This window comes from Pleurodeles waltl, chromosome 8 (genome assembly GCF_031143425.1).
Source record: "Pleurodeles waltl isolate 20211129_DDA chromosome 8, aPleWal1.hap1.20221129, whole genome shotgun sequence".
In the NCBI taxonomy this organism is placed as follows: Eukaryota; Metazoa; Chordata; class Amphibia; order Caudata; family Salamandridae; genus Pleurodeles; species Pleurodeles waltl.
The window spans coordinates 415,644,382-415,788,560 of record NC_090447.1 but is presented as its reverse complement, the minus strand read 5'-3'; positions in this window follow the sequence as shown (position 1 = coordinate 415,788,560).

Below are 144,179 nucleotides of genomic sequence, written 5' to 3'. Positions count from 1 at the left end.
GGCCCACTTGCTGTGGCATGGGGAGGCTACTTTCAGGACACAGCAGTTTCCCTGCCTGCACCAGCATGGGCAGGAAAACTTGCATTTGCTCCCACCATGCATTTTCAAAGCTTCCACCAAATGGGAGCAAACACAAAGTCTGCTCCCAGGAGTTGGGAGCTTTTCAAAATGGAAAAGCTGGGAAAAAACTTGAGATCTGTTTCACCCAACATTGATTACAAGGCCTCACTGGCTCGCCAGGATGCAGATGGTGACAAGCCAGGCCGCACTCTATTATGGTTACTGTCTTCCGCAGTCCCATCATTAGGGCAATTCATACTCCTACTAGATACATTGTGAACATGCAGGTGGCCATAAATTAGGTTTTTGTTCAGTACTATGAGATGCTATATGCCCCCCGGACTCCTCGCTGGATCACCTCCAGAGTTATATCAATGAGACCATTCTTACCTGCCTGACCCCTTTACAATTCCATGAGCTGTAGCACACCCTACAACTCGAGGAAATACAGGCAGCTATACCTCAAATGGCCCAGAACAAAGTGCCAGAAACCGACGTGTTCCCTATAGAATATTATGTAATGTTTAGAGAGACACTTGCCCCCAAGTTACTTGGGATATGCCAAGAAGCACACCAACAGGGCAGGCTGCCTGATTCCCTATGAGAGGATGTCATAGTGATGTTGCGCAAACCGGGTAGGGATCCCCCGGAGGTGAGCTCCTATGATCCATTATCAATGCTCAACATTGATTATAAAACGTTAAGCAAGATGCTCGTTAATTGGGTACTCCTGATGCTTTGATCCACCTCTACCAGTGTAGGTTCATCCCCCTCAGGGCTACTTAGTACAACGTTGGTTGTGACACATTATGTGGTTTAGGGGACTATGGAGCTCCAGGCGGCTTTTGAGAAATCTTTCAACACTCTAGGGTGGGCGTACTTGCTGCTAGCATTGGAAGCCCTGGGGATGGGATCCGAGTTTTTGGGGTGGGTTAAGCTTCTCTATGTGGTGCTGCAGGCCAGGGTGAGAATGGCGTGCCAGATATCGCACCAGTCTAATATTTGCAGGGGTACACGCCAGGGCTACTCTCTTTCACTCATAATTCTCGCATTGGCTTTGAAGCACTTGGCTGCATTGCTGCGAGTGAAAGGCCCGGACTGGAGAGTAGAGATGGGACCAGACTGGCATATGGTCTCCCCATGTGCAGATGAAGTCCTGATCTACCTATGCAAACACTGGTGTGTACTGCCAGCCCTCTTTAGCCTCCTCAACCTTTTTGGTCAAATAACAGACTTCCAGGTTAACTGAGGGAAGTCATGTATTTTCCCCTTATGTAAAGTGGAATGCGCATATATGGTGGAACTGGAGCCCGATGGCTTACCCTAGCACCTCGAGGCATTTCAATACATAGGTATAGATGTGTCCCACGCTGGCAAGGACCTCCTAGATGGCAATCACAACAGAACCCTTATGTCACTTCGGCCATGGGCTTCTGGGTGCGCCTGCCCAGTTTACCTATGGGCTGGACTATGATAGTCAAAATGATAATACTCCCACTGCTACTATACTTTTTTGAGGCAGCGCCAGTGGTCCCAACCAGGGTGTTCTTTGGAAATCTGCAAGGGTTAAAATTTGACTTAATTTGGGGCAGGTTTCGTAGGTGTGTGTTCATTTGGACACTCCATCGGCCACCGATGGAGAGGGGCTTAGGAGTGCCTGACCTCAAGCTCCATTTTGCAGCGGCACAGTTACGACTGCCCATGCGCTGGGATGGTGGGTGGCACAATGGGAGAGAGTAGAGCAATTCAGGAGGAGCTACATGACACTGCAATTTTGGACTGGCTGCTGATGTCTGGCGGCCCCTCGAGGGGAATGAGCAGAATAGCATGCGCCTCTAAACTCTGCTGGAATGCATACATTCAACCTGATGGGGTTGACATCTTAAACTCCACAGCTGCAGCTTTAGAGCAGGCCTAGGATGAGAGCCATGTTGGGGGTGCACAACTCTGCACCATGGCGAGAAGCAGGGGTGTCCTGATTTGCACCTCTTTCAGGAATTGCAAGACATATAAGGTCTGGGAGCTGGCCTATTACTGCCTTATAATGCACTTATCCTGGAGATTAGGAATACTTGGGCAGTGAGACAAATGTTATCGACTCTGCACCACAGGCTTCAGTGCATTCTGATGCAGGACCTGGGTTGCAGGGCAACCGCAGTGCTATACATGGCTGTCCAGGCTGCTGACGCAGGTCCTGCATTGCGCAGTAAGCCCCATTGGGATGAATTCTTAGGGACAGTACTGACAACTAAGCAATGGGGGCTGGTGCTAGAACAGGTGAACAGTGTTTCCAGTAATGCCCGTCTAAAGTTTACCCAGTTCAGTTTCCTGCACCACACTTATCTCACACTTCACTGCCTCCACAAGATGTTTCTGGATGTGGCCCTGTTATGCCTCCATGGTGGCCAACCGGGTGCAACCTTCTCACATATGGTATGGGAGTGTCCAACATTGGCGCAGGTATGGGTACAGGTGATGGAACGTATCTTGTCAGTGGTTGATGTGCAGCTGCCATCCAACTCTCTGCTCTGCTTGCTAGAAATCACCAAGTGCACAAAATGCGCCAAACACTACATGAAACTGGTGGACCTAGCTATGGTTCTCTTTAAGCATATGATAGCAATGTCCTGGAAGGCATCATATCTGCCTCAGTGAGTTGCTCGCTCCAGGTTCTACATAAATGGGTGGCTGCTGAGGCTGATGTCATGGCTCACAATCTGCCGCTCCTGGGGAAGGGGGGTGTTTCTCCACTCTGGGACACATATGTGCTTAAATTGCAAGACAAGTTGGATGCCCTTGCAAAGCTGTTAATCTAGTTTAAGGCTCTGCAGTTGCCATCAGCCATGAAGGTAACCTCCTCCTAACAGAACTCCTAAAGGGGCCCCAAGGACATGGACTCGCTGCCCTTACCAGCAACAGGTACCTTTACTGGTCAGCTGGTCGAAGAGTACTACACCTTTATCCTGATGTACGCAGTCACCCTGCAGTTTCTATTCCCTTTCTTTTTCTCTTTTGTCCATAAGGATCATACTACTGTGCAACTGATGACATAGCTGAGGACCCAGTTTGTTTATTTACAGCTGCGGCTGTAACCATTACATATTGTCTTTCTCTTTCTGTATATGTGTCATTGCCCCAGGGAGTGTATTCACCTCGCTTACTTCACCTGCTATGGTGCTGAAACAATAGGTCTACATGTTGACTAATTGCTTCTCAATACTGGTCGATGTTACAATGTTGCACTAATGTATCCCTTGATCCATTGTTACCTTATGTGCTGATATATTTCCTGACACAGAATTGTGCTCTGCTTATTTCTGTGTTATTAAGAAAATGCCAATGATTCTTTTTTTTCAAATGAGTGATGTAATATGTGAGAACTTAAGCAGTGCATGGCAAGGGTGCAAGTTATGGTTACATCTGCTCATAGTAAGTGGGGAATTTTTGTGTTTTTGTAATAAGAAATGTTAATGTTGGCTTACATATATACATATATATTACATATATAAATAGCAAGACTCAAGTGGAGTTGAAACGCATTGGTGGTTGCTATTTTTATCAATACATCTGCCTAAAGGATCTTTGGAGTGCAGTAAATTACTTTTGGACACAAAATATCTTTTGAGGGTGGTCTCCTTTGTTACCGGCACCGGCAGCTAAGTGAGCCTTTAAGAAAATGACTCTGACCATTTGGATAATATATATATATATATATATATATATATATATATATATATATTCCACCGCAAATGGCCCCCTCCAGGCGCGCTCTGTAGACGGTGCTCGCATCAGGGAAGGGCTGTTTCCCTGTGATAAACACTCCAGTCAACAATTGACTCTTAGTTACACGCAGCACATGTGGGATCTTCAGAAGTCCATATTTATTGCTTATTGATAAAAATGCAACCCACACCAACGGGTTTCAACCCTCCAGTGTCTTGATCATGGTACAGAATCCTCCATTTCTCACAATTTATACTCTTTTTCCCAGTTTGCCTTTATGTGGCATTCTGGGATTTCTAGTAGATATTAGACACCAAACATGGATACGAAGGTCAAACCAATAAAAATATAGATACAAATTCCATTACCACCCAAAAAAAGTGCTCGCAATATTAAAGAAAATTTGTGTCTATTCCCATTAATACCCATATACAAAATCTTGCTGACATTTACTCAATTCTATCTATGAATTAACATCTTTCATATTCTTTATGCTGCTATTGCTTTGTTTATACAGATATACAAGCTACAATACAATTTTACCATGTTGTTTTTCAAAGTTTCTATTTGTTTACACTCAACCATATTATCCATTTCTTATATTTTTCCATATATTTAACCAAACTTTTATTCACAAATGGTACTTCACCTCTTTATCCATCATATTCAATCTTCCACCTATTTATTTATCTCTATAAATGACAATATAACTCTTCGTCCATATTGATCCCAAAGGGGATCTTTGTTTTTAATCTAATAATGTACCTCGATTCCAGGCGTCTGAGGTGTTGGACTCTGTCTCCCCCTCGTTCATGTTTTGCAAAGGTTGCAATCCCATATTATTTCATGTGTAACCAATCAGCCCCATGGTGATTTTTCAAATGCTTAGTCATAGCATAATTGATATCATTGTTTTATACTGCCCTGATATGTTCCAATATTCTTTTCTTTAGGGGACAGATGGTGCTTCCCACGTATTTCAAACCACACATGCATTCAATAATATACACTACGAAGCTAGTTTCACATGTTATTCTTTCCACAATTGGAATTTCTCTTCCCAAAAAATCTACAATTTTACTCTTGTGCAACCAATTCAACATGCTTTGCACTTGTTACCTTGTTACAGTACATGAAACCTTTACTGGAATCTGTCAACTAATTTGATTTCTTTGGAGATTCAAAATAGCTATTCACCACTAGATCTTTTATAGATGGCACTTTTCTGTAGGTTACATTTGGTCTTATTCCTAAGCATGGTCCTATATATTTATCTTTTTTAACTATGTACCAATGCTTGTTTAAAATATTCAATATTTGTTTATTCTCTTTGCTATATGTTAGGATCAATCTTGTTTGATCTTGTTTGCGTTCATCCCTTTCTTTCCCTCTATTTACAAGAGTTTGTGCACGTGTTATTGCTCTGGCTTTCATCTCACCTTGTTTCACATCTCGATTTCTATATCCTCGTGCTAGAAACCTCTGTTCTGTTTCTACAAATTTCCTTTCCCTATCCCCTTCTTTAGAACAGTTTCTCTTGACTCTGATAAATTTACCATAGGGAATGCTTTTGATTAATGAAGCTGGATGAAAACTTGACCCATGTAATATACTATTTGTTGCTGTTGGTTTTCTATGCAAAGTAGTTTGTAATTTGTCATTTTCTACATATACCATCAAATCTAAGAATTACAATGATTCCTTACTCATTTTATAAGTGAACCGGAGGCCCATGTCATTTGTATTCAATTTTTCAAAGAAGACCTTAAAGGATGTCGCTGTACCACTCCAGATTACAAAAAGATCATCTATATATTGTAGCCATACCGCTATATTTTACGTGAATTGTTCATTCTCTTCCCCCCACACTTTATGTTTTTCCCACCATCCCATTGTTAGGTTTGCATAACTTAGGGGGAAGGAAATTCCCTTGGCAGTCCCACAGGTTTGTTTGTATATTTGGTGACCAAACATAAATACATTATTTTCCAAACACAGTTCAATCATTTCTAGTATCATTTCCGAATGTCTCAATAGATGAATACTTCTCTGTTGTAGAAAGTATTTAACTGCTTTGATCCCCACATTGTGTGCTATTGATGTAGACAACAAAATCACGTCAATAGTGAACAGTATGTACTCTGTTTTCCATGCCACATCCTCCAGCAATCAGAGAAAATCTCCTGAATCTTTAATAGATGAGTTTAAATCCCTCACCATTGGTGCTAGAAAGCTATACACATATTGAGAGACATTCTCATATAATGACTCACAGCTGGACATATATCTTTCGAGGGTGGTCTCCTTTGGGCGCGAGTTATAGTTACCCTAGGGTGCGAGTTATAGTTACTTGAAAGAACTCTAACTATAACTGCTGAATTTCTATGGTTTTGTACGAGTAAATTCAGAACCTAAATATAATGTCCCAGTAACCTTAGCTTTTTCAGTGAATATATATATATAGATATATATAAATATATATATATATATATACATTATATATATATATATATATTTAAATCTTCGCAAAACTTTCCAACAAATGTTCATCCACCTCAGCTCCTTCTTGGAAAGTTTCGGGGTGACCAGTGAAGCTTGGGTAGAGAAAAAAAGGTGTTCCCAAAACACGAAATCCCCATGCATTTTCCAAAGACTTCTTTAAGAAGGGCTACAGCAAAAACTGCTGAGCAGAATTACACCAGATTTGGCAGGACACTAGATCTCTGTCTAGTTTCGGAGAAATTAAGGGTCAACAAAATATCAACATCTGTCTGTTGCCGCAAGAGTCTTGAGAGACTCTTGTGGGAACGCCAATTCAAAAATTGAGTGTATTGATTGGCCCAGGGAGCTTAATTTCTCTTGGGCCATCTCACTACCACAGGAGTCCGACTGCCGCAAGAGCGAGCGCTCGAATTGGCTACCAGCAACATGATGAAAATGTTGCTGGCAGCCATTACAGGACTCAGGAGCTCAGTCTCCTGTCCTGAAGTTGGAAAAAAAAATATTATAACGGGCAGGGGACCCCCTAGACTCCATGGGGAGGAACCAGATGAACCACCGTGGGCCAAAAAAGAAATTAATAAAAAATGTTGTGGTCCCGTGAGACTCTTGCGTGAGACTCTTGCGGGATTGAAAAATAATAAAATGGCTACTGGGCCGCATTTAGTTATGTTATGCCATGGGGAGCCTACACTGTGGCTGATTCTATAACGGGAAGGAGGGCTGCATCACCCCTCCCTCAACCTTCAAAAGTCCCGGGTGGCCACTCCAGGATCGAAATCTGTGAAAATGGGGAAGGTCTGAACTTACTTTTTATAGGGAAGGAGGCCACATCTCCCCCCCTCTCTGAACCTCAAGAGGTCCCAAAAGCCCAACCCGGGGGTTGAAATTTAAGTAATGGGGAGGAGGGAACATGCCCTATCTCTGGGCCAATAATGGCTTCAGGGACCCCATCCCTGGGCCGTGTCCCGGGGAGCCCACCACTGTGAAGTAGAGCTTTCCCTGGCTACAGCAGCGTGGGCAGAGAAACCTGTGTTTACTCTCACTTGGTGGGAGAATTTTCAAATCTCTCGCCAAGCAGGAGCAAACATCAAGCCTGCTCCCAGCTGACAGGTGCTGTAAAAAAAAGGGAAACAGATCTAAATATCCCTTTGGCCCCCAAGGAGCAGCATTTGCAGCTACTCCCTGCAGGCAGGAGCAATGACTGCAGCTGCTTCATCTGGGAAGTTGTTTGGGGCTGCAGGGGCCTTGGGGCTCTCCCTGCGGCTCCCAAGGATACTGTTGTTGAGGCCCTGTGTGGCCCATGAAGGTGGGTCACGTGCCCTCCTCCCCCTGTAAAATGTGCCGAGCCCCAGGGGATGGTGTCCGAGGCTGAAATCAGCCAGGGTAGGGGAACCCCTGGCCCCCTCCCCTTGCAGTATACACTGGGCCCCAGGAAAAGGGGTCTCCAGGGCCACATTTGGTGCATGGAGGGGGGCACATTCCCCTCTCCCATTCAAGAAAATGTCAGGCCCAGTGGATGGGGTACTCCGGGCTGAAGTTGACCTGGAAGGGGGGGCCACATGCCCTCCCCCCTAAACTCTAATGCCGAAACACTGAGCCCTGGAGAGGGTGTGCACATGTACACCTCTTCCCTTGATTTAGAAGAGAGGCCCTAGAAGATGCGGTCCCAAGGGACTAACAAGGCTTGGGGAAGGGAGCCAAATGGCCCTTTCTCCTTAAAAAAAATACTCAGTCCTAGGACATGGGGTCCCCAGGGTGTAGAGAGGCATAGGGAGCGGGGATGTAGACCTCCCCTTTTTTAAGATCTATATATATATATATGCAAAAACAACAAGTGATGGACAGAATGCTGAACAATGTCAAACATTCACCCCACCCTAAATCCATCTTTTTTTGCCACCCATGCCGTTCCAGTTTGGACCCAGCTATATGCAAATCAGTCTTGATCCTGTTCCCAATGGGAACAGTCCAGCCCGAACTGCCAAGCCAGGTCCTCCCTGGACTGGAAAAAGCATCCTAGGACCAGTTTTAGGGTATCAACCTTCATCACCAAGGCTAGCTTGATTCCAGTGGCATGCGGAGCACAGAACCCACATCTGGGCATACCCTTCACACTTGGGGCAACAAATGCAAAAACAAGTGATGGACAGAATGCTGAACAATGTCAAACATTCACCCTCAGTAAGAGATCTGGGCCTAAATCCATCATTTTTTTGTCACTCATGCCGTTCCAGTTTGGACCCAGCTATATAAAAATCAGTCTTGACCCTGTTCCCAGTGGGAACAGTCCAGCCCGAACTGCCAAGCCAGGTCCTCCCTAGACTGGAAACAAGCATCCTAGGACCAGTTTCATGATATCACCCTTCATCAGCCAGATTAGCTTGATTCCAGTGGTATGGGGGAGTACGGGACCCACGTCTGGGCATACCCTTCCCACTTGGGGTGACAAATGCAAACACAAGTGATGGACGGAATGCTGAAAAATGTCAAACATTTACCCCCAGTACAGAGATCTGGGCCTAAATCCAACGTTTGTTTGCCACCCATGCCGTTCCAGTTTGGACCCAGCAATATGCAAATAAGTCTTGACCCTATTCCCAATGGATAACAATCCATACATCATCCTTTTGTATTGTTAAAGTTGCCATAAGTGGGAAGGGTATGCCCAGACGTGGGTCCCTTCCTTACTGTGCCACTGGATTCAAGCTGGCCTGGCTGATGAAGGGTGATACCCTGAAACCGGTCCCATGATGCTTGTTTCCAGTCCAGGAAGGACCTGGCCTCGCAGTTCGGGCTGGGCTGTTCCCATGAGGAGAGGAACAGGGTCAAGACTGATTTGCATATGGCTGGGTCCAAACTGGGGTGGCATAGTGAGCAAAAGAATGATGGATTAAACCCAGATCTATGACAGGGGGTGAGTGTTTGCATTGTTCAACACTCCTTCCATCATCCTTTTGTATTGTATATATATATATATATATATATATATATATATAGATATATATATATCCCAAAGAGCTCTGGAGGCTTGCACCACCCCTCCCGCCACATATTTTAAACAAGTGGCCTTGGGGATGGGGTCTCTAAGGCCGGCAATGGTGATAACAGCTTGGGGAAGCCCCCTCCCCTTTATTTTTAGAAATGGCCATGGGGGTGCCACTTTGAAGATAAACCAAGTAAAACACAGTTAGGTGACTCCAGTGTTGACTTGAAAAATGTCGTAGCTGTAAAGCATGCAAGAGTGGTAAAAACTTCAAGGAATTCAAGGACAAAAATGGAGATACAAAAGATAACATCTAAAATAACTCATGTAACATATCCCCCCAATGCAAATGTGTTCTCAAATATGTAGGAAGCACCATATGCCCACTCAAAAACAGGTATTAGAAGACATAAGGGCTATTGAAAATAATGATCTATTGTAAGCGGTAGTAAAACATCTAATGAAGGACCATCAACTTGGAGAAACTTAGAGAAAAATGACGCACTATGAAATGGAACACATTACCAAAGCAGAAAGAGGAGGTGACAGAACCTGATTATCAAGACAAAGAGAGTACTGATATATCATGAAACTACAAATCAAGATCTTATTTGGACTCAACAATGATGAGAAGTTACATGCTCATAGAATAATATGCAAATTAAAAGTGAAGAAATAAACTAAGGAAGAAAACAACCACGCTCTCAAAAATCCCCACAAATACACAGTGGCTAAAATATCTCAGTCAGAGGAAAAAATACCAAAAAGAATTGACAAGAATGGCATGTAACTAACCAAAAACAATCTAATTTTTTCAACGAAATAATTCACTCAGAGAAAAGTGTACTTTGAGGAAACGCAGACTGAATTATATAAAATATTAAAATCACAAGTGACATGATTAATAAAAGGCCACCAAAAAATGTGAATGATGGTGAAAAATTCAATAAACAATTCATTTAAGACTTACTTATGAAAACATTACATTCTGATCAACGTTACCATCATTTCTGTCTCAAAAAAGTGCTTGTAATATTACACTTTTACATTAAACAACAATTCGGAGAATGCTTCCTAACAAGCAGGACAGGTGAAAATATAAACATTAAGAAATGACCACCAGCTGTGACCAAATCGGGAGGTCAAAATGCATTGGCTGGCTTATTTGTGGCCAAGATGTGATACATATAAATCAAAATTGAAGCCTCTCGGGAGCTGCTGAATTCATTTTTGTTGAAATAGAGTTTGAGGACGGTCCCGCTCTTTTGTCAGCGTGCACCAACATTGGGAGCGTGCCATGAGACAGACTGCATTTGCAAAATAATAAACGTATTTGTTGGAACATGGGTTATTGGTAAGGGCAGGCAAGTACCTACACTTAGCAATAGGCCACTAACCTTCACTTAGGTCCAGTTAGGCCTCAGTAAATTAAACCCAGCTCATCCCTTGGTAGCTTGTCAACGAGCGTCAAGGCTTAAATTAGGAGACAGAGTGTAAAGCATTCAAATATCACAAAACAGTAATTAAATAAAACACAGGTAGCAGTTTAAAAATCCAAAACCAATGTATAAAAATAGATTATATTTTTATCTTTAAAATGACACAAAAACGAATAGAATCGGATAAGGGGAACCGGAGATATGAATTTTTAAAGAATTATTGTTCTCTAGCGCCTAGAAACAAAAAGCGCCAATCTGGTCATCTGGTCGCACCTCGACCGGGGCAAAGTTCAAGTTTAAGGCAGACCGAGATGGAGCCCTGCTCGGCTACATCTCACGGGAGGCCTCGGTCAAAAGTTTACCTTCGGACTTAGGGCCATATTTATACTTTTTGACGCAAAACTGCGCCGGCGCAGTTTTGCGCCAAAAATAATACCGCCGGCTAACGCCATTTTGGTGCGCCATGCGGGCGTCAAATGTATACTTTGACGCACGGCAGAGCAAACCACAGGTGGGAGTAATTTATTTTGACGCACACCGCAGCGTCAAGTCGTAAAGCAAAACAACGCTAACGCAGCGGAAATGACTGTGGGTCGATTTACGACCCCGCAAACCGGATATGGGCCGTTTTTTGATGCAAAAGCATTAAAAAAAAAACACAAACACTGCCATTTCAGCAGAGGAGAGCCAAAATGGATCCCAGATGCCACTACAGACCCCAGGAAGATGAGAACAGACCAGGAACCAGCCAGGAGGACCCACACAAGAACCAGGACACTTTTAAGAAGAAAAGAAAGTGTCGCTTCAGTGCAGAGGAGCAGGAAATTCTGGTTAAAGAGGTGACGGAACTCCAGCACCAACTGTTTGTCAGCTCAAAATTGCCAATTAGTAGGAGAGAGGCTATATGGCAACAAATTGTCGACAAGATCAACAGTGTGGCAGAAGTTCCCAGAACAGTCATCGAGCGCAGGAAACGCTGGCATGACTGCAAGCGCAGGACCAAGGAAAAGATGGCCAGGAACAGGAAGGCAGCACTGCAGACTGGAGGTGGGAGTCCAGCACACCAGGAGGCCCTGGCCCACATGGAGGAGATGGTCGCAGCCATCATCCCTGAGGAGATCGTCACAGGGATTCAAGGATAGGACAGCGCAGACTATCAGGAGACAACGCACATGCAGGGTAAGTCGCAAGGGGAATTATAATGCACTAATGTTAACTGCCAGCGGGGGGGAATACCTACTACACAATGCATGTAAGTCATCATATACATGGAGTGGCATGGGTAAAGGGGGATGGCGTGGGGGCATGGCCTGCACAGACAGAAGCTGGGGCACACCATTATACTACACCAACAACAGTCCCATGGGGGCATGCTGCCATGCCAACGATGTAGCAAAGGTAAAGCCACGCCAGCAGGGAAGGGCACAACGTCAAACTGACATCCCGGCACACGTCAGCCACCATACTCCCTACATTAACTAGGGCCCTATTAACAACCTCTAGCCATACTGACAACTTGAATGTAACTGCGACAACCTTTGCCACTACCACCTCCGCTCTGTGTGCAGCTCAAGTAGCCAATGGCAGTAACCTCCCCATGGATCATACACCTACATTAAAGGGTTGAAGATAACAAATTCAACAATCCCCTGAAAAAAGACAAAGTCCCCAGTACTGTCAAATGTCAATGCCCATAGTTGTTGCAAACATCAGCCAATGTCATCAACAATAGGAACTACACAGCACTAAGGACATACCCATGCTGCATATGTCAGGGTCATCCTGTGCCTGGTTCACAATGTAACATCCCAAATGGCATACTGCTCAGACAACAGCATTGAGGGGGAGGACACATGTAACTGCTCACTGAAATACACCTGCACAGTCAGAGGAGGAAATAGGACACTGATACGATTATCAGGGCAATCCAATGTACCACACATTCACAACATCAGCTGTACACATTACCAATGCCAACATCCATATCGTGCCATAACTTTGCTATGCATAGGATATGCTACATGTCAAATACATTTAAGTGGATGTGAAAGATCAGAGACTGGGGCAGGTCCAGATTGTCAAGTGTGCTACCAGTGCCATCAGAACACCCACAGCCAGTGAAAGGTCTCACCATGAGAATGGATGTAGACGGAGGGTTGAGTAGGACAAGAAGGTGGCAATTCACTATTTGGCCTAAAACAAGACTAGAGGAGATGATGCAGAGAAGTCCAATAACTTAATACTATACATGTGACATGCAGGTGGGCTATAGGCCTGGGAGAATGCCCATCTGAAAGACTGAAGCAAAAAACACGAAACAAGATCACAATGTGAATTCATCACAAGGCAGGCATGTCACATCACTAATGCCACAACACAGACACACTAATTGTACCCCATTTCATTGCAGAGGAAGATGGATCTCCTGCGGATATGCCTGTCCTAGAATACCCTGATGACATGGATGACGAGCTGATAAACATTCCCCAGGAGACCATCCAAGAGGTCCTTGGAACCCTCCAGACCCCACCTTCAGTCACAATGAGGAGCACAGAGCAAGCAGCCATCACAGAGGACCCACCCACCACCCCAATTGTAAGACCTGCCAGCTCCAATGCAGCTGAGGACTCAGACGACACAGGCACCAGCTTTGAGCGAACTGTAGTCGGAGTACAGCGGGAGATGGTCAAGAAGGTGCGGGTAGGGATGCAAACTATGGCAGCCAACCTTGAGGGGGTGCGTTCGTGCATGATGTCAACTGAAGAACAGGCAACAGCTATGAAGGAAATCAGCACAGCTGTAATACAGTTGACCCAACACCTACAACAGCAATCCTGTCAACGCGTGCACAAATGCAACATTGAACCCCTCAGGGCTGACCTGGCTGCCTACCATCCTGATGTGGCTGCTATTCTCAAGAACCAGCAGATCCTCCTTGCTGCAGTACTGCCCTTAAAACCTTCACAGGTAGCAGCGACCGGGATGTCTGACTCCACGTCTTTTAACACTGAGGTGTGTGTTACCCCTTCACAACCACCACCAACAAGGACAGAGGAGTCAACACACACATCAGAAGAAGAAGACATGGAACAGATCACTTTCACACGGAAAAGTACCCGGAAGCACTAGTCCCTGCCACATGGCCAACTATTACCAAGGTCCTGCGCTTTGTAACATGCCAGTCTTACAACAACTCTACTTAATGACTGTTATGCTTACCACTGTATATCTTGTCAGCCTGCCCATTGATTGTCTCTCTCTTACTCATTGGCAAATCCTGTCCCTCTGCTATGTCTGAAACATCACCCCAGCATGTCAAAAGCATTTCCTTAACCCCTTGTGTAGGATCACAATTTAAGATGTCACTATAATGGACTCACAATCATGGACAATGTACATATAGCACTACAGCACTTTTCAATAAATAGCACTTACACAACAAATCTGTCTCTGGGTAATGTGACATATCAACTGTGCAGTAGATAACTGAAATGTGCCTACTGTCAAATTACGTAGCTTGTCAATACAACTGTCCTGATATTATGTAGTCAGATAAATCTGCACAGTGCCCATGATTACATCATACTCTGCTCTTCCTGAGGGACATATCTGATGAAGTGAGAAACCATACACCGTCATGCTGTGTTGGACAGAATAATGCTTCCTCAAGGGATATCTAAGTCATCAAATAGTGGCCTCAAAATGTTGTCACCATGCAATATTAACACATATAACAGTGCACACAAATCTAAGCAAACACTACAAAAACTGCATGAATGAAGCTGTCTGAGTTTACACACAAATAGGTAATCATGCTGAACTGTGTCACAAACGACGTATTTGAGTCATGAAGATAAGAATACAAGAGTGCTTGTGAGAACTCATCTTATAAGGGTGTCCTTGATCATCACACTGCAGTCAGACCTAAAACTGTTCCCCCAATACCAAGTCTGAAAGCACTGTTTGTGACTTAGAAAACATAGTTATAGACAGAAACACATTGGGATCCATATTAACTGTGATTGGCGGTTGCAACGAATGGTGGAAACTTTGCAAGGTAGCTCTGGGGTAGCTGCCAATCTTACAGCTCAGTTAGAATTTGTTTGTAGCATAAGACACAAATGTAATAGAACAACATTCATGCACACTAATTCCAAGCCCATGATCAAGTAGCATTTAACACATACTGTTAAGGGTTAACTATATATTTATTAAATGCTAATCACAGAAGAGGAAACTGAGGGAAAAGTCTTACCTACCCTAATCTACCCTGACTACTCATTACCCACAACTGTCCCTAACTAACCTAAGCTAAACTTACTTATCACATGTAACGAAACGTTCTAAACATTCACCTCCCACCCCCCTTATGAGACGGGACACATGGAGGACAACACATACTAACCTAAACACAGACTATACTGTCCCAAAAAAAATATATTTTTTTGTATTTTGTTTTTTAAACACACAAGAACCCCAACGTAGCCCCCCACCCACCCACCCACACACGTAATAAGTAAAAATAGAAAGATTCAGGACCCGCCACCCCCCACCCACTAACACTGACTAAACTAACAGCCTATACTAACCTAACACTAAGCCCCCTAGACCCACTATGTATGAGAACAAGGAAAGAGGAGGGAGGGGAGGGAATCATGTCCATTGTTACATCAGTCTGGAGGGTCCTCTTTATGGACTTCACACGCCTGTTAATGTGGCGAACATCCCGGCTCAGATGGCTTAACTTTCGCAACACACGGTCCATCTTCCGTTCCATGTTGTGGAATGCTGCAGGGTCAACTGATGGAGCTGGGGCAGTCTGATTGCAGGTGGAGGAGGTCTGTGCACGTGTGGAGCCAAAGCCAGTGGGCTGTCCTGCAGTTGTAGTAATGCTGGGGCCTGGAAGTCCGGCAGATGTAGGGACAACAGTCCCAGCTGTTGTTGGGGCCACCTGGCTTGAAATGGTGGTTGTGCTGGTGGTGGCTGTGGTGGGCAAAGTAGGGCCACCCTGTGGGAAGGTCCTCCATGCCCCGGAGGCCCGTTCATGGCGGTATCGACAGGCCATCCTCCTGAACCTCGACTCTACCAGCAGGATGTGCTGGTATCTCATGGCCCGCCGCTGGAACTCACGGACCTGGTCTGGAGTCATGTTTGCAGCTGTGAAGACAAATGCAAATAATCTACATTAGGAACTGCATTTTGTGAAATGGCACAAGAAGTCAATCAGACAATACATCTACAGTATTTGTAACAGCTCATATCACAATACAGAATCATTGAATGTCCCTGAATAAGTACATGGAAGACCAGCCTACAAAGGTCAACTCACACATAGCACATCCAAAACCTACAAGATGGGTAACAACTGGCATTGACTTGCCATCTGAGTTCTGCCAGTTATCAGCTAACAATCATGCTGCTTATCCTCCGCCAATACCTGGGCTACAAATTTCAGTGTATGGAATGCAAAACTAAAGCCACATGGTCTGCAAGTTGTAACAGGACTTGCCAGTATAGTACCAATCATACCTGAGTGTGTATACTAGGTTCCGAACAAACAGTCACTCATTCACATGTATGTGTAACATACTGATAGCATCAGTCCTAGGTACCCTATTCACAAACCCATGCCTGTGTTTGAGGGTGGGGGGGTGGATAAACAACTAACAATTCCAAACAACATGGACACCAAGGAGTGTATAGAAAACTCCACATGTGTTTGGCTCTACACACACACCACAGGTAAGGTCTATCAACAATTAGGAGTCTGCAAACCTTAGACCAATCATAGCGCCACACATGTCAGGAAATGCAGAGCTTGGTACAGAACATATACTTCCAGTAAGGCATGACTTACATCAGACACAGAGTTGCAAGAACACCCATGATCATGATTAGCATGCACACCTAGGTCATTGCACTCAAGTTCCACATACTTGTAGCACTACATGTAGAAGTACATGCTGCTAGGAAGTTCTACCTACAGTTTAATAAGTACCTTGGTAAATAGAGAAGCAGAAGTCTGTTGGAAAGCAATTTGTAGTACCAATCTGGAAGAATGTGGGTCTGACAGGCTGACTAAATCTGAGCTGACTTCCAGTGCGACTCTTGTTGATACAAGTGTCATCCACATGACTCACCCCAGTACTCACTGTGGTGCCTACAGGAATGGCCTACAATCCCGAGATAATACAATAGGATACGCATTGGCAAACTCAAAACATTTGAGAAACTGAAATCCCACTCATGGAACAAGACAAATGATTGGCCAACGTATCACACCTTGCTATGCGTTCAACACACAGGAGTCCATCACACATAACCAACCAACACAACACATAACAGACATATCAACACTTACTGGAGTGGTCGGGGTCCTCAAATGTAGCCACCTCTCCCACAGTGTAGGGTGCCGGTCCACCTGTAAAGCATGGAAGGAAGAAATGTGCTCAAAATCTGTGCACTGACCAACAATTTCAAAGACATATACAATGTGTAGGCTGAATAAGGAAATGGCAGCCATTCAGACATGATGATACTGCATCTGATATATCACGGTCAACTTGTACATAGAATGGGTCTCCTGTGACAGTTACACACATATCTGCACACATGCAGTGGCCCTAACTATCATGTGGTGGCAAACATGCCCCGTCATTAGTGACCAGAAAAAATTATGGAGTGTAATCGTCTCATCATGTGCATCAAAGAGAGACATCCAAAGCCTGGTTACTTGAGGACTGCATTACCAGTCAAGCAGCCTCTTTGGCCATGACACATTTATTACACATAGGTACAATGTACAGAGGGACAGGGACTTTTGTAAGCGCCTCATGTTGTTACAGTTTCTTCATTTGATGTGCCCCAGCTATGGTGATTTGCACCAACCATGGAGATGTGAACCCATGTGCATACCTTTGGACTGCCATCCCTAATTGGAATGTGGCACAACTAACTCCAAAAAACATATTTTTTTATATTAGCTGAGGGCACCTTACACCTTTTCACAATGTTTTCAAATCCAGATCTGACATGTATCCAAAAATATGAAGGACCACAATAATCCCTAACATTCATAGAACTCCGTGAATGCTTTCCTTCCACACTCACCAGACTCATATGAGACATATGTCTGGGCCACTTTGCTATCATCAATTGACGTTAAGCCAGCACTCATTTTCTGCATCATGTAGTGATTCTAAAGTCAGTCTAGCTATTGCGTCAACAAAGTTAGCCAATATGTTAGTACATCTTTACTTCTCTGGCAAATGTGGCCTATATAGACATGATTGGCTCCTATTTTTTTGGATTGTCTGACACAAAGGCAGCACCAATTTACATAACGGAAAAGTATCCTGTAAATTTGCAGAGCACGTGGTACCTGACAGCTAGCAAATGTGATCCTTCCCATAGTGCATCAATTACCCTGTATGTTTTCCCAACATTACACACAGTCAGCAAGTTAGCTGGCAGATATTGTACAAATCATCTGATGTCACTACAGATCAGTTAATCGTGCACATTTACATGATTAGTACTCACCAACAGCACCACCAATCACGATTCCTAGGTGGTCCAAGAGATCCTGCTCCCTGGTGATGAGGTCAGCCCACCGGTGCTTCAGCTGGTGGTCACTCCTCTGGCTGGCATACACACGCTACAGGTGATGCAGCACCTTTCACCTTCACCCTGCCTCGATCATCAGTGGCAAGAAATGGCACACAAGCCATATGAAGCCCCCCAACTCCTCTTCACCCATCCTGCCAAGACGTGGCCTACCAGACATTGTACAAATGAGAAAGGGAATAGGGATTAAAGAAATAGAAAGGGGAAAAGGGGGAAAGTAGGGGTACAAATACAGAAGAAAAGTAAACTTAACCACTAAAAGAGGCCAACTATCCTCAAACTAGCACGACCGACAACAGACTCCCAAAACAACAAAAACACTAGAAAACTGGACAAATGTACACAAAACACAGTAGGACAGTATACACCAATAATATTTATTTCACAAATTGACAATAGAGACAGCACACAGGACACAAAAGCACAAAATCAATGGACACCACTCTCAACACAGCCACACAGTCTAGAAGAATCACAGACTGCAAAGTGAAAGTGAAAGTACACCCACTGTACATGAGCTGTAAACAGGATATCCTATTACATCACTTTCTGAATAAAATGTCCGCCCTTTTTCGCGTTATGCGTCATATTTTTTTCACGCATACAGTTTGTGCGTCATAATTTTTGACGCACAGGAGTGAAAATTAGCCCGCATCCAAATAATAGTAAATTGTCTGTACAATTATTTGGATCGGCCTATTTTCACTCCTGTGGGTCAAAAAAAAAATGACGCAAATTCTGTATTGGTGTACAAACAATTACGCATAACGCTAGCAACGTCAAAATTTCAGTGCATGAACTGGTTTTGGGCATTTTTTCTGTTTTTATGTTATGTTACATTTGGGACACATCAGAGATAGGCTGATGGCACCCACTATGGTGTTGATGGTGTATGTTCACATGTGTGACATCATACTGCAGCGGGCCATGACCTGCTAATTCCTTCACAGGATTTTGACGGTTGGCTGACGCACTAGATGGCCATATGTGTGGCCTACATATATGCATTGCACAAAGTGGGCATGTTTGGCATCAGGAGAGGATAGCAATGTGACGCACATATGTACAATACCTAAATGCCTATGGCTCAATGTGTGTGCTGTGGCAACTAATACATTTGTTGACCAAGTGTGTGTGCATCACATGACGCATTATTGCACATATGCTTGTATGAATGTGAAGTCCATGTGTCCAAACCTTAGATGCAAGTCATTGTGGAACTGAGAGAGGACATGTGTTAGTCATACATTTAGCAACATCCGTTATGTGCACTTCCAAGATTTAGGGTAACTAAGACACCACATATGACAAAGCATGCACCAGTTAGATGGCAGACGCTTGTTCATGTCAATGGTCCACATTTTCAACATCCTATGTCCTAGATTTTTGGTAACAGCTTCCTAGGCACTTGTTGGTGAATCCCACAGTGAGTCATACACATGCATTGAGGAAGTGGGTACCATGTTGTTTGCCCAGACAGACAAAGGTGAACCACAAATGTATGATGACGCCACAGTTGAGGTCATATAACTGAGCCACAACTCTCAAGTGGCTGTGGTGGACCAGCAGACGAGGCAGCATGTGTCCACATATTTCCAGTAATCAATTGCACATAGGTGTCTTGTTCATGTGTGCGGTCCAATTTTGAGCCATTATATTTTTGGGGGTGTAATTTGTCACAGTTAGGTCCAGGACTCATCATGAGTCAGTGGCAACTATTCCTGTATCTACTGAGTATCCTTTGTTGATCAATGTGAGTAAAGTGGATGTGGACATCAGAACCTACATGGGGATGGTCCCACCCTGTCACTGAAAACGTGTAATGAAACAGTCAACAGGGCAACCTTGGTGTGCTGAGTGAGATAATGTCTCAGGTGTCATGTTCCGGCAGGTGTCATTACAACATTTGTACACAGGTTAGCCTCTGCAATTCCCACTGCATCTCGGAACATGATAGCCTCGGTGCTGATTATTCTCGCAGCTATTCACCACACACGGCCCATCAATATGTTGTGAGCAATGGAATTCTGTGTGTGAACTGTCAGGGTCCTGACATGTGTGGATTTTTCATGGACATTGTCAGAGGTTGCTGGTTCTGCTGAAGGCCCCGCACCAAATCCCTGCATACGGCCCTGAGACACTGTCACACTTTGTCATTCATGCATAAATGAGACCCAGACAAGGGATGGGCCATGAATTTTGGTTTTCACAGAGGATTTAACTCATATGGTATAGTTAAAAGGCAGATGATTCTATACAATGTATTTGGGTATGCATTGAAGAAGCACATGCCCAAATACCCTCTGATGAATGAGAGGTTTGCTAACGCAAGTATGGTACTTATGTAGCCACAGGGATACTTTAGGGTGACGCACAGACAGATGGCAGTCAGGCTGACAGGATGCAGGGTGAATCAGGATCCAGCAATTTGACAAGTTACATAATGAGTGGTCTGACTAAGACTGTTTGGAGGAAGAACTAGACAGTTGACATGTCAAACTGTGTATGTCCTGTGTTTTTGAAGGTGACAAATGAACCCAAGGGCTATGTTACACGGCTTAATTAGTATCAATGCTTAACGGTGTATTTGACAAAATGGCAACTCCTATGCTGTTCCAGGCATCAGCAGGGGCAGTGCTTGTTGAAATGGGTGGTGTGCATGGAGGTGATCACAGGTGTGGGGTGCATCTGTTTCTCACAAGTCCTGTAGGTGGGATTTGCATTCTAATGCCAACAGACATTTTCACACAGGAAGCAATCTACAGGTGCTAACAGGGCTTGGAAACTAGAAGCCAGTGTATTAATTGACCTGACTTCCATGCAGTCAGATGTTCTATGACAATGGTATACCATAGGAAAGGGTGTAGCACACTGGATTGCTATTGACAAGCTGTGTGTGTAGAGGAGGGAATATCAGGGTACACATCTTACTATTCCAGGGACCTCTTCAGACAGGTGGGTTGTGACCAGGTGCATGGGTGTGTCAGGAGTTAGGAAATGGGCTGACATGTACATGGAATGTCATGTGCGCAATGCTGCCCACATGTGTGGCACTTGTGCTGTCTATGTACTGCTTCTATGGAACTCTGGTCACAGATAGTCCTTGCAAATATTGGATGCAGTTGGACTTACTGCTGTCAAGGGTGTGGTCAGACATTCCTGTTACTGATGCAAAAGCACATCCACTGCCTCGTGTATGAGGCTTGTTTTCCCCTTATTGAGTAATGGTGTCTTAGTTGTGAGCCATATGCTGCGATGAACCATGATTTCAACATGTATGTGTGAAATAGGTGTGGTCCTCTGCTATTGCCCTTCAAAGGTGAAATGTACAGGATATATGTCATTTACAGTGTGTGTGTATGTGACCATTGTATGATACGCATCACATTTGCTCTGGGATTTTCAGTGTCCTAATCAGTATATCAGCAATGCTCCATGAGGCAACACTCTTATTCTGATAGTTAGAGATGAAGGTGTGCAAAAATGAATAGCCAAACGATGATATGGTGATTATTATAGGTGTTTATTTAAATTACTTCATAAAGTGGTGATGGTGATTATATTGAAAAGAAACTGTTCACGATATGTTGCTGCCTGCGTAAACCAGTGGCCGTGTTCTGTTGTTCCCCCTCATGTTGCAGGCTACCATCCTCCTCTTCCTCCTCTTCAGGCATGTGTGGCTCGGGTTCCAGGAGGGGAATGTTCATTTTTATGCAAATCTTACAGACCATCTCCGGGGAATATAGGAGGCTACCACCAGTGATGTCGAGGCACCGGAACCTTGACTTGAGGATGCCAAAGGTCCTGTCGACTATGGTGCGTTTCCTCCTATGTGCGTCATTTAAGGCACGCTCTGCTGCAGTACTCCGGTTGCCAATCGGTGCCATTATCTATGGCTGGATGCCATACCCCTGATCAGCTGCAAGAGAAAATGAATGGGATCATGTTGATGTAGCTAGCCTTATTGAAATCACCTTTCATGGCAGTAGTTGTCTTGTGTTGTCTGTGACTCTTTTGTGTTATTATGTCGCATCCTAGGCTTGTAGGATGTACCATCTGCATTGTGTTGTTTCCTTGGCTGAATGAGTGTTTGGCTGCTAACCAGTTGTCAGCAGTATGTTTTGGGATTTGCAGTACAGTGTGCCCTCCCTAGCATTGTGACTTGTGATACAGGTGTCCCTGTGTCTTCACAGGGGGTGAGATGATAGTTCCATACTCAGGTTAAGATTGACAGTGTTGTTAACACATTCATATCAATGTACCCTGGACATCACATACCTTTAGACTTATGCAATGGATTAATGTAAACATCATTGAGACACTTACAATTTGCAAGGTGACATTTAGGCAACCCACTCCAAACGTTGTGATCATTGACGTCTTAACATTAGGCTGTACACTAATTTCAGATGTGTGACAGGTTCAATGCAGACCTATCAAACATGGCTAGCGGTGTCACAACCTCAATGTGTTCCTGTCGAAATGTTGCTGTTGTGGTGAATGTGTTGTGTGTCCTAGAGGGTTGCTTTGCAGTGTGTATATAAGTAGGTTTCTGTACTTACCAACAAGTAGTCCATTGCCATACCGTCCATCCTGGAAGTGTTGATTGATGGTGCTGTGACGGAAGATGAATGAGTCATGGACACTCCCAGGACATTTTGGCACAATGTTGGTGATCAATCCTTGGTGATCGACAATGGCTTGCACATTGATGGAATGTAAGTGCTTCCTGTTGTGGTAGAGGTGTTCAGTTGCAGCAGGTGACACAAGGCGTACATGTGTGCAGTCGATTGCACCAAGGACGTGTGGGAAGCCACTAATGAGGTAAAACCCCTGCTTTGTTTCCTGCTGCTTCTGCAGTGTGTTAGGGAAGCAGATGTGGCGGGGTGTGAGTCTAATGATAGCATCCAGTACTTTGGGCAAAAAGGCAGAGAATCATGGCTGTGATATTCGGGCAACCAGGGCACCAGTTGTTTAAAAAGAGCCACTTGCCAGCATGTGAAGTACGGCAAGCAGCTTGGTTTCTGTTGGGATGGTGCGGGGTTTCAGCAAAGTGGGTGCCAACTGCGGCTCAATGTTGCGCAGCAGCTGCTGAATGGCCTGCCAGTTCAACCTGTACCTCTGGATGATGTTGTGTTCCCTGAGGCCATGAAGGGTTGTTCTGGGGCAGAATATCCTCTCCTGCCTTCTGCGCTGCCTTTGGGGTCCTTGCTGGTGTTGTGGTAGCTGCTGTTGTAGCTGCTGGGCTCTGCATCTGCGTGCACGCTGGATAAGAATCACCTCCATGTCTCCCTTTTGCTGCTCTACTGCTCTGCTGTTGCTTCTGTGTGTTCTGATTAAATACAGGTGTGTTAGCCCCATTTTAACGCCTGCCCTGACCCAGGTGTTACATTTTGATGCAAATCGGGCTGTGCGTCATTTTCCGGCTCCGCCTCCCGGCCGTGCATAATTTTTGCCCGAAAGCATAAATACGACGCACAGCCGTTTAAGTAATTTTTTGGACGGGAACGCCTACCTTGCATATCATTAACGCAAGGCGGGTTGCCGCATCCCAAAAATGATGCACACAGCGGAATTTTGTCATCCGCAGGCTCGGGCGTCAAAGTTTAAATACGGGGCAAGGTTTGCGCTGAATGTGCGTCAACATTTTTGACGCACATTCGGTGCAGACTGAGTATAAATATGCCCCTTAGTCTCTTTTCTGAAGATTTTCTTCAGCGGGACGAACCTGCCAGTCCAATCCGACCTCCTGGAACTCTTCTCCAGATACGCGTCGCGGGAATCCTCGGTGGAGATTTTTCCCTTCGGACGTAGTCATTTTTTCGAGGTGAAAATCCTTCGACCAGGGTAAACCTGGATCTTGATCCAACGTCCTTGGAGCCCTCCTCGGATAGCTGGCTGGGAAGTCCAGCTCAACTTTCTACGTTCGGACTTAGTCTCTTTTTTGGAGATTTTCTTCACCGGGACGAACCTGCAAATCAGGCCGAGTTGCGGTTGAGGCAAGACAGCTAGAGTTGCCACGGCGGGTTGGTTCCTCTATGGAGCTTTTTTTCAGAAGTTCTCCAAACTTCTCCAAACTTCTGGGTCTTCTCCCAGATGTTCTTTTCAGGTTCTTTTGGGGTCCACAGCTCACCCCAAGGGTCCAGAAGCTCTGAGATGATCCTTGGGGATGTGGACTATAACTCCCAGAATGCACCTGGCGCAAACTCCTTTTTGGCCACTGGACAGTGGTCAGCTGGTCGGTTTCTTCAGGAGTTGGTGCAGGGGACCCTGGTCAGCAATTTTTCACATGTAGCAAACAGGGAGTCCCTCTTTGAACCAGTTGAAGCCAGGCAACATTCCTCAAAAATCCATCATGGCTGAAAATGATTTTTGGAGGTTACATCTGGCTGAGCCCACCCACTGGTGTGGCTAAAAATCATAAACACACCCCTCTCCTGCCCTCTCCTAATCTAATCAAGGGGGCACCTACTTGTCTGGGGTTGCAGGATGTGGGGGTGTTGCTGGGTTGCTCCAAATGTCCTTCTCTGCCTTTGAAGACCAGTTTGGCAGCCCTCCCCCTTCCTGCCTCACCATCTGCTGAGGGGAGATTCCCTCCTACAGGCACATCTCTTTGTGTGAAGCAAGGCCACTTCACACCTCATCAAGGCAGCCTGGCCAGGCTGCCAGAGGCTGGCCAATCAGAGCAAAGCAGCAAAAACAATGCAGGGCTGAATTTGGCAACTTTTCAGGTAAAGTTTAAAACTCTTTACCTGAACAAGTTATATTAAATCCCACAACTGGAAGTTGTGGGATTTATTATAACAATTCATGTGATACCAAACTCTTTGTATCTGTCACTTAAGGGGACTTTAAAAATAAAAATAAAGTCTCCCCATTCTAGCCTATGAAGGCCATTCACTACAATGAGGGAAAAACAAATGTGGCTGTTTTTATATCACCAGGGCTTATAAAACTATTTTTATAAGGTCCCTGCTTATAGTTACATGGCACCCAGCCCTAGGGGCATATAGGGCACACCTTAGGGGTGACTTATATGTAAAAATAAGGTAGTTTAAGTCTTTGGAACTATTTCTAATTCCAAAGTCGAATTTGCATATAACTTTAATTTAAAAGCAGCCAGCAAGGCAGGCCTGCCATTAAAATGAAACTGGGCACCTCAGCAGTGCACCTATGGGTGCACTACCTATGGTGTGGTCCCTTAACCTACATGCCCTACAATATACTAGGGACTTATAGGTAGGTTGACTTAGCCAATTATAATTAGCCTAATTTGCATACTGATTTTACACAGAGCACAGGCCCTGAGACTGGTTAGCAGTACCCAGGGCACCATCAGAGTCAGGAAAACACCAGCAAAAAGTGGGAAATGGGGGCAAAAAGTTAAGGGGCCTCTGCAATCAGCCCTGTTTTCTCACAGTATTTATATATATATATATATATATATATATATATATATATATATATAAATAGTGTTTTCTAACATGATAAAGGTACGTTTACTTGCCATGTGCCATCGCAGCACTTAAACTGTAGCTAATCCAGAGAACAACTGTGCACTTTGAGCCATAGATTTTTGGCATGTATTGAAGTAAATGCACACCACCACCCACTTATGACATTTAGAGACATAATTATGAAAGTGTCGCACAGGGCAGGTCACAAAGTCACCAAAATATTAATGCACATTCCTTGCTTTTCCAAGCGCTGATCCTCTTATCAGCAGGGGGTCTTCACTATGGAACAAGCACAGTGCTTCCTTTTCCATTTGTGACCTCTTAACAGAGTTCCTCAGCAGGAACTTCTGGGAAAGGATATATATTCCAGTCCAAGATGGTCACCACATGTTCAATCATAATAGGGAAATTCCCAATCCTTTATGGAGGGCTTTTTGGTTGTGTCATCATTTCCTGTGTCAAGCGTATAAAAGGTTGAAGGTATTACTACTGTTTGTGTCACAATGCTTTGACTAGTTTCTTCATTGTGTTCCACATCCCTGGATGATTTTTGACCAGTCTTCTGACCTTTTGCTTTTCTCTTCAGCTTTTGCCTTGAACCTCCAACTTCTGTTTGACTCCACTGGTTGGCAACCTCCTGTTTGCGGCTGTGCTGGACCTCCTAAATTCTCTGGCCATCTTTTTAAGTCAAAATCCTCTGGCTAGTCCTGAAGTGTTGTATCCTTTTCAGAGGTTTTTGCCTACGGCCTTTTTTCTTCCTTCTGTGGTTTCTTCTGGAGGGCACTTTCTATAGCACACTACCTAGTGTTGGCAGCAACGTGGCTACCAGAAAGAGTCACCCTTATCTCTGGCAGACCAAGATAGTGAAAACCTGAGTATCCAGATCTCAAAGCAGCCTGAGAAACTCCACTAGCCATCAGAGTTGTGACACTGAAAGGGCTTTACCACTCCCCTATATTTAAAATAACTGCTGAGTCCTTTGAAAAAATGAGCGCAATCTATCAAACGGGCCAGAGTCTGTCAGATCATCAGACCAGCAGTCAGATAACCTCTTGCCCTTATGGATCTGTTGATATAAATCATTAATTACTGATTGAATCAAGGTTCTCTTACTGACTCTTTTAACACATTCACTGCTAGGGTTTCTCTCCTCTGGAGCTGACATTTCTTTTGATATCTGATGTACTTCACTCTTAAGTCTCCATAACTTTTCATCACAAAAGCTATCTACACAAAATATGCATCCTTTTTCCCGCATCATGGAGATTCCAATGGTACACAGAGTTTGTGGATTCCCGTAAAGGAAACTGAGAAAAGAGCCGAACCATATCAAAATCTGTTGGGAAAAAGTACTGTGCAAGAAAGATTTTTTCTAAAATTTGCTTGTAGAAAAGGTTTATTGTGCTAATATCTCCATCTTCCCAGCTTTTAGAAACTAACTGAGTTGTAAAAGAAAACCATTCTTTAACCATGGTTCTTACTTTTTTCAAAGTAGCAGTCCATTTTTATGGTCGGACTTGACAGCACAAAAGCAGTCAGACAATTATATGAGAAACATTAGGAGAGTGGCTTTGGCTCTGCCCATATGTTGGGACCCAGGAGTACATGTTTTGATTGGACAGAAGTTGTGTGCTTCCACAAGAAAAATATGTGTCATCTTCATGCAGCTATCATTTTGTTTTCTTATCCAGCTCCTTGAGCCTGAACTTTCAGGGGTACATATAACAATGTAATGCTATCACAGTGTCTTGGATAACTACTTAATTCATGCTGCTTTTCACTGGCAGCAAAACATATGGAGGGCAGGATAAACCTACATGGATTTTTATGTCTGACTTGGCAGTGCAACTGTCCTCTAACCCTATGTGAACAACAAACAAGAGCTTTTAGATCCAACTGAGATAGGGGCTTAGGCTCTACCCACATGTTGGTCCACTGGGTGATAGAATTTGATTGATCTGACATTGTGTGCTTCCACTAAGAGAACTTCATGTATTACACTTTTCGACTTGCGGTAAAGTTTGTTCTCAATGCAGGAGGGCTGAGTCGGTTGTGGTGGAAGCCAGTGATAATGGCTATAGGTCTGTCTATTTCTTATGAAATTTTATTATAAAGGCAATAGGCCAGACATTTAGGGGGTCATTACAACCCTGGCGGACGGTGTTAAAGCGGCGGTAAGACCGCTAACAGGCCGGCGAAAAAAAAAAGGGAATTATGACCGTGGCAGAAACCGCCAACAAAGACAGCCACTTTAACACTCCGACCGCCACGGCGGTACAGACAAGCAGCCCGGCGGACACCGCCAACAGACAGGAGGGAGACAAAGTACCGCCCACAGTATCACAACCTACCAATCCGCCACCTTTTCCGGGGCAGATTCACTGTGGATAAAAACACGGCAGAAACAGCCATTTCAATGGGAAAACGCTCACCTCTACACACTCCACGAGGAACGAGGGCACCATGGAGCCGGAACTCCAAATACTCCCTGCGATAGTCTTCCTGCTTCTGTACGATCATCATCAACGCCGGCGCCGAAGACAACGGTGAGTACTGCACCTACGACATAGGGGAGGGGGGAGGCAAAAGTCAGGGACACACACACACGCTACACCCCCACCTCGACCCTCACCCACTACAACACACACACCAATGCATATCCAAACATAACAGTAACAACCCCAAACCCCCCCGGAAGAATGCAAAGACAAAAGGAAATGAGTGCAACCATTGTACTGTATCAAAATACAGTAACCAAATATATACAGATATATACACATTCAACAAAATATACATCACGATTAGTAGTGCAGGTATGCACCATTCAATGTCCGTGGACCACTGGGACCAAAATGCAGGGGCGAGGCCCACATCAGATACCTGAGCAAAACGGAGAGAACACTGCTGGGGCATCAGATCGAAATACAACAGGCACCTCAGGGGGAAGGGAAGGGGGGGGCACCTCAGCCGGATGACAGCGCCATGCCAGATCCACGATGGGGCTCCATGCCCATTGATGTATCCTGGGGAGTGCAAAGCCACAGTTTCTCAAGTCTCACAAGTGGGTGGGTTGCCCACTGTTCAATCCTGGGGAGTGCAAAGCCACAGTCTCTCAAGTCTCTACAGTGGATGGGTTGCCCACTGTTCAATCCTGGGGAGTGCAAAGCCACAGTCTCTCAAGTCTCTACAGTGGGTGGGTTGCCCACTGTACCATCCTGGGGAGTGCAAAGCCACAGTCTCTCAAGTCTCTACAGTGGGTGTGTTGCCCACTGTTCAATCCTGGGGAGTGCAAAGCCACAGTCTCTCAAGTAACTACAGTGGGTGGGTTGCCCACTCTACCATCCTGGGGAGTGCAAAGCCACAGTCTCTCAAGTCTCTACCGTGGGTGGGTTGCCCACTGTTCAATCCTGGGGAGTGCAAAGCCACAATCTCTCAAGTCTCTACAGTGGGTGGGTTGCCCACTGTACCATCCTGGGGAGTGCAAAGCCACAGTCTCTCAAGTGGATGACAGTCTCCACTGGTTCTGGAGGGGGACTGGTGCCCAGAGTGTTTCATCCTGTTAAGGATTGAGGTAGTGGATGCTGTTCTCCACTGGTTCTGGAGGGGGACTGGTGCCCAGAGTGCTTCATCCTGTTAAGGATTGAGGTAGTGGATGCAGTTCTCCACTGGTTCTGGAGGGGGACTGGTGCCCAGAGTGCTTCATCCTGTTAAGGACTGAGGTAGTGGATGCTGTTCTCCACTGGTTCTGTAGGGGGACTGGTGCCCAGAGTGCACCACTCTCCCAGTCACGGTCCCAGTTCCGTCACTGCCCCTGCTGCACATGGGCTGGCGGTGCTTGAGTTGGCGGAGCTTGCCCTGTTCAGCGGTGCTTGCCCTGTTCAGCGGTGCTTGCCATGGCGGTCTTTGCCCTGTTCAGCGGTGCTTGCCCTGTTCAGCGGTGCTTGCCATGGCGGTCTTTGCCCTGTGCAGCAGTGCTTGCCCTGTTCAGCGGTGCTTGACTTTGCTGTCTCTGAGCTGTGCAGCGGTGTTTGCCATGGCGGTCCCTCATTGCCCAGCGGGGCTGTGGCTGCCGAGGCCCTCCTGGGCACTGACTCTGGCAGTGGTCTCCTGACCAGTGACGATGGGACTTCCCTCCTGGGCACTGACTCTGGCGGTGGTCTCCTGACTAGTGACGATGGGACTGCCCTCTTGGGCACTGACTCTGGCGGTGGTCTCATGACCAGTGACAATCAGGCTGGCGGTGGCCTCCTGGGCAGCGGGGATGATGGCGGCCTTCTCTGCCGTGCTGCTCTTCCCAGACTTTGGCGCTTTCTTCTGCCCCTTCCCCACCTTGGGAGGAGTCACAGTTGACTCGACACTTCCCCTGGGACCCTTGTGAGCGGCTTTGCCAGCTGGATTCTTCCCCCTATCCCGTCGGGCACTGTCCAACTTCTGGTGCTTCACAGGGGGGGGACTGGCTGTTCTTTGGCTCCGTGTCACACTGGCTGCCCTGGTGCCCGGTGCACTCCACATACCTCTAACAGGCACCACTGGTACCAGAGATTTTTCGGCTGAGGTGCTAGTACGAGACCTATGAATTGGAGGGGGGGTGGTGGGAAAGAGGTCAACGTTGCTCAGGAAAAGTTTCTTAGGAACACTGGTACGGGTAGCTGGAGGGGGCCTGGGAGTGGAGGAAGAGGAGGTGGTTGTAGGAGGTGTAACTTTTGATGATTTGGGTTCAGGTGCATGTACTGGAGGCTGTCGTGAGGTGGATGGATGTTGGGTGTGTGTGTGCCCGCGTTTGTGTACTTTGGGAGGGGGTGTCACAGCACACTGGGAGAGGACACAGGGGACGTGTAAATGGTAGTGGGGGTGGTGAGTGCAGGTGAGCGGGGTGTGGTGGTGGGTGTGCTGGTGCGGGTCCTAATGGCTGTAGTGGTAGTGCATGCAGGTGAGAGTGTAGACGACACTGGGAGGGAGGAGGGAGACGACGAGAAGGGGGACACAGTGGAGGCAGTGGATGTTGATGTGTCTGTATGTGGGTGATGCTTGTGTGAGTGCCTGTGGGATGTGTGGTGCCTATGTTTGCCTGAGCTTCCCTTGCGTGTTGACGTGTGTGCAGGCTGGTCTGATGGTGTGCTTGGGATAGGCAGAGGTATAGGGGATTGGGTCTGGGTGGAGGAAGTTGGAGGGGGAGGCTAGAGACAGGGACAGTGGCTGCCATCAGTGCTGAGGCCAGAGATTGCAAGGTTCGATGATGGGCAGCCTGACCAGAATGAATGCCCTCCAGGAATGCATTAGTGTGTTGCAACTCCCTTTCTACACCCTGGATGGCATTCACAATGGTAGACTGCCCAACAGTGAGTGACCTGAGGAGGTCAATGGCCTCCTCACTGAGGGCAGCAGAGGTGACAGGGGCAGGGGCTGAGGTGCCTGGGGCGAAGGTGATGCCCACCCTCCTGGGTGACCGGGCACGGGGCGAAGGCTGTGGGGCTGCTGGGAGGGCGGTGCTGGTAGGGGGGGTGGCGGCTGTACCTGTAGAAGTGGGGGGCACAGATTTTACCGCCACCACAAGGGAGCTCCCATCGGAGGATGAGCCTGTGTCGCTGGTTGCTGATCCGGTGACCGCCGTGAAGCTTCCCTCGCCCTCCGTCCCACTGGTGTATTCAGAGTCCGTGGTGTGTCCTTCCATGGCCATGTGGGATGCAACTCCCTCGTGCTCCGGTGCCACTGTACCTCCACCTGATGATGCTGATGCACAAAAGAACAGGGAGAGCACAAAAAGGGAGGGGGGATGACAGAAGAAAGACAGGTTGAGTGCATGGCTTACCGCTACCGTTGGCGGACAATACATACACAGCAGCCCCCTGCACTACGCCGCGCTGTTGTGCTCTACTGATGCAGTTCCTGGGATATGGCCTACATGGCTATGGTGGACATCAGCACACATAGATGACACAAGGGGCATGTATACCTGTACTTTGCACTCTACAGAGGTGGGATGGAGTGCCACATGGACTGCATTACGGAGGGGCCTAGCCTACGGTACTCGCCCTGGACTAGGGAAACCCACAGCCCTCCTTCCCCACACAGACACCTTCACTGCACGCAAATTCCGCAGAATGATGTTGTACTCACCCCCTTGTGTCTGCTGTGATGCCCTCAAGCGCCCATCCAACTCAGGGTAGGCCACCACCAGGATTCAGAACATCAGGGGGGTCATGGTGCGACGGGCCCCCCTCCCACGTTGGGAGGCCATCCCCAGCTGAGCCTCCGCCGTCTTCTTGCTCCAGTGGCGAATGTCCTCCCATCTTTTCCGGCACTGGTGCTCCGTCTCTGGTGGACCCCCAGGGTCCTGACGTCCTTGGCGATGGCACGCCAAATAGCCTTCTTCTGGTGGGCGCTGACCTACATGACATGTACAGGGGAAGAAGAGAAGTCATTACCAACTGCACCGTCAAAGTGAGTGGCCCACATCCCTGCCCTTGCCATGTTGCACATGCATTCACAGTCCTTCATGCTCGTAGTACTCTGCCCCCTTCCTTCTTACAACCAGCCCTCTCCACATATGCATAGCCCATACAACTTGCACCCTATGTACTCACCTGTTGGTCTGGAGGACCGTAGAGTAGCGTGTACTGGTGAAGGATCCCGTCCAAAAGCTTCTCCAACTCCTGTGCAGTGAAGGCAGGGGCCCTTTCCCCAGACGCACAAGCTATTGTCTATTCCAGACCGAGGTCACAGCAGCACTTGCAGTGTAGGTCCTCTCCTGTCGAAGATCAGGTATCGAGTGATTAAACAGATAGAAAATGGCGGTCACGTCCGCGGCGGTGACGTCCGCGGCGGTGCATATCATCACCGCCGGCGCAATTCGTCATTGGCTCCTGGGACCCATAGGGTCCAATGTTAACCAATGCAGTATTGCGCAGCGGTCTTCGACCACCTACCGCGACGGTATACAACACCAGCGCTGTTACCTCACATCCCATTGTCCCAGTTTACAGGTCAGGCAGCCGCCATTTCAGGGGCCCACATGGCTTCATTTTCAACTGCGTCACACATACCTAGGTCTGGACTCAACACACTTACAGACAACTTTTTGAATTATGTTTTGTGTTCTGTGTAGCTGTGGGTACATACCTCTGAGTAGCTTGACTCTGTGGTAGCTGTTGTCCTTCATAGGCACCGTCAGCTGGGACATCTGAGGAGATAGCAGAATCCTCTGGTGTACCGACCGCTGGTGGACCTGTTGACAATGGAGGAGCGACATTTATTCATCACCTACAGGTTTGACTGTGCCACTATCCAGGAACTGTGTACCCAGTTGGAGCCAGACCTGATGTCAGCAATCCACCATCCCACAGGAATCCCCCCTCAAGTGCAGGTGCTGTCAGTACTCCATTTCCTTGCAAGTGGGTCTTTTCAGACAACAGCGGCCATGGCATCAGGGATGTCCGAGCCTATGTTTTCCAACGTGTTGTCCAGAGTGTTGTCTGCCCTGCTGAAACACATGCGGAGCTACATAGTTTTCCCTCAGGTGGAGGATTTGGCTACTGTTAAAGGTGACTTCTATGCCCTTGGACATATCCCCAACATCATAGGTGCCATTGATGGGACCCATATAGCTCTGGTCCCCCCCCACAGGAGTGAACAGGTGTACAGGAACCGGAAGAGTTATCATTCGATGAATGTACAGATGGTATGTTTGGCAGACCAGTACATCTCCCAGGTACATGCTATGTTCCCTGGCTCTGTGCATGACGCCAACATCCTGCGAAATAGCAGCATCCCTTATGTGATGGGCCAACACCAGAGGCACCGGGTGTGGCTATTAGGGGACTCTGGTTACCCCAACCTGTCATGTCTACTGACCCCAGTGAGGAATCCCAGGACCAGGGCAGAAGAACGCTACAATGAGGCCCATGGGCGGACTAGGAGGGGGATCGAACGGACCTTCGGTCTCCTGAAGGCCAGGTTCAGGTGCCTCCATATGACAGGTGGTTCCCTATTCTACTCACCAAGGAAGGTGTGCCAGATCATCATCGCCTGCTGTATGCTTCACAATCTTGCTTTGCGACGCCAGGTGCCTTTTCTGCAGGAGGATGGTCCAGATGACAGTGTTGTGGCAGCTGTGGAGCCTGTGGACAGTGATGAGGAGGAAGCAGAGGAAGAAGACATTGACAACAGGGACTCAGTCATCCAGCAATATTTCTAGTGACACACAGGTGAGAGCACATTCCTGCCTACTACAAGTACTTTCACACTTCTACCTTTATCCTGTCTGTCTATTTCAAGCAGTATTTGGTAACTGAGTTGTACATATCCATTACGGTTTCACAGGTGTGGTTACCAACGTGTGTCATCTGCTTGCATCCTTCATGGACTTGTGATGTGTGACATAGGTATGTTGACATTACATTTGTAAACGCATTTTGTCACTGTCATTGCTAATACACATTTTCAAAATTACAGACTGACTCCAGATTGTTTTGTGCTTCAAGGGTGTTTATTGAAGTGCTAATTATTGGAGGGGGTGGTAAAATGGTGAGGGGTGATGGTGGAGGAATCTCCATGGCAGAGTCTAGTCTATTAGTCTCACAGGTGCATTGTCCATATGGGCATAGGAAGTGGAGCTGGGGCAGTTTAAATATGGACAGGGTGACAAAGTGGGACAGTGGGATGACAATCAGGGTGGTCTCATTTCTTGGCGGGGGTCTTGGCATTGTGCTCTGTCTTGTTCCTAGATCTCAGGGACCGCTTGCGGGGTGGTTCTCCGTCTGTAGGGGGTGGGGTGCTGGTGTGGTGGTCCTGTGGCAGTGCCTCCTGTCCACTAGCGCCGGCGGAGGTGGTGGGCAGTTCATCGTCCATGCTAGTGTCAGGGGCCCCTTGTAGTGCCACAGTGTCCCTCCTGGTGTTGAGTATTTCCTTCTGCACCCCTACGATGGTGCCCACGGCGGAGCTGATGGTTCTGAGTTCCTCCCTGAACCCCAAATACTGTTCCTCCTGCATGCGCTGGGTCTCCTGAAATTTGGCCAGTACCGTTGCCATAGTCTCCTGGGACTGGTGGTATGCTCCCATGATGGAGGAGAGGGCCTCGTGGAGAGTGGGTTCCCTAGGCCTGTCCGCCCCCTGTCGCACAGCAGCCCTCCCAGTTCCCCTGTGTTCCTGGGCCTCCGTCCCCTGGACCGTGTGCCCACTACCACTGCCCCCAGGTCCCTGTTGTTGTTGGGGTGGTGGGTTATCCTGGGTTCTCTGTAGTGGTGGACACACAGCTGATTGACGTGTCCTGGGGACGGAGGTATGGGCCCGCTGGGTGGGTGCTGTGCTGGTGTTACCAGAGGGTGGAAGCTCTGTGTTGGCCTATGACTGAGTGTGGGAACCGACTGTCCCAAGGCCCACGATGGTCCGGGCTGGTCATCTGGATCCAGTTGGACAGAGCTGCTGTCATCACTGTGGGCCTCTTCTGTGGGTGGGGTAGAGATGTCTGGACCCTCCTGTCTGGTGACGTTGGGTAGTGGTCCTACAGGGGTATAAAAGCATGATTATTGCATCTGTGTGTGTCATGGTGTGCAATGGGTGGGTGAGCGGGTACCCCAGTGCTAGCATTCCTGTGTGGGGGCTTGTGTGATGATGGTTGGGGGGGTGTTATGGGTATGTGCTGTGGGCATGCTTTAGTGAGGGGTGACCATGCTTTGTTGGGTCATGCAGGGCTTGGTGTTGGGATGGGTGGTTTGTGTTATTAGTACATTAGTGAGGAGTTGGAGTGATAGGGGAGGGGGTGAGGATGGGGGGGTGTGATAGCATGCAGGTAGGGTGGGGGATATGATAGTTAAGATTTGACTTACCAGTGTCCATTCCTCCACCGACTCCTCCGAGGCCCTCAGGATGCATGATGGTCAAGACCTGCTCCTCCCATGTTGTTAGTTGTGGGGGAGGAGGTGGGGGTCCGCCGCCAGTCCGCTGTACCGCGATGTTGTGCCTGGAGACCACGGAACGCCCCTTCCCCCGTTGGTTGTTCCACCTCTTCCTGATGTCCTCCCGATTTCTTGGGTGCTGTCCCACTGCGTTGACCCTGTCCGCGATTCTTCGCCATAGCTCCATCTTCCTAGCTATGGAGGTGTGCTGCACTTGTGATTCAAATAGCTGTGGCTATACCCGTATGATTTCCTCCACCATGACCCTGAGCTCCTCCTCGGAGAACCTGGCGTATCTTTGCCGTGCCATGGGGTGGTGTAGGTGATGTGTGGGGTGGTGTATGTGGTGATGAGTGTGGTGATGTGTAGTGGTGTGGGGTGTTTTGTGCGTGGATGTTGTGTGGGTGATGGTGTTGTGTGCCTCTGTGTGGTGGAGTTGTCTATGCTGTGCTCTCTCTATGGCCTTCGTCAATAATTTTTGGTCGTAGGGGTTTGGGGGTGATGTGGGTGTGTGTTTTATATTCTGTTGGGTGTGTGGGAGTGGTGTTTGTATGTGTATCGGGAGTGGTGTTTGTATGTGTATCAGGTGTGTGTATTTGGAATTGTCCAATGTGGCGGTGTTTTGGAGATGTGTGTGTATTTTGAGCGCGGCGGTGTGTACCGCCAATGAAATACCGCGGTTGAAAGACCGCCGCGTAGATTCGTGGGTCGTGATAGCATGGGCGTGTTTCTGTTGGCGTGACTGTGGAGGTTTTGTTTTTGCCAGTTTATCACTGACCTTTGGTGTGGCGGACTTGTGTGGGTGTCTGAATTTCGGCGGATTCCGAGATGTTGGTCATAATAGCTTTGGCGGATTTCCGCGGCCGGGTCGGTGTATTGGCGGTCTTATGCACGGCGGTAAGCGGCTTTTACCGCCAATGTTGTAATGACCCCCTTATTGTGGAAAGAATATGGTAAAGTTGATAGGCATTTCTGTGTGAATTGTTATAACTCTATATAAAAGCCTACAGATAGGTGTTTTGTTACATGTAATCTCACAGATTACAATATTAAGCGAGGGTTTTTGCCATTGGCCATCCACTTTGACAAGCCCTGAGGGGTTTCTGTGGGGAAACGGCCTTTACAACGCTGCTGGAGCCACGCAGGCCGTAAGCACTCAAGCATTACCACGTTTACCCTGAACCACGCAAATGTGTGGTTAAGGCACCATGCAGTTGGGTAGTTCAGGCAAACATGGGGAACAGCAGAAATAGGAGTGAGGCGGCAGGGTAAGTGGGGCTGGTGGGGGCATGTTTAAGGACAGGGTTGGGGTAGATTTTAGAGTTCAGGACAGGGGTGTGGTGATCTAGGTAGTTTTTAGGACAGGGTGGGATAGGCTTTACAGTTCAGGGAATGGGCCAGATGTCTGGGTAGTTTATAGGACAGGGTGGGATAGGTTTTAGGGTTCAGGTCAGGGGTGGGGGGACGGGTAGTTTTTAGGACAGGGCGAGATAGTTTTTAGGACAGGATGGGCTAGGTTTTAGGGTTTAGGGCGCGGCGAGGGGGTCAACGTAATTTGTGGGACAGGGCAGGGTACCTTTTATGACAGGATAGGTTTTAGGGCTTAGGGTGGGGCAGGGGGTCAGGGTAGTTTGTAGGACAGGTTGGGGTAGTTTTTAGGACCGGGTAGATTTTAGGGTTTGGGTGGGGGGTCAGGGTAGTTTTTAGGACAGGGTGGGGTACTTTTTTAGGACAGGGTAGATTTAAGGATTTTGGGTGGGGGAGCGGTGTCGTTTTTTGGGACAGGGCTGGGTCGAGTTTAGGGTGGGGTGGAGGTTAGAGTAGTTTTAAGATATGGTGGGGTAGATTTTAGGACAGGGTAGGTTTACGGGTTTAGGGCATGGGGTAGGGGTAGTTTTTAGGACAGTGTTGGGGTCGTTTTTAGGACAGGGTAGATTTTAGGTTGGGGCTGGGGGGTCGAGGTAGTTTAAGGACACAGTGGGTGAGTTTTTAGGACAGGATAGGTTTTAATGTTTAGAGTGGGACGGGAGGTCTGGGTAGTTTTTAGGCAGGGTTGGGTTGGTTTTAGAGTTCTGGCTGGGGGCGGGGTTAGGGGTCGTTTTTAGGACAAGGTGTTTTTCTTTTTAGGACAGGGTAGGTTTTAGGTTTTATGGTAGGGGTCGGGTAGTTTTTAGGAAAGGGCTGCATAGGTTTTTGGACAAGGCAGGGTAGCTTTTAGGGTTTAGGATGGGATAGTTTTTAGGTTTTAGGGTGGGGGTGGGAGGTCAGGTAGTTTTTAGGACATGGTGGGACAGTTTTTAGGATAGGGTAGGTTTAAGAGTTTAGGGCGGCATAGGTTTAAGGACAAAGGAGGATAGCTGTTATGGTTTAAGGCACAGTAGTTTTTAGGGCAGGGTAGGTTTTTGGGTTTAAGTTGGAGGTGGTGGGTCGGGTAGTTTTTAAGACAGGGTGGGGTGTTTTTGAGGACAGGGTAGGTCTTAAGGTTTAGGGCGGGGTGTCAGGTAGTTTATAGAACAGAGTAGGGTAGGTTTTAGGACAGGGCATGGTAGCTTTTAGGGTTTTACAACAGGGTGCGGTAGGTTTTAGGACAGGGTAGGTTTTGGGGGATGGGATTGGGGTAGTTTTTAGGACAGGGCAGGGTATCGTTTAGGGTGGGTTGGGGTAGTTTTTAGGACAGGGTAAGTTTTCGGGTTTAGGGCAGAGGTCATGAAGTTTTTGGGAAAGTGTGGGGTAACTATTAGCACACAGTGGGTTTTAGGGTTTAGGGTGAGGTGGGGTGGTGGGGTCACGGTAGTGTTTAGGACAAGGTGGGTAGTTTTTAGGACAGGGTAGGGTTTAGGGCAGGGGCGGAGGGGTCAGAGTAGTTTTTAGGACAGGGTGGGGTAGTTTTTGGGACAGGTTATGGTAGATTTTGGGGTTTAAGATGGGGGCATGGGGTTGAGGTAATTTTTAGGACAGGACAGGGTGGGTTTTAGGGTTTAAGGTGGGGTGGGTTGGGGGTCAGGGTAGTTTTAGGACAGGGTGGGGTAGTTTTTAGCACAGGGTAGGGTTTAGGGTTTAGGGTGGGAAGAAGTGGGGTAGTTCTTAGGGTATGGTGGGGTACTTTTTAGGACATGGTAGGTTTTAAAGTTTTGGGTGGGGGTCAGGATAGTTTTTAGGACAGGGCATGGTAGAGTTTAGGGTGGGGGCGGGGGCAGGGTAGTTTTTGGGGCAGGGGTTGGGTTGATTTAAGGATAGGGTGGGGTAGTTTTTTAGGACAGGATACGTTTGAGGGTTTGGGGCTTGAGGTCAGGGTATTCTTTAGGACAGGGTGGGGTCGTTTTTAGAGCAGGGTAGGTTTTAGGGTTTAGGCCGGGGTAGTTTATAGGACAGGGTGGATAGTTTTTAGGACAGGATAGGTTTTAGGGTTTAGGGCGGGGCTGGGGTTGGGGTAGTTTTTAGGATGGGGTAGTTTTTAGGACAGTGTAGGTTTTAAGGTTTGGGGTGGGGATCGGATAGTTTTTAGGACATGGTGGGGTAGTTGTTGGGACAGGGTCGGTCTTAGTGTTTAGTGTGGGGGTGGTTTTTTTTAGGACAGGACATGGTAGTTTTTGGGACAGAGTAGGTTTTCTGACAGGGCATGATAGCTTTTAGTGTTCATGGAGGGGGTTTGGGATAGGTTTTAGGACAGGGTGGGGTATTTTTTAGGGTTCAGGGTGGGGACAAGGGCCGGGGTAGTTTTTAGGACAGGGTGGGGTAGTTTTAAGGACAGGGTAGGTTTTAGGATTTGGGGCTGGGGTCCAGGTAGTTTTTAGGACACAATGGGGTAGTGTTTAGGGCAGGATAGGTTTAGGGCGGGGAGTCGGGTAGTTTTTAGGACAGGATACGTTTTTTGGGTTTAGGGTGGGGGTTCACGTAGTTTTTAGGAAAGTGTGGTGTCGTTTTTTAGGACAGAGTAGGATTTAGGGTTTGGGGCGGGGTTGGGGTAATTTTTAGGACATGACTGGGTGGGTGTTAGGGTAAGGTGGGGTGGTGGGGTCAGGGTAGTTTTTAGGACAGGGTGGGGTAGTTTTTAGGACAGGGTAGGGTTTAGGGCAGGGGCGGAGGGGTCAGCGTAGTTTTTAGGAGAGAGTTGGGTAGATTTTGAGACAGGGTATAGTAGGTTTGAGGGTTTAGGGTGGGGTTGGGGTAATGTTTAGGACAGGACAGGGTGGGTTTTAGGATTTAGGGTGGGGTGGCGGTTTGGGGTAGTTTTTAGGACAGGGTGGGGTAGTTTTTAGGACAGGGTAGGGTTTAGGGCAGGGGCAGAGGGGTCAAGGTAGTTTTTGGGACAGGGTATGGTAGTTTTTAGGGTTTAGGGTGGGGGTGTGGGGTTGGGGTAGTTTTTAGGACAGGGCAGGGTAGATTTTTGGGTTTAGGGCGGTGACAAGGGGTTCGGGTGGCGGTATCACACAATCAGGATTGGTGTTACCATATATACCATTACTAAGCATTCTCTTACAACGAAATTTGTTGTAAAGGCCTGCGTGATAAAGGCATGTGTGGTTATTGGCAATCGTGATTCTGACCGCGTTGTTAAACCATGCGTGGTTCTGCCATGCGTGGTTCTGTTATACAACCATTTTTTATGATGATTCTTACTGGGCTCTTTTGAGCAGGGTTGTATATTGTTTTTCAAGCTGTTTTTCTATTTGTTATATATTGCATATTGTTTTGCAAGCAGGTTTTTTCTACTTATTCATAATTTTATAACTGTAGGCATGATGGTTGCCAGTTTATATGCACTTGAATAGGCTGGTGTTGGGTAAAGTGTAAAAACCAATTTTCAAGGGTAAGGCTTCATCAGTTCATTGGCAAAAACATACCAGATTTCATAGGTTTGATCTATTTACCATGAAAATATGACAAAGCCGGTAGGCCTGACCTTCTTATTGCGAAAAACATGTGTTAAAGAGAATAGGATTTTAAGGATGGATTGTTCTTACACTGTGCTAAAGCGTGTTTGCAGGTACTTTTTCACATGGAATTTCACAGATTACTGTAGCAAGCAATTTGGTGTTTGCGATCTACCCGAATGAACTGTGGAGATAGAGGTATGCATTACAATATTTCCATATAAGGTCTCTTAGGAGAGATAGTATTTTGCTTTGTCAACTGTAATTGTGTTTACATTTGTACTTTTATGACTGTATGCCAGATAGTTGCCTTGTGGAAAGCTTATGCTCAGTACATTGGGCTGAAATTGGTTATGACGACAAACCAATGATAAAGTCTATGGCCCTCATTACAACCCTGGCGGTCGGTGTTAAAGCGGGGGTCATACCGCAAAGAGGCCGGCAGAAAAAAATGGGATTATGACCGTGGCGGTAACCGCCAACATAGACAGCCACTTTAACACTCCGACCGCCACGGCGGTAGAAACAAACAGCGCGGCGGACACCGCCAACAGACAGGCGAAAGACAAAGTACCACCCACTGTATTACAAGAGGCCTATCCGCCACCTTTTCCGGGTGGAACCAACGCTATCAAAAGCACGGCGGAAACAGTACACAGAAGGGAAAACACCCAACGAGGAACCAGGACGCCGTGGAGCCCGAACTTCAGGTGTTACCAATGTTGGTTTACATCCTCTTCTACCAGGAGTACGAACGCTGGCGGTGGCGACCATGGTGAGTCCTGAACCTACAACACAGGGGAGGGGGGAGGAAAGAGAGTGACACGCAACACGCAACACCCTCACCCTCACCCACAACAACATACACACAAATACATGCAGCAACATTACATATACACCCTCCCACCTCCTGGAAGAACGCAAGGACAAAAGGAAATGATTGTAACAAATGTAATCATGACAAATCCATTAGTCAAAACTCCAAATTCAGTATACACAAATATGTACACCAACTACACAAGTCCGGATAGTGTACTAATCATTGTCCGTGGACCACTGGGCCCAAAATGCATGGGCAAAGCCCACACATGATACCTGACTCGAAACAGAGAGAACACTGATGGGGCATCAGATCGAAAATACACACGCACCTCAGGGGGAGGGGGGGCACCTCAGCCTGATGAATGCACAACTCCACTGCTGCACGAGGGGGCTCCATGCCCATTGCTGTATCCTGGGGAGTGCAAAGCCACAGTCTCTCAAGTCTCTCCAGTGGGTGGTTTGCCCACTGCTGTATCCTGGGGAGTGCAAAGCCACAGTCTCTCAAGTCTCTCCAGTGGGTGGTTTGCCCACTGCTTTATCCGGGGGAGTGCAAAGCCACGGTCTCTCAAGTGGATAACAGTCTCCACTGGTTCTGGAGGGGGCTGGTGCCCAGAGTGCTTCATCCTGCCAAGGACTGAGGTAGTGGATGTGATACTCCACCGGTTCTGGAGGGGGCATGGTGCCCAGAGTGCTTCATCCTTCAAAGGACTGAGGTATAGGATGTATCTCTCCACCGGTTCTGGAGGGGTCCTGGTGCCCAGAGTGCTTCATCCTGCCAAGGACTGAGGTATTTGATGTATCTCTCCACTGGTTCTGGAGGGGGCCTGGTGCCCAGAGTGCTTCATCCTGCCAAGGACTTAGGTAGTGGATGTGATACTCCACTGGTTCTGGAGGGGGCATGGTGCCCACAGTGCTTCATCCTTCCAAGGATTGAGGTAGGGGAAGTATCTCTCCACTGGTTCTTGAGGGGGCCTGGTGCCCAGAGTGCTTCATCCTGCCTAGGACTGAGGTAGTGGATGTATCTCTCCACTAGCTCTGGCGGGGGCCTGGTGCCCAGAGTGCTTCATCCTGCCAAGGACTGAGGTAGTAGATGTATCTCTCCACTGGTTCTGGAGTACAATTCCCTCACCTGGGTGCGTGCCATGAGATTGGCGAGGTTCAGGTAGCATGATACGCCATGGAGGCAGCGACATACCCCACACTGCTGTGGCCGCGCCTTTCACCTGCAGGTGCAAACAGTGATGGATGTCATGCCTCAAGGAAGCTGCCCAGGGTCCAGGCACTCTCCTCCAGCCTCAGACGACTGACCACTGGGGATGGTGGCCATGTCAGCGGTGGTGCCTGTGTCCGAGGACACCATGGGGCCGGTGGCGGTGCTTGCGGCGGTGTCTGTGGCGGCGGTGCTTGCGGCGGTGTCTGTGGCAGCGGTGCTGGTGGCAGTGCATGGGTCAGCACCTGCTGAGGGACACAGCAGGACGTCTCCTGCAGCCTCGGACGGCTGCACACTGGGGAAGAGGCTGGGGACTGTCGCTGAGGCTGTAGACGTGCCAGGGTGGTGCAGGTGGCGGTGTCTTTGGCGGCAGTGCTTGCGGAGGTGTCTGTGGCGGCGGTGCTTGCGGTGGTGTCTGTGGCAGAGGTGCTGGTGGCGGTGCATGGGTCAGCACCTACTGAGGGACACAGCAGGACGTCTCCTGCAGCCTCAGACGGTTGCCCACTTGGGAAGAGGCTGGGGACTGTCGCTGAGGCTGTAGACGTGCCGGGGGCAGTGCAGGTGGCGGTGCAGGTGGCGGTTGTGGCGGCGGGGCAGCTAGCGGTGTTCGCCGCCGTACAGGTTGGCGTGGTCGTGGACAGAAACTGTGACACTGGTCCTTCAGCCGGTGCCACCATGCCCTCTCCTGACCTGCTCTTCTGCTTTTGGGCCTTCCCCAGCTTTGATGGTGCTGCAGTTGTCTTGCCACTGTCCCCTTTGGTTTTTGCTGAGCCCTTGGGGGCTGGTAGTTTCGGCTTCTCCCTCTGGGATGTAGGCACCTTTTTCAACTTGGCAGGTGGCGGAATGTCCTTGTCCTCACTACGTGGCACAGTAGCAGCCCTGATGGGTGGCGCACTCGATGACCCCGCAGTTGCTGGCACCACTGTGGCTGGGGATGTGGTGGCTGAGGTGCTGGGCTGGGACATGGAAAGCCTGGCCCTAGGGGAAGGATGGGGGAGGTGTAGGGAGGAGGTCAATGTTAGCCAGTAAGAGTTTTTTAGACACACTGGGACGGGAAGATGGAGGGGGTTTGGGAGTGAAGGTAGAGGTAGTGGTTGTAGGAGGTGTACGTCTGCTGAATTTGGGTGAAGGTGCATGGGCCGGAGGCTGTTGTGAGGTGGATGGCTGTTGGGTGGGTGTGTGCCTGCATTTGTGTACTTTGGGAGAAGGGCTTACTGACACACTGTGAGAGGACACTGGGGATGTGTGAATGGTAGTGGGGGTGGTGAGTGCACGTGAGTGGTGTGTGGTGATGGGCGTGCTGGTGATGGCGGTATTGGCTGAGGATGTAGTGCATGCAGGTGTGAGTGGAGATGAGACAGGGAGGGAGGAGGAGGACATGGAGGAGGGGGACACATTGGAGGCAGTGGATGTTGGTGTGGTGTGTCTGCATGGGTCTGATGCTTGTGTGAGTGCCTGTGGGATGTGTGGTGCTTATGTTTGCCATGTCCACTCTTGTGTGTTGATGAGTGTGCATGCTGATCTGATGGTGTGCTTGGGATAGGCTGAGGTTCAGGGGATTGGGTCTGGGTGGAGGAAGTTGGAGGGGGGAGGCTGGACAAAGGGACAATGGCTGCCATCAGTGCTGAGGCCAGAGCCTGGAATGCTCTCTGTTGGGCTGCCTGCCCAGAATGAATGCCCTCCAGGTGTGCATTTGTTTGTTGCAAATGCCTCTCGACACCCTGGATGGCATTCACAATGGTAGATTGCCCAACAGTGAGGGATCTCAGGTGGTCAATAGCCTCCTCCCTGATGGCAGCAGGGCTGACTGGGGCAATGCCTGAGGTGCCTGGGGCGAAGGAGATGCCCACCCTTCTGGGTAAGCGCGCACGGGACACACGCTGAGGGGCTGCTGGGAGGGCGGTGCTGGTGGGGGGGTGGCAGCTGTACCTGTTGAGACGGTGGGCACAGAGGTGCCCGCCACCGCAAAGGAGCTCCCATCAGAGGAGGAGTCGCTGTCACTGCTGTCTGCTCCTGTCCCCCCAATGGAGTGCCCCTCGCCCTCTGTCCCACTGGTGACTTCAGACTCTTTTGCTTCACCCTCCAGGGCCAAGTGGGTTGCAGCTCCCTCCTGCTCCGGTGCCAGTGCTCCTCCGCCTGATGATGCTATTGTACACAAGAACAGGGAGACCGCAAAAAGGGGGGGGCAGACAGAAGAAAGACATGTTCAGTGCATGCACCACCACTACTGTTGGCAGGCACAACACACAGGTAGCAGCCCTCTGCACTACGCCATGCACTAACAGTTCCTAGAAATGTCTGCTGACCATGGGGTACGAGGCCTAAGACCAATTGCTGCACACCTGGAAGTCACAGGAGCCTGACTAGGTGTAGATGGCTCTTACCACTGGTGGGTTTGGGGTGCCACATGGCTTGCCTCACAAGGGACCTTGCCTACAAAGTTCGCCCCTGGCCTAGGGGAACCCACTGCCCACCTCCCCCACCCAGACACCTCGTAATGCGCGCTGAGTCTGCTTACTGAGAGTGTACTCACCCCCTTGTGGCTGCTGTGATGCCCTCAAGCGCCCAACCAACTCCGGATAGGCCACCGGCAGGATCCGGAACATCAGGGGAGTCATGGTGCGATGGTCACCCCTCCCACATTGGGAGGCCATCCCCAGCTGGGCCTCCGCCATCTTCATGCTCCGGCGGCGCAGGTCCTCCCATCTTTTACGGCAGTGGGTGCCCCGTCTGTGGTAGACACCCAGGGCCCGGATGTCCTTGGCGATGGCACGCCAAATACCCTTCTTCTGGTGAGCGCTGACCTAGAGGAATGGTACAGGGTGAAAGGAAATGACTTACCCATCCGGACCGTCATACTCATTGCCCCACAGTTCCCACCCATGCCCTGACGCACATACACACCCCATCCGCACATACAGGCCTCAGCCTCCCCCCATGTATCTTCCATCCACACCACTCAAAACAGGCATTGCCCATGCAGCATGCTCACAGTGTACTCACCTGTTTGTCTGGAGGACGGTACAGTTGCGTGTCCTGGGGGAGGACCCCATCCACTAGTTTCTCCAACTCCTCTGAAGTGAAGGCAGGGGCCCTTTCCCCAGACACATGAGCCATCGTCGCTTCCAGACACAGGTCACAGCAGCACTTGCAGTGTAGGTCCTCTCCTGTTGAAGGTCAGGAATCAAGTGAGTGAACAGACAGAAAATGGTGGTCACGTCCGCGGCGATGCGTACCGTCACCACCGGCGTACATCGTCATTGGCTCCTGGGACGCATAGGGCCCAATGTTAACCAATGCAGAATTGGACCGCGGTCTTCGACCTCCCACCACAACAGTGTACAACGCCAGAGCAGTTATCTCATATCCCCTTGACCCACCTTACAGGTCAGGCAGCCGCCATTTCAGGAGGCCACATGGGATGGATGTTAACTGCGTCACACCTATCTAGGCCGAGAATATAGACAGATACTGGCACATTGCGGATTAATAACGTTTCTGCAAATAACACATTGTGATACCTCAGTGTTGGATGACTCCATGCTCGCTGTTCTCCTCCATCGGGCATGTCCGCTGGGGCAGGTGATGAGATGGCGGTATCCTCCGGTGTACAGATCCCTGGTGGACCTGTCGACAATGGAAGAGAGACACATCCTAGTCACATACATACTTGATCGTGTAACAATCCAGGAACTGTGTGCCCAGTTAGAGCCAGACCTGATTTCATCTGTCCGCCATCCCACAGGAATCCCCCCTCTAGTGCAGGTCCTGTCTGTACTCCATTTCCTGGACAGTGGGTCTTTTCAAACAGCAGTGGCCATGGCATCAGGGATGTCCGAGCCAGTTTTCTCTAACGTGTTGTCCAGAGTGTTGTCTGCCCTGCTGAAACACATGCGCAGCTACATCGTGTTCCCTCAGGTGGAGGATTTGCCCACAGTGAAAGGTGATTTCTATGCTCTGGGACATATCCCCAACATCATTGGTGCCATTGATGGTACCGATGTGGCATTTGTACACCCCCGCAGGAATGAACAGGTAAATAGAAACCGGAAGAGTTACCATTCGATGAATGTGCAGATGGTGTGTTTGGCAGACCAGTACGTCTCCCATGTCAATGTCAAGTATCCTGGCTCTGTGCATGACGCTTACATTTTGAGGAATAGGAGCATCCCTTATGTGATGGGGCAACTCCAGAGGCACCGTGTGTGGCTAATAGGTGAGGCCAAGGTCCCAATACAGTTGACATAGGTGTCTGGGTATGGGGCTGTCCCTAGGGGTTAGTGTGTGTCTAACAGTTTTCCCTCGACAGTTGCAGGTGACTCTGGTTACCCCAACCTGTCCTGGCTACTGACCCCAGTGAGGAATCCCAGGACAAGGGCAGAGGATCACTACAATGAGGCACATGGGCAAACTAGGAGGGTGATCGAATGCACCTTCGGCCTCCTGAAGGCCAGATTCCGGTTCCTCCATCTGACAGGTGGCTCCCTATACTACTCACCGAAGAAGGTGTGCCAGATAATCGTGGCCTGCTGTATGCTGCACAACCTGGCTTTGCAACAGCAGATGCCTTTTCTGCAGGAGGATTGGCCAGATGGTGGTCTTGTGGCAGCTGTGGAGCATGTGCACAGTGAAGAAGAGGAGGCAGAAGAAGAGGATATCGACAACCGAAACAACATCATCATGCAATACTTCCAGTGAGACATAGGTAAGAAGATGTCACTGCTTCCCACATCTCTTACTATTGTTTGAGCTAGCATAAGTCTGTCATTTTCATTTAGTGTATGGAACCTGACTTGTCACTTTGTCTTTCCATTTCACAGATGAGGGGCCCACTTTGTGCCCTATGCTATGTTTACTGCTGGCCTACAGCTGTGTTACATTGGTATGTCAACAAGTACATTGACATTGCTATATTCCAGTTATTGCAATTACACATTTGTGAAAGCACAGACTGACTCCAGATTGTTTTGTGATTGAAGTGTGTTTATTTCTGTGCTAATAAGTGGAGGGAGTAGTAAAATGGGCTGGGGTGATGGTGGAGGAATGTCCATGGCAGAGTCTAGTCAATTTGTTTCACAGGTGCATTGTCCAAAGGGGCATAGGAAGTGGAGCAATGGCAGTTTAAGGATGGACAGGGTAACATAGTGGGACAGAAGGGTGACATTCAGGGGGGTCTCATTTCCTGGCGGGGGTCTTGGCAATGTTCTCTGCCTTGTTCCTGGATCTCAGGGACCGTTTGTGGTGTGGTTCTCCATCTGCAGGGGGTGGGGTGCTGGTGTCCTGTTGTTCCTGTGGCGGTGCCTCCTGTCCACTAGCACTGGCGGAAGTGGAAGAGTGATCATCGTCAAGGCTAGTGTCAGGGGCCCCTTGTTGTGCCACTGTGTCCCTCCTGGTGTTGAGAAGGTCTGCCAGCACCCCTGCAATGGTTGCCAGGGTGGAGTTAATGGACTTCAAGTCCTCCCTGATCCCAAGGTAGTGGTCAGAATTACCAGATCCTCAGGGTCTGTGCACGTTCCCAACACGTCCACCAATGAACAGCTCCAAGACTCTGATAGATAAATCACAGAGACTGAGAGAGTTCAAGAGGGGAAGAGGGGATTAGGAAGGGAACGCCTGGGAAGGAGACCTGTAGTAAGAAAAAGGTTAGAACACACAATATGAAAATTATATCTCCTGCAATCAATACTAAACAATGATTCTAAGCCTAGTCACTCTGAAAACATGAACAATCTAAGAGCTAAGTTTTAAAATGACTAAGTTTCCAGATGGCTGGATACCTGTAGGGGAATCAAGATGAATTAAACGAAAACTTTCTTATTCAATTACTTTCCTTTACCTGAGAATCAGAAGAAAAAAAACATTCTGACAAAATTTTAAACCAGTTAAATAAAACCTGTTTTGAGAATGTATACTAGGACCATACATTATTGCATCTAGAAACTATGGCCTTCTGTGTACTCTTAAAATGTTTCAACACAAATTGTGAATATTACAGATATATATATATATATATATATATATATATATATATATATATATATATATATATATATAGTAAAAACCATTAAAAGGATTGTGCACCATGAATAACGCAGTATGGATTCAGGAAACAAATCACATAACTTGTCAACTCAAACATTACATAATAAATATCTTAAAATAGTAGCATACAATAAAACAACATGAATTAAACTCGAGGAAAGAATCGTGCGTCTTGCCAATTCGAGTGTTACCATGTAAAATACCAAGAAATGGTAACATGCAATAAATATCAAAGTCAAATCCTCATTATTCGAATCGCGCGTCTTGCCGATTTGTAAAACACGATATAAATGTCAAGGATTAACAGCTCACAATAAATAACAAGATTAAAGTACATTGAAACACATCGAGCTTGTTTTGCCGATTCTTAAGGCCTCATGTAATTGTCAAGAAATGGTAGCGCATAAGGAACAAGTAAGTTAAATGCTCATGAAACGAGTTGCGCGTCTTGCCAACTCGTAAAACATCATGTCAATGTCAAGAAATATCAGCGCACAATGAACAGCAATGTCCAAACACCAGAAAACGAATTGCGCGTCTTGCCGATTCTAAAGTTACCACGTAGTTGTCAAGAAATGGCAGCGCGTAATGAATAACAAAGTCAAAACCTTTATGGAATAACTCGCGTGTCCTGCCTATTTGCAAACCATCATAAAACTGTCAAGAAATGGCAGCGCGCAAGTAATCTGTTATTCTTTGAAGAATTAAAAACAGAAATATGAAAAGTCTCAATAACGGTGTTGGGAAATGGCCAATCACCGTCTTACCGCCTGAAACAATGATCACCAAATGAATGATGAGGGCAGAAGTCTGGAAGATCCTAATAGGCCGCCGGGACAGGAGCTCAGGAAAAAGCTGCTGCTCTGCATCGGTACCTCTGAATAGTGAGCACTGGGAGTTGGGCTGACTCTCTTTATATAGAGTCTTGGCCCAGCCTAGAACCACACCCAGGCATGTTGCAGGGAAAGTCTCTGGAAGGCCCTGGAAAGGGGCCACACCCTAACACACTCTGAAAACCTGCAGCAATACATTGCAAAGGAACAGTATTTGTAAACACATTAAAAATAAGTTTTTAGGATTGAACTCAGCAATGCAAAAGTTTAAAACACAACATATCAGCACAATGCATAAATCACGTTGTTTTGAGAGTGCTGGGGTTTTGCATTTTTTTCACCAATAGAGCGCGTACAGCTCTGGTGTTGACAGTTGTGTTCCTCTTGTAGCCCCTGGGTCTCCTGAAACTTGGACAGTACCGTTGCCATCGTCTCCTGGAAATGATGTTGGAGAGTGCCTTGTGGAGAGTGGGTTCCCTGGGCCTGTCCTCCCCCTGTCGCACAGCAGTCCTCCCAGCTTCCCTGTTATCCTGTGCCTCTCTCCCCTGAACCGTGTGCCCACTGCCACTGCCCCCAGGTCCCTGATCGTCCTGTGTTAGTGGGGTTGCCTAGGTTCCCTGTAGTGGTGGACACACTGCTGATTGACGTTCCACCTCTTCCTGATGTCATCCCTAGTTCTTGGGTACTGTCCCACTGCGTTGACCCTATCGACGATTCTGCGCCATAGCTCCATCTTCCTTGCAATGGATGTCTGCTGCACCTGTGATCCGAATATCTGTGGCTCTACCCAGACGATCTCCTCCACCTTGACCCTGAGCTCCTCCTCAGAGAACCTGGGGTGTCGTTGAGGTGCCATGATGTGGTGTAGGTGATGTTTGAGGTGGTGTCTGTTGTGATGTGTGCGGGGATGTGTTGTTGTGTTGTTTGAGGTGCGTGGATGTTGTGTAAGTGATGGTGTTGTGTGTCTGTGGACGCTGGTGTTGTTTTAGGTAGTGTCTCTCTCTGGCCTGCTTTCAAATTTCTGGTAGTAGGAGTTTGTGGGTAATGTCGGTGTGTGTTTTATATTGAATTGGGTGTGTGGGAGTGGTGTGTGTATGTGTATCAGGTGTGTGTATTTCTAATTGTCCAATGTGGTTGTGTTTTGTATATGTGTGTGTATTTTGAGCGTGGCGGTGTCTACCGCCAATGGTTTATCGCGGTTGAAAGACCGCCGCGTTGATTCGTGGGTCGTGATAGTGTGGGCGTATTCTTGTTGGCGTGACAGTGTGGGTTTTGTTTTCGCCAGTTTATCACTGACCTTTCGTGTGGTGGACTTGTGTGGGTGTCTGTATTGTAGCGGATTCTAGGCTGTGGGTCGTAATACCTGTAGCGGAATTTCGCAGCCACAGCAGTATGTTGGCGGTCTTCTGCACTGCAGTAAGCAGGATTTACCACCAGGGTAGTAATTAGGGCCTATATGTCTGATTGGGTATTATGAAAAGTTACGATAAAGGCGGTAGGCCTGACATATTAATTGTGAAAAGCTTATGTTATAGTATTTAGGCATTTAAGAGTAGATTGTTATCTCTCTAAATTAAAGTCTACAGATATGTTTTTGTTACATGGAATCTCATAGATTATCCTAATAAGCAGGGGGTTTGGTGTTAGTTACCCCCTCACACAATGAGTATAGAAGATTTACACTGTGAGAATCCTTGTTATGCTGTTTTTAGCAGAGATGCCTTTTTGCTTTGCCAACTGTAATTCTGTAGGCATTTATGATTTTATGAGCATATGACTCAATGTTGCCTTGTAGAAAAATGTTCAGTACAGTAGACCTGGGTTGGGTATTGGGACAAGCCAAGCCAATAATAACAGCTATGGGGTTGATTGGTGTGACAGGAAATGTTATACCTGATGCCATAGCTATGGTTTGCTTATTATGAAAAGGTATAAAAAATTCATAGGTCTGGATTATTAATTTGAAAAGCATATGGGAAACCAGCATGCCCTTGAGAGTGCACTATTGTCACATTATGTTACAAACTGTAGAAAGGTATTTAATTCAATTTAATCTCAATGATTACCAGGAGGCAAGGGTAATGGTGTAGTCACCTACCTCTGACAAACCCTGCAAAGATAATTCTTGCTAGGTCCTATTTTGAGGCGATGTACACTATTTTCCCAACTGTAATGTTGTACATATTTGTAATTGTTTAAAATACACGCCTGATGATTGCCAGTTTCTGCTCACTTTCGTAAGCCTGGGATGCATATGGTATCAAGACATTGGGGAAGGGTAGAGGCCTTATCAGTTCACTGGAAAAAGTAATGCCGGATTCATTAGGGGTGATCGACTTATAATAAAAAGTTGTGACAAAGCAAGTGAGCCTTCTCACATATTGTGAAAAGTATGTTTTAAAAGCAAACAGCTTTTAAGGATGGCTTGTTATAACACTGTGTTAAAGCCTGTAGGCAGGCATTTTTCATGGAACCTCATTGATTTCTATAGTTTTTGGTGCTGGTGACCCACATGAACAAACCATTGTGATAAAGGATTTGCACTATAGTAATCCTTTATAGGTTGTAGTATTAGTATGGATTTCGTATTGTTTTGACAGCTCTATTTTGCAATTTCACTACGGTATTCCTGATGTTTGCCTTATGGGAAGTCTTATGAACCAACACAGTAAGTCTGAGTTGCTCATAGCAACAGGCCAATGATAAAAGGTATAAGTCTGATTTTTTTATAATAAGAGGTAACAATAAAGGCAGCATATGTGTAAAAACCATATGTCAAAGTAAATAGGTATTTAAGGTTAGATTGTTAGTACTCTATATTAATGCCTATACAAAGACATTTTGCTGCATAGAATCTCAGGGATTTCCATAGTGGCAAGCATTGTGGTGCTGGTTAGCCCCTTTGACAAATCATGGGTATAGAAGACTTCTGTTGTCAGAGTCCTCGTGAGGACCTCTCAGGGGAGATAATATTTTGCTTTGCCAATTTAATTTTGTATACTACTGCAATATATGACTTTGTGCCTGATTGTTGTCTGTGGGAAAGCTCAGGTTCAGGTCCGGATGCCTCAGTCGATTTTGGCAATAAGCAATTGATGAAAGCTACAGACCTGATTAATTCACTAGGGAAATATATTTCTGTTGCCATAGGTTGGATCTGTTTATGTTTGATATAATGATCACCAAAAGCATATGTTAAAATCAATAGGCATTTAGGGGAGGTTGTTAGTCCTCTGCATTAAATCCTACAAATAGATATTTTTGTTACATGAAATGTCAAATTATCTTTGCAGGGAATGATTTTGGTGTTTGTTACTGCCTCTGACAAACTCTAGGGGAGAAGATTGTAATTGTTGCTCTGATCGCTTCTTAAATGTCTACCAGAATCTTGTAATAAAAAACAAAATAATACATGTATTCTTATATATAAATATATATTTATTTAAAAAAATAGGTGTTGTTTGGTCCATTCTGTTCTGCTATGGATCTGCCTGAGTCCAAGCGAGAACTTATACTCTACTTCCATCCATGACAAGAAACTGCTAGGGGTATTGGTTCAGTCTTCATAAATCATTGGTTCTTTTGGTCTTTGAATGATGGCGTTTTCTGATCATGAGTGTACATCCACCTGAAAATGAGTGTGATTCAGTATCAGGGCTAGTCTTCTAGTTGGAATTTCTCTCCTTTTATAGTTTCACTTTAATTTCTTTACTTCTCCTCTTTTTATTTAAATGTTTCTAAAGCAAGCATACTACAGCTCTCCAGTAAAGGATAATGGGTTGCTTGCTTGCTGCTCATTTCATGTGTAGTACTCATCAATCTAAGTGACGACATCCTCTAAACCAGGAGATCATCATGGAATGCTGTTGTCCAACAGATATCATTGTCTTACCTTCCAAGATGTCCCACATGTTGGTTCTTTACGTGGCAGCCATGCTTGATCCTTAAAACAATAGACTACTTACAATAACTTTGCCAAGATGATTAACCTGTGCTATGTTTAGTTTGGTATTGCAAACATTTGCCTGTAGAAGGCTACAGGTGAGCCCAGAAAACTAAACATTTTGGGCCATATGTATGAAAACATGAGCTTGCGAACCGCAAATAGCGATTTTTAAGAAATCGCTATTTTCCGAGTCGCAATTGGCCATGTAACAAAATTGTGATTCGGAATTAGCGATTTCTTAAAAATCGCTATTTGTGGTTTGCGAGGCCCATTTACCAAATCGCAATTTGCATTCTCGCAATTTGCGATTTTTTTGCGATTCGGTACAAAATTGCAAATTGCGAGAAAGTTTGAGAATGCAAACCTGGAGGAGCCTGATGACATCACCAGCAGGAAATGAGTCATCCCAGGCAGTTTCAGGTGCCACACCCAAATCAGCATCCTGAGAGAGAGCAGCCCAGCCACACAGAGCAGCACTCAGCAGGAGCAGAAACACCTGAGCCAGGATGGAGACCCCAGGACCAGCACAGGAGAAGGTAGAAAGGAAGCGCAAGCTTAAATTGAGTGAACAGGAGCTTGAGGTCCTGACTGAGGAGGTGGTGAGGAGCCATGACCGCCTGTTCGGGAAAACTTCACTCCAGGTTCCTGAGAGTGAAAAGAGAAGATTATGGCTGGACATTCAATCAAAAATCTGCGCCATTGGAGTGGCACAGCGCTCCATCGAGGAAATAAAAAAAAGGTGGTACGACCTGCGCTCACCAACAGAAGCACCATCCACAACATTAGAGGACCTGGTGGAATCCACACTCCTCCCTGAAGCTGTGACTGGGGTTACAGACATTGACACCTCCGGCACACCGAGTACCAGCCAAGGTAAGTGCAATGATGTTTGGGAACCCGATATGTGTATGCACAAAAGCCCCTTAGGAATTAGCATGTAATGTGAAGCAGTGTGTGAAGTAGTCCAGTCCACATCTTAGAAGCAGCACAACAATGCATTATGGGAGTGGCAGTCCACAAACTAGTACAGACAGTAGCATAACAATGTAATGAAGTATAGTGACACCCAAGGTAACACAACACACACAACACCGTGTAGAGCAGTACCTGTACCTTTATTGCCATTTTCTGACAGATAATGTAACATACAGAACTGACATGCTGCATATTGTTGTTGCAGATGGGCCAGGCCTAGCAGCCACAAACAGTCCATGTGTAGGAGAGACGGACACCCATCAGCCCTCGGACACCAACACCAGTGGGTCCCTCCACATGTCCACTGTCAGCCGCAGGCCCAGGGCACTACCACTGCCAGAGTTCAGCGGCGACTCCGATGAGCACTTGGAAGGGCCAAGCACACCGTCTGCACCAGACAGGCGCAGCCAGATTCTGGAGGGCAGGGGTCAGCCAGCATCAAGCAGGATTGCAACAGAGTCCCAGCAGCAACATCATGAGGCAGGTGAGGGTCCGTCCTTATTCGGGTGCCTTGAAGCTGCTATGTTGCAGCAGCAGCGCCTGCAAAACAAGCGGATGCTCAGTTTAGACCGGAACCTGCGAGTGCACAACCGACACATGATGTGCCTGCATCGCCAACTGGACGCACTAAATGGCAATATTTTACAGCTGCGTGAGGGACAGGTGCAGGCTTCAGAGGACACCAGGGACCTAACTAGTGCTGTCCGTGACCTCTGCCAGGAGCTGCGCCATGAAAGGTTTAGCCGGCGCAGACAGGAACACAGATTCCGGACAATGTTTGGTGGCTACTGCAGGTCCTCCAACAGGATGGCTAATTCCACTGCACTAATCGCCCGCCGCGCAGCGGCGGCACAAGTGGAGGCTGCACATAGCAGCAGGGACGTTGTCCAGGGACTAGTTCGCATCACAAATGTGATTGAAAACATAATGGGACAGAGATCTGCCACTCCCAGTGAGGTAGCCTTGGGGGACACTGAGGACAGTTCAAGCCTCAGTAGTGTTGCCGTACCAGCAGCAGACACCAGACGGCGCAGTGCCAGGCACAGCACTGCCACTGAAGGTGACAATCAAGGTGCCAGTGACTTAACTGGACACCCGAGTGGTGTGCGTGGGAGAAGAAAGTGACTCTTGCCGCCATTACACTGCTGTTGCCACTATGAGGGAATAGTTTGTGACTCTGTTCATTAGTTAATTTGCGTTTGTAACATCACCTGTTTAATTTATTTCTCAATCATTCATTACCTGATGTAAGGTAATACATTTATATCACTACAGGTACAGTTGTCAGTGGATTTTTGTCATTCATACTCGCGTCTGAAATGGTTGTGAGTGATGTCGGCACGCCTTTGCCTTCCCTCTGCTGCACTGGTCCTGTCTGCTGGCTGTAGAGGTGGTATGGGATCGTCATCCTCATCTGATTCAGTGTCACTGATTTCTATAGGTATGCCCCTGGTTGTAGCTATATTGTGCAAGATTGCACAAGTAGCCGCTATTCTACATGTGGTCTCTGGAGTGTACTGTAGTGCCCCTCCACTTTTGTGGAGCCACCGGAAGCGACTCTTCAGCAGTCCAAATGTGCGCTCCACCACGTTGCGGGTTGCCCTGTGTGCTGCATTGTATCTCCATTCTGCTGGTGTTGTGGGATTGAGGTAGGGCGTCATCATGTAGGTGCGCACTGCGTAGGCTCTGTCTCCTGGAAGGGAGAGAAGGTGTGATGAGTAACTGAGCCATCTGACATGGGTTCGCCATCTATGCACCAGTGTACAGAGGGACATTACCTAGTAGATATCCTTCACCAAACTCCCCAGCTAGCAGTCTTGTGTGAATCCTGCAGTGGCGAAAGATGTACGAATCATGTGTGCTCCCTGGGTACCTGGCCACGAGATCAGTTATGATATAGGAGGCATGCATATCACCTGAATATTCATGGAATGTTAGTATTTACGGTTTCGGTACACATACTCTGTGGCTGATGGTGGACAGATTGCCACATGTGTGCCATCTATGGCACCTAGGACGTGGGGGAACTGTGCTATCTGGTAAAACTCTATTTTTAACTGCTATATTTCCTGTGGGGTGTGGGGGAATCTGATGTACTGTTGGAGTTTGCTTAGCATGGCGTTGATAAATGCATTGAAAAATCTGGAGAGGGTACTCTGTGAAACCCCTCCAGCTGCTGCTATGACCCCTTGATAGCTCCCTGAGGCAAGTAGGTGTAGGGAGCATAATACCTGCACATGGGTGGGTATACTGTGAGTCCTTAGTGTTCTGCGCTGCAGTATGGGTTGTAGCTCAGCCATCAGATCAAGTATCATGGCTGAGTTCAACCTATACCTCTCAAATATTTTCTCCTCTGTCTGGTCAAAAAGTGTAATGCGCACTCTGAAAATGCGCTCCTGTCTCCTCCTCCCTCTCCTCAAACCTGCCAAGATCCTCATTCTCCTCGCCATGACGTAGAGTGCAGCCATTGTGGAAAAGAGTCTGAGGCATTCTGGGCCTCTTTATATAGGTTGCACCTGGTTACCACCTGGTTTCACTTAGTGGTATTTTGCATGTGCAAAATGCCATTCTGCAAAAAATCGCAAACTGCGAATTTTTGATGCATCTATTTGCAACTTGGAATTTGCGAATCGCATTTTGCGCCTCGCAATTTCCTACTGGAAATACCGAATCGCAAAATGCCACTGGCAAAACCAGGTCGCAACGCAAAAAATCGCAATATTTGCGATTTCTTATTTTTGGTCTGCGAACCTTTTCATGCATTGCAGACCACGTTTTTGCACTCGCAAATGGCCGATTTTTGCGATTCGCACCGTTTGCGAATGCAAAAACTTTTGATACATCTGGCCCTTTGTTTTTTAAAATCAGCTCAATCTACATATAGATTCCAATTTAATTATATGCTAGTCACTTTAATTGAAAAAATCAATGCTGCCAATGGGTTACTGAATACATAAAGTAAACTAGACACGATTCTGAATTCGGCAAAAGGTCATTTGTCATGTAGTTCACTCATGGATCTCCAAAAGGACCTAATCAAATAACAAAATCATGAAAGTAAGTCAGAAAAAAACAGAAATATGTGACAGCATTTTCATCTTTGTTTTTTTTACCCTGATGGCCAATTTACAAAAGTAATATACCATTTTTCAATCTTTCTAGCCGTGGAGAAATATAGCATTTGTTGGTTGCCCATGAACATATCATGTCCAGAGGCAAAAACGAGCTGCAGATTATATTGATGTTTAATTGGATACTGACAATGATTCAAGTTATATGGTAAAATCTAATTAATGAAATATGGGCATGAAGGAAACCTGCACATTTTTTTAAAGTGTAAACGAAAATGAGTTTGAGATTACACCTCCCATTATGTGATTAGGAGTGCATGTTGCAAAATGTGCTCTATTGCACACTGGTTTAATTTAGAAGCCAAAAATTGAGAGAAATCCAATTGATAATAACAAATGTTATACTATTCTGTGTTTCCACACTTTTCCCAGTAAGAACTAAACCTGGGCAGAATTTAGATTACGCCAGAGTAATTGGAGTTATTTTGTTAATTCTGTGTTACTCTTTGATGATGAATTACAGATAACTGTGAAATTACTTCTGCTCATGTAATGAAGAGTAACTTTGGGGGAAAAATCTTACCATGAGAGCACATTTATAGACCTCAAGCAGCTGCTTGCACTTGCTATTAATGTTCTGCTGCATGCAGCACTGTTACTTAACACTAAACGCATACTTGCCTCCATCTTGGATGCAAGGGTACATTATGCATTCAGAAAACAGCGCTCAATGCCGGTAGTAAGTTAGGGGAAAATCCTACCCCAAGAGCACATTTAGTGAGCGCAAGCTGTGGTTTGAAGTAACTATTCTTGATTTGATGCTCTTAGCACTATTTCTTAAAACAAAATGAATTATTGTGTCCATTGTGGAGTGAGGGACATTTGTTGCTCTAAGAAATAACACTGCACACAGAATTACTCTTTTTGCACAATTAAAGCATAATCATGTGTAATTCTTAGGTAAATCTACATGATTACACTACAAGGAATTATGCGAGTTACGCCCACCATTAATAAAAAGAGTATCCCAATTGAGTGGGTGGGCCTATGCCAAGACTCCAAAATGCAACCACAGAGATCACATTTTTGCCATGCATAATAACTCACCACCCAGGAAACCTATGAAATCTAGACATTTAAAAAAAATAACCACTTTAGAGAATACATGGTGGTGTGATTTAAGTAGATCCCACAATCTTTTCTTACCCACTATCTCCTATAAACCTTAAACATTTTATAAAATCACATATTTTCCTCATTTTTATGTTGGCAGAAAGCTCAGGAATCTGCAGAGATCCACAAAATCCTTACTAGGCACCTTCCCCACACTTATCCCTCTAAACATGATACCCCAGTTGTGTGGCTGATCTTATTAGGTGACCAGATGTCCCAGTTTTCCCTGGGCAGTCCCAGTCTTTCAAGGATTGTCACCACGTCCTGACAATTTTTTGTGAAATAAATACCTGTGATGGTTTTTCAAGAGGGTTACGTAAGCACCTACATGACAAAGTAATGCATACTCACATTTTCACTGAACCTCTTCTCACCCTAGATGCAAATGTTCTAGGCTTGAAAGAGTTGCTCTCTGTACTATCTTATTCTGCCAGCACAGCAGGTTTTAATGAGGGGTGATTCAGCATCCACTGAATCACCAGCCTTGCCCCTTTGACTCATCAAAGCATGGGGGAAGTGGGGTCCTAATTGGATGAGTTATGCCCACTCAGAGCAGCTCGGGTCTCAAGCAGAGCAGGGGGGTAGGCATTTTTGTCATACCATGGGGTTCTAGGGTGAACAGCTCAGCTCCACGCATCCTCCAGCTCCTCCTTACAGAAACACAAATTGAAATGTGTCCAACCCTCTTTTTTCAGTTGCTTTCTGGAACTTTTAATCTTCATTCATCACTATAAGTACAGAACACGTCCCTGAATGCACAGTAAAATGGACTGAATGTGAGCTAGTCTTAACTTTATAAAATGTAACAATGTGCACAGCCTCTGAAACGTGCTTTTTGCTTTATTATATGTAACCTTTTTTAACAGCTTTATATATTATGGTAGTATAGTCCTATGTCTTGCAGATTTTATTTTGAGACTTCAGCGTTCATGGTAGGAGCCAAAATGTACTCCTGCTTTTATGTCTCACTCTCAAGGATTTTGGTTCTAATAATCTGCTCAATCAACATATGGAATTGGTTTTAGTCACATGATAGTCACATTAATGGAATTATTCAATGTTGCAAAAGAGGTGTTGAATAAATAAAGAAATACAAAACCAGCTCCTAGAAGGCAAAGGAGGGAGTTAGACGAAGGCATAAATAGTGCCTCAGGCATTCTCCGATGTACCTTTTCTATTATAGGACTTTTCACAAAGTTTTAACACAAGCTTTATCATAACAATAACTGGTGGCGTCACAACCCTGGTTGCAGGGAACATTTCACAGTATACAGGCAGGTGAAAAAGAACATCAAATGTTGTTTTACTAATTGGTTACATTTCCACTCTTTTGCAGCAAATAAGAATGTTTTATGTATGAGGCACAAAAGAAGAAGAGAAGAATCGACTTTGATTGTCATGGTTAAACTACTCTAATCATCTTCATTGTTTTTGGTGTCTCCAAACAGTGTGAACCAAATGTTGCAGTATTGGGGTGTCCCTGTATTTCTCAGAATCTGGCCATCCAATATATTTATTTATATATTAAAGTTATATTTATGTATATTCTTTTGGATATAGTTAGTAAACATATTCACTCCTAGGGGGGAGACCCTGCAGAGTCCTCTTCTTTGCAATGAATGAAAGTAAGGTACACATGTATTTTGACTTATTCACTATAAGTGAAACATATATTGTGTCAAAGATCACAATAAAAAGTTTGTTATAAAAGTTGGTGTTCCAAAAGTCAAAATAAGTGCAACGGAGCAGTGCTAGCGGAAGGTGAAGGTTTGTCCAGACATTAATACAGGACAAACAAAAGTTATCGGTTGGGACACATCAGTAGTATAATATGGCAAACTGTATACATTTAGGGTATTGCCAGTTCACAAATGCGACATCCAAGCATTAAGTACAATTATTATTGCTGTTTCAACCCTTGCTGAGTTGATTTAAAGAGAGCTGGGTCTTCATCAGGAGAAAATGAGATAGTTAAACTCTCCAGTTGGTATCTGGTGAAAGTCACCCTGGAGTTTCCTATGCTCACTTGGCGATATATCCAAAACAACTCAGAAATCTGATTCAATATTATGGAGAATCTTATGCGCCATTCAGACAGCCCTAAATGACATACTTTTATTCACAGGAAACCTGTGATGTGTTTTTGAGTAAGCAAAGTAGCATTCATATTTTCTCACTGCTGCGTTCCCTGTGCTCAGTAGCCATTGCATACTTCTTTCTGGGAAGTGTGAGATATATGAAAATACAAAAGACAATGCCAGATTGAGTAAAATGATAATCCACAATGACTATGTGGGATTTGAACTTAAATTTCAAGGTTAGCTTTAATCATCAATATACCCATGTTCCTCAATGCCTGTACTGGGTCTAGATGGATTACTAGGCCAAATGACACATGCCTGAGACTTCTTTTTTGTTCTGTTACAAAATTCTCTACTTTTGAGGGGTTAAGTAAAAAAAAAATGGCTAAGTCACAGACAAGTCAAATGTAATACTACCGTTAGATCATGATCAGAGAGATGGCTATCTTTCTGTAGGATGAATACCATCTGGATATGGTCTGCATACCTACATATATCAATACCTGATATGTATGAAGCACACTGGTGAGAAGTATTAAGTATTGATTAAAAAGGAGCAGAGATAAGGGAAATCCCTGTTGATCCTCCCTTTTAAGATCATGGGTTCTGAAACAACTTGAGTTCCATCCTGACAACAATATGTCAACTAACTCAGAGGTACACTTTCCATTGTGAACTTCATCCATTGCTGGATCCGTAATTGATGTTCATTGGTATCAAAAGTGGCAGATAGATCTAATACCACAAAGGTCCTTCATCCATCATCAACAAACATCATACTTATATCATCAGTAACTGAGGTCACCATTAATTTGATATCTGTTCCTAGTTTGCCACCAATGTTTAGTAGAGATGTTTACCTCAATAAAATTCTGTGAACTTATATGCACCATCTTCTCCAAAAGGTTTACAAAAAAGGGAAGTAAGAAGATGAGTTGACAGTTCTACAATTCTGCTGCAGCAAAATGTCTTCAGTAGAGGGCCTAAAAGAGATTTTTAATGCCCTTTGGGACTGTGCCTGTATACAATGGCTTGTTAATAACACTGGTGAAATAAGTGGCTACTCTACCTTTTTATTGCCTTAATGTGTTAATTAAGACAGGGATCTGATAGAGATGCAGAAGGTTTATTGGATGCCATAAGCGCCTCACAATTGTGCATCAACAAAGGCTTACATGTTGAGAACTTATTAATCACCAAAGCCCAAATGATGATATCAACTGGGATATCAGGTGTACCTCTCCTCATTTGTCATTTCAGCTTAAATCTCATCTTCTTTACTGTTTCAGTAGAGAAGTTGGCCAGATTATTTATTAGATATTGAGATGGTACTACCCTGTTATTATTAACTATGTACGTAAGTACATTTTAAACGATTACTTCATATTATTACATCTTTCTGCATGCAATGAAACTTGAAGAAAAGTCTAAATGGAATATGTTATTATTTCTTGTTACATCTCAGTCCCATTATTTTCATATCTATATGATGACTCATGAGAACATAACAGTGCTGTATTATCAGAAATTTCAATTGTTTTAATTTATGGTTTGCTGAACTGTATATCTGACAGACTGGCTCTTTTGGTATTGGGCACTGGACTGTAGCCTTAAGTACTGCTCATGGTTACGGTTATGGGACAGGACTTCTATGCTATTGCCTGCAGAGTACAGGATAACTGGCAACTCCTTTCATTGGCACCTTCAGCACGATTGCTGCAGTGTGTTCACCATCATTGTGTTCCCCCTTTTTATTGTGTTCACTCTTCTGGTCTCCCCCATAATCTTTCTTTTGCGATGGATAGATCTGCTGCTTGTTCCCTTCCTTGTCCCTCCAGACTTCAGCTATGAGCACTATGTTTTGTTCCTCCATCTGCCTTTGTGTAGCCTTTTCCAGACCCTTGCCATAGGTTTTCTGTTTTCTGCTATGAGGAAGATGACTTCACATGAGTAAGAGTGCCTCTGTCTCCCAGATTCAGATGTCTGGACCTGAGCCAATAAATCCTACTGTCACAATTACTAGGAGTGTCCATTATTCTCCAGTTTTTTTTTCTATGTCTCTGCCCATGTCTACCAATCTCCGTTCTCTTAGCATGTACAAAGGAGGAAATCAACCACCTTAGTTTGTACAATGGAGGAAATCAACCACCTTAGATTGAAGCTAAGCAAATTAATGTAAATGAAAACATAGGTGGTATGGCAGAATATTGCACACCAAATTGATACACAAAATACTGTGCAAAAACTACAAGGTCCAAAATACCAATTAACATACATATAATGTAAACTACCAGAAAATTGACCATAAGAATGTTGTGGACCAAAATATCAACATTACAATTACATTACATTACATTTAGAAGATAGTGCACATTTACAAAATGAATACCATGATTAAATAATGTAATTCACACAAGTACATGTGACTTTAAAAATAAACTAGTATACAAAAATCTAATATAAAATTATGAATTTAAATGAAAGTACTATACTACTAAAGTACTCCTTGAACACAAGTGTAATAATAATAGTAATGGAAAATTACTAATACAGGACTGGATTAGCATAGAGTGGATTAGCGTAGAGTGGCATACAGTAGAGTTGCATACAGTGGAATAGTGTATAGTGGAGTGACGTAGAGTGGAAAAGCATAGAGTGAAGGGGCAAGGTGTAGTGCTGTGCGGAGTGGACTGGCTTGGAGTAGAGTGGCATTAAGGGGGTCATTACAAAAGTTGGCGGTAAAAGCTGCTTACCGCCGTGCAGAAGACCGCCAACACACCGCCGCAGCCGCGGAATTCCACCACAGCTATTACGACCCACATCTCGAAATCCGACAAAATCCAGACACCCACACAAGTCCGCCACACCAAAGGTCAGTGATAAACTGGTGGAAAAAAAACCTCCACCGTCACGGCAACAGAAATAAGCCCACACTATCACGACCCACGAATCCACGCGGCGGTCTTTCAACCGTGGTATTCCATTGGCGGTACACACCGCCGCGCTCAAAATTCACACACATTTACAAAACACAACCACATTGGACAATTTGAAATACACACATCTGATACACATACTTACACCACTCCCACACACCCAATACAATATAAAACACACACCCACATCACCCACAAACCCCTACTACAAAAACACAGAAGGAAGGCCAGAGAGAGACACTACAAACTACTACCAAGCATCCACAGGCACACAACACCATCACCCACACTACTTCCACGCACAAAACACCACACACCACTAAATATCACCACACTTATCACCACATACACCACCCCACACATCACCTACACCACCCCATGGCATGGCAAAGACACCCCAGGTTCTCGGAGGAGGAGCTCAGGGTCAAGGTGGAGGAAATCGTCTGGGTAGAGCCACAGCTATTTGGAACACAGGTGCAGCACACCTCAATTGCAAGGAAGATGGAGCTATGGCGAAGAATAGTCGACAGGGTCAATGCAGTGGGACAGCACCCAAGAAATCGGGACGACATCAGGAAGAGGAGGAACGACCTACGGGGGAAGGTGCGTTCCGTGGTCTCAAGGCACCACATCGCGGTACAGCGGACTGGCGGAGACCCCCACCTCCTCCCACACAACTAACAACATGGGAGGAGCAGGTCTTGGAGATTCTGCATCCTGAGGGCCTCGCAGGAGTCGGTGGAGGAATGGACTCTGGTAAGTCAAATCTTAACTATCATATCCCCTACCCTACCTGCATGCTATCACAGACCCCCACCCTCGCCCCCTCCCCTATCACTCCATCTCCTCACTATTGTACTAATAACAAAAAAAACACACATCCCAACACCAAGACCTGCATGCAACACCAAAGCATGGACACCCATCACTAAAGCATGCCCACTTCACATACCCATAACACCCCCCTCAACCATCATCACACAAGCCCCCACACAGGAATGCTAGCACTGGGGTACAGGGTCACCCACCCATTGCACACCATGACACACACACAGACAATAATCATGCTTTTACACCCCTGCAGGACCACTACCCAACGTCACCAGACAGGAGAGTCCAGACATCTCCACCCCACCCACAGAAGAGGCCCACAGTGATGACAGCAGCTCTGTCCAACTGGATCCAGATGACCAGCCCGGACCATCGTGGGCCTCGGGACAGTCGGTTCCCCACACTCAGTCATAGGCCACCACAGAGCTTCCACCCTCTGTTAACAACAGCACAGCACCCACCCAGCGGGCCCATACCTCCGTCCCCAGGACACGTCAATCAGCTCTGTGTCCACCACTACAGGGAACCCAGGAAAACCCACCACCCCAACAACAACAGGGACCTGGGGGCAGTGGTAGTAGGCACACAGTCCAGGGGATGGAGGCCCAGGAACACAGGGGAACTGGGAGGGCTGCTGTGCGACAGGGGGCGGGCAGGACTAGGGAACCCACTCTCCACGAGGCCCTCTCCTCCATCATGGGAGCATACCACCACTCCCAGGAGACGATGGCAACGGTACTGGCCAAATTTCAGGAGACCCAGCGCATGCAGGAGGAACAGTATTTGGGGTTCAGGGAGGAACTCAGAACCATCAGCTCCGTCCTGGGCACCATCGTAGGGGTGCTGAAGGAAATACTCAACACCAGGAGGGACACTGTGGCACTACAAGGGGCCCCTGACACTAGCATGGACGATGAACTGCCCACCACCTCCGCCGGTGCTAGTGGACAGGAGGCACTGCCACAGGACCACCACACCACCACCCCACCCCCTACAGATGGAGAACCACCCCGCAAGCGGTCCCTGAGATCTAGGAACAAGACAGAGCACAATGCCAAGACCCCCGCCAAGAAATGAGACCACCCTGATTGTCATCCCACTGTCCCACTTTGTCACCCTGTCCATATTTAAACTGCCCCAGCTCCACTTCCTATGCCCATATGGGCAATGCACTTGTGAGACTAATAGACTGGACTCTGCCATGGACATTCCTCCACCATCACCCCTCACCATGTTACAACCCCCCTCCAATATTTAGCACTTCAATAAACACCCTAGAAGCACAAAACAATCTGGAGTCGGTCTGTGATTTCGAAAATGTGTATTAGCAATGACAGTGACAAAATGCGTTTTCAAATGTAATGTCAACATACCTATGTCACACATCTCAAGTCCATGAGGAATCTAAGCAGATGACACACGTTGGAAACCACACCTGTGAAACCGTAAGGGAAATGTACAACTCAGTTACCATATAGTGGTTGAAATCAACAGGCAGGATAGAGGTAGAAGTGTGAAAGTACTTGTAGTAGGCAGGAATGTGTTCTCACCTGTGTGTCACTGGAAATATTGCTGGATAACTGAGTCCCTGTTGTCAATGTCTCCTTCCTCTGCTTCCTCCTCATCACCGTCCACAGGCTCCACAGCTGCCACAACACCGTCATCTGGACCATCCTCCTGCAGAAAAGGCACCTGCCGTCGCAAAGCCAAAATGTGAAGCATACAGTAGGCCACGATGATCTGGCACACCTTCCTTGGTGAGTAGAGTAGGGATCCACCTGTCATATGCAGGCAACTGAACCTGGCCTTCAGCAGGCTGAAAGTGTGTTCGATCACCCTCCTAGTCCGCCCATGGGCCTCATTGTAGCGTTTCTCTGCCCTGGTCCTGGGATTCCTCACTGGGGTCAGTACCATGAAAGGTTGGGGTAACCAGAGTCCCCTAATAGCTACACCCGGTGCCTCTGGAGTTGACCCATCACATAAGGGATGCTGCTATTCCGCAGGATGTAGGCGTCATGCACTGAGCCAGGGAACATAGCATTTACCTGGGAGATGTACTGGTCTGCCAAACATACCATCTGTACATTCATCGAATGATAACTCTTCCGGTTCCTGTACACCTGTTCACTCCTGTGCGGGGGGGCCAGAGCTACATGGGTCCCATCAATGGCACCGATGATGTTGGGGATATGTCCAACGGCATAGAAGTCACCTTTAACTGTAGCCAAATCCTCCACCTCAGGGAAAACGATGTAGCTCTGCATGTGTTTCAGCAGGGCAGACAACACTCTGGACAACACGTTGGAAAACATAGGCTGGGACATCCCTGATGCCATGGCCACTGTTGTTTGAAATGACCCACTTGCAAGGAAATGGAGCACTGATAGCACCTGCACTTGAGGGGGGATCCCTGTGGGATGGGGGATTGCTGACATCAGGTCAGGCTCCAACTGGGCACACAGTTCCTGGATTGTGGCACGGTCAAACCTGTAGGTGAGGATCAAATGTCTTTCCTCCATTGTCGACAGGTCCAACAGCGGTCGGTACACCGGAGGATTGCGCCATCTCCTCACATGTCCCAGCAGACGGTGCCTAAGAATGACAACAGCGACCACAGAGTCAAACAACTCAGAGGTATGTACCCACAGTCCACACAGAACACCATTCATACACAAAATGTGGCCTGTATTGGTGTTGTGCGACAAGGCCTAGGTCTGTGTGACGCAGTTGGTAATTAGGGCATGTGGGCCCCTGAAATGGCGGGTGCCTGACCTCTAAAGTGGGACAATGGGATGTGAGGTAACTGCGCTGGTGCTGTACACCGTCGCTGTAGGCGGTCGAAGGCCGCGGCGCAATGCTGCATTGGTTAACATTGGACCCTATGGGTCCCAGGAGCCAATGACGAAGTACGCCGGCGGTGATGATACGCACCTCCGCGGATGTGACCGCCGCGGACGTGACCGCCATTTTCTATCTGTTCAATCACTCAATACCTGATCTTCGACAGGAGAGGACTTACACTGCAAGTGCTGCTGTGACCTCGGTCTGGAAGAGACAATGGCTCGTGCGTCTGGGGAAAGGGCCCCTGCCTTCACTGCAGAGGAGTTGGAGAAGCTTGTGGATGGGGTCCTCCCCCAGTACACGCTACTCTATGGTTCTCCAGACCAACAGGTAAGTACACAGGGAGAACGTTGTATCGGCTATGCCTGCGTGGGGAGGGCTGGTTGTAAGAACGAAAGGGGCACAGTTCTGCGTGCATGATGTACTGTGAATGCATGTGCCAAATAGCAAGGGTAGGGATGGGGGCAAATCACTTAGACGGTGCAGTTTTTAATGACTTCTCTTCTTCCCCTGTACATGTCATGTAGGTCAGCGCCCACCAGAAGAAGGATATTTGACGTGCCATCGCCAAGGACGTCCGGACCCTGGGGGTCCACCACAGACGGAGCACCCACTGCTGGAAAAGATGGGAGGACATACGCTGCTGGAGCAAGAAGACGGTGGAGGCTCAGCTGGGGATGGCCTCCCAACGTGGGAGGGGTGCCCTTCGAACCATGACCCCCCTGATGTTCCAGATCCTGGCTTTGGCCTACCCTGAGTTGGATGGGTGCTTGAGGGCATCACAGCAGACACAAGGGGGTGAGTACAACATCATTCAGCGGACTTTGCGCGCAGTGAAGGTGTCTGGGTGGGGGAGGAGGGCTGTGGGTTTCCCTAGGCCAGGGCGAGTTCCGTAGGCTAGGCCCCTCCATAATGCAGGCCATGTGGCACCCCACCCCACCTCTGTAGAGTGCCAAGTACAGGTATTCATGCCCCTATGTCATCTATGTGTGCAGATGTCGACCATAGCCATTGAGGCCATATCCCAGGAATTACATCTGTAGAGCCCAACAGTGCGACGTAGTGCAGGGGGCTGCTGTGTCTGTATTGTCCGCCAACGGTAGCGGTAAGCCATGCACTCATCCTGTCTTTCTTCTGTCGTCCCCTCCCTTTTTGTGGTCTCCCTGTTCTTGTGTGCATTAGCATCATCAGGCGGAGGTACAGTGGCACCGGAGCACGAGGGAGCTGCATCCCACATGGCCATGGAGGCCCACACCATGGACTCAGAATACACCAGTGGGACGGAGGGCGAGGGGCGCACCACGGCGGTCACAGGATCTGCAACCAGCGACACAGACTCGTCCTCCGATGGGAGCTCCCTTGTGGTGGCGGCAAAATCTGTGCCCCCCACGTCTACAGCTACAGCCACCACCCCCCCTACCAGCACCGCCCTCCCAGCAGCCCCTCAGCCTTCGCCCCATGCCCGCTCACCCAGGAGGGTGGGGATCACCTTTGCCCTAGGCACCTCAGCCCCTGTCACCTCTGCTGCCCTCAGTGAGGAGGCCATTGACCTCCTCAGGTCCCTCACTGTTGGGCAGTCTACCATTTTGAATGCCATCCAGGGTGTAGAAAGGGAATTGCAACACACTAATGCATTCCTGGAGGGCATCCATTCTGGTCAGGCTGCCCTTCATCGAACCCTGCAAACTCTGGCCTCAGCACTGATGGCAGCCATTGTCCCTGTGTCTAGCCTCCCCCCTCCAACTTCCTCCATCCCGACCCAATCCCCTGTACCTCAGCCTATCCCAAGCACACCTACAGACTAGCATGCACACACGTCAACACACAAGGGAAGCTCAGGCAAACATAAGCACCACACATCCCACAGGCACTCACGCAAGCATCATACACATACAGACACACCAACATCCACTGCCTCCACTGTGTCCCCCTCCTCCTCGTCTCCCTCCTCCCTCCCAGTCTCGTCTACACTCACACCTGCATGCACTACCACTACAGCCACTACGTCCCGCACCAGCACACCCACCACCACACACCGCTCACGTGCAGTCACCACCCCACTCCCATTTACACGTCCCCTGTGTCCTCTCCCAGTGTGTCTGTGACGCCCCCTCTGAAGATCCACAAACGCAGGCACACACCCACCCAACAGCCATCCACCTCACGACATCCTCCAGCCCATGCACCTGCACCCAAATCAACAAAACTTACACCTCCTACAACCACCACCTCTTCCTCCACTCCCAAACCCCCTCCATCTACCCATCCCAGTGTCTCCCAAAAACTTTTCCTGGCCCCCCTTAACCTATTTCCCACCACCCCTCCGTCCAACTCATAGGTCCTGTACTAGCACCTCAGCCACAAAAATCTCCGGGACCAGTGGTGCCTGTTGTTACAGGTATGTGGAGTGCACCGGCCACCAGGACAGCCAGTGTGGCACGGAGCCACAGCACAGCCAGTCCCCCCCTGTGAAGCACCAGAAGTTGGACAGTGCCCGGCGGTAGAGGGGGAAGACTCCAGCCAGCAAAGCCGCTCACAAGGGTCCCGGGGGGAGTGTCGACTCAGCTGTGACTCCTCCCAAGGTGGGGAAGGGGCAGAAGAAATCTCCAAAGTCTGGGAGGAGCAGCACTACGGAGAGGACCGCCATCATCCCCGCTGCCCAGGAGGCCACCGCCAGCCCCATCGTCACTGGCCAGGAGGCCACCACCAGAGTCACTGCCCAGGAGGCCAGCCCCATCGTCACTGGCCAGGAGGCCACCGCTAGAGACACTGCCCAGGAGGCCAGCACCAGAGTCACTGGCCAGGAGGCCACTGCCAGCCCCAGAGTCACTGCCCAGGAGGCCACCGCCAGCCCCAGAGTCACTGGCCAGGAGGCCACCGCCAGCCACAGCCCAGCTGGCCAGGAGGGCCCCACAAGCCACAGCCCAGCTGACCCATGAAGGACCGCCAGCCACAGCCCTGCTGGGCAATGAAGGACCGCCATGGAATGTACCGCTGAACAGGTCTGACGCTGGCAACACAAGCACCGCTGAACAGGCCAGGGACCGCTGAACAGGGAAAAGACCGCCATGGAATGCACCGCTAGCCCATTAGCGGCAGGGGCAGTGACGCAACTGGGACCGTCACGGGTGTGTGCTGCACTCTGGGCACCAGTCCCCCTCCAGAACCAGTGGAGACTGTTATCCACTTGAGAGACTGTGGCTTTGCACTCCCCAGGATTGTACAGTGGTCAACCCACCCACTGCAGAGACCTGAGAGACTGTGGCTTTGCACTCCCCAGGATTGAACTGTGGGCAAACCACCCACTGTAGAGACTTGAGAGACTGTGGCTTTGTACTCCCCAGGATGGTACAGTGGGCAACCCACCCACTGCAGAGACTTGAGAGACTGTGGCTTTGCACTTCCCAGGATTGAACAGTGGGCAACCCACCCACTGTATAGACTTGAGAGACTGTGGCTTTGCACTCCCCAGGATACATCAATGGGCATGGAGCTCCCTCGTGGATCTGGCGTGGTGCACTCATCCGGCTGAGGTGCCCCCCCTTCCCTTCCCCCTGAGGTGCCTGTTGTATTTCTATCTGATGCCCTTGCAGTGTTCTCTCCGTTTTGATCAGGTATCCTGTGTGGGCCTCGCCCATGCATTTTGGTCCCGGTGGTCCACGGACAATGAATGGTGCATTACCTGCACTACTAATAGTGGTGTATTTTTTGTTTAATGTGTATATATATCTGTATATATTTGCTTACTGTATTTTGATATATTACAATGGTTCAACTCATTTCCTTTTGTCTTTGCATTCTTTTGGGGGGGTTGGGGGTTGTTACTGTAATGTATTGGTGTGTGTGTTGTAGTGGGTGAGGGTCGGGTTGGGGGTTGGGATGTTGGTTGTGTGTGTCCCTGTGTTTTTGCCTCCCCCCTCCCCTATGTCGTAGGTGCAGTACTCACCGTGCTCTTCACCGCCGGCATTGATGATCCTCATATAGGTGCAGGAAGACTATCGCTGGCAGAATATGGAGTTCCGGCTCCATGGTGTCGTCGTTCCTCCTGGAGTGTGTAGAGGTGAGCGTTTTCCCTTTGAAATGGCTGTTTCCGACGTGTTTTTATCTGCGGTGAATCCGCCCCGGAAAAGGAGGCGGATTGGTAGGTTGTGATACTGTGGGCGGTACATTGTCTTCCGCCTGTCTGTTGGCGGTGACCGCCGCGCTGTTTGTCTGTACCGCCGTGGCGGTCGGAGTGTTAAAGTGGCTGTCTTTGTTGGTGGTTTCCGCCACGGTCATAATTCCTATTTCTTTACCACCGGCCTGTTGGCGGTCTTACCGCCGCTTTAACACCGTCCGCCAGGGTTGTAATGACCACCTAAGTGTAATAGCGTAGAGTTTAATGGAGTAGAGTAGAGTGCCATTGAGTGGAGTAGCATGCAGTGAATAGTGTAGAGTGGAATGGCAAAGAGTGGAATAGCGTAGACTTTAGTGGAGTGGTGTAAAGTGGAGTGGCCTACAGTGGAGTAGCATAGAGTGGAGTGCAATAGAGTGGAGTGGTGTATAGAGGAAAAGTGTTCATTGGAGGTGTTGCACAGTGGAGTGGTGAACAGTGAAGTGCCATAGAGTGGAGTGGCATGCAGTGGATTAACATACAGTGGGGTGTCGTAGACTGGAATGGGATAGAATGGAGTGGCATAGAGTGGAATTGGATGGGGTGGAGGGGTGTATATTGGAGTGTCATGGATTGCAGTGGTATAGTGTGCAGTAGGATACAGTGGAGATGTGTAGAGCAGAGTGGCGTAGAGTGTAGTCGTGTAGAGTGGAGTAGTGTACAGTGAATTAGCATAGAGTGGAGTACTATTTAATGGAGTGACGTTGAGTGGAGTGGCGTACAGTGGAATGGCGTACAGTGGAGTTGAGTGGAGTGGCATAGAGTGGAGTGTCTTAGTTTAAACCAACATAGCATGAAAGTGAGTGAACATATTTAAATGTAAATTGACGGGAATATAGAATGTGGAGTGTAAATGGTAATTTCTGGTAGTAGGTGCAACTAGTTTAAGTAGGGTTAAAGTAATAAGACTGAAAATACTTAGTTATATATTGCATCGTAGTATACTGTGGTAACTTGGCAGTATACTGTGGTACATGCCGATGACAAGGCGGTATATGATTGAATAATGTAAAAGGAAGTCATGTACTTTCCAGCACAACGGATGTATTCTGGGTTACAATCTTAGATATGAGTATGTTTTATTACTGTTCCCTGCCTATTTCCGCTTTGTTAAAGTGGTAATAGGTAGTGAAATATATTTCAATGTTTCCTATATATTTTTAAAAAACAATTACAGAAAACTGCAATTGTACCTTCAAAGTACTGCAGTAGTTAGAGGGAAAAAAATATCTATATCAATTCAAAGTGCATTGCAGGACACTATGGCACTGATCCGCGCGCCAAGGTTGAACCACCAAGCGGCCGCCAGAGTTTCCGCCCGCCGGCCCAGCGGGGATGTCGGCCGTAACATTGCAGCCGGCTCCTAATGGAGCCGACGGTGTTGTGGCCGTGCGACGGGTGCAGCTGCACCTGTTGCGCTTTTGCAGGGTGGGGCTGTGCCTGGGGGCCCCTGCGCTGCCCATGCCAAGGGGGGCCCCACGACTCACCTTCCCGCCAGCCTTTCCATGGCGGTCTCTACCGCCATGGACAGGCTGGCGGGAAGGGGAGTCATAATCCCCAGGGCAGCGCTGCAAGCAGCGCTGCCTGGTGGATTATAACCGCTGGGACAACTATGGCGGAATCATTCACAGTTACTGAAGGCTAGGTGGCAAAACTGGTTTCACCCCAAAGGCCCCTTAATCCCCCTGCCTGTGGTTAGGGTGCCATTTGAAAGGGTAGGGGTTGATATTGTTGTCCCCCTTGACCTCCAACTGCTTCTGGAAATAGATTCATCTTATTGGTAGTGGCCATGCCACAAGATACCCAAAAGCAATCCCCTTAAGGACCACTACAGCTCCTGCAGTGGCAAAGGCCCTCCTGGGAATATTTTCCAGGGTGGACTTTCCTAAAGAGGCAGTACAAGACGGGGGTACTAACTTATGTATGCATACTTAAAAGCAATGTGGAAGGAATGTGGTGTAATCTATAAATTCGCCACACCCTATCATCCACAAACAAGTGGACTGGTTGAGAGATTTAATAAAACTCTCAAAGGCATGATCATGGGACTCTGAAAAACTCAAAAGGAGATGGAGGCTTTCCTGTCATGCCTCATTTTTGCTTACAGGGAGGTACCCCAGAAAGGAGTGGGCTAAAGCCCCTTTGAACTCCTCTTTGGTCAGCCTGTCAGGCGTCCACTTGCACATTTCAAAGAGGGGGGGGAGCAACCCTTGAAGCCCCCTAAACAAGACATTGTGGATTATGTGCTTGGCCTAAGATGTAGAATGGCTTAGTACATAAAAAGGCCACTAAAAACCTTCAGGCCAGCCAAGAGCTTTAAAAGCAATGGCATGACCAGAAGGGTGTCCTGAATGAGTACCTCCCAGGACAGAAGGTGTGGGTATTGGAGCCTGTGGTACCAAGAGCACTCCAAGACAAATGGAGTGGACCACATCTTATTGTGGAAAAGAAGGGTGAGGTCACCTATTTGTGGGACCTTGGCACTCCCAGAAGTCCCGTCAGGGTACTTCATGTCAACCGCCTTAAACCCTACTATGATAAGGCAGATTTGACCCTACTCATGACCACAGATGAAGGGCAGGAAGAAGAGAGTGACGCTCTCCCTGACCTCTTCTGCAACACTGCAGCTGATGGTTCAGTGGAGGGGGTTGTCCTTGCAGACTGCCTCAGGGCAAAAGGAGAACTGCAAGAACCTCCTCTGCCAATTATCTGAACTCTTTTCACTCACACATGGTCAGACTATTTGGTGTGAACATACTATTGATACTGGAGACAGTTTGCCTGTCCAAAGTAAGATTTATAGACAGCCTGAGCATGTCAGAGACTGTATTAAATCTGAGGTTCAGAAGATGTTAGACTGAAGAGTCATTGAGCACTCAGACAGCCCCTGGGCTAGCCTAGTGGTGCTTGTCCCCAAACCTCATAGTAAAAATACAAAAAGGGAAATTAGGTTTTGTGTGGACTTCAAAGGGCTCAATACAGTTACCAAAACAGATGATTACCCTGTACCCAGGGTGAGATGAGCTAATAGATGCAATGGCATCTGCCAAGTATGTAAGTACCTTTGATTTGACTGCAGGGTATTGACAGATCAAATTATCAGAAGATGCTAAACCAAAAACTGTGCTTTAAACCATTGGAGGGCATTATCAATTCACAGTTGTGCCCTTTGGTCTGAAAAATGCACCTGCCACTTTCCAAAGGCTGGTGCACACAGTCCTCCAAGGTCTGGAAGCATTCAGTGTAGAATGTCTGGACGATATCGCTGTATTTAGCTCCACCTGAGGTGACCACCTAGTCCACCTGTGGAAAGTTTTGGAGGCCCTGCAAAAGGCAGGTCTCACTATCAAGGCTTCTAAATGCTGGATAGGGCATGGAAAGTGGTTTATCTGGGACACCTAGTTGGTGGGGAACAGATTGAACCACTACAGGGTAAGATCCAGGCAATTTTGGACTGGGCTCCCCCTACTACTCAGACCCAGGTCAGAGCCTTACTTGGTTTATCTGGGTGTTACAGGTTCATTAAAAACTATGGCTCCATTGTTGCCCCTCTTAATGACCTCACCTCTAAGAAAATGCCCAGAAATGTATTATGGACAGCCAGCTGTCAAAGAGCTTTTGAGGAGCTTAAGCAGGTTATGTGAACTGCACTTGTCCTAAAAAGCCCAAACTACTCTAATAGAATGTATTATCCAGATGCTTCTGAACTGGGGCTGGGGCATTGCTTTCACAACTAAACACAGAGGGTCGGTGTTAGACCTGACAGCCTTAGGGTGGTCACCCCTAACTTTTTACCTGCCTCCCTCTACTTTTTGGACACTGTTTTTACTGGTTTTTAGACTCTGCACACTTTACCACTGCTAACCAGTGCTAAAGTGCATATGCTCTCTCCCTTTAAACATGGTAACATTGGATCATACCCAATTGGACTATTTAATTTCCTTATAAGTCCCTAGTAGAAGGCACTATATGTGCCCAGGGCTTGTAGATGAAATGCTACTAGTGGGCCTGCAGCACTGGTTGTGCCACCCACTTAAGTAGCTCCTAAACCTTTTCTCAGGCCTGCCATTGCAAGGCCTGTGTGTGTGTGCAGTTTCACTGTCACTTCGACTTGACATTTAAAAGTACTTGCCAAGCCTAAAACTCCCCCTTTTCTACATATAAGTCACCCCTAAGGTGTGCCCTAGGTAACCCCAAGGGCAGGGTGCTGTGTGGGTAAAAGGCAGGATATGTACCTGTGTAGTTTACATGTCCTGGTAGTCTAAAACTCCCAAATTCGTTTTTACACTACTGTGAGGCCTGCTCCCTTCATAGGCTAACATTGGGGCTGCCCTCATACAGTATTGCAGTGGTAGCTGCTGATCTGAAAGGAGTAGGAAGGTCATATTTAGTATGACCAGAATGGTAATACAAAGTCCTGCTGACTGGTGAAGTTGGATTTAATATTACTATTTTAGAAATTACACTTTTAGAAAGTGAGCATTTCTATGCACTTAAATCTTTCTGTGCCTTACAATCCACGCCTGGCTGGGTTTAGTTGACAGCCCCTTGTGCATTCACTCAGACACACCCCAAACACAGGGTACTCAGCCTCACTTGCATACATCTGCATTTTGAATGGGTCTTCCTGGGCTGGGAGGGTGGAGGGCCTGCTCTCACACAAAGGACTGACACACACCCTACTGGGACCCTGGCAGACAGGATTGAACTGAAAGGGGACCTGGTGCACTTCTAAGCCACTATTTGAAGTCTCCCCCACTTCAAAGGCACATTTGGGTATAAAACAAGGTCTCTTCCCTACCACCTCAGACACTTCCTGGTGAAGAAACTTGTAACCAGAACCTGCATCCTGCCAAGAAGAACTGCCTGGCTGCCCAAAGGACTCACCTGACTGCTTTCTCTGAAGGACTGCTGCCTTGCTGTTGCCCTGCTGCCTGGCTGTTACCTGGCTGTGATGAAGAAGTGCTCTCCAAGGGCTTGGATAGAGCTTGCCTCCTGTTCCCTGAAGGCTCAGGACCAAAAAGACTTCTCTCTTGCAACTGGACTTGTGCGTCGAAAAATTTGCCGCACAGCTTGCTCTGCAGTGAAAAATTCCCCGCACGCCGACCCGGGACGCCGCCACTTGACTTTGCAAGGAAAAGATCGACACGCCGCCTGCGGTCTTACCGGAACTTTGACGCACGGCCAGTGGCATGGGCAGTGCAGGGGCCCCCAGGGGCCCCACGACACCCGTTCCCGCCATCCTGGTTCTGGCGGTGAAAACCGCCAGAAACAGGCTGGCGGGAAGGGGGTCGGAATCCCCATGGCGGCGCTGCAAGCAGCGCCGCCATGGAGGATTCCCTGGGCCAGGGGAAAACCGGCGGGAAACCGCCGGTTCCCCTTTTCTGACAGCGGCGGTGAATAGCCCAGGAAGCACCGCCAGCCTGTTGGCGGTGCTTCCGCTGCCCTCCGCCCTGGCGGTCTTGGACCGCCAGGGTCGGAATGACCCCCTTAATATCACTTTTCACTGATATCTTTACATTTTCTTATTGCATCTTTGATCGTTTTTGACCTGCAAATATCCAGATAAATATCATATATATTTCTAAACACTGTGTGGTGTATTTTTGTGGTGCTATATTGTATTATTGTATGATTTATTGCACAAATACTTATAAGTTAAGCCTGACTGCTCAGTGCCAAGCTACCAGAGGGTGGGCACAGGATCATTTTTATTGTGTGTGACTTACCCTGACTAGAGTGAGGGTCCTTGCTTGGACAGGGGGTAACCTGACTGCCAACCAAAGACCCCATTTCTAACAGTCGGGATCAACCTGTTGCTTTTATCAGTAGAAGGTTGACCCCCTAGAGAAAAGCGTTGGTCAGCCATAGAGAGGAAGGCCTTTGCTGTGATCTGGGCACTGAAGAAGCTTAGACCATACTTATTTGGGACTCACTTCATAGTTCAGACAGACCACAACCCTGTCTTATGGCTAAAACAGGTGAAAGGAGAAAATCCTAAATTGTTGAGGTGGTCCATTTCCCTACAGGGGATGGACTTTACAGTGGAACATAGACCTGGGAGTAACCATTCCAATGCAGATGGACTCTCCAGATATTTCCACTTAGACAATGAAGACTCGTCTGGGCAAGGTTAGGGCTATTGTCCCTCGTTTGGGGGGGTTGTGTAGGAAAGTACCATCCTTCTTGGCATGTTACCCCCAATAGCTACCTGTTTGCCAGTGTGTATTTACTGTCTCACTAGGAGCCTGCTAGTCAGTAGCCTAGTGCTCATAGTTGGTGGCCTATATATCAGTATGTTTTACTGTGCTGTCAGTATGCTTGACTGTGTCAATGGAGTCCTGCTAACCAGAACTCCAGTGTGTATGCTCTCTCTGTTTCCAAATTTGTCACTATAGGCTAGTGACTCCCTATTCCAATCCAGATTGGCACACTGGACCCCCCTTATAAGTCCCTAGTATATAGTACCTAGGTACCCAGGGCACTGGGGTTCCAGAAGATCCTTATGGGCTGCAGCATTTCTTTTGCCACCTATAAGGAGCTCATACAAACATTCATTCAGGACTGCCACTGCAGCCTGAGTGAAATAGTGCAAACACTATTTCACAGCCATTTTCACTGCACCAGGTAACTTATAAGTCACCTATATGCCTAACCTTTAATTACTGAAGGCTAGGAGCAAAGTTACTGTGTGTGAGGGCACACTTGCACTAGCAAAGGTGCCCCCACATTGTCCAGGACCAATTTCCCAGACTTCATGAGTGCGTGGATACCATTATAAGTGTGTACTACATATGTCAATACCTACATGTAGCTTCGCAATAGTAACTCTGAACATGGCCATTTGAGGCGTCTAAGATTGAGAAATTGTACCCCAATCTGATTCTGGTGTTGGGGAGCCAATTCCATGCACCCTGGGGGCTCCACCATGGTCCCCCAGTACCGCCAAACCAGCTGTCTGAGGTTTCCACTGCAGCCCCAGCTGATGCCACCTCACAGACAGGTTTATGCCCTTGTGGGGATTAAACAGCTCAATCCCACGAAGGTAGAACAATGCATTTCCTTTAGGAGAGGGGTGTTACACCCTCTCCCATTGTAAATAGGTGTTACAGGGGTATCCTCCGATAGCCTCTGGAAATGCTTTGAAGGGCACAAACGGTGCCCTCCTTGCATAATCCAGTCTACACCAGTTCAGGGACCCCCAGTCTCTGCTCTGGCATGTAACTGGACAAAGGAAAGGGGGGTGACCACTCTCCTGTCCATCACCACCCCAGGGGTGGTGCCCAGAGCTCCTCCAGAATGTCCCTGGGGTCTGCCATCTTGTTTTCGGGATAGTCTGGGAACTCTGGGAGCATCTGAGTGGCTTGTGCCAGCAGGTGATGTCAGAGAACCCTCCTCCCAAGTGTTTACCTGGTTAGGTGACCAATCCCCCTCTTAGGGCTATTTAGGGTCTCTCCTGTGGGTGTTTCCTCGGATTCTGTTTGGAGGACTCCACCAGGACTCCTCTGCATCCTCTGCTGCAGCTTCTGACCGCCGGATCAAGCGCAGACTGCTCCAGGAACACTGTAACTGCAACAAAGTATCCAAGAAGGCTACTGCAATTCTGTAACTTCAGCTCCTGCCAGCAACTGCAACAGTTTACACGTTGTGCACACTCTGAGGATTGCCTGTCTTCATTCTGCACCAGAAGGACCGAAGGAATCCCCAGTGGAGTGATGGAGTCACTTCCCTGCATCAACAGGCACCTCTCTGCAGCAACAACTGGTATACTGGGACTCTTCTCCTGTTGACGAGTGTGATCTCTGGAACACCGGTGGTAGACCGAAGTGATCCTGACTGTCCAAATGTCCAGCTGTCCAAATTTAGTGGCGGTAAGGGCTTGCCTCCCGGAGCCCGACAGTGCCTCTGTGCACCGCGTGTTTTGCAACTCGTAGGGCTTCTGTGCACTTCTTTCAGAAATCATTCATGCACAGAGTAGTCCAGGTCCCCAGCAATCTATGCTGTGACGCTGAGCTCCATGGGTTGTTTTCCGGCGGCGTGAGATCCCTTTGTGTAGTGCTGTAATGGCCTCATTTTGCAACTCCTTTGTCCCAATGTTCTGGTACTCCTGTGGGTGCTGCCTGATTATCTGAGGGCTCTCCAAAGTGCTGCGAGCCCCCTCTGTCTCCTCTGTCCAAGTTGAGACCCCCAGGTCCTTCCTGGCCCAGGTAGCTCCTTTTCCTGCCAACAGCAACATTTGCTTGAGCCAAGGCTTGTTGGCTGAATCCAACAAGGAAAACCAGCTTGCATCCAATGACTCAATGTGGGGCATCTCTTGCACCAAGCAGGATCCCACAGCTGTCTTCTTTGGTGCATTTCTAAATTTTTCTTCCAACTGAAGAATCTACTCTTGCACTTTCATCCTGGTTAGCAGGGGCTCCTGTTCTTCCTGGACTCTTCATCGACTTCTGGACTTGGTCTCCTCTCTCCACAGGTCTTCAGGTCCAGGAATCCATAGTTGGTGTCTTGGAGTCTTGCTTGTTTTTTGCATAATCCTTTACCATGACGTCTAGTGTGTCTTGAAGAAACTTGCTGTACTTTACTTCTGTTTTCCTGGGCTCTGGGTTGGGGTATTTTACTTACCTTTGGTATTTTCTTAAACTCCCAGCGCCCCTCTACACACTACACTTGCCTAGGGGGGAAACCGACATTTGCATTCCACTATTTTAGTATATGGTTTGTTTTGCCCCTAGGCCCATTGCAATCTATTGTGTTTTTCACTGTTTTCACTATTTTATGACTGTTTACTTACCTGATTTTGGTTGCTATTGTATACATTGTGTATAATATTTACCTCCAAAGGAAGTATAGCCTCTAAGATATTTTTGACCTTGTTTCACTAAAATAACACTGAGTGGTAACACTGAGTATTGTCTTTGTTGTATGTAAGTACTGTGTGACTACAGTGGTATTGCAAGAGCTTTCCATGTCTCCTAGTTCAGCCTTGGCTGGTCTGCTACAGCTACCTCTAGACACCCTAAGCTGTTAGAGACTGCCTATATTTCACTAAGCTGTATCAGTGGACCTGGTATATGGTGTAGGTACCTCTGGTACCTGCTAAAAACCAGGCCAGCTTCCCACACCTGCGACTTGGGACACTGTATCTTTTGACTTCGTGGTAGAATTACCAAAATGTCAGGCTGGGTTCACCACCGTTCTAGTAGTGATAGATTATTTGACCAAAATGGCACATTTTATGTCTCTAAAAGCTTTACCCTCAGCTATACAGTTAGGCCATGTATTCCTACAATCCATAGTCGGTCTACATGGTCTTCCTTCAGTAGTTGTGTCCGAATGCAGCTTGTGTCCAAATTTTGGAAATGCGTTTGTCAGGAATTGTATATGGATTTCCACTTGTCATCAAGTCACCACCCACATTTAGATCGGCAGACCGAAAGAGTTAACCAGTGTATGGTGCAATATTTGCGTGGTTATCTCCTAAATTCAGAAGTGGATTGGGCTGAGTGCTTGTGGGCAGCTGGACTTCCATATAATAATGTAATCCGTGTATCCACTGAATATTCACCATTTTATTGCAATTATGGGTATCATCCTCAAATGTTAGATTTGAGTGTGGTACCTCAGTTAACCACTCCCTCCATGCAAAACTTTTTACAACAATTGAGCGACATTAAAAAAATGCACAAAACAACCTAACATTTGCAAAGCAGACATACAAAATATATGCAGACAGAAAATGACGTCAAGGATCAAATTACGAAGCAGGACAAAAGGTTTGGTTATCAACTGAGCACTTAAGTTTGAAGGGAGCGCAAACATTTCAGCTAATATTTGTGGGTCCTTTTACCATCATTAGAAGGATGAGCGAGGTTGCAGTGAAACTAGAACTTCCCACTTCACTACTGATTCACCCAGTGCTCCACGTCTCCTTATAAAACCAGTAGAAGACTCTATGCGCTGCCCAAAAAGAACCCTTCCAATCTCAGTGGATAATCAACCGGAGTATAAGGGCAAGGCCATATTAGACTCTAAACGATTTTGTAATAAACTTTACTACTTGTTGGACTAGAAAGGTTATGGGCCGAAGGATCGTTCATGGGAACCAGCAGGACATGTGCATGCTCCCTGATTGGTTCATCAGTTCCACCATTGTACTGTGGGGCCTACAAACCAGGATGTGCTCCAGTAAAGAACTCTTAAACCAATCATCTGCCTTTGCAGGTACCAAACTTTGTTGTAACCCCATAAGAATGTTTTAAGGATACCAATGCTTGTTTACAAAGACCAATGCTTGTTAGAACCAATGCTTGTTTAGGACACACGTTGCTCAAGCCTCTAGCATCCCTATGACTCAAATTGAGTGTTGCTCCCTGTGACTCAGACTGAGTGTGGCTGGATGCAGCAGGTGTTTAAACCACGCACAGCCTGAGTAAATTGCTTGCTGTAAAAGTCAACTGCTGCAGAGAAAATGTATCTGCTTCTCCACGTTTGATCTACGTGTTCAGTCCTGTATCCTGTATCCTGGATGCCGCTTCTGGGGAGCTGAAGAGATAGAGAGAATTGACTTCTTAAAAGGTGGTAACGCGCTGCTCACACTCAAAAGCATTTATTTGTGAAAACTTGACACTTGCTGACTTGATATTTGAAAGTCGGATGTTTCGGAGTATGATGCACCTAAGAAGGCACATCATTGGTATTTAAAGTCACTGGGATGCTCACCGCTAGTTGCGTAATAACGCTTATCGTTGTCACTTGCTATGTATCTCAGAAAGGAAAAAAAATTGTGCAATTATCATAAAAACAATGTATTGTGAATACATTTGTTATTACTAAGTTTAATATGACATTTGCATAAGTGATGCTGGGGATACGGAACATTCTGTGAATGGCCTGAAAGTTTCATTGCTATGCTCAACTTACGCTGCGATGTAACAGTGATAAAACCGATCGCTTGTGTTATTGATAGTAACCCTTTGTTCCCAGAGTCTTACAAACATTGTCCTGTTATCTTTTGATATTAACCCTATGTTTTCAGTGTGATCAAAAGACACCAAGTGTGTGTTCCTTGGAATTCTAAGTATAGTGCGTAAATTAACTCATGAATGTCTGCAAAACTAATTACCTGAGAATTTGTAATTATTTGTTACCTATTTAAATGTTTATGGAGTCGAGTGAGTCAGCATCATAGGAAATCTCAGCATGTCCATCAAACAAGATATGCACGGAACTTCAAGTACATTTAGATAGGCATTTATTAAGGTGATGTGAGATCAACCTGGGGTCATAGTGGTAGTAGTCAAAGATATTATTGGAGGTTCAAGGTTCTTATTTAATTACAGGAAATCCACATAGTTTCCGGAAAGTTCCTAGAGAGAGCGAGAGACATCTAAAGCAGGAAAGGGGAACCTAACAGGTACACTTAGCTTGCACACAGTAGTCAGAGATTAGTATATACATGGTTACGAGTTATGAACTATTTGACTGATATGTAATTTATCATAGGATAAATGGCTGTTCGAGGACCATCACCAATCTTTCGGATCGGGACCTGTCACTCTAGTTCTCTTTCTCTCTTTCATCCACCCCTTTTCTCCCTGGGGCATTCCGATGCCGATCATGTGCATTTAAGTGAGAGGCACGTAATTTCCAGGAGGAATTGGGAATGAGCAACTTGGTCAACATTGTGTCTCAGTGGGACAAACAGGTTAGTGCTTGACACTCTGGGCCAATCCAAAATGTTATTACCAAAGTGTCAAATCAATGTCTGAAAGAGTCTCATCCAACAAACCAAAGGTTATGAAAGTTTTTTTAAATCCACCACATGTATATTGTAAGCAATAGATCTGGTTAGAACAACCCATATGTAAAAAAAGAAAATGGGAGAGGAAAGTTAGTGGGACATTTACATAGGAAAATTAGTGAAGCCAAAAATTGAAAAAATTAGCTTTTTCTCTGTTCCAAGGGAATATATTTTCCTCACTGGAGGGACAAGGGCTTGACCTGTGTTCAGAATAAGGATCCCCCAGCTGATCATGGATGTTTGTTTGGTAATACACCCTAAGTACAAACATACCTGGTAAAGTTTACAAATTTTAGGGAAAACTCTTCGCTAAATTGAGTTCCGAAAAAGCTTCACCAATCAACAACATCAAGTTATGTTTGTGGATAACACGAGGACCTCATCCATTACCTGTTAATATGTTAATCATAAAGCAAGTTAAGAGGGTACACCATCACAAGAACCCAGTAAAAGTAAGACCTAGAAGAGTGAGAGCATTTCTTTCTGGGCACCTTCTTCAAGAAAGTCAGTAAATGGATGGATAAGTACCTGATTATAAGCTGGAACACTAGACAAATGTATCTCAAAACCACAGCAGAGTGTGCACCCTCTGTGCCAGCATCATAAAAGACAACTTCGATGAGGACATTTTCTGAATGTTTTGACAAGAAATTAGTTGACTTTTATCCCTGTAAAATTAACTCGTCGATTCTCTTTCCTAGGCAATATATTTGGGCTTTATTTCAATTGGATACTACACCTCATTTTAATTTTCATTTACAGCTGCTATTTCCTGTGTGAAAGGCAGCCATTGTATACTGAAAACACCTATAAATAGACTCAAACTCCAGGATAAGGACTCCACCCATAGAGTAAGAATATGATGGGGAAGATCCAACCCGTTCACCTTTCACATCACTCAGAGGCAGCTAACAGCAGGTGTGTGGCTTCCATTGGTGCAGCAGGTGCAATGGTACTGGGGTCCAGAGGCCTAAGGGGAACAGTGAACCCTTAATATTCCTGTATTTTATAATTCAAACAGTAGCAAGAGGGCCATTTCCTTCCTGCACTATGGCCCATGGACACACTGGCTACTCTAACAGCCGTCAGCTGTGTCCAGTGTATTACAAAAAATAAATACCTCACAAAAGATAAGAAAACATGCTATGTTTGTATTACTATGTTCTTTTGTTTACTTTCATATTTCCACAAATTATGGTACATTTCCAGTGAGAAAACAGCACATGCTTTTGATGTTCCGTGGACAAGCACCCATTTATCATTGTCTAAGATGGTAAGATGGTACTGCTCCAGCTTTTTAACTGTTTATAACAACATTTCACCCAAAACCATGTCAGAAACTACGGGGTAGATTAACTAGCATATTGTGCTGGGGTTGCATCACAAAAGTGTTGCAAACCAGTACAAAACTTTTATTTGTATTTCAACTTTTCAGTGCAAAACCTGATTTCCCCTGGAAAGTTGCCTGAAAGTAACGCACACAGGGCTTTGCACTGGTTTGCATTAATCTGTGTCGGGGTGGCCTTCCATAGATGGCACATGGGCATTCCCAAGCAACAACCCATGAGTTGTGACGCTAAGCCCTAACTACTAGCAATAGTTGGAAGGATTTTGAACCAAAACAAATAATGCCTTTTTGAGAGCGGTGTTAACTTAGGGAAATGTGTTAGTTTCTCTAAACTTTTCAAACTTTGCTTGTCTGCTGCACTGTACAACACACATCCAAAATTATGCTAGACATCACTTACACACCTTTGCACTATTGTGCAAAGGTGTATGTGTGACGTTAGGCAGCCCAATTGTATGCTAGCACTAGGGAGACAGCAACACAGTGCCTCATATTTGTAGATATGACATGTTCATGCTCTCTCGGTCTCACTAAACGCATCGTGCAAGTTTGGGTGCTGTGTAGTGTGACAACTTTGTAAATCTGGGCCTATGTGATGCTTCCAGTTCCCACTTCATGTGATTTGGATCAGAAAGTGTAAGGTGGTGGAAGAGAGAGACATGAAAGTGAATCAAACTAAACAGCCTTGTGGCACAGTGGTGAGATCCTAAGAAAAAGTTTGGGTCCCGGTAATTACTGTTATTTTTTTTCATTTATTTTTACAAATTAAGCACTAGTGGTATGATGCATATTTAGATAACATGAAAGAAACACGAAAAGTGAGACGTAATAATAGTCTCATAGCTACTTGAAAGTATGTGAGTGTGTAGATAAAAGTTTGTTGAAGGGAAATATTAAGAGAAAAAGAGCTACCATTAGCTGGACTAGATTAATAACTTTCAGACAGGAGATTTATTAATGTTTCTTCTACAAAGGGAGCTAGTGTAGGCAATGATGTGTAGCATACATGGGAGAGTTTAAAGTCTATAAATCAACCTTCATCAAAGTCTGAAGGTAAATTGGCTCTAGAGCCGGTTTGCCATTCAAACAACTAATAAGGAATATGAAATAACTAATGGCTTGTTATAAAAATCTATCTTTCTTCCCACTTAGCTAGGTTCCAACCAGCTGCTGGTTTTTGACATTCATAAAATCCTTTCGGCTTTTCATCTTTGGGCATAAAAAGCAAGTGTCTGTAAAAAAAAAAGGAAAATTAAAAGAGAACTTCAAATTGTGTAATGTATAAAATGAGGTCTCTGGTATATTTGCATTTAGAGGAAAGCTCTTTGGCGGTGGATTAATGGTTTAACTCTTTGACAAGTCACAATTATATTCCCCCATGTCAAATGAGTCTAACGTGGAGAAGCATGTAATGTATATTGAGCAGAGAGGTTGGCTAATTATCGCTCCGTTTTCATGTTCTTAGCAAGAGAATTATAAGCCTATGTCATGCTGGTGCGCTCAGATAGGTTATTACTGCCCAAATCTCTCATCTCATTTAATTTAACATGCGTAGATTCTTAGTATTGCTAGTTAGTTTTCATCAGGAAACAGCTGTAACCCTGAAAAAAATATGTTTTATTCCCACTTAATAATAACATAGCGAGGGAAATTTGCCAATTCATTTCATTTTGTAAACAGAGCATTGATGCTGGCGGTCGCATGACCAAACCACTGGGGGTAAATTCGATTGACGTGGCAAACCTGGCATAAGCATGGAAATTTAGAAACTCATTTGGAGCTCAGCCCACTGGAGTAAGGCTTTCCAGCACGTCAATGGGGAGTTTTTGCGCACCACGCTCTTTACGACAATTGGGGCACCATGAGCAAAATTGCAGTGCCTGCTAGGCCTCCATTCCCAGGTAGCACAGAGAGCGTTTTTAACGTAATTTAGAAGGAACCCACCAATGAAGAGGTTTATTTCTGAAAAACAAAAAATGAAGGGGCATATTTACAAAACCTTGTGCCGCTGCTGTGTCACTTTTTATGACGCTCTGGCAGCACAGAGTGCAGACCCACATCTACGTACGTTGCATGGATTTTCATGGCCTCATAGATATGGTGTAGGGCAGTGGTCTCCAAACTTTTTAATGCTGCGCCCCCCCAGTTGAAAAATGTAAATCAGTGGGCCTCCCTTCAAAATGTTTCACAATTATTTTATAAGGATGGCAATGTTTAAATATGTCTAGACCTATTTAAACTTTGCATTTATGTAGTTACCTTTTTAAAAATGCAATAAAATGCAATAAAATGCTGCCCCCCAGTTTGAAGACCTCTGGTGTAGGGTAACGCACCCATACTTGCTGCACTGCCTTACACTGCCACAGGGGGACTTTCCATGGCCGTTGTAGTGGGTTTAACCACATAACACCGATGGATTTGGAAGCGTTCCAAGATTTGCAAGGATGTGTAAACCTGGGAATGCCTTAAAACCGTACGCCTCCCCAAGAGAGGTTTAAGGAGGAGAAATGTCTTTATTTCTCCTCATTTTTCCTATTTCAGTGTGTGCTGAAGAATGCAGCACACAGAGAAAGAGGAACAAGCCTCCATGGATTGTTTTTGTGCAGGAAGCAGCCCTTTCCTGCACAAAAACATGTGCCAACAATGCAGACACCCTTGCACCATGGTGCAAGGGTGCCTGTGTTGGCGCTAGGCAGCAAACTGTGCACCAGCGCTGGCTGAAAGGCTAGGAATGCACCGTGTCTCGTAAATAAGGTGCATTCCTGCCCTTTAAATTGGCATAGGGCAGTGCAGCAAAAAGACTTGCCACACTGCCCTACACCAATTCTTTGTAAATAAGCCCTGTATTGCTTCATGTTTGCTCCTAGCACATAGGGGGCATATCCAGGGGCAACTGGCTTGCGTTACCTAGCTGCCATATGTGGGAAAAACAGGTTTAGAAGGACAATACTTAATAGTGCAGGCAGTGAATGTGAGGTTACAGACCTGTCTCGCCTGGCCCACCAGAGGGATGATTCAGACAGAGGAAGGGACAAAAGGACTGATTCGCAAAGGTAAACTTACACTGTGTGTCAGTTTACACTTTAAGTGTAATTCATTAACTACGAGTGACGTTTTACATTTCTGAATGTCCTATCTTTTTATGTGCGGTGATCTTCGCATGCTTATGTGGGCGGGGACTCCGTAACCCGGGCAGAGAGCTCCACACATAAAAAGTTAGGAAATGCAGTCGTAAAATTCTGCACGTAGTTTGTGAATTCATTTAAAGTGTAAACTTATTCAAAGTGTAGGGTTTACGTTTGTGAATCAGGCCCTGAGTTGAAAACTTGGCAGTTCCCAAACCTACTGCTAGGAGGTTGTCCTAATTACACAGTTCACCCACCTTGGTTGGGCCCAGTAGCCCCTGTCTGCCCTGCCCCCCCAAACGGGCCATGACAGGCCTCCATATTCCAAACACAGTACCCCTCTTCCATTTAATGCCAGCATACTCCCCAAATCTCACTGTCACTTATCTGCTGACAACTTACTGGGCTTTGTGAAATATTTGCCTCTTTTCTGTAGTATGTGGCTTACTGGCAGTTGCTTTTAATGTTAAATGAAGCGATGTCTATCATGATAGTTGTTCTCTGTGTAGCTCACTGACATCTTCTTGGTGGAGTTATGCTTAATACTGCTGCAAGCAAATAAAATAAATAATGTAGAAATTATTCACTGAGCCTGATGGTAAGGTAGTAGAACAATTCAATCACACCCACTATTACCGTAAAGACTTTGGCAGCGTGCTGAGTTGAGGTGTAAATATGTATAATTACACATAGTTTTCACATTGGAATGGAGTTCACCTCCAAAGTTTTGAATGTTATTGACCAGCAATCAGTAAATTTTCCACTCACTGAAAATGAGCATGGCCCAGTGCCTGATTGTAGTTTGCAATACAGCAGGAGGCCCACATTTTAATTTAGCTTCATGCAAACAACAGAACCCAATGTGAACATGCTTCATTGAATGTGTAAGTCTGGTCAGGATCTGCAAAAAAATGAATAAGTGCAATGGAAAGCAAGCCACCCAAGCACCGATACAACAACATTAGTTCAACAGTGTCTAAAGCCTGCACTTAAACCATGTAGGTCATATAAGGAAGGATAATGTGGCAACTTTATACCTCTGAAGCCATGGAGCAGTTGAAGAAAAATCAGTCACAGCAACAGGCCTATGCCTTTTTAAAATGGATCTGAATACAGATGGTCACCAGGCAGTCCAGGTCTTCTGAGACAAATGAAGTTGAGGGAAAGTTATTAACAAAAAGTGTAACTGAGTTGTACCTTTTTGACTATCTTTGCATTTTTGAAAACATACCTCTCAAGTGGCCCTATTTCACAAATAGAGTCTTGACTTTCTAGCCAACATCCATTAAATATAACTGTACTAGCAAAACTACAAATCACAATAGGCGAGTGTCTCTTGGCAGGACTCTCTGAACATGTCAAATATGAAATAGGCCCTCTAGGGGGTTATGAAATAAATATAAAGACACTAAAAAGAAATATGGATCCATTGACAGCTCACAATCTGTCAGGTTAATCTGGGATTGCAATTCTGGCCCAACTTAAAATTTTCATTAACAGGCAATGGATTGAATGACAATGCTGATCACTTCTGCAGAAATGTATGGACAGCATCCAGGTCACAGGTTCCAATAGCAGTATACTAGCGCAGTACATAAGCACACGCTGCTGCAGCCTGTATATAATTTGCATGTCATATGACACAACAGGTTCACATGCGTGCCTCGGTCTCGGTCGGTCTCGGTCGGACTGTAGCTAAGCCCCACAGTTACCTGCTGATGCTTTGTGGCTGTTCGGGCTGTGCAGCAGGCATAGATGGTGTGCCTATCCTCATGGGGTGGACTCCACCAGTGCAGAACAACACACAAGTTGTTGTTTTCAGAATTATCTTTGTGGATTTGGTTCTGGGAGGTAGGCAAACGCGGAAGCACCAGTGTTTGTCAGTGGCAGTCTTCTGGGGCCTGCAGACCAGTACTTGTGATGCTTGCAGCTCACAGGCCCAGTGCTTTGGTGATGTTTGGGACAGTTGCAGAAACCAGACCCCATGGGCTTTTCGGGGCAGCATTAATTTGATCGCAACACCATCAAATAAAATTATGAACGGAGTGTCAAACACTCACCCCAAGTCACAGATCTGAGTTTAATTCATCATTAAGTTGCTCGCCACATCACCCCAGTTTGGACCCAGCCATGTACAAATCAGTCTTGACCCTGCTCCTCATGTAAACAGTCCAGCCCGAGCTGCCAAGCCTGGTCCTCCCTGAACTGTAAACAAGCACCCTGGGGTTTTGGGGTATCACCCCTCATCACCCAGGCTAGCTTGAATCCAGTGGTGCAGCGAGCAAGGGGTCCATGTATAGGAATGACCTAGCCACTTAGGGCGCACCCAGCAACACCACAAAATAAAATGATGGACAAAGTGCTGACATTTTTCAAACACTTACCCCTAATCACAGATCTGGGTTTAATCCATTGTTATTTTGCTCACTATGTCACCCCTGTTTGGACCCAGCCATATGCAAATCAGTCTTAACCCTGCTACCCATGGGAACAGTTCAGCCCGAACTGCCAAGCCAGGACCTCCCTGGACTACAAGCAAGCATCCTGAGACCGGTTTTGGGGTATCAGTCCTCATAAGCCAGGATAGCTTGAATACAGTGACACAGCAAACAAGGGACACACATGCATGGTAAGCAAAAGAACAATGGATTAAACCCAGATCTCTTGACTGAGGGTGTGTGTCTGAAAAGTTTCAGCACTCTGTCCATCATCTTGTGTTTGCTGACATTAATTTGATAACTTTATCCTCAACAGTGGCAGCAGCATTAGTCACTCAGCCCATGGCAGGTTGACGGACTCAACAGAATCACTAATTTTGGCAAAGTCATATCCACAGGTCTTCAAGAAAGGTACCCCAAAAGGATGGCTGCTAATCTCAGACTTCTATACCTAATAAAGCTGTCCATGCTTGACCATTTTCTGCAAAGTTTCTTGGCTCAAACCACCAATTCTATTTTGATTTGATCTTAGTTAGATATTGTTTTATTTCTTATAAAGCGCAGTATATACTGTGCTTGCCTTTATGATGCTAAAGTTGTAAGTCCGAGGGAGGGAAGAAGTGCAATACACAGAGGGATCCTGACTACAACTATGTGTTCAGGTCCTTCCTAAGAGCATTGAGTTTATGCTAAAATCTTTCTTTGCTGCAAAAGCAGATTGTTATATATTTAGGTGCCAAGCAGCATGGGTGATCACCTTCCATTATGCTGTTCATTTAGCCTGGTGGCCTGCAGCTTGCTCTCGAAGCAGAGGTGGCACACAGAATGCAAGGACAGAATCAAAGGTTCATACAAGACTGTTCAGGATATTACAAGCCTTTGTGCAGTAATAAAAATGATTTCAATGTACCATCCATGTTTGTTGGACCTGGCCCTTTTACAGGGTCATTCCCCAAACTTTTTGCCTTGTTCCTCCTTACTTTTCTGACCCTTGTTGGCTGACGTTATGACTCTGAGCACCTTTTCACTGCTAATCAGTGCTGAAGTGCATGTGCTCTCCCTTTTAAACTTGGTATTATTGGTTTATACCTAATTGGCATATTTAATTTACCTATAAGTCCCTTGTAAAGTGGTATCCCTATACCCAGGGCCTGTAAATTAAATGCTTCTAGTGGGCCTGCAGCGCTGCTTGCGTCACCCAATGAAGTAGCCTTTCAAACCTGTCTCAGGCCTGCTAGCGCAGGGCCTGGGTGCACGGTTTTCTGCCACAGGGACCTGGCATCTAAATTTCTTTGCCAGACCCAGAACTCCCCTTTTACTACATGTAAGTCACCCCTAAGGTACACCCTAGCTAGCCCTATGGGCAGGGTGTCATGTATGTAGAGGGCAGAAGATGTGCCTAGTAATGTGGCCTGTCCTGGTGGTGACAAACAGCCTATTTGGTTTCTCACTGTAGTGAGTGCTGCCTTCTCATAGGATTGCATTGGAAATGCCCTGCCTTAAGTGTAAGGGGTATTGTCTGATTTATGAGGGGTAGCATAGGCATGTTTGGTATGGTTGTAATGATAGTAAGAAATGCTGCTAACTGGTGTTGGTGGATTTTTTTGTTATAATTTCAGAAGTGCCACTTCTAGAAAGTGAGCATTTCTCTGTGCTTTTGACTCTGGTGTTTTGAAGCTTGACTCCAATCCACGTCTGGGCAGAGTGACAATTGGGCTTTGTGCATACTTTTCAGACAGCCTGTACACAAGGATGGCAGAGGTGTCACAGAGGTGCATCTACATACTGGATAGTCTTCCTGGGCTGAGAGAAGGGAGAGGCAGGGCACACCTGCATTTGTAAAGGCTATGCCCTGGCCTCAAACATTAGGGTCATTTCTCCCCCCCAATGATGTTTGGAGCCTGTGCTGCAGGAGAGAAGAGGGCACTCCCCGAACCAGTTGTATCTGGCTGGAACCCCCTCTCCTCTTCTTTTGTAAAACACACTGTAAACTGATTATAAGTACAGGGCAATTTTCCCCACAGCTTAGACATTCTTGGGACTCCAGAGACTCTGCTGGAACTGGATACAGGATGCTGCTGAATGGACTCACCAGGACCTACCTTGGACTGATGCTGCTGTGCGGACCTGTGACCTGCCTGTTCACCAGGAGGAACTGCCACCATCTGCATCCCTTGTGCTGGTCTGTTGCTGGGCCTGCTAGCCCTGTGCTTGCCCCCTTTCTTGTCTCAGGGAGCAGGGTGCTGTGGCCCCTGCAACCATCCAAAAAGATGTGAAGTGTTTTTTCTTTTACATATAGTGCAAGGAAAGTGCCTTATTTCGTGGCCCTGCGGCACCCGGAGAGTGCCTTGTCTTTTAAAGCAATGGCACCCTGTACTAAAGGGTCCCAGCGCTAGGGAAGCGCACTGTTTTATTACTTTCTGTGCCTAGAGAGCGCTTTATGGTGATGCCGAGTGAAGACTTCACTGCCGCGACCCAGGTTCTAAAAAAACACTTCCCCGCACTGAGAAGCGCTCATTGGGGCTCGTAATTCACTGCCGCGACCCGGACATTGGAACAATCCAAGCGCGAGGAATGTGCTGCCCCCTGGACCCCTGGACCACCACAGGAATCAAAGAAGAAGCGAGCGTGCTCCTATCGTGCCCCCGGGGCGAAACGCACTCGGATAGGCGCCCCCAGGACAGAAGCATGCACCTGCTTTGGTGCCTGCACACTGCCGTGGCCCGAGCGGGCCAAAAGAAAGGAGAGAAACGTCAGGCGGGGAAGGAAGCCTCATCCGAGGCTCCCCGCCCCAATAGAGCCCATTTTTTTCTTTTGAATGGGCGGGAGGAAAGTAAGCCTCACAGGTGGCACCCCTTCCCCAACGCAGCCCTCATTTGTTCAAAGAGATTGCGGGCGATGTGAAAGCCTCAATGGAGGTCCCCCACACCGCAGGTCTCCTTTGTCAGCCCCCACTGTGGCCCTTGGTGTTTTGTGGGCATTATTTCACTCCTCCCCTTGTTGGAGGGCCACGTGTGTTGTGTGGGTTGTGCAAACGCTTTACACATTGCCTCTGGGTTAGGCCTGACTCCTCATGCCAAGCTACCAAGGGGGTGAGCAGGGGTTATTTTGGATGTGTAACTCCATTGCCCTGACTAGAGTGGGTGGGTTCTGCCTGGCTTAGGTGCATACCCTAGCCAACCAGAAACTCAATTTCTAACAATGGTCAACTAGTACATATCTCTCCATGTCTGGGATGCATTCTGAATTTCTTTAGATGATAAGTCCAACATACTGCTGCCTTTCGCACACCCTGAAGTCTTCCAAAGTGTAAGCTGGCAAGCCCAGATAGAGATTGTTACAGTAATTCAAGCTAGAAAAATGAAACCAGCTAGGACTAAGACACGTATTTTTTAAAGATGTGTTTATGACAGTAAAATTTGTATTTGCCTCATATTAATCCCATTTAAGAGTCATACATTTTTACCTGTTGTTAAAATGGGATGGCAAATGAATCCGGATTCACAATTTTGAGCAGTGTTTTAGGTGTCCCTTCCAAACTGCAAATCCATATGTGATGTATCAATGTTTTGAGACCATATTTTGGTCACAAAACAATGAAAAATTACTGACTCAGGAGTTAGAGTGGTGATGCTTTTCAATAGTTAACACATGTTTGTGGGGATTGGGGCAGGGTACAGGGGACCACTGCCAACTTTCAAACAAACTTTTTAAAAGGAAAGCTTCCAAACGTTCATCTCGCATACAAAGGAAGAACACTGTTGCGTCCTCCACAGCCCAGTAGCATGCATAAGAACACACCACACACACAGCTCGGAATTAACGCCTTTACTCTTCAGAGTACAGCATGTAACTAACTCACAATATCACCATGACACCTCCAATATCCCATATTGGCTTTGATATTGGAGGGCTGTATACTTGAGCCACCTCGTTCAAGTTGAGATTCAGAATGTTGTGGATTCTACTTGCTACTTTGCACACATCGACCTCTTCAGCTGGTCTTACCCTGCGTGTCTGATGCTTCAGTTGTGACTGTTGTCTTAATGGTGAGTGTATATGTATCTCTTGTACCTGGTTGTCGCTGTTTTCTAGAGTTATATGTGGTGGTCGCTGCCATTTATTTTGTACCTGGTTGTCACTGCCTTTAGTGTTTTCTTTGTTTGAGTGATGGCTTGGTGTAATGGTGAAGCACGTTCTTGTTTCCTCAGCCTGGCCAGCAAGTCTTCGTGAGCTTTTCAAAAGGTGCTTCCTTGAAGGGCCTTCAACTTCTCCACGAGGCCCCTAACAGGCTGGAGCGGTGCTTGCACTCCACAAATGCCAACTGCTGGTTTCTTAGTTTTGGCTTGGGCGCACATGGCACGCACAAGTGGGTTGCTTTTTCTTGCAAACTCTAATGGTGAACACCTCTGTTTTTTTGGGGCAAATATCCCCTAATCATCACTAATTGTTGCATCCTCCCCAGCCCAGTAACATGCCTAAAAGCCCACCACACAAAAAGCTTGGAATTAACATCTTTACACTTCGGCGTACAACATGTAACTAACTTGCAATATCCCCATAACCTGTGACTACACCCTTACACCTCCCATATCAATTATGTAATTTACTTCATAGCCTGCCCAAAGTACGGGGTTCTAGACACTACAAACACATACTTGTTTAAATATTCATATTTAAAACTTAAAAAATAACTACATCCATAATTATTTGCAATATATATATATATATATATATATCTGTGCAGTCAAAGCCTCCCCTCTACGTAATAACCAGGCTTGCCCTTGCCTCACTACTGGGGGGGTGGGGCTTATAGCCACAAGCACAAAGCTAATTTTATTTTATCTTAATATGAGTTACATTACTATACCATTTTTCTACCAACTACTATGGTAATGGTGACACCACTTCTTTATTCCAGCTTAGGTACCAACCCAGTCGTCAGAGAATATTTTATTAAATCCACAATTCTGTAATCTCTGGGGCAAGTAGCTTCCATACATAAGGTGCACAGATCATAGGGCACACAAAATTAAAGTCTCAGGAGAATCTCCTCCTCTTCTACTTTGTTAGATACAGTAAAGAAAACCAACAGGACGCAGACCTAAACTATGGAACAAGAAGCAGGGAGGTTTCAGTTACATTCTGGGGGCTTTTACGTCACTGTATATGCCCTGAATTCCTTTTTAGAGAAGTCGTTTACCACTGTTACTGGACTAATGTATGTTGAAACACCCCGTTTGCCGAAAGAATAACTTACATTAACTAGAAGAGAGCCTCCTACACTATTCATGAAAAATGATAGTCATATCCTTCTAAGGGCCTGATTAAAAGTGCCCTGGAGGTGTACTGGGTATTTATTGCATCAATAACATCTAACACAGTGGAATTTGGAAGTTATTGGCTATGATAAATAGCATGGGCCCGATTCACAAATGTATACTTTGACCAAAAGTCTAAGTTTAGACATAAAGGCGGTCATTCTGACCGCGGCGGGCGGTGGTAGCCGCCCGCCATGCGGTCACCGCCATTTGGCCGCTCCACGGTCAAAAGACCGCGGAGGCCATTCTGGCTTTCCCGCTGGGCCGGCGGGCGCCCGCCAAAGGAGCTCCCGCCGGCCCAGCGGTAAAGGCCCTGCAACATAGAAGCCGGCTCCGAATGGAGCCGGCGGTGTTGCAGGGGTGCGACGGGTGCAGTTGCACCCGTTGCGATTTTCACTGTCTGCTATGCAGACAGTGAAAATCATGCTGGGGCCCTGTTAGGGGGCCCCTGCACTGCCCATGCCAGTGGCATGGGCAGTGCAGGGGCCCCCAGGGGCCCCACGACACCCGTTCCTGCCATCCTGTTACTGGCGGTGAAAACCGCCAGAAACAGGCTGGCGGGAAGGGGGTCGGAATCCCCATGGCGGCGCTGCTTGCAGCGCCGCCATGGAGGATTCTCCCAGCTGGGGGTAATCCGGCGGGAAACCGCCGGACCCGGCTGGGCGACCGCGGCTTTACATCCGCGGTCGGAATGCCAGATGAAGCACCGCCAGCCTGTTGGCGGTGCTTCCGGCGACCTCCACCCTGGCGGTCATAGACCGCCAGGTTTGGAATGAGGGCCAAAGTCTAACTTTACTCATAGTAAAGTTAGACTTTTGGTCTAAGTTTAGACTTTTGGTCTACACTTAGACCAAGAGTGTAAACTTATACCAAAAGTCTAGCTTTACTCTAAGTAAAGTTAGACTTTAGGTCTAAGTTTGGACTGTTGGTCTAAACTTAGAACAAAAGTCTAAACATAGACCAAAAGTCCAACTTTACTCTGAGTAAAGTTTGACTTTAGGTCTTAACATTAGACTTTTGGTCTAAATTTACCTTTGTGAATCAGGTCCAATGACTTCTGAGACTTTCCACAGCAATTGAGAACAGTATTCGCATTTTATCCATTATTCTATTAAGAGTCTTTTCTTAAGCACTACTAGCCATTCCATTTAGTTGCCTTACATCATTAAGGAGGGTGGCCACGAGTCGGAGAGCTGTGAGAGACTATGAATAGAGTAGGCATAACCTAATCTAAATGCTAATAGTTCATTAAAGAATTCACACAGATGGCAAAGTCTTTGATATGAGGAAGTTTAAAGCTTGGTTGAGAGGCGCAATTTAGCCCTAGACGTCTGGCTCGTAAGATATGTGAATATCAAGCAGACCCTTCTCCAACGACAACGGGTCTACCCAAATTCCAAAGTAAAGAAGTACCCCTTCAAGGAATTCCTAAATTGGATACAGTCAATTTCAAGTCTTAAATAGGTGAGTAAAGGATTCCACAGGGAGAAGCCCTGTTTTTGAAAAGAGCACCCCCAGATCTTTTATATCTCAATCGTTAAGCTGACAACAGACCTAGGTTAACTGACTTGAATGTTTGTGCCAAATGATATGGAGCAAATAGGCTTGCAATAACATGTACCTTTTAACTCCACTACCCACTCCTACCAGGCACACTCTTCTAAAGAGCACCAAGTTGTTTGACATAGTACATTAACTCTGGTCATGCAGGCTGCAAACAAGACAGATAGGCCTTAATCAACCAGTAATAATTGCACCTAACCTTCTATTCAGATGCATATTGCTTAGAAAATTGGTATTCCGTCACAATATTACATTTTAAGTATCGTCCTAAAATATTATTGTCCAGAATAGCAGGTACCGTAATATCACAAAGTTAAGTATATATATAGGTAACCATAGGTTTAATAAACTTAATTTCTCATCTATGTACCTTGAGGATATTCACATCTTTGACATACTTAGATGTGGATTTAAGAATAATAAATGTGTTCTTACCTATATAAATTTACCTGCATGTTACAGTGTGGTCGATATTTTGGACATCATTTTAAGGCAGGGACAATATTTTGTCACATGTTATTGTGGCTTACAGTCACTTGACTTGACCATGGAGATTCACTAAGCACCACGTCTTTCAAGCAACCGCAAAAATGAGTGCATTCATGCTTAACTTGCTTGCTGTGTGTCCCCTCAGGCCCCCTTATTGACATTTGCTTTAATTTGTCACTAATAATTCATTTGTGAAAATGTACTCATGAGGCCTAAAATTATCATCAGTCAACATTAAACCTCATTAGTAATTGGTTTTCCGATTTTCTAGAGGTATCCTCATACTTTGCACTATAATTTTGTCTTTTTCTATTTTTATAGTTCCACGTGGATTTGCACTGTTAGCAAAAATGAAAAAAATACTTTAGTTTCGCCAAGATAATTTATGAATAACTGACAAAAAATGGAGGTAATTATGGATCCTGTTATATTCCATGGTACACCGCTCACCACTGAGGCAACCAACCATTAAGGAGGGTCTTTTGAAAACTTACTTTAAGCTAGTTTTTAATTTGTAAATCATTGAGTGCAAGGGCCCAAGGTATTTCACCAGGGCCCACTGAAGCTAGTGCTACCCACATGTCACTTTAAACTGAAGGTTTAATTTTTAGTGTTAGCATGTTTAAACATACATTAAATAGTTAAATGCTTCACTACTGAACTCAGTTAAAAAATGCACATGCAGTGCCAGTATGTAGTGTATTTTCATAAATATGCGCCGGTATGGGCAAATAAGAGTCGGTGTTGATCACCGGCAAACACCGGCACAAATTAAGTACTGCTTTACCTAAGTCTTGCTTATTTTGTAGGTTTGATTGTCAATGGTGCACAGGGATGCTAAAAGGAGAAAATAAAGCAAAGGACTGAGATGATGGGGCAAATTCTAAAATCTACCAGAGTCTGCCCTTAAATCAGCTACTCTTCTCCTTTTTATTTGACAGTACACTTCAATCATCTTCTGGCTCATCAGACATGAAATGCATTTGACTGTACTTTGCCCCCCAATGTTATGTTTTCTGTCTATTTATGCATTACTCACTGTGACAGAATGCTTCTTAAGCGCCGTTAGAGGCTCTTCTGTTAGAGCACAAAGAGACCCCTTATTGGTCCATACCTTTAGTCACTGCCGCAGGTTCTGCTCTTAGTTTGATGGTGAGCATTGTAAAAAAGGGAGAAAAGTTTGTGGATCATACAAAACAATGTACCCCAAGTACCAGACTTAGGAAGAAAACAACGCTTGCTTTGCAGCAAATTACGAAAATGTGAGAGTATTCTCTTTTACCAATTCATCCTATTGCCAAAGGAAGCAGAAGGAATAAATGTGTAACTACATGCATTCTGATACCATTTCAATACCAGATTTTCAAAATTTCTGCTTATTTACAGATAGTTCTCATTAAGATTCTGCTTATATTATATGTACATTCATCCCATGTGACTGTCATAAAGGCTTGGCATAGTTTTGGCCTTTGTAGACAATTATTGCACACACCTGTTCTAAACAATATAAGGAGGAAGAATGTCAGTGAAAGGCCCATCTCACACAATGAACCACCATTAGTCATATTAGAAAATATATGAAGAAAATGAGAGAACATATAATAAATAGTAGTAATAAAATCATATCTAAAATGTTCTACATGAGAAAAAATCAACCACTTAAAGATTTCCTTACACTGCCCACCAGCCCCGATACAGTGGGAAAATACAAAATCTTAATTCATAAAGATGTTGATCTGACTTCTGAATTACAGGCATAAACGAGAAATGACCTAGGAGTATTCCTGTATTACCTCTGAAATTAATGAGTAAGCCACGAGTGCTCCAAGACTAAGATTTGCCTACTCATAAGCCAATGTTTGTGAATTTGGCTGATATTGTTATTGCTACCTTACCCGAACTTAATTAGAAATGCCTCAATTATGTAGCCCAAAAACACTCCAACCATTAAAAGACACTTTACTCATAAAAAGGGAAAAGAAGCCGCAAGATTATCAGTAGAAACCCTTTGAAGTAAGGTGAAACTGACAGGGTGTAGTCCAGAGTTTGGATGTAGGTCAATACTGTTGTCAATCACCAAGGTGTGTTCTGCAAATTTAGATTCAAACACTGAGTTCAGAATGTGAAAAAATAACTCTTCAGAATCCTAGAGTAGGAAGGATGTGTAACTAAGGGCCCGATTTAGATCTTGTCAGAATCGTCCCACCATCATTTTATCTTTGGATTATGCGCCCACGCCTTGATGGTTTGTCCGCTGTATTTAGATGTTGGTGGTTCCATAGATGGAAGTCTATCGACGAACCACTACCACAGCCAGGACTTTACACTTGCGTCAACAGTGCCATAGTCAAAAGCAGCTGGCGGCAGAACTTCAGCCAGTTTTGCCACTAGCACAATCACGATGTGCCTTCCAGCCGACCTAACTGTGAAGGATAAACCTCCAATGCTGATTTGGTAGATTGGGAGGTATATAAGCAGAGAACCTACCATTTTTCAACTTTCCTCATTTTCTGCTGCCATGAACCCGATCATATAAGTCCTACCTTTGCTGCTGCTACTGGACCACGATGACACTCAACCACATCATCACAGGAACCAAAGGTAAGTGGTTATTTTACCTATCACCATCAGAGTTATCTGTGTACATTAGGTCTGGACCTATGCATGTTTAAAAAATACATGCAAGCAACAGTGCAATGATGTGCGATGCATATGTGTTTAATGTGGTAGTTAGAAAAACTTAAAGAAACACACCTCGGTATACCATTAACACTCACCTATATGGTGCTAAGTGCCTTTCTGTCAATGGATACCTACACAAAAAAGTCACATCAGTCCATAAATCCAAATGTGTTCATATAGGTGTGTACAATCATTTTCCATAAACTACATATCATATACATAAACAGTACACATCAATGTAACTATAGAAATCCAAAATAATGTAGTAATTGCACTACACAATGCAACAAATGGGTTTACACAGAATGTACAACCAATGTTACACCTAAACCTCAAACATGTCAGAGCTGTATTAAGGTCATATGTCCCCTTGTCTTGTGCAATTTCTGTTAACCATTAGATGTAATTTAACTCCAAAATGCAATTTTCCCTGTGTAATGCATATGTGCATATTATTAACACATATCATGTTAAAATAAACACACCTGCATTCTCAAGTTACAAAATTATAAATGTATAATTTTGGTGTAAGTGCCCAGTATCCTGATGATTGCTTGCACCAAAATTAACATATCCTTCACAACACTAGTACATGCACTATAGAAATATGTCAAAAATTAAACTTGCACCACTCACTGTCAGAAATGAGAAAAAGTGCATGTCACACACATTTGCATTAGTAACATTATCAGCAATCAATTACTAATAATCTAAAATCAATGTCAAGACAAAGGTATTGAAAATAAATGAAATTTTAATATGACAATGAGATATGAATCTCATATATACAAAGAAATTAAAATATACGTCAAAATGTTCTGATAGTCCAGCATTTGAACACTGGGCTTCAGGCCTGGAACCTGGCTCCTAAATACACCGCAAAGTACAGCCTCCTCAGTAAGGGTCATCCAATGGGCATGGCAGGCACCTCAATACTGTTTTCTCCCTGGGGCTAGCTTGGGTCTGAGAGGGGTCATGGACAGGACAAGAGCAAAAGCATCTACAGGAGAAGGCATGTGTTTCTGTCTGTTATGCATGTGGGTCTGGTATATGTGGTGCATGTTTGTGTGGGTGTGTTATGGAAGTTGTGTGGTGTTTGGGTGAGTGTGTGCATTTGTGTTTGGTGGGTATTGGGGTGGCTGTGCTTTTCTGTGAGGGTGTATATTTGGATGTGTGTGTTTTTTGTTGTTGTAGTGTATTCTGGTAATTGTGAGCATGTGCATCTGGTGGGTGTTGTTTTGCATGTAGATGTGTGTTGGGGACTTTGTGTGTTTGGATGTATGTGATGTAGAGGTGGATATTGTTGTTGTGGTGCTTGTGGGTATGCTGGTGCTTATGGGTGTGCTGGTGGATGGGACAGTGGTAGTGCATGTGTCTGTGTTAGTGGGTGTGGTCGATGTACCTGTGGTGATGGATATTTGGGGTGTGCTGTTTGTGTCTGTGGTGGTGGGTGTTGTGGTGAAAGGTGTTGTGATGGGTGTGGTGGTGGAGGTTGTGTCAGCAGTGTGTATATGCTGGATGGGTGCGCCCATGTGTTTCTTTGTGTGTTTGCATTTATGGGTGTGTGTGCAGCTTGTGTCTGTGTGAGTGGGTGCATGCAAAGATGCAAAGAGGCTTTGGACAGGCCTGGGAATAGGGAATTGGGATGGGCAAGGGGTGGGAGTTGGGGCACAAGGTTGAGATGGTTGGGAGGCTGTGGTCATTGAGGAGGCCAGAGCTTGAAATTACCTCTGTAGGTCAGACATAGCACTGTGAATGCTACCATTTGCTGTGTATGGCAATTAAGATCCTGAATGGCATTCAGGACTGCAGTCTGGCCTACAGAGATTTTCTGTAGGAGGTCAATAGCCTCCTCACACAGCACAGCCAGGGGACAGGGGGAGAGGTGAGGTCCCTGCAGTGAAGGAGACACCATTCCTTTTAGGGAAGATGGTTTGGCCAACTGGAGGGGCAAGAAGGAGGGTGGAGATGGGTATGTGGGTGGCAGACAAGGATGCAGGTGGAACAGTCGCTGTAGGGTCCACCACCACTGGGGACTGGTCTTCTGTGGAGACCTCTGAAGATGATGACGTAGAGCTTGCTGCCTTCGTGTCAGTCCCCTCAGCCTCGTGCCGCTGGGCCCCTCGGCACCTCGGTGTCAGTGGTCCCAGCACCAGAACTACAGTAGCCAGCTGTTTCTCCGCCTACGTGGCCAATGCCTCCTCCGCCTTCTCCTGATGATGTTGAAATGACAACTACAACAGTTTTATTGTATCTGTTTAAATAGAACTGATCATGAACTCTGATTAAAAAAACGTTTTCTAAGTTTTCACATTTCACCTGCTTCAAGGCTTTCAAACTTTGTTTTTTATTATCATTAGTTCATGCATTTAGGGAACATTTTCATTAACTATTTGTTCACAGTTTTGTAATTCCCCATGATAGCTTCTATATCATGTATGACCTTGACTCTCATATCCATTTTAATTTCTCTTCAGGAACTGTTTAGCACCTCTGAATTAACCAAAAATACATTTTTACAGTGTCTACAAGTCCAAAAACGCTGCATTAATTTCAATGACAAAAAATACAATATGAATCAATATGTGTCAAAAAATCTCCAAATGTTGTACCAATATTTGTAAAAACTGAAAGCCTGTTTCCCTTGTTTGGGCATTTCACAATGGTAACAATTACTTCATGTAACTAATTTATATTTCAAATGTAAAAAATGTTCTATGGATTCTGTATTGAAGTAGCTTATAAATGTATCACGCACTATGTAGAAACCTATACTGTTGAAGAAATTGAGATTAATATTATTTGGTGTGTTAGAGTTGGCATCCTTTGTGTGGTCTCCCCTAACTTTTTCCCTCTGCTTCAGAGGCTGCTTCTGTGTGCTGGACTCTGTTTTTGCGGTTTTGTTTGCTCTGGACACTTTATCAATGCTGACCAGTGCTAAAGTCTAAGGGGGTCATTACAACATTGGCGGTAAAAGCCGCTTACCGCCGTGCAGAAGACCGTCAACACACCGCCGCGTCCGTGGTAAACCGCCACGGTCATTATGACCCACAACTCGGAAACCGCCAAAATACAGACACCCACAGAAGTCCGCCACACCAAAGGCCAGCGATAAACTGGCGATAACCAAACCGACACCGTCACGCCAACAGAAATACACACACACTATCACGACACACGAATCCACGTGGCAGTCTTTCAACTGCGGTATCCCATTGGCGGTACACATCGCTGCGCTCAAAATACACACACTCCTACAAAACACAGCCACATTGGACAAATCCAAAAACACACACCTGATACACATACAAACACCACTCCCACACACCCAATACAATATAAAACACACACCCACATCACCAACAAACCCCCACCACAAAACAATCGGGACGACGCACAGAGAGAGAGACCATATAGAAGAATCGAGCACCCAGACGCACATATTACCATCACCCACACAAATACCACGCACTTCACACAACACACCAATACACATCACCACACTTATCACCACGCATTCCACCCCACACATCACCAACACCACCCCATGGCACAGCAAAGACACCCCAGGTTTTCGGAGGAGGAACTCAGGGTCATGGTGGAGGAAATCATCCGGGTAGAGCCACAGCTATTCGGAGCACAGGTGCAGCAGACGTCCATTGCAAGGAAGATGGAGCTATAGAGCAGAATAGTCGACAGGGTCAACGCAGTGGGACAGCACCCAAGAAATCGGGATGACATCAGGAAGAGGTGGAACGACCTACGGGGGAAGGTGCGTTCCGTGGTATCCAGACACCGGATTGCAGTGCAGAAGAATGGCGGCAGACCCCCACCTCCTCCCCCAGAATTTACGACATGGGAGGAGCAGGTCTTGGCGATCCTGCACCCTGAGGGCCTCGGCGGAGTATCTGGAGGAATGGACTCTGGTAAATGACATCTTCACTACTTCATCCCCCCACCCCACCTGCATGCCAACACATACCCCCACCCTCAGCCTCACCCCCATCACTCCTACTCCTTGCAAATGTCCCACCATCACAACCCACCCATCCCAAAACCAAGCCCTGCATGCGACCACAAAGCATGGACACCCATCACCAAAGCATGCCCACTGCACATACCCATACCCCCCCAAACCACCGACACAAAAGCCCCAACACAGGAATACGAGCACTGGGGGACACGGGCACCCACCCATTGCACACCATTCCACACACAGATGCAATAATCATGCATTTATACCCCTGCAGGACCCCTACGCAACGTCACCGCACAGGAGGGTCCACAAATGTCCACCCCCTCCAGAAGAGGCCCACAGTGATGACTGCAGCTCTGTCGACCTGGATCTAGATGACCAGTGCTGCCCATCGGGGACCTCGGGACAGTCGGTTCCCCTCACACAGCCACAGGCCACTGCAGACCTACCCCCCTCTGGAAACACCAGCACAGCACCCACCCCGCGGGCCCACACCTCTGTCTCCAGGACACGTCAAGCAGCAGTGTGTTCACCACTACAGGGCACCCAGGTTAACCCGCCACCCCAACAACAACAGGGACCTGGGGGCAGTGGCAGTGGGCACCCGGTCCAGGGGACAGAGGCCCAGGGAAACAGGGGAACTGGGAGAGCTGCTGTGCGACAGGGTGGGGACAGGCCCAGGGAACCCACTCTCCACGAGGCCCTCTCCTCCATCATGGGAGCATACCACCACTCCCAGGAGACGATGGCTACGGTACTGGCCAAGTTTCAGGAGACCCAGCGCATGCAGGAGGAACAGTATTTGGGCTTCAGGCAGGAACTCAGAACCATCAGCTCCGCCCTGGGCACCATCATAGGGGTGCTGAATCTGGTAGTGACCACTTTGAGGGACACTGTGGCACCAGAAAGGGCCCCTGACACTAGCATGGACCAAGAACTGCACACCACCTCCGCCGGCGCTAGTGGACAGGAGGCACCGACACCGGATCAACAGGCCACCAGCACCCCACCCCCTGCAAAAGGAGAACCACCCCGCAAGCGGTCCCAGAGATCCAGGAAGAGGACAAAGTAAGATGCCAAGACCCCCGCCAAGAAAGGATACCACACTGATAGTCATCCCACTGTCCCACTTTGTCACACTGTCCATCCTTAAACTGCCCCAGCTCCACTTCCCAAACCCATTTGGACAATGCACCTGTGAGACTAATAGACTGGACTCTGCCATGGACATTCCTCCACCATCACCCCTCACCAATTTACAACCCCCCTCCAACAATTTGCACCTTAATAAACACCGTTATTGCACAAAACAATCAGGAGTCTGTCTGTGAATGTGAATATATTTATCTGTAATTACAGTGCCAAAATGCTTATTTACATGGTGATGCCAACATACCAATGTCACACAGCTGTAGTCCATGGGGAAACAAAGCAGATGTCACACTGTGAGACCCAGATCTCTGAAATCGTAAGGGAAAGTGACAACTCAGTTACCATACACTGGGTGAAAAGGACAGACAGTACAGAGGTAGTAGTGTTTAAGTACATGTAGTAGGCCGGTTTGTATTCTTACCTCTGTTCATTGGAAATATTGCAGTATCACCGTGTTCCTGTTGTCTATGATGTCTTCTTCGTCTTCCTCCTCTTCACTCTCCACAGGCTCCACAGCTGCTACAACACCACCATCTGGACCATCCTCCTGCAGAAAAGGCACCTGGCGACGCAAAGCCAGGTTGTGAAGCATACAGCAGGCCACGATGATCTGGCACACCTTCTTTGGTGAGTGGAATAGGGATCCACCTGTCATATGGAGGCACCTGAACCTGGCCTTCAGGAGGCCGAAGGTCCGCTCAATCACCCTCCTAGTTCGCCCATGGGCCTCATTGTAGCGTTCCTCTGCCCTAGTCCTGGGATTCCTCACTGGGGTCAGTAGCCATGACAGGTTGGGGTAACCAGAGTCACCAATTAGCCACACACGGTGCCTCTGGAGCTGACCCATCACATAAGGGATGCTGCTATTCCGCAGAATGTAGGCATCATGCACTGAGCCAGGGAACATGGCATTCACATGGCAGATGTACTGGTCTGCCAAACATACCATCTGGACATTCATGGAATGATAATTCTTCCGGTTTCTGTACACCTGTTCACTCCTGTGGGGGGGGACCAAAGCCACATGGGTCCCATCAATGGCACCTATGATGTTGGGGATATGTCCAAGGGCATAGAAGTCACCTTTCACTGTAGCCAAATCCTCCACCTCAGGGAAAACGATGTAGCTCCGCATGTGTTTCAGCAGGGCAGACAACACTCTGGACAACACGTTGGAAAAGATAGGCTGGGACATCCCTGATGCTATGGCCACTGTTGTTTGAAATGACCCACTTGCTAGGAAATGGAGTACTGACAGCACCTGCACTTGAGGGGGGATTCCTGTGGGAGGGCAGATAGGTGACATCAGGTCTGGCTCCAGCTGGGCACACAGTTCCAGAATAGTGGCACGGTCAAGCCTATATGTCAGGATGAGATGTCTCTCCTCCATTGTCGACAGGTCCACCAGCGGTCTGTACACCGGAGGATGCCGTCATCTCCTCACATGTCCCAGCGGACGGTGCCTATGAAGGACAACAGCGAGCACAGAGTCAAACATCCCAGAGGTACGTAACCCCAGCTTTAAAAAAACACGGATCTTAACCCATCGAATGGCTTGTATGAGTGTGGATGCAAGGCCTAGGTATGTGTGACGCAGTACAAAAAGTAAGGCATGTGGGCCCCTGAAATGGCTGCTGCCTGACCTGTAAAGTGTGACAATGGGATGTGAGGTAACTGCGCTGGCGTTGCACACCGTGGCGGTAGACGGTCGAAGACCGCAGCGCAATTCTGCATTGGCTAACATTGGACCCTATGTGTCTCAGGAGCCAATGACGATGTGCGCCGGCGGTCGCGGTACGCACCGCCGCGGACGTGACCGCCATTTTCTCTCTGTTAATGCACTCGATACCTGATCTTCCACAGGAGAGGACCTACACTGCAAGTGCTGCTGTGACCTCGGTCTGGAAGGGACAATGGCTCATGCGACTGTGGAAAGGGCCCCTGCCTTCACATCGGAGGAGTTGGAGAAGCTTGTGGATGGGGTCCTCCCCCAGTACGCGCTACTCTACGGTCCTCCAGACAGTGCATGTGCCACATGGCAAGGGTAGGGATGGGGGGCCACTCACATTGATGGTGCAGAAGGTAAATACTTTTCTTCTCCCCCTGTACATTTCATATAGGTCAGCGCCCACCAGAAGACGGATATATGGCGTGCCATCGCCAAGGACGTCTGGACCCTGGGGGTCCACCACAGACGGGGCACCCACTGTCGGAAGAGATGGGAGGACTGGCCTCGCACTCGCCGCCGTCCCTCGAATCCGACGCTCCACGGCGGGTGGGAGATCTTTCTCCTTCCTGGCGGCCAAGACCTGGAACTCCCTCCCCACCAGCCTCAGGACCACCCAGGACCACTCCGCTTTCCGGAGACTCCTAAAGACCTGGCTGTTCGAGCAGCAATAACCACCCCCTTTGTCCCTAGCGCCTTGAGACCCGCACGGGTGAGTAGCGCGCTTTATAAATGCTAATGATTTGATTTGATTTGATTTGACATTCGCCGCTGGAGCAGGAAGACGGCGGAGGCTCAGCTGGGGATGGCCTCCCAACGTGGGAGGGGTGCCCGTCGGACCTTGACCCCCCTGATGTTCTGGATCCTGGCAGTGGCCTACCCAGAGTTGGATGGGCGCGTGAGGGCATCACAGCAGACACAAGGGGGTGAGTACACTCACATTCTGCTAACTTTGCGCGCTGTGGAGGTGTCTGGGTGGGGGAGGAGGGCTGTGGGTATCCCTAGGCCAGGGCGAGTTCCGAAGGCTAGGCCCCTCCGTAAGGCACAGCCCTGTGCCCCCGCTCCCCACCTCTGTAGGGTGCCAAGTACAGCTATTCATAGCCCTGTGTCACCTATGTGTGCAGATGTCGTCCATAGCCTTGTAGGCCAAGTCCCAGGGATAGCAAAGTGGACCCCATGTGCGCAGCGTAGTGCAGGGGGCTTCTATGTCTGTGTTGTCCGCCAACGGAAGCGGGAATGCATGCACTCAACATGTCTTTCTTCTGTTTCCCCCCCCCTTTTTGTGGTATTCCTGTTCATGTGTGCATTAGCATCATCAGGCGGAGGAGCAGTGGCACCGGAGCACGAGGGAGCTGCATCCCACATGGCCATGGAGGGCCACACTACCGACTCTGAATTCGCCAGTGGGACGGAGGGCGAGGGGAGCTCCACTGCGGGGACACGAGCGGACATTAGTGGATCGGACTCGTCCTCTGATGGGAGCTCCCTTGTGGTGGCGGCAACATCTCTGCCCCCTGCAACAACAGGTACAGCCGCCACCCCCCGCACCAGCACCGCCCTCCCAGCAGCCCCTCAGCGTTTGCCCCGTGCCTGCTCACCCAGGAAGGTGGGCATCTCCTTTGCCCCAGGCACCTCAGGCCCTGCCCCAGTCACCCCTGCTGCCCTCAGTGAGGAGGTCATTGACCTCCTCAGGTCACTCACTGTTGGGCAGTCTACCATTTTGAATGCCATCCAGGGTGTAGAAAGGGAAGTGCACCAAAGTAATGCATACCTGGAGGGCATTCATTCTGGTCAGGCTGCCCTACATCGAACCCTGCAATCTCTGGCCTCAGCACTGATGGCAGCCATTGTCCCTGTGTCTAGCCTCCCCCCTCCAACTTCCTACACCCAGACCCAATCCCCTGTACCTCTGCCTATCCCAAGCACACCATCAGACCAGCCTGCACACACCTCAACACCCAAGGGCAGCTCACGCAGACATAAGTACCACACATCCCACAGGCAGTCACACAAGCAACATCCACATACAGACATACAGACATACCAACATCCACTGCCACCACTGTGTCCCCCTCCTCCACGTCTCCCTCCTCCCTGCCAGTCTTGTCTCCACTCACACCTGCATGCACAGCATCGTCAGCCACTACGTCCCTCAGCAGCACACACCAGAACACCCCGCACACGTGCACTCACCACCCCCACTGCCATTTACACGTCCCCTGTGTCCTCTCCCAGTGTGTCTGTGCCGCCCCCTCCCAAGATACACAAACGCAGGCAGCCACCCACCCAACAGCCATCCACCTCACGACAGCCCTCAGCCCAGGCACCTGCACCCAAAGCCACCCCACTTACACCTCCTACAACCACATCCTCTTCCTCCACTCCCATACCCAATACACCTACCCGACCCACTGCTCCCCAAAAAATGTTCCTCTCCAAACTTAACCTCTTTCCCTCGACTCCCCCACCCCGTCCATGTCATAGGCCCAGAGCTAGCACCTCAGCCACTACATCACCGGGCCCGGTGGTGCATGTCGTACATGGTCACTGGAGTGCACCGCCCACCAGGGCAGCAAGTCTGGTACGGAGCCACAGCACAGCCAGCCCCACCCTCTCAGAAACATCAAAAAATTGACAGTGCACGGCGGCAGAGGGTCAAGACACTAGGGACAAAAACCCCTACCAGGGCTCCCGGCGGGAGTGTCGAGGCAGCTGGGACACCGGCCAAGGTGGGGAAGGGCCACAGGAGAGCAGGAAAGGCTGGGAAGGGCAGCACGCCCGACAACACCGCCATCAGCCCAGCTGGCCAGGAGGGCCCCGCAAGCCCCATCCCAGCTGGCCAAGAGGCCACCAAAAGCCCCAGCACAGCTGCCCAGGAGGCCACCAAAAGCCTCAGCACAGCTGCCCAGGAGGGCCCCGGCACCCACAGGACAGGTGGGCAGGAGGGCCACGCCAGGCCCAGGCCAGATGGCACATGAGCACCCCGGCATGACCAGCAACGCTGAACAGGGGACCGCCATCTGAAGCACTGCTGAACAGGGCACGGCTATCCCAAGCACCGCTGAACAGGGCACGGCTATCCCAAGCACCGCTGAACAGGGGACCGCCATCTGAAGCACCGCTGAACAGGGCACGGATATCCAAAGCACCGCTGAACAGGGGACCGCCATCTCAAGCACCGCTGAACAGGGCACGGCTATCTCAAGCACCGCTGAACAGGGGACCGCCATCTCAAGCACCGCTGAACAGGGTACGGCTATCCCAAGCACCGCTGAACAGGGGACCGCCATCTCAAGCACCGCTGAACAGGGCACGGCTATCTCAAGCACCGCTGAACAGGGCACCGCCATCTCAAGCACCGCTGAACAGGGCACAGCTATCCCAAGCACCACTGAACAGGGGACCGCCATCTGAAGCACCGCTGAACAGGGCACGGCTATCCCAAGCACCGCTGAACAGGGGACCGCCATCTGAAGCACCGCTGAACAGGGCACGGCTATCCCAAGCACCGCTGAACAGGGGACCGCCATCTCAGGCACCGCTGAACAGGGCACGGCTATCCCAAGCACCGCTGAACAGGGGACCGCCATCTCAAGCACCGCTGAACAGGGCACGGCTATCCCAAGCACCGCTGAATAGGGGACCGCCATCTCAAGCACCGCTGAACAGGGCACGGCTATCGCAAGCACCGCTGAACAGGGGACCGCCATCTCAAGCACCGCTGAACAGGGCACGGCTATCCCAAGCACCGCTGAACAGGGGACCGCCATCTCAAGCACCGCTGAACAGGGCACGGCTATCTCAAGCACCGCTGAACAGGGGACCACCATCTCAAGCACCGCTGAACAGGGCACGGCTATCCCAAGCACCGCTGAACAGGGGACCGCCATCTCACGCAGGGCTGGCCCATAAGCGGCAGGGGCAGTGCCGCTTCTGTGTCGGACAGGGCTGCACGATGCACTCTGGGCACCAGGCCCCCTCCAGAACCAGTGGAGACATGCATCCACTACCTCATTCCTGCACAGGAAGAAGCACTCTGGCCAACAGGCACCCTCCAGAACCAGTGGAGACTGTTATCCACTTGAGAGACTGTGGCTTTGCACTCCCCAGGATGGAACAGTGGGAAACCCACCCACTGTAGAGACTTGAGAGACTGTGGCTTTGCACTCCCCAGGATGGAACAGTGGGAAACCCACCCACTGTAGAGACTTGAGAGACTGTGGCTTGGAACAGTGGGAAACCCACCCACTGCAGAGACTTGAGAGACTGTGGCTTTGCACTCCCCAGGATGGAACAGTGGGAAACCCACCCACTGTAGAGACTTCTGAGACTGTGGCTTTGCACTCCCCAGGATGGAACAGTGGGCAACCCACCCACTGTAGAGACTTGAGAGACTGTGGCTTTGCACTCCTCAGGATGGAACAGTTGGAAACCCACCCACTGTAGAGACTTGTGAGACTGTGGCTTTGCACTCCCCAGGATGGAACAGTGGGCAACCCACCCACTGTAGAGACTTGTGAGACTGTGGCTTTGCACTCCCCAGGATGGAACAGTGGGCATGGAGCCCCCTAGTGGATCTGGCGTCGTGCACTCATCCGGCTGAGGTGCCCCCCCTTCCCTTCCCCCTGAGGTGCCTGTAGTTTTGATATCTGATGCCCCTGCAGTGTTCTCTCCGTTTTGGTCAGGTATCCGGTGTGGGCTTTGCCCATGTTTTTTGGGCCCAGTGGTCCACGGACAATGTCTGGTACAATGCCTGGACTTGTAAAGTTGGTTTATATAATAGTTTTTAGTGTGTATATATTTTTGATTGCTGTATTTCAATATATTTCAATGGTTACAGTAATTTCCTTTTGTCTTTGCATTCTTCCAGAGGGTCTGGGGTGTGTAACTGTGATGTATAGATATGTATTAGTGTGTGTGTTGTAGTGGGTGAGGGTGGGGGTGTTGCGTGTGTGTGTCACTGTTTTTTCCCTCCCCCCTTCCCTGTGTCGTAGGTGCAGTACTCACCGTTGTCTTCTGCGCCGGCGTACGTGCTCCTGGTAGAGGAGCAGGAAGACTATGGCTGGGAGGATTTGGAGTTCCGGGTCCATGGTGTCCTCGTTCCTCGTGGGGTGTATAGAGGTGAGCGTTTTCCCTTCGAAATGCCTGTTTCCGCCGTGTTTTTATCAGTGGTGAATCCGCCCCGGAAAAGGTGGCGGATTGGACTGTTGTGATTCTGTGGGCAGTACTTTGACTCCCGCCTGTCTGTTGGCGGTGACCGCCGTGCTGTTTGTTTGTACCGCCGTGGCGGTCGGAGTGTTAAAGTGGCTGTCTTTGTTGGCGGTTTCCACCACTATCGTGATTCCATTTTTTTTCCCGCCGGCCTGTTGGCAGTTTTACCGCCGCTTTAGCACCGACCGCCAGGGTTGTAATGACCCCCTAAGTGTTCTCTGTATAAATTACATGTGTAAATTGGCTTATCCATGTTTGGTTTACTAGCAAGTCCCTAATAAAGTGCACTAGAGGTGCCCAGGGCCTGTAAATCAAATGCTACTAGTGGGCCTGCAGCACTGGTTGTGCCACCCACACTAGTAGCCTTGTAAACCTGGCTCAGAACCTACCACTGCAGTGTCTGTGTGTGCAGTTTTAAAACTGTCAATTCAACCTAGCAAGTGTACCCACTTGCCAGGCCTAAACCTGCTCTTTTTTGACACGTAAGGCAACCCTATGGTAGGCCCTAGGTAGCCCCAAAGGCAGGGTGCAGTGTATGTTAAAGGTGGTACATGTACTGATATGTTTTACATGTCGTAACAGTCAAATACTGCTAAATTCAGTTTTCACTGGCTCAAGGCCTATCTCTCTCATAGGTTAACATGGTGCTGCCTTTAATTATTATTAACGTGCAGATTCCCTTTGGGAGCAGATAGAAAAATAGAGTTTAGGGTCTCTGAACTCACAATTTAAAAATACATCTTTTAGTGAAGTTGGTTTTTAGATTGTTAGTTTGAAAATGCCACTTTTAGGAACTAGGAATTTCTTGCTTAAACCATTCAGTGACTCTGCCCGTTTGTGGATTGCCTCTCTGGGCCAGTTTGACAGTTGGGCTGTTTGTGAAGCTCCTCTAGACAGTGACACAAAGGGAGCTGGGGTGTAGCCTGCATATCCTGATGAGTCATCTGTGCTAGGAGGGGAAGGAGGAGTGGTCACTCACATCTGAAAGAACTGTGTCTGCCCTCACACAATGCCGTCTCCAACCCCCGTGTGTGTCTGGGGCCAGAGACATTCCTTGGAAGTAGGCCTACTTCAAAGGCAGAAAGGGGTATAAGTATTGGACCTAAAACCCTTAAAAATTAGATTTCTTCTGGAGCCAAGAGGAACCTTTTCCAAGGAGAAGAGCTGGAGAGCTGGTGGAGGAGTACTGCCCCTTTGCCTGTGACTGTGCTTTGCTGGGTTGGCCTGCAGTATCTGCTTCTGCCTGAAAGAGGACAAAGACTGATTTTTGTGTGACTTCCCACTGTTGAAGATTCTCCAAGGGATTGAACTAAGCTTGCCTCCTGTTGTTAAAGTCTCAGGGACATCAAAGACTTCTCTCTGCCAGCAACTGGACTCTCTGCTGAGACTCCTGCCCTGCCAAGTGTTGCCCTAACCTATCTCTGGGTCCTTGAAAGGTGAAGCTGGTGGAAAAGGACTGAAATCCATGCAAAGACCACCTTGTGGGGAAATTTACAATGAACCATCTGCAACGCAGTTGCTAAATGATGTGTCGCACGGTATCGTGGCTAAAATTGACGCTTCACCTGCATCGCAGCTGGGAGATCGATGCATAATTGCTGGAGAAACTACACGCAACACCTGCTTCCTCACACCGCATGACTGGATTTTGAACACAACATCGCTGGGCATGAAAAATCAACACAAAGCCTGCAGGGACCATAGGTGCCCGTCTGGAATTCAACGCATCCCTCTCTTGCGACAGAGAGAAAACGACACACGCCGACCTGCCTGGGGAAGGAACGACGCAAGAGTGAGAAATCAATGCATTGCTGCCCTTTTTCAATGCACGCTCACCTGTGCGGCACTATTTTTGATGCTAACCAGGTACTTTGTGTAACAACAGCATGCTCACTGTTTTCTATGGATTAAGACTGTTATTCTTTTTAAAATTCATATCTTGACTTGTGTATGTTAGATTTTTGTCGTTTTGGTTTTGTTTGATTTAGATAAATATTATCCATTTTTCTAACCTGGTGTGGTGTCCATCTTGTAGTGTTTCACTGTATTACTGTGTGTGTGTGGGTACAAATACTTTACATATTGCTTCTTAAGTTAAGCTCACCTGCTCGCGCCAAGCTACCAAGGGGATGAGCGGGGGTTAACTGAGGGTGAGTATCCTTTACCCTGACTAGAGTGAGGGTTCTTGCTTGGACAGGGGGTAACCTAACTGCCAACCAAAGACCCCATTTCTAACATGGTGGATTGACAAATGACTAATATAGCATAAGTAAATACATAGGCCTTGATACATTTCTAATCCTCTTCATACAGAACAAAAATGTTTTCACATTTGACTCCTAAATATCTCTAGTTATTTGAAGTCTGTTTGAACCATTGTATAATTGTTTCACAAAATATGCTGGCTTCCACTTTAGGCACAAATGAGTACACCACAGTAAATATTACATACACTTATTCATATATAGTTTTTCCTCAACAATTCACATGCAGTTTACAATATGCTACAGATTACACCTTGATGCATTTCATACATTCACAAAAAGAGTTATGATTTGGTCCTGATAGTGAGTTTTTCACATGAGATATTCCAGCACATATATAATGGTACCTTCCATCTGCAAAAGTCTCTTTAAGTATCCCATTTTTCTCCATCATTGATTTGTCATCTGGACATAATAAAGGACATTGTAAAATAGACTATGGTATGTGGTACTGTGTCACCAATGTGTACACATTCCTGACTAACCAGACTGTCTTACATGCATGTTTGTGAAGGAGCATGACATCATGCAAATCTGTCACTTTTAACATGAATGACATAGGGGGTTATTCTAACTTTGGAGGAGGTGTTAATCCGTCCCAAAAGTGACGGAAAAGTGACGGATTTACCACCAGCCGTATTACGAGTCCATTATATCCTATGGAACTCGTAATACGGCTGGTGGTATATCCGTCACTTTACCGTCACTTTTGGGACGGATTAACACTCCTCCAAAGTTAGAATAACCCCCATAGTATTTTTGGGATATGTTTTTAAACACAAATGTAGCCACTTAACCTGTTACTACTCATTTTGGCTCACATGCTCACTTTTGTATGTGTACAAAACCAACTTACCAACTTAACGTTTCGAACATCCACTGTATCATAGAAGTGTTTTATGCTTTGTAACCTGTAATAGGGCTAACGTAATATCATTCATCATAGGGAAGGACCATCACACCTGACACAATAAAAACCATTGGCTTGTTTGGCATAATTGTCCCCTATAACATCATACTACCTGATGTATATTTGTCATTTAGGCAAGCATGTGTCTGCTCTAGCCAGTCTTTTGTTAGTGAACACAAATCAGGTGATATCTTTCCACAAAATGTAATTTACAAAACACATCATCATTCACTTTGGGCAAAACTTACACATTCAAGAACTCTTCTTCTGCATTGGCCACATGTCAACCTTAATGTTGATGGCAAAATTAGTTGCTGTAACAAAAATTAATTATGTAGCATGTTGAACTCACACTAGAACTTACCCTCTTGATGCTGCTGTTGGGCTCTCAACTGCACATTATGGTCTGGATAGGCCACTTCAAGTATGCGGCCATTAGGGGGTCTGGGTGAGGTGCAAGCGGTTCCCATGTCGGGAGGACTGTTGAGCTGGACTTTGGCTGACTTTCTGGTCCAGAGTCACAGGTCCTCCTATCTCTTATGGCAATGAATGCAGCACCACTGTTAGACCCTCAGGGTCCGCACTTTCATAGCAATGGTCTTCCATTTTTTTTTTTACTTTTTATTATTATTATTATTATTTTTGAATTTCGGACCTTGTGGTTTCAACATTTGAAATTACAGTATAGGTGCATAATACTGATATATTGCCAAAGCATTTGAAAACTGTAGTGGAATAGGCGAGAGAATTCTCACAGCTCATGTGGGTCATGTTAGCAAACATTTGCAAGTCCCAATTGGATTTCACATGCTACGAGAAATATAAAGAAGCTGGGAGTAGGGTTGATTTCATCCCTCACTCAGCAAGTGTACTCCTGTGGATAACAAGTCTCCGTGGGGCATCTATATAATAACTGGCATATGTAGATAACAGCTTATAAATGTGAAGAGTCAGCATTGACATTATATAAAAGTGTAAGGTTACTAAAATAGTTAACAAACATGGAGTCCGGTTGTAGCGCTTTCCCCCCTGAAATCTAAAAGAGCCCCCCCAACGTGTTCACTCACATTTTCCTTCACTTGGCCTCAGGGGCCACCGTTAATGTAATATGTAGGGAACCCGCTTCAATCAAAGGCAGCAATCACAGGGGATTGCACCAGTAAGGGCGTAGTCTGAAAACCCAGCGCATGAACGGTCTATTCCATCACCAGTTCCACAGTGTGGGCACCTGCCTCTTCCATGTTCGTGCCATGCTCCGGTTCTCGCAGTCGAGTCAGCATCTCATCCCAAATGGTGGACAGGGGGTATTTACACAAACCCAAGGTGTCCTCTCGTCTCAACGCCACCCCCTCAGCCTTCGCCCATACCAGGAAAGAACCTTCCCATGCCTCAATGGATGGGGTCTCAGCAGCCCTCCATCTCCTAGTAATAAAGCGTTTGGCCATCAGGAGGCCAAGGTCTAGAAATCTTGTCAAAGCTCTGTGTTTTTTTAACGTGTGGGAAAAGATCCAGGATACAAGATTCCCAAGCAAATAACTGTGGGCGCGACGTGCAAGCTGATAAGTGTGTCGTCACACCTTGGATGAGGCGGACTCTGGAATTGCGAGGGACGTTAGTGTGGCTGGACAGCGCTGCATCCTATGTTTTATCAGTGTAGGGCTCAAGTAAATCTTCCTCCCAGCTGGCACGCAGTGCAGGTGTGCAGTGTGTGCGTTCTGAGTGACCTGCATGTATTATACTAGTAAGTGTATTGGGGGTTCAGATGGCATATCTCCCCAGCGACATGACAGTGTTGCTATCAGGGAGTTGTACAGCAGAAACCGCCCTGCTGGTAGGCCTGTCTCCGTTGTTAGTATGTCAAATGGAGTAAGCTTGCTTTCACTATAGAGCTCGCCCAGTGTGTGTAAATCAACTGCGTGCCAGGGCTCCAGGTCAGTTGTGGTTGTGTGTCGTGAACCCCGCTGTTTGCCCAGTAGTGCCAGTGCCGGAGCATAAGGGACGGTCGTATGTGTGAGGTGCAGACACCTGCGGTAAAAACGATGAGCCACACACAGCAGAAGCTGTGCAGGTGTCCTCCCATTTGTGAGGGGGTGAAAGAGATGTAGAACCGTAGGGAGCATCCAGGGTGGCGATCCGGTTTCCGTGTCAGATAGCTGAAGGCCAGACAGCCATCGCACCACCCACTGAAGCTGGGAGGCCAGGTAATATTGCTCCATATTTGGCACCCATAGGTTTCCACAATTCAGAGGTGAGAAGAGTTTCTTCTGCGCCACTCTGCGTCGGCCCTTGTTCTAAAAAAAACTCTCAGAATTTGGGTTCTAGCTCTCTAAAAAAAGCTGGCTGGGACATAGTATGGTAAATTAGAGAAGTAGTATAGTAAACGCGTGAGCACCACCATCTTCAGGAAGGCGATTCTTCCAGCTACTGAAAGTGGGAGCGTTTGCCAAAAGTTCATATGGGCACGTATTGATGACTCTGCTATTTTAAGGTCGCCATCATGGAGATCCTTTTCACTGTGAAAAATATGGATGCCCAGGTATCTGAAAGTTCTAGGTTGCCAAGAGATATGAACCCCAGAAAGTTGTAGGCGCGGGTCTGGCAAGTCAGGGTTGAAGGGAAAAAGGCATAATTTCACCCAGTTAACTCTTAATCCGGAAAGATTAGCAAATAGGTGCAGTATATTCGCAATTTCAGCAGGGACATTATCAATGTCCTTGAGGTACAAAAGAAGATCGTCTGCATATAAAGATATGGTATGTGTGCCATCACCTAATGGGATACTCCATGTCTCTCCCCTCCTTCGAAGTTCCGCAGCCAGGGGTTCCATCGCCAGAGAAAATAACAGTGGGGAGAGGGGACAGCCTTGTCCAGTACCCCTGCCCACATCAATCGGTGCAGAGGTGATTGTTCCAATTCTGTCCCTGGACTGGGGCTGGGTATACAACTGCTTCACCATGCGCAGGAAATATGGACCTAGGCCGAATTGGTATAGGGACTCAAACAGATAAAGGCCACTCTAAGGAATCAAAGGCCTTCTCCAGATCAAGCACCAGACATCTGGCATGAGCCCATTTTTATGTTGAATACCTCATGACTCTGAATAAGCGCCTGATGTTGTGGGAAGTGCCCCGGCTGGCAGAAAGCCATTCTGGTCAGGGTGAATCAGCTGAGGTACCAGAGGCGCCAGGCGCAACGCCAAGGCCTTGGCCAGAATTGTTTAGTCAGTATTAAGCATTGTTAGCGGTATGTAAGAGCCCAACTTGGTCAGGTCTCTCCCGGGCTTGGGGAGCCATACCAGCAGTGCCTCCCGCTGCGATGCAGGCATAGCTGCCTCTTGTAGTGCCACCTCATAAAGACGGAGAAGGTGAGGTGCGAGCACCGTAGAGAACGATTTATAAAAGTCAGATGGGAGGCCATCAGGGCCCGGGGTTTTTCCTGCAGCCAAGGCACGTATGCTGTCCTGCACCTCAGCCAGCGTCAGGGGTGCCTCCTATTCCTCCCGTTGGTCAGGTGTCAGCTGGGGTAGAGTAGCCAGGGAGAAAAGTTTGTCATAGGCTATCACGTCCAGCTCCACAGAGGGGCAATAAAGTGTCACGTAATGTCGTGTGAACTCAGCGTGTATGTCATGGGGGTGGAGTACGTCCCTCACTGCTGAGCAAAGCTCCACTATAGGAATGCGATCCTGGTCTTGACAGATGAGCCAGGCCAGCAGCTTACCTGACCGGTCATCTGTGGAATGCGTGTGGGCCCACTGGGCTGCATAGTTGAGCCAACGCAGCCTCTCCAACAAGGATGTATGTTCTGCTCTGGCAGTCGATAACCGGTAAGTCGCTGAAGGTTGTTGTGCAGCAGTTTGTTCATGAGATATCAGGGATCTCTCCACTTGAGTCAGGTCGTGTTCAATGGATTTGCTAAGATCCTACCGCGTGCCCATGCAGTGCCCCCTGACAAGACTTTAAATGCATCCCATTCAACAAGACCATAGGTTGCTGTGCCATCGTTGTGTTCAAAATATTCTGCAATCATTCTATCTAGTGATGCCTTGAATTCAGCATCTTCTAGTAGTTCCGGGATGAGCCGCCAGATGGGCAGCTGGAGGGGAAGTGTCCATCCCAGTTGCATAAGCTGCGGATTGTGATCAGAGTGAGTGTGGCCTAAATAGTCAGTTTTTAGTACTGCAGGGCTTAAGTTAGGTGTGCCTAATATTCTGTCAAGTAGGACATGTAATTGGTGCGATGCTGAGTGAAACGAGTAGACCCTAGTATCAGCATTACGTGGACGCCATCTACCAGTTGCCAATTCTGGAGGCAGGTACGCAGTGCTTGCGCAGCCACTACGGTGGGCGCAGTAGGCAGTGGTGGAAAAGAACGGTCCAGATCAGGATCCAACACGCTATTAAAGTCACCCCTTATCAGCTAAGGAAGATGGCTCCAACAAGAAAGGGGGCTGGATAACATGTTGAGAAAGGAGGCCTGGCCTGTATTCAGAGTGTAGATGGACCCCAACACCATGGCTCGGCCGGCCAGGCAGAAACGCACCAGTGCATAGCGCCCTTTTGTGTCACTGGCTTGATCATCAGCCACAAATGGAGTGCCCCGTTTGATCCAGACCAGGGCCTCTCTGGCATAGGAGGAGTGATTTGTTGTTATGTGAATCGAGTATCTTTTAAGATATGAGTATATGGAATATCTGCGTGTAGGCGAGTGTATGCCTCGCACATTCCATGTGAGAAAGGTGGTGGGACTCATAATGTGCCAGTGGCTTGGTAATGTCTCAAATTTCCACTCCCAGAGACGCGGGCGGGGTCTCAGGTGATTGGCAGCGGGACATCCCACGGGGGAGAAGGAGGGGAGTGGGACAGGGGGAATCTGGGCTCCATTCGGAAACAAACAAACACAGTTTAAAACCAACGACTGGCAAAAAGATAACATGATAAAATACCATTAGAGCAGAGGGAGAGCTGGTATCTGCCCAAACAAACAAGACACCTGTGTGGCGTGCGTGGAGTCATTACCCACAAGTAGGAGGGGTGGGGTGATGTAGAGAGGGCGTGAGGTACTCAACAAGCTCTAGGACGGGACCCCTAATGCAGCATGGGTATTGGTGACTAATGGGCCAGTGTATAACATTCAGTGTAGGAAACAAGAGATAGCATACAGGCTGAACATCAATTATTGGCCGTGGAGAGAGGCGGAGGTGCAGAGCCACAGGCCAGGTCAGAACAACAAGTTCACGCGCGAGTAGAACAGGCATGTAGTGAGGTCTTTCAGTCATCACGAAAGGCAATGTTGCAAGGGACTGTCCAGTTGAGGGCAATGGCCTTCCATATCACCTTCTTCTGATGGGCAATGACCTGTATAGAGAAGAAAAAAGAAAGAAAAAAATGTTTTGTGAGGTTTTGCTTGTATTGTTGTGACACAATTTTGCAACATCTCTCACAACCATTTCTAAGAAGTCTATACAGATTATTTACCAAAATTTTGTTTCCCCTCGGATTTACTAATTTATAGTGACCTGTTAAGTACCCTCAACATTTTCAAAGTCCTCATGTTACTAATCTAGGTCATAAACATCATCTAGGCCAGGGGTTTGAAACCTTTCCTGTAGTGAGCGCCACTCCTGAGCAGTTCAAATCATTATGAGCTCCTAACGGCTAAACTACTCTTACAATATTAGCACACACACCCGCACAGCTACGTTGGCTTAATGCCAACTTTTTTCAGAGGCAGATACTATGGTTTGAAACACATACAAGGACTAAGGGCAGTATGAAAGGGCTACCATGTGTGTCAGTGAAAGCATGGTTTTTGGTGATGTATGAACAAGTGTGTGTAGGAATGTGAAATACTTGTATTGGTGATTGAGAGTCTGTGTCATTTATACTTGCAGCACAGGATATACATTTCCCCATTTGTTGCATAGCTAAATCATACAGTTCTTGCACTTTACATTTTTATCATTTTTACATTTGGCTGTATTTTTCACTTATCCTACTGGTACTGTTTCTACTGGCCACCGGAAGTAAGGGGCATGCAATTTTTCAAATGAAATCTGGATTTGCGAGTAAAGTGAACGGAAAAGTCAGCTTATTCATTCAGGTGACTTTTCATGTCAATTTACAGACATTCAAACATTGTTAAACATCATTGTGTGCCATGCTAAATTTTTCAGTTCACTACTCTCCAATCACAACACTTCACTCATTAACAAAAAGGGACAAATTACCCTGTGTTTGAAAAAGAAACAAGTTACTCAGAAAACATTTCCCATTCAAACATGTACCTGTTCCTCTGGGTTCCCATACAACTGGTTGACACAGGGACAGGATCTCCATGCTAGGAAGTTCTACCTCTTCAGGGGAGAATTTCTAGGCTCTGTCACCTCCTTTGCCCAGCATTGTGGATCCTAGTGGTCAGTAACAGCAGCAAAAAAGAAGGAGCTGCTTTGGCTGCAGTGTTAGGAGGCAAGTGAGCTTTTGTAGAAAGGCTGCGTACAAGTACATGGCACATAAGATCTGTGACTGACACAGAACCAGTCATTGGCTTTCGTGAATAGCTGTCACACACGTTAGCCTATTATTGTGTACAACACGGAGTGTCACACCCACTATGCGGTCAACGTCCGCTGACGGCCATCGGATAGCCAATGTCCTGATGTCAGGGTCAAACACCTGCCATTTTAAGAAGTGAAACAGTGTATTTTTGAATTTGATGTGCATCACCACCACTCAAAATGGTGGCTAGTTTGTTTACCAGTGTAGGATATGTAAAAAACAGTATTTTAAAAAACTTGACACATTAAAATGTAAACCGTTACTATGTTTAACATCGATAGTGATATGATGTATCTGGTGATGGATTTGAAAAAATTAAATAAAAAAGATATTAATGTATAAATAATACGCTTGAAATGTATTATTTATACATTAATATAAAAAAAATCAAACATGTAAAAGATTGTTATTTTGAGTTGCAACATAAAAAAAGGGGTGTACACATATGTCACAAAAATATGTATTGTTACAAAGGCATGAGATGTGTGTTGATTATCAAAGTATTTTATAGCCATTTTAGGTGATACTTTGTTTTTCTACAATGCAGAGATATGAACCCAGGGAGGGGTAGTAGATGACAGCCTCAAGTCTTCAGACCTTTTCCAGACCTTGCCACCATGAAGGAAAGGGACATTATGAAAAAAAAATACAGATTGAATTGGAAAACTATTCTGGATTTATGTCACCAGATGGAGCCTGATCTTCTGCCGCATAACAGGAATACAACAGCAATAACACCAATAGTAAAATTCATGGCAGCACTTCATTTTACAGCCACAGGATCTTTCCAATGTTACAACCAACTTTCAGTGATGTACTACAAGAAGTCCTTTCTTCGATGATGAGACACATCAATAGTTTCATCCGGTTTCCACGACATCAGGTTTTTCCCAAGTGAAGAGAGATATTTATGCTATGTGTGGCATACCATATGTGGTTGAGCAATTGATGGAACACATGCTACCTTGGCGCCACCACACACCAGGGAACAGGTTTACTTCAATCGGAAGAACTTCCATTCAATCAGTGTGCAAGTTGTCTGCTTACCTGATTTGTACATGTCAAGTGTGTGTGCCCATTTCCCAGGGTTAACACATGATTCCTTTGTACTGCAACACAGCACCTTACCCCTGCAAATGTCACAACTTAGACCTCAGAGGGAGTGGCTTGTTGGTAAGTACAATGTGACATAGGGATCCTTTGCCTTTTTCATACTTTAGAAATGTACAATAGAATGAGATATCAACATATTTTTTACTTTAATATGGGAGACTAAGTTTATCCTAACCGACCATGGTTATCACCTCCACTGAGGAATCCAACATTGCCAGGGGAACTCTGCTTCAATGATGCCCATGGAAGAACACAGAGGCCAGTGTAATGGGACTTTGGGCTTATGAAGGCCAGATTTAGATGTCTGGACAAGACTGGTAATTTGGCACATCCGATAAGGTGTGCCAAATCATGGTTGCCTGCTGCAGGTTGCACAGCATAGTCCTGCAACAGAACATCCCAATCATCACAGAGGATGGACACCACAAACTGCCACCTAGGTGAATATGTTGAAATGGCCAATGAAGATGAAAGTGGTGAAGAAGAAGGAGCTGACATATGTAAAGAGGTTATTGACTGCTTCTTCACATGAGTGTAAGTTTACCTTTACATATTGTAACATCAAATGTCAGAATACCTTTTAACATAGTGAATATGTTGGTCTGTGATCGTAATTTAGTTGTAATGGGTAGTTCAGGGAAGTCCAGGCCTAAGACATTTGTTGATCAAAGGTTCCATACATTGACTACCGTGTTTATTGACATAGATTATCTTTGCTTGTGGTAAGTATATGTAGCCTCTTACCTTATCATTTCAGTCAATATTCCTATGTGAAATCATAACTTTTCCCTTGTTATTCTGTTTTAGGATCTTTCACCATGTCTTCTTTATTTGGACACTTCCAAGTTGTGACATTTGCAGTGATATGTTGCTTTTTGGAGAGTACGAAGAGAGCATGGATTGAACCTGGGGCAGACACACACTTTGGATGTACTGATCTTTTACAGAGACAACTTGCACTGTGATTGAATAGAACTGCTTGAGATTGGATTAAATCTGTTTTCTGATGGATTTTGCCAGTTTGTGCTGCTTAACTTGTTCTAACCACATATAAATGTCTACCCATAGCATACTGATCTCCCTTCACATTTGCTAAATCAATGTTTTTTGTTAAGTGTATGAATCTGTTAATGTGTCTTGTCACTGTAGAAATAACTTTTTGCAGCACACCACTGAAAGTTGGTTGTGACTTGCCTCCGGAAACTGCCACAGTGTATTGAACTGATCCTGTGGCCACCAAATGTATTACTGCCATGATTATGACTATTGGTATAATTGATGTGGAATTCCTGCAGTGAGGCAGGATGTCTGGCTCCTGCTGATGACATGAATCAATTATAATTGGCATATGTAATATATATATATATATATATATATATATATATATATATATATATATATATATATATATATATATATGGATTATTTCCCCTCCTTCCATGGTGTCAAGGTCTTGGAGTGTCAACATCTAAATGGAACAGACTATTTGGCTAATCCAGGGTTGTAAAGATTATCTAAGATTTGGGCAAAGAATTGTCACCTACAAATGAATGACAACAATAGATTGAGGTTTCTGTTTTTTAAAGTTTTTAAGAAATGGAAAACACATAACCTAATCTTATTTTTATTTAAATGCTATTGGTTATTAGTTTTTAAAAATGATGGTGGAAGGAAAACATAAAAAAGGAAATATCACAATAAATACAACACTAGTCTTTGACTTTGTGAAATTGTATTGTTAACACAAATTATCTACAATAGGTTGAAACATAAAATCAAAGGAAAAATAAAAAAAGAAATAAAGTCCATCATGGTGGATGAAACTATTTTTGATGAGCTAAATGTGTTTGAAGTCCATTGTACAAAATACAACTGTTCACAAAAAAGGTAAATATGTCCATGAACTAGTCCATAGAGTGGATGGTAGACACACACTGGAGACAATTAGGTTCATCATCTCTTGGTGGTGGTGGTGGAGGTCTTGCCATACTCTCCTGTTGGTCTGGCTGAATATCCCCTCCTGGGGGTGGGGGCACAGTTGGGCAGATGGTACATGAAAAGCACTGCACATATGAACGTGAATGTCAAGCATCACCCTAGTCAGGGAACACAAATTGGAGTTGTGATTTTGCATCTCTACATTGTGCTCCCTCTGCACCTGTGTCATGTCCCAGAGCTCTGTAAGGACATTGCCATCATGTCTTGGGACTGCTCTAGTGCTCCCAAGACTTGGTCAATGGTGGTCTGGGTGACATTTATACCAGTGGCCTCACTTTTCTGGCTCACTGGTGCCCACCCACAATCCCTTCCCCCACTACACTGTACCCTTGAGGCAGTGTGCCACATACCACTGGGTCTTGGCAGAACTGGAGGTGGTGGTGGTAGCTCAGCAGTAGCCACAACTGGGGGAGGGCGGCACAAGATTGGGGTGATGTTCCTTTGGAGACAGGAAGTAGAGATATCCAGTGGCTCAGGTCTTGTTGCAGCTTATGCGGGAAGGTGAAGTGTGGGGCAAGTGAGACTCACTGGAGCTGTCTACCCAGACAAACCAGATGGACCAGGCAGCTCTACATCATCTGGACTTACAGGAGTTGTGTCCTCGCTGAAGGCTTGATTCTGGTCTGGAATGGAGGTGTCTTCAGTTGCAGACAGCGGTCCTTTGGCCCTGGGTGTTGGACCTAAAATGAATTGCAAACAATGTGAAATTAAAAGTCTGGTTTGTACCTCAAATTTGTTTTCAGCTACAAATAAAGCAACCTAATTGTGAAAATTGTGATTAATGGAATATGCCTTTGTGTGATTTTTAATATTTTACACATGTAGGTAAATTTACACAGACGCAAACTTCAGTAAAAATTTTGAAGATGTGTCCTGAAATGAAACATGTTATTTAAAAAGTATACATAACATGTAACCGACATTCGGCACAACACAGTAGAGAAGAGAATTGACAACTAAACCATTCCAAGGCATAGCAGGCTAAAACATGGCATGAGTCATCATTTGAACACTGCAGAGTAAATTATGTATCAATACTACTTACATTCAGCATGCCACAGAAGATGATTGAAAATATTTGATTCAACAGACTATGAATTATGTAAGTAATTATATCAAGGCAATGGAGTAAAAAGAAGGTGACACCATACTAGACCAACAAAACAAATGATATTTTCATACATGACATGAAATGGTGAATGACAAATACATGACACTTTGACAAATGTGCATTTATGGAAGAAAAGGGAGGTTGAGCAACATCACATTGCACTATTGTTTTCCAGAAACAAAAACAGGGCATCATGGTAGTTCTAGTCATTTGTAAACACAATTTACAATACTTGTTAACCCCTTCGCTACCAGGCCTTTTCCCCCTCAGGTGCCAAGCCCTTTTTTGGCTGTTTGGGGCAGTTAGTGCTTAGACCCTGATAACTTTTTGTCCATGTAAGCTACCCATGCCAAATTTGCATCCAATTTTTTCCAACATCCTAGGGATTCTAGAGCTACCCAGACTTTGTGGGTTCCCCTAAAAGAGACCAAGAAATTAGCCAAAATACAAAAAAAAATGTTTTTTTTCAAACAAATTGGAAAAAAGGGCTGCAGAAGAAGGCTTGCGTTTTTTTCCCTGTAAATGGCATCAACAAAAGGCTTGTGGTGCTAAAATCGCCACCTTCCCAGATTTCAGGCACAGGCAGACTAGAATCAGGAAACCCCATTATTCAACACAATTTTGGCATTTTACTGGGCCATACCCCATTTTTACTATTTTTTGCGCTTTCAGTTTCCTTCCAATTAGTGACAGAAATGGGAATGAAACCAATGCTGGATCCCAGAAGGCTAAACATATATGAAGAGTAGACATAATTCTGAATTCAGCAAGGGGTAATTTGTGTAGATCCTACAAGGGTTTCCTACAGAAAATAACAGCTGAAATAAAACAATATTGAAATTGAGGTATAAAAACAGCAATTTTTCTCCACTTTTTACTCTGTAACTTTTTCCTGCGATGTCAGATTTTTGAAAGCAATATACTGCTACATCTGCTGGACTCTTCTGATTGCGGGGATATATAGGGCTTGTAGGTTCATCGAGAACCCCAGGTACCCAGAGCCAATAAAGAGCTGCACCTTTCAATGGGTTTTTATTGTATACCAGCTATACAGCAATTCATTTGGTGAAATATAGATAGGTATCAAGAAAACCTTTGTATTTCCAAAATGGGCACAAAATAAGGTGTTGAGAAGCAATGGTTATTTGCACATCTCTGAATTCCGGGGTGCCCATACTAGCATGGGAATTACAGGGCATTTCTCAAATAGACGTCTTTTTTACACACTGTCTTCCATTTGGAAGGCAAATATGTAGAGAAAGACAAGGGGCAATAACACTTGTTTTGCTATTCTGTGTTCCCTTAAGTCTCCTGATAAAAATAGTGCCTCACTTGCGTGGGTAGGCCTAATGCTTGTGACAGGAAACGTAACATGGACCCATCACATTTTTACATTGAAATCTGACGTGGTTTTTGAGAAGTGCCTAGCTGTAGATTTTAACCCAGTGTTCCCCCAAGTCTCCTGATACAAATGGTACCTCACTTGTGTGGGTAGGCCTAGTCCCCGCGATAGGAAATGCCACAAAACACAATGTGGACATATCACATTTTTCCAAAGAAAACAGAGCTGATTTTTAGAAAGTGTCTAGCTGTGGATTTTGGCCTCTAGCTCAGCCGGCACCTAAGGAAACCTACCAAACCAGTGCATTTTTGAAAACTAGACACCTAAGGGGATCCAAGATAAGGTGACTTGTGGGGCTCTCACCAGGTTCCGTTACCCAGAATCCCTTGCAAACCTCACAATTTGGCCACAAAAACACTTTTTCCTCACATTTCAGTGACAGAAAGTTCTGGAATCTGAGAGGAGCCACAGATTTACTTCCTCCCAGTATTCCCTCAAGTCTCCTGATAAAAATGGTACCTCACTTGTGTGGGTAGGCCTAGCGCATGCAACAGTGAATGCCCCACAACACACAGTGAACACATCACATTTTCCCAGAGAAAACAGCCCAGGTTTTTGCTAAGTGCCAAGCTGTGGATTTTGGCCGCTAGCTCAACCGGCACCTAGGGAAACCTACCAAACCTGTGCATTTTTTAAAACTAGACACCTACGGAAATCCAAGATGGGGTGACTTGTGGGGCTCTCACCACGTTCTGTTCACAGAATCCTTTGCAAACCTCAAAATTTGGCCAAAAAAAACACTTTTTCCTCACATTTCGGTGACAGAAAGTGCTCGAATCTGAGAGGAGCCACAAATTTCCTTCCACCTAGCGTTCCCCCAAGTCTCCCAATAAAAATGGTACCTCACTTGTGTGGGTAGGCCTAGAGCCTGCAAAAGGAAAGCCCCCAAAATATCTGTACGCATCAAAAATATCAAATACAAAACTACCTGTTTTTGCGGGGGCACCTGGGTTTTTGGTCCTGGGCTCAGCAGCCATCTAGGGAAACCTACGAAACCCAGACATTTCTGAAAACTAGACACCCAAGGGAGTCCAGAGAGGTGTGACTTGCGTGGATCCCCCAATATTTTCTTACCCAGAATCCTAAGCAACCTCAAATGTAGCTAAAAAATCTAATTTTTCCCACCTTTCTGTGTGGGATCACCGCACTAGGACAAATTTCCTACCACCCAATGTTCCCCTCAGTCTCCCGGTAAAAATGATACATCACTTGTGTAAGTGGGCCAAGTGTCTGTGACAGGGAAGAACCAAAATTATGTCGAAATTGAGAGGGAACCAAAGCGAGTCCAAACGGGCAGTTTAAAAAAAAAAAAACATTTTCAGGCTGACAAGTGCAGCAGAAGTTTTTTTGGTATGGATGAGACAATGCTGGGTGGTAGGAATTTTGGGGATCCCTTCAGATTCCGTAAGGTTCCACCACAAAAATGTAGGAAAAATGTGTGATTTCCAGCAAGGTTGGAGGTTTGCAGGGCATTGTGGGTAAGAAAATGGTGCGGGGTGCATGTGAAGCACACCACCCTGGAATCACCCAGATGTTTAGTTTTCAGATGTATCTAGGTCTTGTGGATTTTTCTACATGGCAGTGCCCCAAAGTTGAAAAAGTGCAGCCCTCACTGTTCCAAGTGGGACGATTTTGAGAGTTATTCAAGCTCTAATGGCCCAAATGTAAAACCAAAACCCAAATTAATCAAATGTCCTCTTGCTTGCCGTGGGATAAGATGTTTTAGTGTGCGGGGGAGCTGAAAGACTGTTACCCCCTTCAGCTGGGGTGGGGGCATAACCAGGCCCATGCTGGTTGGTAGCCACCACCTCACTATTTATTTATTTTTTTAATTCCGTGCATCAAGTAGACTTTCTGCCCCCCGGGGTGTGGATGGGGGGTAATTGGCCCCATTTATTGGGGAAAAAATCTTCCCTGGTCTCTGGTGGGCTTTTTGACCCCCCTTGGGGGCAGATGGGCCTTCCAAAAATCGGCCAATCTGGCCCCAAGGGGGTCAGATATGGCCAGCAGTAATGTGCCCCTATGGGGAGCACCATTGCCCAAGGGGCTGTGCCCCCAAACAAAACACACACATACCAATCAATGGTGCCTAAGTGGTTTCTGCCACCCCGGGGCAGATCGGCCTAATAAAAATAAAATATTTTTTTCCCCAGGGGAATGACCCTTGCCTAAGGGGTCGTTCCCCTTGTGTGAAATTGACGCAAAAAAATTAAAAAATACCTGGTGTCTAGTGTTTTCTGCCCCCATTGGGGCAGATTGGCCTAACACAAATAGGCCGATCTGCCCCCAAGGGGGGCAGAAATGGACTAAAGACAATTTGCCCCCCTGGGGAGCGACCCTTGCCTTGCCTTGCTCCCCATATATAAAAAACAAAAGTAAACATAAAAAATATATATCTCTAGTGTCTAGGGATTTCTGCCCTCCCTGGGCCCTGGGGGCAGATCAGCCTAATTATAATGGGCCCATCTGCCCCAAGGGGGGAAGAAAATGCCTAAAAATATTTTGCCCCCCTGGGGAGCGGCGCTTGTCCAAGGAGCCACTCCCCTCCTTCAATAATATTTTTTAAAAAGCCCTGCCATCTAGTGGTTTCTGCTCCCCTTAGGGGCAGATTGGCCTAATAAAAATAGGCCAATCTGTCCCCAAGGGGGGGGCAGAAATGGCCTAAAATAAATTTGCCCCCAGGGGAACAACCCTTGCCGAAGGGGTCGCTCCCCTTGTGTGAAATTGACACAAAAAATAAAATTATCTGTTGTCTAGTGGTTTCTGCCCCCCTTGGGGGCAGATCGGTCTAACACAAATAGGCCGATCTACCCCCAAGGGGGCCAGAAATGGCCTAAAGACAATTTGCCCCCCTGGGGAGCAACCCTTGCCTAAGGGGTAGCTCCCCATATATAAAAAAACAACAGTAAACATAACAAAAATATATATCCCTGGTGTCTAGGGGTTTCTGCCCCCCTTCCGGGGGCAGATCAGCCTAATTTTAATAGGCCCATCTGCCCCAAATGGGGGGAAGAAAAGGCCTAAAAATATTTTTCCTCCCTGGGGAGCGGCCTTTATCCAAGGGGCCGATCCCCTCGTTCAATAATATAAAACAAACAATTCCCTGGCGTCTAGTGGTTTCTGCCCCCCCTTGGGGGCAGATTGGCCTAATAAAAATAGGCTGAATGCCCCCAAGGGGGGGCAGAAATGGCCTAAAACTAATTTTGCCCCCTGGGGAACGACTCTTGCCTAAGGGGTCGCTTGAATTTTATACAAAAAAAAATTAAACAAAAATAAAATTATCCATGGTGTCTGGGGGTTTCTGCCCCCCCCCCCCCCCGGGGGCAGATCGGCCTAATTAAATTAGGGGGGCAGAAATGGCCTAAAAATAATTTGGACCCTGGGGAGCGGCCCTTGCCCAAGGGGCCGCTCCCCTCAATACAATAACCTGCAACAAAAAAAACTCCCTGGTGTCTAGTGGGCATTTACGATTGGGCAGCAGAAATGCTGAGAAAGACATCAAGGGAAAGGAAAGGCATTTCCTTTCTTTTGATGCCTTTCTTGGCCACTCCACGTGATCGGAGGAGAAATGCAAAAGCATTTCTCCTCCGATCTGCCCTGGAAGCTGAGCTTTCAGCGCGGAGGGGCAGGCCGCTGATGAGGGCACTGACGTCATCAGACGCCACAGGAGGAGTGGGGGGTGTGGGTGGAAGGGGATTCCCCTTCCATCCATGCAGTGGGAGCGCCTAGGTGAGGCTCATGGGGGGAGTGCTAGAGCCAGTCCCAGGACGTAACGGTTTCATCCTTGGCGCCTCAGCGCTACAGCCAGGACGTAACCGTTACATCCTTGGCTGCCAAGGGGTTAACAAGTGAGTTACACATACCTATTCACATATCTAAAGTAAAAATGAACACACATTTACAATATGTACACACATATGTGAATGATGTAAATAGGTGGAAAAAACACTTCCAAGCACTATTCCTTCATTCGCAAATAGGTGGAGTTTGGATCCTGTTTTTCTAAGTACAGCAACAGACATTGAGATACAGCAAGGAACTGCAAGGGATGGTCCATGGAGAACAACACACATTCTGACAAAAAATATTGAGCATTGTTAAAAAAGAGAGATACAACCATGGTGCTAGTAATTTGGATAAAACAAGATATTTTGTGAATCAAGTTTAGATATATATGTTTTGTTAAGGGCCTAGAAACATTCTGAACAGCTAACTTAAGGGCAAATACTCCATTTGTGATTAGCTAAGTTTAGCTTACCAATCTCCACTCCACTGGGGGTTCCTGCCAAGCCTTTGGAATGTAACATCTATTAGACCTTTTCCTCCCAGGGAAAGAGTTGTAATGGGGGACTGGGAGATCCACCACTAGTCCTCTGGGCCTCTAGGTGATGCTTCGAGACCAGTGAGAACATCTCCCCAGCAGGTCGTTCCACCTCTTCCTAATTTCCTCCTTTATGCACAGATTGTTTGCAACAGCATTCACTCTGTCAACTATTCTGGTCCACATTTGCCTTTTCTGAGATATGGTGGTATTTTTCAGTTGGGCTCCAAACAATTGTGGCTCCACTCTAAATATTTCATCCACCATGAGTGTCAAATCTCCCTCTGGATTCCACCTGCCACAGAGAGTAACTAAATTAATGATGTAGTGCCCCAAAAGTTGATGGAAAATCAACAAAAAGTGAAAGGAAAGGAAAATAAACCACTGGAAAAAAACAGAGGCAAAAAACTTGACTTCTGTGTGGCAAATTCAGCTGCAAAATGGTGTTATGCAGTGGAATGGCAAAGGATCAAGATCTGAACTGGAGTTTGTTTTACACTGTGGTTAGCTGATGTTCACAAATGGCCAATATCCATCAGGTGTGTCCTGCTAGCATCCATTCGAAAGCTACAGCCATAGTACAATGCTGAACGGGTCCCACGACGGACTCCCGTATTCAGGAAATGCCACTGGTACACTGCTAGCATGACTGTGTTAGCAAAATATGGTCAGTGCAATCCGGCCATCGTGACAGAGTGCCATATGCCGGCATTGGAACCCACCACGTTGGAGTACACTTCATCGATACCGACGGAGGTTGAAACGCCATAGATCTAAATATAGCAGTCGGACCTCTGTCAACTTGATGGAGTACTTGGGCACGCTGCTCAGCGGGACAGTGTTAGTCCTACCAAGATCTAAATCAGGCCCTAACACCCAACAGTGCCTGAACTTGGATGATAAACCCTGATTCTTGACATGACTGCCAGACAACAGAAGAACAGATTAAACATGAAACAACTACAAAAAAAGATCTGGAAAACACACAAAAAAGTCATTGGAAGACTATAAAGGCCATAGGCCCAAAGTGGTTCAAATTTAGTGATATAAAATTATGCTGAAGAAACTTCCACAAGCCATGCAAACTCGGGCTTTTGTATCACAAAGAAGACAGAAGGTGCATTTGAAACGAATGGGCATAACTTTTCCCCAGAGCAATTGGATTAAAAACAGGGACAGGTTAGAGGTTTATTTTGTAGCACCAAAATTCACCCTGAATGATGTCTGGACACAGGTAAACTTAGAATTGAAAGTGAGCAGGAATTACATTTCTGTTTTAGTTTACTGATACACAGCTCCACTCTTTTACAACTTTTTTCACAGTTCTCTTTTATTGCATGCGAGTCATATATATTATTTTTAAATTCTTCATAGCCTTACTTAAGATGATTATATCACCAATTCAGAGAAGTTGCATGTAATCTACAATCTGGTTCGGTCAATAAAAACGAAATAAAATGATCTAAAAGAACCCACTCCTGCCTCCATCTCTGTTTGTGCCAACCACCCCTGGCCATCTATCTGCTCGCTCCATATCATCCCTATCCGATGACCTCTCACGACCAGCAATGCACACTCCCCCTCGCGACGTTGTACCACTATTTTAACCCCTTCGACCGCTGGAGGGAATACTTATTCCATGTGCGGTTGGCAATATATTATTATAAAATCAGATATTGAAATGTCACGGATCACAGGTAAAATGGTGAAGGAGGCTATTTTAGTAATACTTGAAGATTCTCCAGGCATCTCAAAAAATGCTCCATAACAGTCCTTGTGGGTCCTGTGCCAAGTCTTCCTGTTTTCTAATGGTGCTGGCTGCCATAATTTGCGTTTGTATTAGCTATACTTACATAAGTACTATTACATCGAATATGCCTAACTTGTATAAAAGAAGATTCAGAACAATTCGAACAAGTGTTTTTCAGGAAAGTGTGGATTTTCCGTTGTTTTTAAATAGACAGATCTTTTTTTCAGTTGCTGCCACCGCCAAGCACCGGATCTCATGTGTGAACTGAATCGATCGGCCCTTCAGACAACCGCCCCAGAGCTAGGGATCAGCAGCGTTGTGAAGGATTCCACCAGGGTAGGAGTAAATTTCATTCTCACTCAGTCAGGTCATCACTCACCCTCCTGTGACTAGAGGGAAGGGAGTTTAGTTAGGTCTGATACCTGGCGAAAGCAACATAAATACAAAACACTGCAGATAGTAATTGTTGTTCCTATTGCAAACGTCATCATGACAGCTTCCGGTAGAAATCTTTAGCTGCTATATTTTAGGAAACAGAATTATATTGTATTGTCAGGGACTCGCTTTCTTGGTAGCTCACAAACCGTCAGGAACAATAAACCTATTTGAAAGCAGCACACCGAGCCTGAGGGGCCTAGGACTAACCAACGCAACACATATTTGCAGCTGTTAAATACCAATTGATGGCATATAATTGATAACTAAATCAGCCCACGACGCTTTTGGCTTTATTTGAGCTCCGGATGGAAAAAATAGTTTCGGAAAGCTTTCAGAGTTTCAGACTGGCAGATAGTTATGACTGATTGATTGCATGCTTTCAGATCAGCTGGGAAAGCGCATAATTATGTCTGATATGTTTATGGGTAATATCTATTTGATGGTTGGATGGTCATCGTGCGTTATAATTAATTAATGTGTGATTTATGCAAGTCTAAGTGAAGATAATTAGTTCGTGAACGGTGACCTGATTTTTCAAACCACATGACCAACATGTTTCTTTCTGGCAAAGTATTGTATTCATATGGTTAGTACGGTGAATGTGAAATACTTCTTCGGGCTCCTAATGTGACTAACGTTGCAGTATTTTCTAGAATAATTACAGGGACTTCCACTGCACTGTTATTTAAACTTGCAAAGCGGATAAGCGAGTTAAGTGTTCCATGCTGCGAGAAGGGGGAATGCTAGTAAGCTGCTAGTCACATGTTCCAACTCTTGACCAATGGATGTTGAAGGAATGGCCAATAAAAATACTTTATGAGCTTTGAAGCAGTTTTGAATTTAAGATAAAGGTTCATTCAGTAAGAGATGTTCGAAGCTACAAGGCACCACATTTCTCATATTGAGTGGCAGCTTTTCTAGAAAATGTTAAATTCAATCTGCGGTGCCTCCTGAAGCAAGTACAGAGCTTGAAGCGCATGGTTTCTAGCACCTTTCTGCATCAGACCGTTTCTGGGCTTCTGGGTACTACAAAGCAAGATGGAACCTGTGTTGGAACTTAGGTGAAGCCAGAGAGGCCCTCTTGACCACCTTCAACCAGGTCCATAGCAAATGGCCTGCTGTAATTACTACCAGGGTTCGAAGATGTGATATTTGATGTAGAATGATGCCCAGCTGCTGCGCCTAGCTTACTCAACCAGAGTTTCAAGGCACATGAAGTAGTGTGTTACCTGATAACCACCACCTCTGTCTTGATCGGGTTAAATGTAATCACATTTCCCACACTCCTGAATTCACATTCTGCATCACACTGTTTACATATGAGCGGAAACGAAGTGAGGCATCTTCACACTAACAAAATCTTTGTCAGTTGATTTGCTTGAGGACCTCATAATTACCTAAGAGACCTCATTCTGTAATTGGAAGCCAGTGGAAGATCTAGTTCATGAAGGTAGGAGGCTGTGGAGTGCTGCGGGGCCCATTACCTCGGGTGAGGAGTTCTCTGTTGGAAGTGTGCAGCTTAAAGTATTGAGGGACATCCAATTATCCACTGAAGGGACGCAATGGATAGTTCATTTTTAACAGGAAATTTATTTATCTTATTTGTATTCTCACAATAAGGGCCAAAGCAAAAATGAAAGACTAATTTACTGGTTAAGTGGTCACTGCCGAGTGTGTGCCCTATTCTGGTCCGAAACTTACTGGCTGATGGTCAAGCTGGTGTTACACTTCAATTTTTTTGCTATTGTAATGCCTATACATTCTAGGAGCTTGGAGGAAAATGTGATATTTTGGAAGCATGTCACTTTCCAGAATCTCCATATCCAGGCACTGGTTTTTCTGGGTGGGCAAACCAGGGCAAAATGATTATCATGTCTCATGAACAACTGCTAATTGCACTATGGTGGACTTCCGTTTAAAAACATGACAATATATGTGGTAAGTTACGTATGCACACTTGTTGGTCTGTACCAGCTAAGTGAAGGTTTCTGTAATTGAAAGTTTTTTATTATTTCGAATATTTAGTACTTGGAGATTTGCTTAGTATGTTTTTTAATTTAAGTGATTTGTTTAAACCACTTGTGGTAGACCCTTCTGTGCAGATTTATCAAAGTTCACACTACTCAGCAAGACACCTTGCTGCACTGTGTGAAAGGTAGATTGCAGGAATGTGCCATATTTAATGCTATATAGCGTATTCCTGTCCGCTCTTTGGACTGGCACACTTTTAACTGCCTAGTGTCAATGGAAGCAACTTTGCATCATGGTGCAAGGGTGCAGACAGGATTGTAATTGTGCAGGAAGGGACAACTCCCTTCACAAGTAAATTCATGTTTGGTTAATCTCTACATTTAAACATTGTTCATTACTTACCAGTGAACCATGTGAGAAATTTGTTACTGATCACACCATGTAAATCATTAACTCTTTTAATTATATAAAAACACAAGAAGCATACCTTTACTTTCCTCATATTACATGTGTCATTCAAATATATATTTTTTGACCATCTTGTGCAAACATTATCCATTTCTGCGTGGTATATATTGAGAAAATAGTATATCCTTCAATTACACTCTAAGGTCTCATTCCCCCTCCCACATTTTAAGAGCCTACAATATTATGTTAAGTTTGCCAATGCTCATGCTATTCTTGGTGCACAAAATCCACTTATGCTTAGTACTTGTTGTACAAGCGCTATGTTCCTCAAGGACAGACCAAGATGTCAACCTTTCCTTTAGACATGATACGCTTGGGTTTTAGTCAACCCAGTATTTTTTCCTTCAGCTCTCCTGGTTTACTGAATTCATGTTTGTTCGCATTTGGAGTCTCTACCACTACTAACTAGGGCTAAAGTGCTTGTGTTCTCACCTTTAAACATAATGAAATTGGCTTACAACCAAACTGTGCATTTAATTTATCTATAAGTCCTTAGTAAATGGTATTCCATGTACCTAAGGCCTGTAAATTAAATGCTACTAGTGAGTCTGCAGCACTCATTGTGCCACCCACTAAGGTAGCTTTTTAAAACATTTCTCAGGCCTGCCACTGCAGCTTATAGTGAAGTTTTAAACTCATATTTCGACCTGGCAAAATGAACCTTTTGCCAGGCCCAAACCCTACTTTTAACTACATATATGTAACCCCTAAGGTAGGCTCTAAAGGTTCATAGGGCAGGGTACATTGTATTTGAAAAGTAGAACATATGAGTTGAAATTGTACATGTCCTGGTAGTGAAAAACAAAATCATTTTTCACCATTGCAAGGCCTATCCTGTAGGATAACATTGAGTTATGCTATGACACTTAATAAGTGCTAACCTAAGTTTGGGAGCAGATAGGAAAATAATGTTTACTCTCAAATGATTTGTAATTTAAAAACCTATTTAATAGTACAGTCAGATTTTGTCACAGTTCTGAAAATGCCTCTTTGAGAAAGTTAGAGTTTTCTTGTCCTAACCATTTGGTGGCTGCAGCCTGAGTCACATGATTGGGTGTTGTGTACTCCTCCCAGACAGTGAGACGACAATAGATGGGGAAGAGCTGTTCCCTGCCCCTCTTACGTTTCAAAGGGATTGTCTCCAGAACACAGATAAAGAGAATTAACAGCAACCGATTGTTACCCTATACCTCTTGGAGTCTGGGTAGGGGAAGGAAGGGAGTTTCCTCTGCTTTAAAGGGATAAATATTGTCCCTCTTGAACAATCACTTCTAGACCCATGGAAGACTCAGACGAAAGACTGCCTTGCTGCTGGTAGGACTGCCTTGCTGCCCTGTTGCCTGAGAAAGAAAGGTTGGACCTGTTTTTTTAACCAGGACCACCAGAGTGACCACCAAAGACTAAATGACTGGCTTTTTGTTCTGAGCTATGAGGGCACAACAAGCTCCAGAGGCCTCCCTGCAACTGGCCAGCTGACCTGCTGCAACTGGACCTGGAACCGGACCTGCCTGAGCTCTGCTTGCCTCTGCTAGAGGGAGTCCCTGATCTCCAAAATATGCCTTCCAAGGTGCTGGGCCCTTTGGCAGAGTGCACTTCTCTGAAAAAAAGGAGAAACCCTCAAGGTTTGGTTCTTAACAACTGTGAATGGGACTGTTTGCACAGAGATTGTTCCAACATGAAGTTCTGGTGGACTTAACTCTTTGCTCTACAATGACCACCAGCAATAACTGTCAATGTGAGATCTGCACTTCACGCACCAGCCCGTGGTGACTGCCAACGTCGGAAAGCTCCAGCAACGAACATCTTGGAACTTCGGACCACAGCAATGACTTTCTGAGACACCTGGCCTGCTCTTCGCGCTACAGCGATGACTATCTGCTGTGCTCTCTGTGCTAATCATGGCCTACTCCACTGTGAACTGGATTCTTCATGCCAGACTTTGAGAAGGTAACTTTTCAGCTGGACTGACCTGGTCCTTGTGCCTGGACTGCACTCCACCGCTGTTGGTCTGAGCTTCAGACTTCCCCTGGTCTAGTACGATCAGATGACTTGAGTGGTGCATTTCGGTGCTATACTTACTATAAAACGTTATAATTGTGCAGTTTGAGTTCTGCTGATTGGATGTTTGACATTCTGGTATCATTTAATATATTAACATTTACTCTATTTTTTTTAATTCCTATGGGATTTTTTTGAGTTTTGCTTTCACTTCATTACTGTTTGCGAGCTTTACTTTTCATTGCCTCTTAGTTAAGCCTGACTAGTGTTTTTGTGCCAAGCATCCTGAGGGTTAATCACACATTACACTTGTCCTTACATTAATGGTATATGTGTTCTCACCAGTGTTGTAATAAATGAAATCATTTGAGAAATTATAAGGGCTGTGAACTATGATTTATATAACTATCAACAACCTGCTAATTTAATTTTGTTTCTTTTTCTTTTACTGTTTTTTTCAGCAAATTTCAGATTTTTATAAAGCTGCATTAATGTCTTGCATGCAAAAGAAAGCACTTTTATTCCAGTGAATATTAAGGAGTTACAGATGTTCAAATGTAATTATGGAAGTGTCCACCCTTCATCTTCATATGAAATCCCATTTTTGCACCCTTATAAACTTTTCGCCACCTAGCCCCGCCCACACCAAACATGATAGAAATGGAGCTCCATAGGTCATGTAAGACTGCACACTTGTTAGTGCAAATGTTACCAAACAGTTCCAAAGTCATAATTGGTGGTCCATAAACATTGTTTCTATCACATATACAATAGAATTTTCTATAGGAACTTTTTCTCTGCATGTACCTCTGAAATTGCTGGACAAATATCAAAAGGAAAATATCAGTCAACAATGTATCCCCCAATTCCACCAAGCTGGTCAAAATGAGGGATTGGTGTGACTTGCGTAATTCTGTGAAGTGTAATCATGTGGAATTACCTAACAATTCCACAAGATTACATGGAATGGCAGCAGGGATGATTTTGAGCTAAGAAATAGTGATAAATGCAACAGAACATGAGTAGTGAGAAGTTGCTCATGCTTACTAAATACACACGCGGGTCTAGGATATTCCCCCAAGTTACTCCCAACATTTAGTGCTGGTTTCCTAGCACAAATTGCACCTTTACATCCAAAATGGACACAAAGAAGCATTTTGTGCTAAGAAAATAAGTGGAGGATATGAACATTTGCTATTGCTGACCTTTTACAAGGCAGTGGTAGTTCATTTATAAATCGCCCCAGACTGCAGAAAGGTGGCGGTATGGAGCCTTTAATGCCTACATGTGAATTTTCCAACAGGAAATTAAAACAAATCTCATGATTTTCCCAAACCTCAGGAAAAATTATTTTAAAAAAATAGCCCAAAACTGGAGGTGTGAAAGAACCTTCTTTTAAAAAAAATAATATAGTCTTCTAATGTTCGTGAACATCATAAAAGATTTTAAAATAAATCTGAGGGACTTTAACCTAAAACTCTGCTGTGCATTAGAGGCAGGTACTACTTGCCTTGCCAAAATGCAGCATGTATCCTTCAACATTACCATCATCACCATTGCTGCAGTCATTATCACCACCATTATTACCATTACTGCCAACACCATTACCACAACCATTCCTATTATTATCATTTCCATCATTGTCACCAATCCAAATTCCACCTTCATTCACACCATGACCATTGCCACAAATATTAATATTACCATTACCACCATAACCACCATCATTGACACCACTATTGCCACCAACACCATTCCTTACCCACCGTTACCACTACCATGACCACCATCACTACCACTCCCACGACCAACAGCATTATAACCATCCTCAAGATCACCACCTGTCAGGAAGCAGGCATTTAGGGACTACTTAATGTGGTTTGTGCGTGGGGCAGTATTACTTTGAAATCACTTACTCTAAGTGTCTTTTAGCAAAGGAAAGGGTGGCATTCATTCTGCAGAGTTGATGTTGACTAAACCCAGGCTGCAGGTGTGAGAATGATGCGCTGGGCTGCAGTACACTAGCAATGAACTAACATTTCCAGGGCCATAAACTCTTTTCTGGTTGAAGCAGTTGTGGCCATGTTGGATCTTTGGGAATAACTACCTTGTGATTTGTAGCATCATTTGCTTGGCAATTTTGCTAAAATGTTACGACAGCCTGGACCTTTTATCTCGGATTTCTCTTTCCCAAGACACCTTACTTCTAAAGTCTTATTCTTACGGTCATTTCGATTACCAAGAAGTAACCTGAAAGTTGTGCTTTGATGAAAGCACATTTTTGAACTTATTCTCTGAACACTTATCCTTCAACACTGTTAACAATTATCTGAACTCTTGATGTTTGGTTGCAAGTTTTATAATCAAGACTTCCTGTGAGATGACAGGAAGAATTCTAAAGACAGCAATATTATTCATGTGCATAAATATTACTTTCATACATATGGTGTTAGATTTCTAGTATATGCATAAAATTACCAAAGAGCAGGGAACATCAAGATATTAATGGCATCTTTTGCTTTGTAGTTTTACAGAAGTGAAATTAAAGCTCAACTTAGTCTCTAGAAAGGACTGAATAGTGGAGAAGCAAGAGCTAGTTATTCATAGCTCAAAGAGAAATATTAGTGTGCTGATATGTCTGAGATACTTATTTTTCACATGTTTACTTTTCATGGTTTCCTAGTATCATATCAAAATACAGGCAGTTGGTTATACAGAGATATTGCAAATAAGTCTTCATTTACAGTTGCACTTAGCATTCTTTATTACGGGATATTTAAGATATCTTGAGTTAGACCTGTCAGCCTTAGGTTGTTCTTACCCAAACCTTTTGCCTACTTTTCCTCACTTTTGCTGATCTGTTTATGTTTGCCGTGGACTCTGGGCATTTTACCACTGCTAAAGTGCATGTTCTCACTCCCCAAAACATGGTACAATTGGTGTATCCAAAATTGGCACATTTAATTTACTTATAAGTCTCTAGTAAAGTGTACTATAAGTGCTCAGGGCCTGTAAATTAAATGCTTGTAGTTGGCCTGCAGCACTGAATGTGCCACCCACTTTAGTAGCCCTTTAGACATGTCTCAGGCCTGCCATTGCAAAGCCTGCGTGTGCAGTTTCACTGCCATGTTGACTTGGTATTTAAAACCCATGGATAAGCCTTAAATTCCACCTTTATTGCATATAAGTCACCACTAAGGTAGGTCCTAGGTAGCCCACAGGACAGAGTGCTATATATTTAAAAGTCAGGACATATACTTTCAAGTTTTACATGTCCTGATAGTTAAAAACACGAAAATTCGTTTTTCACTACTGTGAGTCCTAACCCTCTCATAGGTTAACATTGGGGATTCCTTATCACAGTTAATAAAATGGAATTCCTGATTGAGAAGGAGTGGACCTATCATGTTTAGTATTGTGGAATTGTAATGATAAATCCTCTTTAATGGTAAAGGCGGATTTACTATTACAATTTTGATAATGGCACGTTTAGAAAGTTTTCATTTTCCTGCTCTTAGCCCTGTGTGCCTGCAGCCTGCCCCCAATATACGATGGGCTGGGGTGAGCGCTGGTTTCCTGCATTCTCTCTCGACAACCTTGCACAAAGGAATGCTCGATGTGACTGAATGGCCATCTACATGTTGATGGGTCATCCTGGGCAGGATGGGAGGGAAGATCTGACACCTTTACCAGAATAGGCAGCTCCACCACAAAGAAATGTATAACTCCCTGTAGTGAGTCTGGAGCCAAGGCAGGAAGGGAGGACCTCTGTGCACTTCATAGACCCCTCTTTGAAGTCACCCCCACTTCAAAGGCACCACTGGGTATGAGAACTGGAAATCTTACCCTACCAAACCAGTGCACTTCTGGACCTGTGGATACTCTGCCAGAAAGAAGGACTGCTGTGCTGTTTAAGGACTGCTACACTGCTGGACTGCTGCTCTGGAAAAACTGATTTTCTGCTGTGCTTACCTGCCTGCTGTCTGCTGCCCTCTCTGCTTGGATGAGAAGGACTGGACCTACATCTTTTAAAAGCAGAGTGGCTCCAAGGGATTGTCTGCTTGCCTCTTATTCTGAAGTCTCAGGGAGCTCAAAGACTTCCAGCAACTCTAAAGGAGCACCTGGACTGTGCCAACTTTGGGTCCTCCCTGCCAAGTGGTGCCATTCTAGTCCTGGGACCTTGGAACTGGGTTTCTCTGTACTGAAGCAGCAAAATCCACCCATCGCTGCCATTGCTCCGGTCAAACTGACGCATCTCCTTTGACCCGCTGCATTGCTGCTTGAGGACATCACATCACCGGCTGCGTGGTTCGATGACAATGCATTACCTTCATTGTCAAAGGACTCACAAATGGCATATCCCCCATTGCACAGATCGGAACTGATGCATCGCCTGCGCATCGCCTCCTCTGCTCCTGACATTGGGTCTTCAACATCGCTGCATCCTGCATCCAAAATGTCATGTTTCAAACTGACAATTTTGGTCCCTGTTTCTGACTCCATATTCAACCCGCACTCCTTCACAGGTGGCTTAACTTTTAATATTTGACAGAGTTTAGAGCGACCAGAGAGCCCTCATTTGTGCTTTAAGGTTTTCAGCGCTATCTTAGCAGATATTATTTTAAAATTTGTATCTCGACTTATACTTATTGGACTTTTGTCTTTTTTGTCTTGTTTTGTTAATTAAATGACACTTTATTTTGCTAACATGGTTTGGATTATTTTTGTGTGGTGTTTCTACTGCTTTACTGTTTTAAGTGTGGCACAAATAATTTACACATTGCCTCCTAAGTTAAGGCTGCCTGCTCCGTGCCAAGCTACCAAAGGGTGAGCAAAGGTTAATTTATGGTGTGTATCTGACTTACCCTGATTAACGTCTTAGATCCTGCTTGAACAGGGTGCATACCTCTGTCAACCAGAAACCCAATTTCTAATATCTCTTTTTCTTGTTCTTCTAACCCTCAAGAGTACAACCTGAAAATTAATGAGTCCACCAATCTGATGCAGCGATCATCACATAAGAACCTCACCAAGGAACAGCTATTCAAATCTCTTCATGTGTAAGGCCTAATTATAAGCATCCGTTCACTCATAGTCTTGTTTCTGTTCAGGACCTTCAAACTAGAGATATCATTACTATCTATGAACTGATCATCATGCTACAATAGGCAATACACTTGACTCTTTTCAAGATAAACTATCAAAAATTAAAATATTTGCACTAATCACCCAATAAGGTAATGCATGTCAAGCTCTGTATAGGAAAATAAGAAGACTGGATTTGGTATACTTAGCCCAGTGTGACCAATCTCTTCCAAAAACTTATCTGGGAAGGTACATATGCACAGTTCCCTCTTGGGTGAGATAATCCTCACCTCTCTGCCCTTAATGGAATTTCAGCTTTCCTTCACAATAGCTATAAAAAAGTACATTCTTTGTCAGAACCCTGGGGTCAGTTTATGCTTCTTTAAAGCTTACTGACTACCAAAGATGCCACATCCATCACTGGCTTACAATACAACTTTTTTAAAGCAGAATCGATGACCAGTCAGCCTTAAAATATCCTGCAGAAGCCCTCTA